This window comes from Plecotus auritus, assembly GCF_963455305.1.
Source record: "Plecotus auritus genome assembly, chromosome: 11".
NCBI classification, from domain to species: Eukaryota; Metazoa; Chordata; class Mammalia; order Chiroptera; family Vespertilionidae; genus Plecotus; species Plecotus auritus.
Genome location: NC_137777.1, coordinates 37714259 through 37829098, shown reverse-complemented (window position 1 = coordinate 37829098; position 114840 = coordinate 37714259). Strand labels below are relative to the sequence as shown.

At 40.2% G+C, this 114840-nt stretch overlaps 2 protein-coding genes across 2 annotated transcripts; both read left to right on the top strand.

The window, feature by feature from the left end:
- The first annotated feature begins 9001 nt into the window (after window positions 1–9001).
- Window positions 9002–35033, top strand: VCPIP1 (valosin containing protein interacting protein 1). The gene is made up of 3 exons (XM_080646735.1): window positions 9002–12008; window positions 18079–18165; window positions 29628–35033. The coding sequence occupies exons 1-3, from the start codon at window positions 9299–9301 to the stop codon at window positions 30494–30496; spliced, it is 3666 nt and encodes a 1221-aa protein (XP_080502861.1). The 5' UTR covers window positions 9002–9298; the 3' UTR covers window positions 30497–35033.
- A 15088-nt stretch (window positions 35034–50121) lies between these two features.
- Window positions 50122–84267, top strand: MYBL1 (MYB proto-oncogene like 1). Its single transcript, XM_080646408.1, has 16 exons — window positions 50122–50564; window positions 59552–59657; window positions 59974–60045; window positions 62165–62257; window positions 63476–63696; window positions 65755–65929; window positions 68256–68327; window positions 68899–69003; window positions 72785–73018; window positions 74072–74440; window positions 77044–77186; window positions 78045–78159; window positions 78940–79056; window positions 79144–79248; window positions 79677–79856; window positions 81644–84267. Exons 1-16 carry the CDS (start codon window positions 50545–50547, stop codon window positions 81770–81772), a joined length of 2256 nt encoding a protein of 751 aa, XP_080502534.1. The 5' UTR covers window positions 50122–50544; the 3' UTR covers window positions 81773–84267.
- Window positions 84268–114840: the final 30573 nt, after the last annotated feature.

Sequence of the window (114840 nt, the reverse complement as noted above, 5' to 3'; positions counted from 1 at the left end):
TGGTTCTAAGAGAAAAAAATGGGATTGCAGAAGGCATGCTTTAGATAGACATGAGGGGGAACTATGTCTCTAAAACTCAACTTTTTTCTTTTACTTTGTAAAGTCAACTTTATTTAGATATAATTTATGTACATCAAACACACCCATTTTATGAGTACAGGATGAGTTTTGGCAAAGGTGTATAGCCATGTCACCATCATTATAATCAAGAAAATTTGCATCATCCCAAAAAGTTCCCTTTTGCTGTCAGTCCCCATCCTTTTACCCTCTGCCAGAGCCATGACTCACTGGAATTTGGGACTCATTCATTTCAATGTGCACTTTGAGGACTTAGTTCTGTGCTGTCCAATATGGTAACCACTAGCCACATGTGGCTACTTAAATTTAAATAAAACGAGTTCAGTTTTTTAAGCCACACATGGCTAGTGGCTGTCACATAGGACAGGACATGCATAGGATTCTTCCATCACTACGGACAGTTCTATTGGGCAAAGCTGAGATGTTACCTTGTTGAAATTTGACTTCCACCACATGGAATTAGACCAAGCAGCACGAAAACGGTGTAAGCCATATAAGTCACATTACCTAGCTTTATGTTACTATCTGTGTTTACTACATTTATCACCAAGTAATTAATAAAGCCTATGGGTATGGAAGGGGGAGGAGTGTTTACTGGGATAGCATGATAATGGCAATAGTAATTATGAAATTGTTCACCACAGAAATTCTTCGCCCACTATTAAGTTTAATGAATATCCTATTTTTATTTAGGGAAATGGTCATTTCCCTTATAACTCATAAGGCACAATTTTGTTTTAAGTAAAATTAAAGCTCAAAATCATATTGACTATATCTGTGTTTTGTTTTGTTTTTTAAAGAGGTGAGGTGTTTTTTTTTAATAATATATTTTTCTTGATTTCAGAGAGGAAGGAAGAGGGAGAGAGAGATAGAAACATCAATGATCTCCACACTGGGGATTGAGACTGCAACCTGGGCATGTGCCCTGACCGGGAATTAAGCCATGACCTCCTGGTTCATACATAGGTTGATATTCAACCACTGAGCCATGCTGGCCAGGCTCTATTTGTGTGTGTGTGTGTGTGTGTGTGTGTGTGTGTGTGTGTGTGTGTCCCCCCCCCCCCGAAGGCAGGATTCTAAAGCAAATATGCTAAAATATTGACATTTGTTAAACCAAGTAGTGGGTGCATAAATATTTTATTTTTTTACCCTCACCCGAGGATATTTTTCTATTGATTTTTTAGAGAGAGTGGGAGAGAGCGGGAAAGACAGAGAGAAATATTGATCACGATTGGGTGCCTCCTGCACGCGCCCCAACCAGGGCCAGGCCTGGGAGAAGAAGCCTGCAACCGAGGTACATGCCCTTGACCCTTCAGTCCGCAAATCAATGCTCTATCCAGCTAGGGCTGAATATTTTAAATATTATTATGCTGCAAACTTTTCAATGTTTGAAATGTATTACAGGCATACCTCAGAGATATTATGGGTTTCCAAACCATCACAAAAAGCAAATGTCGCAATAAAGTAACTCACACAAATTGTTTGGTTTCCCAGTGCATATAATAAGTTATGTTTATACTATACTGTAGTCTATTAAGTGTGCAATAGTATTAGGTCTAAAAAAATACATATCTTAACTTAAAAATACTTTTTTGCTTAAAAATGCTAACCATCACCTGAGACTTCAGTGAGTTATAATCTTTTTACTGGTGGAAGGTCTTGTCTCGAAATTGATGGCTGCTGACTGATCAGGGTGGTGGATGTTGAAGGTTGTGGTGGCTGTGGCAATTTCTTAAAATAAGACAATGAAATTTTCTGCATTGATGGACTCTTCCTTCCTACAGAGATGATTTTTCTGTAGTATGTGAAGCTGTTTGATAGCACTTTACCCACAGGAGAACCTCTTTCAAAATTGGAGTCAATCTTCCCAAACAATGTTCAGGCTTTATCAACAAAGTTTATGTAATATTCTAAATCTTTTGTTGTCATTTCAACAATGTTCACAGCACCTTCACCAGAAGTAGACACAGAGACACTAGGTGAGTAAATGCTGTTAGAAAAGGGCACTGATAGATTTCCTCGACGCAAGGTTGCCAAGAATAAAGCAAAGAAAAAAGTAGGCTTTTATTTTAAATGTTGAACAAGAATATTTAAAGTTATCAAGATTGTTCATGATGTGATTAAACAACACAGGTTAAAAACAGTGTGCACTATAGTATAGCATGACGGTCAGTATAGCATAATGGTTAAGCATACAGGCTCTGGAGTCAGAGTGCCTGGATTTTAATATTAATTAGGTCACGGACTAGCAGTGAAACTGAGCAAGTTACTTAACTCCTCTCCTCGGTGCCTCTGTTTCCTCATCTGTAAAATAAGAATGATAATAACAGTACCTGGCTCATAAGGCTATTATAAGGATTAAGTAAATATATGTTGTAAAGACCCTGGTGCCTAGTAGATGCCCCATTAAGTGTTAATAGCTATAATGATGATGATGATGATGATGATAATGATGATACAACTTTTTTTTAAAGTATACTTTTTTTTAGAAAAAAAGAAATTGAAAGATCCATCAAAAATGTTAAAAACTATAACCTCTAATTGATAACAGACTAATTTGATTTTCTTCTTTACTTCTATTTTTTTAATATATTTTATTGATTTTTAACAGAGAGGAAGTGAGAAGGAGGATAGAGAGTTAGAAACATCGATGAGAGAGAAACATCGATCAGCTGGCTCCTGCACACTCCCTACTGGGTATGTGCCTGCAACCAAGGTACATGCCCTTGGGCGGAATCGAACCTGGGACCCTTGAGTCCACAGGCTGACGCTCCATCCGCTGAGCCAAACCAGTTAGGGCTCTTCTTTACTTCTTTTTAAAACATTCTATCAAGCAATTCCTTTTGTACTTAAAACAACAGAAATACAAAAGCAAAACCTTGGCTTAAGCCCTTTCCCAAAGTGCCTTACAGTCTGATCAACAGTGATTTTCAAAGTATAATACTTGACCAACAACAACAGTACTAGAGAACTTGCTAGAAATGGAAATTCTTAAGCTTCATTCCAAAGGCACTCATTCTGGGATGGAGCCCAGCAATCTGTTTTAGCTTTCTATTTAATTCTGATGCTTACTAAAGTTTGAGAACTACCGTGCTAAGTCATAACTTCTAGCTTTGTGTTTGACCCCTCTCACTTTTATATTATGATAAATACTGCCAGTCATTCTCCTTCAAATACTCTCTGCAATTCTTGTTCCTAAAGTCCTCCTTCCACCCTTGGATATAACTTCTCCGTGAAACTTTTGAGAACAGCTCCTCTCTGTCCCTAGTTACTGCCTGCTACAGAAAGCACAAAATGCTTTTTGAAGCCAGGCAGGTAATTTGTGTCAAGGGCACCTGGTGTACAACCTTGAAGAGTGAAGTGCTGGCCACTGTTCAAATAAGTTCATATAAAAAAAAAGTTGCTGGCCAAATAAAAACACAACTAAGCCAAATTTGGCCATTGGCCACTAGTTTGCACTCACTTTTTGGCTAATTCTCTCTCAAATCACTTAAGCAGTTGTGAGGTAGTGCAAAGAGGGAGGGCTGAACATGGAAGAAAATTTTGATTTGAAGCCCAGCTCTGCTACTTGCTAGTTGGCTGGTAATGATGATAATATTAACCTTTCCATTACATCTTCTCATAGGTAGGAGGACAATACTACCTATCTCACAGGATTGTTTTAAAGATTAAGGTAATATACTTAAATACACCTGCCTTATAATAAGCCCTCAATACATTTTCCATGGAATTTGTGATATTCATTTTTCTGTATAGCTTTGATTATATGCTTTATTCTACTTGTATTTATGAATTTAGATCCGGCTATTTCTATTAGAATGTAAGCTCCTTTGGGATAGGGCTGGCCTTTAGGTTCCTGTAATACCTACTTCAGTAATTAAGTCCCTCCCACATCCACCCCAAACTTCAACAAAAGCTTGTAACTTGACATCTGATTGTCTGGGGTAGGGATATGGAGTAAATAGTCAACTCTTAGTACAGATGTACATTCCATAGGAGAAAGAATGTGGCTGACTTAAAATAATCCCCAAATACTGCCAATCACTGTTCTTCAAATACTCTCTGCAATTCTTGTTCCTAAAGTCCTCCTTGGATATAACTTCTCCGTGATACTTCACTTCCTTTTGCAATTTAAATGGGAAAAAACAATGATACCTGTTCTGTTGTGAAGTGGATGCCTTTTGTTTTTATGTTAAGTAGATGTCTTTAGCTTTTACATTTACTAGGTTTGTTAAAAGCAATCCAGCAAGTTTAAAAGTGCCATACTAGAAATTATGGGGGATAAACGAATTTTAATTTTAACTGAATTTTGTAATTCAGATACAAGTGATGCTAGGGTGATGGTGGTAGAAGAGTTATATATCAGAGCAGCTGACATTAGGTGCCTAGCTCATTTTCCCCATCTGTAATACTGAGACAAGAAAAACAACTATTATGCATCCCACAAAGATCTTATGAACATTATTAGGCAATTAAGATCATGGAATTTTGGAGGAAGAGGAAGGAAACATGTGTATCTCATATAAGTAGATTAAAAGCTTTCAGCACTCTTATGGCCTTATAAGAAACAGTATTACCCACCCTGGTCAGTGTAGCTCAATTGGTTGAGCATCGTCTTGTGCACTGAAAGGTCCCTGGTTCGATTCCTGGTCAGAGCACAGAGCCCATGCACCGGCAGTTTGATCCCTGGTCAGAATACATGCTGGAGGCAGCCAATTGATTCACAAATTGAACTTGGCATGGTTAATATCATTACCTCTTTCTTCATTTATGTTAGCTTTCTTACTCTGAGAACTTTGACTGCATTTACAGATTCATTAATGAAGTAATTTTCAGGTTAAATGATCTAATTTAATTCTAGAATTGCCTGAAAACTTACTCTCCCCCTTCTCCCCCCACCAATTAAATATGCTTTACACCAGGGTATTTCTATCCCCCCCCCCCTCAAAAGTACAATTCTTAAAACTAGAAGAACTATAGTAACAAATGGGTTTAAATATCAAATGTAGTTTGAGAAGAATGCTTCCACCTAATCAAGGCCCCACACAGGGAAATTAGCACTAGATCAATCAAGTGGGTTGTGCTTGACAAACCAGAGAAAGGCTGCCCATTTTTTCAGTAGGATGGGACGTGGTTTTTTTGTTAATGTACGATTCAGAATGACATATTCAGGTGCAATTTTAAAAAATCTATTTCACTGTTCATATGTATCACCCATAAGGAAAATTTGGCTTGGTGAAGATAAGACATAAAAATGCATGACAGTGTTCGAATTGCACACTGCTGCCAGCTTTCACATGCTCCAAGGTATTAATAATTCAATTGTTTGAATTCTGAATGAGAAAAATGAAATTTTACTGCAGGTGTACCTTCTCAGTCATGGCAAAAATTATTTCCACTTAAAGGACATATCCAATTTCTCAACTTATAAACACTTGATTAAAAATCAGTTCCAAGATCATTTAAGCAATTACCACCAAACTATTGTCAAAACAGATATAAACCACTTTTCCTGCATAAACTAATTCTTTATGAAAAACTTTATTGAAAATTATCCCCTTCAAGGTAAATACCATTGTTATAGGATAGTAAGAAGCCTGGAAAATTCCAGGACAAGCAGAATAGGGAAACTAAGGAAGATAGTTAAACAGCAGTTTGCAGCCCCATAATAAATCCTATCTTCCCTAAACCAAGGAAACTTAAGAGTAAATGGTTTGGCCCTAGCCGGTTTGGCTCGGTGGATAGAGCATCAACGTGCAGACTGAAAGGTCTGGGGTTCGATTCCAGTCAAGGGCACATGCCGGGGTTGCGGGCTCGATCCCCAGTAAGGGGCGTGCAGGAGGCAGCCGATCAATGATTATCATCATTGATGTTTCTATCCTCTCTCTCTCTCCCTTCCTCTCTAAAATCAATAAAAAATAAAAAAAAAAAGAGTAAATGGTTTGCACTTCTCCCCAACCAGAGGGTAAATAGCTTAAATCACCTATTCAGGGAGACAGAAATCCAATTAGTGCCATTTCCCAACCACACCCAAGAACAGACAAATTAAGAGAATAAATCTCATCTTGGTACATTACCATAAAGCTGGTGAAAACTCTATTGATCCCCTAAGAATTCCCCTGAAAGCCCAGCCTTTGAAACTCCTGAAAACGAAGATCACAGTGTGATCTCCCTCCAGGGAGCATGCCCATGCCATTCCCTTTCCCCAGAGTCACATTATTTCCTAAACTTCAAGGGACTCCTGAGACTTGCAACCAGGGGAGCAATGGGCAGCGACAGCTCATCCCTGGCTAACTCCCTGAATCTGTCTCCAAGGCTCCCTTTTCTCTAATTCAGTGACCTAAAGCAGACCAGCCTACACTCTCCTGTTGCTTTTCTATGCCCTTACTTGTTTCACTGTCCTAAGTGTGTTTTTGCTGCAGTCAATAAATTCTTGCTTGCTTTTCTACATTTGGTCTCTTGATTGAAGTCTTTCCTTCAAGAAGGCAAGAACCGAGGTCTCACTCTCTCACCAGTAAGACCATTACCTATCTTGTTTAAAGGTAACATTATTTTTGCATGGATAAAGTAGAATTGGGCGAGAAAATGAAATTTTGAAGGCTTTCTCTTCCAAACGTATTATTTCTTTTGAAGAAAATTATACACAATTTAGGTGAAAGTCAATACTAAGACTCTTTAGGAGAGTCTATCTTACAGATGGTTCATTTCAAGCATCTAAATCTATTTACTCCAAAAACCTAACCTTACCTTGGCAGCTATGGAAGACTCAAATGATCTCATGGACTGCATTTACGTTATCTATTTTGTGCCAAATGTTTCAGAAATTTTGAGCAAGTTTACTTATCTAAGGTTTTGAAAACAAGAATTTCCAGAATGGTAAGTGAAAGGGACTGACTGTAAAATAATTTTAATAACACTATCTTTCAATTAACCTATGTGTTTTGCATGAAAAGGCAGTTTCCTAGCACACAAGTAATAAAATAAAGCTCTTTTACCTCCTTATGGATTCTAGTTCTTACAACCCCTGGAGTCACTAAGGTGACCCTGAGGCTTAACAAAAGGTCTGACCTTAACAGCTTTTTCTTTTGTAAAGGAAGTACTACAAAAAGCACTGAGTCTGAGATAACACTGGTGATCTGACCTTGGACAAGTCACTTAATTCTTTCTAGTCTGTTTCTGTAACTGCAAATGAAGTCAACCATACCTGGTAAAGGTATCGCAGGACTGGTGTGAGGATGAGATGATGTATTTGAGCATATTATATACACTCTGTGGATGAAAAGGGGTCACATACTAAACTTGACAAGCTCAGGGCAGGCCTCCATAGCTGGTCTTACAAACCCAAAGAGACCAGAGTAACCACACAGCATTGTCTGAATGTAGACATTCCTAACATAAGGCAGGTCATGGTAGGTAGTCCTGTCCTAGGCTTGTAGCTTATTCCTTGACAAAGGTCAGTCTTTACCTCTGAAATTGTCTCTGCCTTTGTGCATCTAGGATAACATACCTTTGAAGTGTAATTTTCTTTTCTAGACCCCTAAAAGGCACAACCGCCTGCACCAGAACACGAGACCACGTTGCTATCTTGTTGCTCACATACCATCTCTATGTGCTGTAAATGTTATCTTGTACCTCCCAAATGTAAGAGATGTCTCTCCATTTTACTGTTTATCTAATCTCAGAAATTTTCCCACAGTGCTTTCTCCGACCTCTCTAATCTACCAACAATGAGTTTTATATAACCCTCTTATATCTCCTCCTTTGGTTCTAATGCTTAAAATGAGCTACAAAACAGCCATTCCCTGGAACATTTTCTCAATCCATTGAGATTTTGCTTCCCAGCAATTGTCAGTTTGGCTCAAACTCTTATAAGACTTTTTCTTAGGTTGGTTGTTCTTTGTCAACAACTATAATAGGAACCAGAAGTTAGTTACTATTTTATTAATACTAGCCTTACCTTTCCTGCCTATGTCCCTGTTTGTAAAATGGGTTCAGATCTAGCTTTGTACCTATCCAGTCACTAACTGGACTGTGAACTTGAGCAGGTCATTTCCTTTCGGGACTTGCTTCCTAACAAGGTTATGACGAAGAGCAACTGATATCGTGTATGGCTATGACAGATATACATTAAGAACGTAATGATGGCTTCTATAACTCTCTGAGGGAAGGAGGTATTATTTATACTGTAAACTGCAGACGTACAGGGAAGGAGGAAACAAATGGCTCCTTTGCGACCCTCGGTAGAGAGACAGAAAAGGCAGAAAATGGGGCGCAGGCGCCTCAGTGGCTTAGAATAGCGGGAAGAATGAGAATAAAAAGTATGGAAGTAAAAAAAAAAAAAAAGACGTTAAACACTCTGAGAATCAATCCACGGTTTTTCCCCTTTTCTCTTATTACCGCTAGCCTAGAGAAGACCATTTAATTCAACTTCCCAGCCCGTCATATCGCTGGACATTTATTTACTGTACCTTCTCACTGAGAGCCTTTTATTTCCCTCCCCTTCTAGGAGTCGTGAACTTCAGACCCTCTGCTTCCGACACCCATACCCTTTAACTCGGCTTTAACAAGAAAGCTTCCCTGTATCCTTCCTCCGCCTGAAGAGGAAGTGAAGCTGAATGGACCGCAGTGCATCCTAGGAAAGATGGTCTCTCATACTCCTTTGCTTGGGCCCCAGAGTGGGGAAGACAGCAAAGCCGATCCAGATAAAACTACAACTCCCGGCAGGCAACGTGAGTGACTACTTCCTTTCTGCCGCCCCGCCTATTGCCTTCCTCTTCCTCCTCTCCGCGGACGCTGAACAGCCTGGCCTCTCGGTACTTGTAGTTCTTGTAGGACTTAGGTTTCTGGCATTCAATGGCCGAGAGAGAGGCTGGAGGACTTTAATTCCCAGAGGGCAGAGCGGAAGCTGCGCCTGCGCACTGTCAGTGAGGGCGTGTATGTCTGTGTGTCTGAGGAGAGAGAGCGAGAGTGAGTGAGTGAGTGTGAGTGCGGGATAGGGTGGTGGCCGTTACGTTCGGGGCAACGGCTCCGGCAGAGGAGAAGTAAGAAGAGAAACAACGTCTGCCGCTTCCGCCTTCGCCTAGGAGGAGGAGGAGCTGGTAGGAAAACGAAAGCGATTCGCCCTGGGCCCGGACTAGACCGAGTTGGGCCGGTGGGGGTCTGGGCTATGAGCCTTTGAGGGTCGCTTGGGACGCGGAACGAGACTCGAGAGCCGAGAGCTATGTCTCAGCCGCCGCCGCCGCCTCCGCTGCCGCCGCCACCTCCTCCCCCTGAGGCACCGCACACCCCGTCGTCCCTGTCGGCGGCGGCGGCTGCTCAGGGGATGCTCTCGAAGCGGAGGGACCGAAGAATCCTCTCCGGGAGCTGCCCAGATCCGAAGTGCCAGGCGCGTCTTTTCTTCCCGGCCTCCGGTTCTGTCAGCATCGAGTGTACCGAGTGCGGACAGCGGCACGAGCAACAACAGCTGCTGGGGGTGGAGGAGGTGACCGACCCGGACGTAGTGCTACACAACCTGCTGCGGAACGCGCTGCTGGGAGTTACAGGGGCACCCAAGAAGACCACGGAACTGGTAAAGGTGATGGGCCTTTCCAACTACCACTGCAAATTGTTGTCGCCCATTTTAGCTCGCTATGGAATGGATAAACAGACAGGCCGGGCTAAGCTTCTCCGGGACATGAACCAGGGCGAACTGTTCGATTGCGCTTTACTGGGTGACCGCGCCTTCCTCATCGAACCAGAGCATGTTAACACGGTGGGCTATGGCAAGGACCGCTCCGGAAGCCTCCTATATTTGCATGACACCCTTGAGGACATCAAGCGGGCCAATAAAAGTCAGGAATGCCTCATTCCAGTGCATGTGGATGGGGATGGACACTGCCTGGTGCATGCTGTGTCTCGGGCTCTAGTGGGCCGGGAGCTCTTCTGGCATGCCTTGAGAGAGAATCTGAAACAGCACTTTCAACAGCACCTGCCCAGATACCAAGCCCTGTTCCATGACTTCATTGATGCTGCTGAGTGGGAAGACATTATCAATGAGTGTGACCCTTTGTTTGTTCCTCCTGAGGGTGTTCCTTTGGGCCTGAGGAATATCCACATATTTGGTCTTGCCAATGTGTTACATCGCCCTATTATTCTATTAGATTCTCTCAGTGGCATGAGAAGCTCTGGTGATTATTCAGCCACCTTTCTGCCTGGGCTCATCCCTGTAGAGAAGTGCACTGGGAGAGATGGTCATTTGAACAAACCAATTTGTATTGCATGGAGTAGCTCTGGTAGAAACCATTATATTCCCTTGGTAGGCATAAAAGGGGCTGCTTTGCCCAAATTGCCTATGAATTTGCTTCCTAAAGCATGGGGTGTGCCTCAGGACCTTATTAAAAAGTACATTAAACTTGAGGAGGATGGTGGTTGTGTTATTGGAGGAGACAGAAGTCTGCAGGATAAATACTTACTTAGGCTTGTTGCTGCTATGGAAGAAGTCTTTATGGACAAACATGGTATCCACCCCAGTTTGGTTGCTGATGTTCATCAATATTTCTACAGGAGGACTGGGGTGATAGGAGTTCAGCCTGAAGAAGTCACAGCAGCTGCTAAAAAAGCAGTAATGGATAATCGCCTTCACAAATGTTTGCTCTGTGGTGCCCTTTCTGAACTTCATGTTCCTTCAGAGTGGTTGGTTCCAGGAGGGAAACTGTATAACCTGGCAAAAAGTACTCATGGACAGCTGAGGCCTGACAAAAATTATAGCTTTCCCTTGAACAGTGTGGTTTGCTCATATGATTCAGTGAAAGATGTTCTGATACCAGACTATGGACTGAGTAGCCTAACAGCTTGTAATTGGTGTCATGGCACATCCGTGCGAAGGGTCAGAGGAGATGGGTCTATTGTGTATTTGGATGGGGACAGAACTAATTCGAGATCCACTGGTGGCAAGTGTGGTTGTGGATTCAAACATTTTTGGGATGGTAAAGAGTATGACAATCTACCAGAAGCTTTTCCTATTACTTTGGAATGGGGTGGCAGAGTAGTCAGAGAAACAGTATATTGGTTCCAGTATGAAAGTGATTCTTCTTTGAATAGTAATGTTTATGATGTTGCAATGAAACTTGTTACCAAGCACTTTCCTGGTGAATTTGGGAGTGAAATCTTAGTTCAGAAAGTTGTCCACACTATCTTGCATCAGACTGCCAAAAAGAATCCTGATGATTATACACCTGTAAATATAGATGGTGCTCATGCCCAAAGAGCTGAAGATGTACAAGGACAAGAGTCAGAGTCTCAGCTCCCAACTAAAATTATTCTTACTGGACAGAAAACAAAAACTTTGCACAAGGAAGAGTTAAACATGAGTAAAACGGAAAGAACTATTCAACAGACTATTACGGAACAGGCTTCTGTAATGCAGAAACGGAAAACAGAGAAGTTAAAACAAGAACAAAAAGGGCAGCCCAGGACTGTTTCTCCCAGTGCCGTTCCGGATGGTCCATCCTCTGCACCTGCTACCCCTACCAAATCTCCCTATTCACCAACAACTTCTAAAGAGAAGAAAATCCGAATAACAACTAATGATGGACGACAGTCCATGGTTACACTTAAGTCTTCAACAACCTTTTTTGAACTTCAGGAAAGCATAGCCAGAGAATTCAACATTCCTCCATATTTACAGTGTATTCGATATGGTTTTCCTCCTAAAGAGTTAATGCCACCCCAGGCAGGAATGGAAAAGGATCCAGTTCCTTTACAGCATGGTGACAGAATTACAATAGAAATTCTAAAAAGTAAAGCAGAAGGTGGTCAGTCTTCTGCAACACACTCTGCTCACACTGTGAAACAAGAAGAGATTGCTGCTACTGGTAAACTGTCATCTAAGGAACTTCAGGAGCAAGCTGACAAAGAAATGTACTCCTTGTGTCTTTTAGCAACGTTAATGGGTAAGATGAATTTAACTCAGATGGTATTTCTTAATGGTGACTATAATACACTTATTTCTGTTTCTGTAAAAAGAAAATCTGTGGTCATCATAAAAACTATTTTAGAAGAAAATTATTTTTTTAAATCTTTTTGACAGTTAATGGCTAGATATTTGTGTGATTCTCTGTTGAGTAAATATTAGGAGAACATAACTAAAAAAGTGAAAATAGTCCCGTAACTATCACCAGATTATTTAAATATATATATTTTTTAATTTTAAAAAATTTTTGACTTAATTAGGGTGATATTGGTTAATAAAATTATATAGGTTTTAGGTGTACAATTCTATAATTCATCTCTATATTGTATTGTGTGTTCACCACCCCAATAACTTATTGTTCTTTTAAATAGGCTTGTAGTATCCACTTAAAGCCTTTTTCATTTCCCCCTCTCGGTTCTATTGAACTTGCCCACCTTTCTTTCCCCTTTTCATTTATTTTTAAATTTTGTTTTCCTGCATGTCATGTGATTTCAGCACTTCCTGTTTGATGAATTGCAGTTTCTGGTGGTGTTATTCACACCACACTCCCACCTGATAGTGTCTGTCCTCCATTTCCTGTTCTCCCTTCCCCAGTTCATCACATTTTTCTTATTTGTACATTAGGATTAGTGTTCAAGTAATTTCCTTACTCAGTGACTGCCATAATTGTAATGAACTGTTGTAACTCATAAGAAACATGAAGAACAGATGTAGATGATAATGAGGCTTAAAGTAGAAGTAAAATTTAGATCTCTTACATATTAGAAGGGCCTTATTTTTGCTGAGATTAGAGCTTTCACCTAGAAAAGTGATCTATGATTTGAATCTGTTTCCAAGAATGCTAAATATCAGTGAATTGGACCTTGACCTTCCAAAATGAAGATTATTTATTCTTGGCTTGTTAAATTGGGGGGGCCTAGTAGTTAATAGATCTCAAAACCCTGTACAAATTTATAACTTGATATTTTATTTTGGTAGACATAGTCATTGAATTGGGGGATATGTCAAGAAATGTAGGCATTTTATATATTTCTGTCTTAGAGTTTTTAGTTTCTTAGAGACTGCATGGAATAGAGGAAATATTGTGTGATTTTTGGAGTCAGAAAGATCTAGAATTTTAATCTCATCTCCACTACTTACTAACTTTGTGATTTCAAGTAAGCTGCTTAACTTCCCAGTACTTAAGTTGCCTCCTCTATACAAAATACACCTTGTAGTTAGTATACAGAGTAAATTTTTTACTCCCAGAACTCTGAAAATTAAATAACATCAGCACAAAATGGATAAAATTAGATATTTGCAGAAGGCACTTAAAAACAAAAAGCAATCTCCTAGATCAAAAACAGAAAAGAGGAAGCTTTCCTCAATAGAAGATGAATTTTTGAGGATGTGGTTCAGATCATAACTAACCTTGGATGCTCAGCACCTAGTATAGTGCCCAGCAGATAACCGGTACCCTGAAATGTTTTTGATTGAATTAAATACATGACATTAACATATCTCAACAAAGGCTGTGCCAGCAGAAATGGAATGGATGGTCAGCACTGAACATTGAAAAAGATTTGAAAAGCAGAGTTTGGCACTGTTTATACACTGCTGCACAAAAGGGAAAGATAAATAACCTGTGGTTCATGAAAATTCTGGTAACTAGGAAGGTAATCTCTATTTAGGGGCAGAAATAAGTGGTCAGTCCTCACCATGGCCTGGCTGAAAGATCTGATATCCCTTTACTGATTTCATATTCATCAAGTCTCAGTTCTGATCACTGATTTAGCTTCCTGATATAAATGTTGATGTACAGTTGAAAGTGCAAATGAGGATTATGTGGTGTGGATGAGATTGTGATCAGTAGTCTAAAAGTCTGGTCAACAATATATTTTGTAACAGAAATTAGTATGATATAATTCTGGTTTATAATTAGTCACTTTTTTATTTTGGTTTGAGGTTTCTGAACCTGAATATCTGAGTAATAGACTATGGACTGCCATGAGTTCACCAAGATAATGTCTTTTATGATTCCTTCCCTTTTCACTTCCAATATTTATGTTGCTTTCCTTACAAATCACAAATTTCTTTAAATCTTCTCCTTCCACTCTAAACACAAAAAATTTGAATATAAAAAGAGTGTTTTGCTGATTTTATAGTGGTAACACTTTAAAGACAGTGCCTGGCCTATAATAGTCCCTCCATAAATATTAGTTTTCTACCTCTACTTCTCTTATAACTGTATTTGAATTATATAGAAGATACTCTTAATAAAAAGTGGTGTGTTTGTAAGAATATCAACTTGGGGATAGTTATATACACACAATCTTATGTAAAGAGTACCAGGAAACTATTGCTGTTTGGATTGGAGTGGGCTGGAAAATGGAAAGTGACAGAGCTTATTTAGAAAATTGCAAGTTTCAAAGTGCGGAAATTATTTTGTGAATTACCAAATGTGAACTAAGCTGCTGTTTTGCTTTAGAAAATAGCTCATCAAGCTTTATGCTGTTCAAATACCTGGCTCCTTCTCATTTAGGTTTAGATTTAAATATCACCTTCTTAAGAGAGGCTTTCTCCTTCTGATCACCTTATATAAAGGTTTGAGAGACTTTTATTTACCACTCTAAATAGGTACCCTCTATTATTCTATCCTTTTCATTTCTTTCGTAGCACCTATTACAAGTTTTCATTATCTCATTTGTTGGCTTACTTATTCATTTGCCTCCCTCCTGTATTATAAATTCCATAAAAGAGATAGTAGCCTGTTTTATTCACTAATGAAAATCCTATCACCAAGTATAGGGCCTGACACTTATTAGGTGCTAAGAAAATGCTGAAAGAATTAATGCAGATTATTTCAGCAAAATGAATGTCTGCTGTGAGTTAGAAACTGCTAGAGGTACAAAATTAATGATACACAGTCCTTGCTTTCCATAAACTTACCTGCAGGATCCCAGATGAGGGCATCCCATACTTTCATAGCTTTAGTCTTCATCATATAGCTTTTATATCTTCATTAAATAGGCTGAATGCTTAAGTCAGGGACATGTGCTTTTCCTTACATTATTTTTAAGTAGACTATTTATTAAATAGTTTATATCTATTTCTGTATATCAATAAGACATTAAGTAAGTACATGAGTCTTTTGCTCAGTATAAACGATTCATGGAACTAGTCACTTTAATCTTATGATGGTAGTTTTAAAATGAAATAATATTTTACCTGTAATTATTTCACATCTGCTTTATCCAGACCACTTGGAGGTTATTGAACAATTTTTGCAGACTGTAATCTTTATTGTTTATGTAGTAGTGGAGTGACTCTTAACTCTGATTATTATTTCCTTGTGGATTTTCTTTTGTGGTAGAGATGATAGATGGTACAAGCATCCATCATAAAAACTAGGCTAATTAATTTTTCCTCAGTATTCTACTGAGTTTCTACTTAATTTTCTTTTTCAAAAGATAAAGACAGGTTTGTGAAAAACAATTTGTTCGAGTTGCTTTAATGGAGTTAAGGTACTTGTGATATTTACCCCATTCACTACAAAGTTGAGCGACATTTCAGGAGTTGAGAAACTCGTTTGATTTTTGTGTACTTTCTATCTTCCTGAAAAAACCTGTATGCATTTTTAATACACTTTTTTTTAATCCTCGCTCAAAGACATGCTTAGAGAAAAGGGGGGAGAGAGAGAGAGAGTGTAAAGTGTACAGTATTTTGTAATTTAATAGTGGCTATTAATGTTATAACTGCCTTAAGATTTTCCAGAATTACAGCTGGGGTTCAAACATTTGTGTTTTTAGATGACATTGGGTCTAAACATCATTATTACATCTTGATATTTTTTCTTTAAATATTGGATAAAGGACAGTTTCAAATCTAGATAGTAGTTAATATACACCGAGTGGCCAGATTATTATGATCTCTGAACGCATAATAATCTGGCCACTCAGTGTATATCCGATATAATAAAAGGCTAATAGCAAATTGTCCCCTCGAGCAGGAGTTCGACCAATAGGCAGGCCGGCCAACCGCCCATGTCCCTTCCCCCTGGCCAGGCTGGCCGGACCCCACCCATGCACGAATTCATGCTCCAGGCTATACATACATACACACACACACACACACACACACACACACACACACACACACTGAGTGGCCAGATTATTATGTGTTCAGATATCATAATCTGGCCACTCAGTGTATATTATTATTCTTTACATGCCATCTGATTACCCCTCTAATTGATTTATATATAGCATATATCTAGTAGAGCAGTTATAAAATTGACTTAAAAATAATGCTTCCCCGGCCAGTGTGGCTCAGTGGTTGAGCGTCAACCTATGAAACAGGAGGTCACAGTACGATTCTGGGCCAGGGCACATGCCCAGTTTGTGGCTCGATCCCCAGGGGGTGGCCTGCAGGAGACAGCCGATGGATGTTTCTCTTTCATGGAAGTTTCTGTCTCTCTATCCCTCTTCCCTCCTCTCTCTCTCTCTCTCTCACTCTTCCTTCCTCTCTCTCAAATCAATAAAAACATTAAAAAGAAAATAATGCATATAGATGTATCTTAAGATGAATGTGGATGTTATAATAAATGATTTTATATCATGCTCTGAAGATTAAGTTAGACATTGACTTTGTTCCTTTCTGTACTCAGTTTTTTAAAAAAATATTTTTCTTATTGATTTCAGAGAGAAGAAGGGAGAGGGAGAGAGAGAGATAGGAACATCAGTGATGAGAATCATTGATAGGCTGCCTTCTGCACATCCCCTACTGGGGATCAAGCCTACAATCCGGGCATATACCCTGACCGGGAATCGAACCATGACCTCTGGTTCATGGATTGATACTCAACCACTGAGCAACATCAGCTGGGCTATACTCAGTTACTTTGATACCTCTTATTTTCTTCTATATTTTTTCAATTATAAGATTTTTTTTAATTTAAGGAATTCAAGTATGTATAAAGTAAATTTTAAAAGTACTGATTATGAAAGTAGTACTGTACATTATCAGATTAGAAAACAGTGGAAGTATAAAGAAACAAAACAACCACATTCTACAAGCCAAAAGTAATTTTATGTTCCTTCCATTCTTTTTTTTAAAAAATTATGTTTTTATTGATTTCAGAGAGAGGAAGGGAGAGGAAGAAAGGGATAGAAACATCAATGATGGGAGAATCATTGATCTGCTGCTTCCTGCATGGCCCCTGGGGATCCAAGAGAGAGGAAGGGAGAGGGGGAAAGGGGAATAGAAACATCAATGATGGAAGAATCATTGATCTGCTGCTTCCTGCATGGCCCCTGGGAATCAAGCCAAAACATTAATTACTTATAGTTAGCCTACTTATTGACTTTTCTCCCTAGCCCCTTCCATTGTTTTTATTTGGCTTTAACATAAATATAGACGATACAATTTTATATTATTTTTTTTATAAATTAGTATCCTTTGAGCTGTATTGAGTTTTCATATCTATTTTGTTTAATATGCCTCGTATTTGAGTTGTGTAATTGTGAAGACATTTTTTAATTAGCTCCTACATTTAAAAATTGAGAGAATTGCCTGGTCATTGTGGCTCCGTTGGTTGGGTGTCCTCCTGTGCACCAGGAGGTCGCTGGTTCAATTCTTGGTCAGGGCATATGCCTGGTTTCGGGATCAGTCCCCAGTAGGGGGTGTGCAGGAGGCAGCTGATTGATGTTTCTCTTTCATCCTTGTTTCTAGCTCTCTCTCCCTCTCCCTTCCTCTCTCTGAATCAATAAAAACATATTTCAAAAAAATTCATATTTAAAAAGCCCATATTTCTGGCTTCTTATGAAAAGCCATTTTTGTCTTGAAACATTGGGCCTACACTTTTCCATGACAGTACTTGGCAGTGGCTGCCATCTTTAGGTGGGTAATGCATTTCCTAGTATGCTATAGCCTCATCATTCCATATTATCTCATCTCCCTATATGTTATACCAGGCTGCCTTGCAATCTCTGTTAGTGGCTAATCCATATAAAACAACCCTGGGTTGAATACTTTTGTTTGTTGCTAATACTGTATCTGTTTTTATCTTATAGGAGAAGATGTATGGTCTTATGCAAAGGGGCTTCCTCACATGTTCCAAAAGGGTGGCGTATTCTACAATATTATGAAGAAAACCATGGGTATAGTAAAATTCTGATTTTATTTTAGATAATATCTTTACTCAAGGTGTTAGAAGATTAAGAAAGTTCAGATAGTATTCTGAAACTATTTCTAATGTTAATATTAGATATGTATTCTTTAGCAACCTACCTAATTAAAATGGATTATCCTGATTTGCTCAGCTGTGTTTTCTGCTATAATATTACTAAAAATATCATATCACTTTCTTGCTCCTATTTTCTCATTTAAATAATGTATATGATTCTTAACTAAAGACAAATTATGAAATTAGAAGTAGTTGTTTTTTTACAAATATATTTTTATTGATTTAAGAGAGGAAGGGAGAGGGAGAGAGATGAGAGAGAATCATTGATCAGCTGCCTCCTGCACCCCCCATACTGGGATCAAGCCCGCAACCTAGGCATGTGCCCCGACCGGAATCAAACCGGGTTCATAGGGCAATGCTCAACCACTGAACCATGCCAGTTGGGCAGAAGCAGTTTGGTTTTAATGCTAGTGACTATCCCAGAACCAGATTAATATAGTTTGTTATTGTATTGTGTTTTGGCTGTGATTATTATACATACCCTAGTGCTTTCTGGATTTTAGGACACAGCTCATTTTACATTTTACTACTTTTCACATTGTGTGTGCATTGTTTATAAAGGCATGTGTGCGTATATAACTGTATATTCATAGTTTTAATGAGAGAGAGGATGCCAGTGTGTGTTTGGAACACACCTGTCTTTTTAAAATTTTGATGTGAATGCTTTTGGCCTCAGATTTTATCACTCTGGCTTATCTTACTTCTTCACCTCCTTGACCTCAGTAGACATTAAGTGCATAATATCTATTTTATAGTTTTTATCTCTCACTTTTTTTTTTCATTCTTAACCCCACCCCCATCTCAACTTGGCTGTTGTTGAAATGTTCAAACATACATAAAAGTAACAAGAATCCTATCTAATAAAAGAGTAAAATGCAAATTGACCATCACTCCAACACACAAAGATGGCTGCCCCCATGTGGACACAAGATGGCCACCACAAGATGGCCAGCAGGGGAGGGCAGTTGGGATGGACCAGGCCTGCAAGGGAAGGCAGTTGGGGGCGATTAAGCCTGCAGGGGAGGGCAATTTGGGGTGACCAGGCCAGCAGAGGAGGGAAGTTGGGGGCGACCAGGCCTGCAGGGGAGAGCAGTTGGGGGGGACCCAGGCTTCAAGGGAGGGCAGTTAGGGGTGACCAGGCCTGTAGGCGAGGGCAGTTAGGGGCAAACAGGCTGGCAGTGGAGCAGTTAGGCATCAATCAGGCTGGCAGGGGAGTGGTTAGGGGTTGATCAGGCTGGCAGGCAGAAGCGGTTAGGGGCAGTCAGGAAGGCAGGCAGGTGAGCAGTTGGGAGCCAGCAGTCCTGGATTGTGAGAGGGATGTCCGACTGCCCGTTTAGGATCGGGCCTAAACGGGCAGTCGGACATCCCTCGAGGGGTCCCGGACTGGAGAGGGTGCAGGCTGGGCAGAGGGACACCCCCCCCCCCCGTGCATGAATTTTGTGCACTGGGCCTCTAGTCTATTTAATAAAAGCCTAAGAGACCATTACAGTGGAATGACCAGTTGCTATGATGCACACTGACCACGAGGGGGCAGATGCTTAATGCAGGAGCTGCCCCCTGGTGGTCAGTGCGCTCCCACAGGGGGAGCACTGCTCAGCCAGAAGCCGGGCTCATGGCTGGTGAGCACAGTGGTGGTGATGGGAGCCTCTCCCACCTCTGCAGCAGCGCTAAGGAGCAGCAAGCCAAGCATTAAGGAGCAGCGAGCAGGTGGGTGGTAAGAAGCGAGGGGTCCCAGACTGCAAGAGGGTGCACGCCGGGCTGAGGAACCCCCCACCCCAAGTGCATGAGTTTCATGCACCGGGCCTCTAGTAATAGTATAATGAGCCTCTATTTACCCACCACCTAGCTTCAACAATTATCAGTACATTTCTACCCCCATCTCAACTGGACAGTTAAAAATAAATTTCACACATAATATAATATCATGTATAAGAACTTCATATAACTCTTATATTTTTATTTTTTTTAAAATAACTGCAGTACCATTATCACATTTAAAAAATATAACCAAAATCTGTGTTTAAATTTCCTTGAGTTTGGATTATGTAAAAAAATTTTTTTCTTGAGTTTTTTGAATTGGGGACCAAAGAATGGCTTGCTTTCTCTCTCCCTCCCTTTCTTTCTAAGATGAGAATATTAAAGCATAATTTATATATAGTAATATTCACCCTTTTTAAGTGTACAGATATATAAATTTTTATACACATACAGTCATATAACCACTACCACAATCAAGATAGAGAATATTTCCATCATCTCCAAAAGTTGCCTTATGTCTCTTTCTAATTAATCCCTTGTCCTTAACCCTCAGATCCTGGCAATTACTGATTTGATTTCTGTGTCTATATGTTTGCCTTTTTCATATCACCATATAAATGGAATTATATAGTATAACCTTTTGTTGTCTGGCTCCTTTGATTTAGCACAGGGGTTGGCAAATTGCCTGTGGGCCATATTAGGCCCACTGCCTATTGTATATAAAGTTTTATTGAAACATAGCCACACTCATGTTTACATATTGTCTGTGACTGTTTCACACGACAGTGACAGAGTTGAATAGTTGTGACAGAGGCATTATGGTCTGCAAAACCTAAAATACCATGTTGCCCCTTGACAGAAAAAAATTGCCAGTTTCTATTTTAGCCTAATACTTCTGCAATTCATCTGTCTGATTGCATATATTAGTAGTCATTCCTTTTGATTGTTGAGTATTATTCCATTGTATGTATTCATCACATTTTAAAGAATTCATAACCAATTGAAGGACAGTTGGTTTGTTGTTTTATTATCACACTTTTTGGCTACTATAAATATAGCCACTGAAAACATTTGTGTGGACATATGTTTTCACTCCTCTTTGGTAAATACCTAGGAGTTGGATTGATGAATCATGTGGTAAATATATGCTTAACTTTATAAGAAACTTCCAAACCATTTTCCAAAGTGGATGGACCATTTTGTTTAAAATTTAATAAATCTTTATTGTTCAGATTATTACAAATGTTTCTCCTTTTCCCCCCCATAGCTCCCCCTTCACCCGGTTCCCACCCCACCTCTGCCCTTACCTCCCCCACACTGTCCTCATCCATAGGTGTATGATTTTTGTCCAGTCTCTTCCTGCACACCCCATACCTCTTTTCCCCTGAGAATTATCAGTCTACTCCCTTTCTATGCCCTGATTCTATTATATTCACCAGTTTATTCTGTTCCTCAGATTTTTTATTCACTTGATTTTTAGATTCCCTTGTTGATAGATATGTATTTGTTGTTCATAATTTTTATCTTTACTTTTTTCTTCTTCCTCTTAAATACCTATCAGCATTTCATATAATACTGGTTTGGTGGTGATGAACTCCTTTAGCTTTTTCTTATCTGTGAAGCTCTTTATCTGCCCTTCAATTCTGAATGATAGCTTTGCTGGGTAGAGTAATCTTGGTTGTAGGTTCTTGCTGTTCATCACTTTGAATATTTCTTGCCACTCCCGTCTGGCCTGCATAGTTTCTGTTGAGAAATCAGCTGACAATCGTATGGGTGCTCCCTTGTAGGTAATAGTCTCTCTTTGTCTTTTGCTCTTGGCATTTTAATTATGATGTGTCTTGATGTGGTCCTCTTTGGATTCCTTTTGTTTGGGGTTCTGTGCGTTTCCTGGACTTGTAAGTCTATTTCTTTCACCAGGTGGGGGAAGTTTTCAGTCATTATTTCTTCAAATAGGTTTTCAGTATCTTGCTCTCTGTCTTCTCTGGCACCCCCATAATTCTGATGTTGGTACGCTTGAAGTTGTCCCAGAGGCTTCTTACACTATCTTCAACTTTTTGGATTCTTTTTTCTTTTTGCTTTTCCGGTTGAGTGTTTTTTGCTTCTTTATTTTCAGATCTTTGACTTGATTCTTGCGTTCCTCTAGTCTGCTGTTGGGTCTCTGTATAATATTTTTTATTTCAGTCAGTGTATGTTTAATTTCTAGTTGGTCCTTTTTCATATCTTCAAGGGTCTTGCTAAATTTATCGGCCTTTTCTAGGATATTCTTGAAAAACCTTATAACCGTGGTATTGAATTCTATATCCAGTCGTTTGTTTTCCTCCATTTATTTCGTTTGTGATCTCTTTGTTTACCCATTTTCGCTGCTTCCCTGAGTTGGTAGGGTAGATTTGTGTGCTAGGTTTCCTATATGGCCCAGTGGGTCGGCCTCCCCAGTTAACCTGAGGTGGACACTCTTGGTGCACCCCTTTGTGGACTGTGTGTACAGCCTTGTTGTAGTTAAGTCTTGATTGTTGTTGGTATCCCTGGGAGGAATTGACCTCCAGGCCAGTTGGCTGTGAGGATCAGCTGTGTGTACGCTGGGAGAAGTTTGGTGCTGGAGACAGCCTTATAGGATCAGACTTGCAAAATTGCAAAAGCCTCTGTGCTCAGCTTGGATGGGGCGGAGTCTCAGGGCGGAGCAGACAGTCTTGGCTTCCTGTCAGCCCTGCCCTTGCGCGCGCGCCTCCAGACCTCTGCCTTCTGCGGCTCCCCTGAGTTTCCGCCTGACAGTCCAGATTCCCCCTGTAAGAGCGTGGGTCCCCAGGAGCTCGCCCGGAACTGGGGTTCAGTGCAGTCGGGAGCTTCCGACTCCCTTCTGCTAGGGAAAGCCTGCGTCAACCTCCACATTCAGTCTTCTCTGCGAGCACTCACGCGCACGCGCACCTCCAGACCCCTGACCGCCGTGGCTCCCCCAAGTCTCCGAGACTCCGTGTGCCTTTCTCTCTACCTGACAGTCCATACTCCCCCTGTATGAGCCTGGGTCCTCGGGGTTTTGCCCGGAACTGTGGTTCAGTGCAGTTGGAACTGGTGTTCAGTGCAGTCGGGGGCTTCCTTCCCCCTTCCGCGAGAGAAAGTCAGCCAGGCACTCAGCCGCCCTTCCTCTCTGCGCGCATGTCTCCGTACCTCAGCCCTTTGCCGCTCCTCTGATTCTCCGTGAGCTTTTCTCTTTCCTTCTAGTTGTAGAATTTCTACTCAGCCAGCCTTCCTGTGGTTCTGGATGATGTCCGTTCTGTCTTTTAGTTGTAGTTTTGAAATTGTTGTGGGAGGCAGCAGTTTAGGTGCTTACCTATGCCGCCATCTTGGTTTCTCCTCCTCTGGATGGACCATTTTATATTACTACCAGCACTGTGAGTTCTAGTTACTCCTAGAGTTCTAGTTACTCTGTGTCTTTGTCAGTATTTGATAGTACCAGTTTTTGTTTTTAAACCATTGTAAAAGGTTTATAGTACTATTTCATAGTGGGTTTAATTTGCATTTTCCTACAAACTGATGATGCTGAGAGACTCTTTTCATGTGTTTATTTGCTATCTTTCTCCCCCCCCCCCCCCCCATTTTAAAATTGGTTTGGATTTTTAAAAATTGAGTTTGGAGAGTTCTTTACATATTCATTAGATAAGTGTTTTGCAAATAATTTCCCCCAATTTGTAACTTGTCTTTTTATTTTCTTAATAGTACCTTTCGAAGAGTACAGCTTTCTAAATTTGATAACCAATTTAACATTTAAAAAATATATTTTTTATTGATTTCAGAGAGGAAGGGAGAGAGAGTTAGAAACATCAATGATGAGAGAGAATCATTGATTGGCTGCCTCCTGCACACCCTCTACTGGGGATCGAGCCCACAACCCAGGCATGTGCCCTGACTGGGAATTGAACCCGGGACCTCTTGGTCCATGGGATGATGCTCAATCCACTGAGCCACCACATTTTTTTTCTTTTAGGATTTATACTTTTTGTGTCCTATCCAAGAAATTTTTGCCAATCCAAAATTTGCTTCTATGTTTTTCATCTAGGAGTTTTATACTTTTAGGTAACTTAGATTTATGATGCATTTCAAGTTGATTTTTTATATATTGGAAGGTATGAGTCAAAATTCTTCTTTTTTATTTTTTAAATCTTCACCTGAGGATATGTTTTTATTGAGTTTTAGAGAGAAAAACGTCAACTGGTTGCCTCCCCTACCCTACACACCCTGACCAGGAATCGAACCTGTAACATTTTGGCATATTGGAGGATGCTCCAACCAATTGAGCCACCTGGCCAGGGGCTTTTTTTTATTTTTAATGTATGGATGTCCACTTGTTCCAGCACCATTTGTTGAAAAAGCTACATTGAATTACTTTTATACCTTTATCAAAAATTGCATGGCTGGTGTGGCTCAGTGGTTGAGCATCAACCTATGAACCTATGAACCAGGAAATCACAGTTCCATTCCTGGTCAGGGCACATGCCCAGGTTGCAGGCTCGATCCCCAGTGGGCAGCCAATCAATGATTCTCATCATTGATGTTGCTTTCTCCCCTCCTCTCTGAAATCAATACATTTTAAAAAATTGCTCATGAATTATACCCTTGAGAAGGGTGAATTATATGCAAAATGTATGTCAGTAAGGTTATTTGTAAAAAATCATTTGACCATGTACAAATGGGTCTATTTCTAGAATCTTCTTAAAAATTCTTTTGGATATTATAGGTGCTTTGCTTATCCATATAAATTTTAGAATCAACTTGTCACTTTCTACAAAATGTCTGCTAGGATTTTTGTTGTGATTGTGTTGAATATGTCAGGACAGTTGATATTTTGATAACATCAATTCTGGTTCATGAAAATGTTACATTTCTCCATTTACTTAAGTCTTCTTTAATTCCTCTTACCAACATTTTGTAATTTTCAGCATATAATTTTGCACATCCTTTGTTCATTTATACCTAAATATTTCATGTTTTGGGATGCTATTGTAAAATATGCTTTTTAAATTTTTTTAAATTGATCTTAGAGAGGGACACATCGATTTTTGTTGTTCCACTCATTTATTCATTCATTGATTGATTCTTGTATGTTCCCTGACCGTGGATCAAACCTGAAACCTTGACTCATCAGATGATGCTCTAACGAACTGGCCAGGGCAAAATATGCATTTTAAAAACTTCAGATTTCCTATTGTTCATTGCTAGTGCACAGAAATAAGATTGGTTTTTATGCATTGACCTTGTATCCTGTGGCCTTGCCAAACTCACATATTAGTTCTAGTAGCTTTTTGTCAGATATTTTGGGATTGTTTATATCCTTTGCAAATAAAAGATAGTTTGATTTCTTCCTTTTCAATCTGTATGCCTTTTATTTCTTTTTCTTGCCTTATGGCACTGTGGCTATATGTTCAGTGTTAAATAGGAGTAGTGAGAGTGGACATCCTTGCCTTGTTGCTGATCTTAGGGGGAAAGCATTCTGTTCTGTAGGTTTTCAGAAATGTCCTTTATCAAGTTGAGGGTGCGTTCCCTTCTATTCCTAGTTTGCTGAAAGTTTATATTGTAAATGGATGCTGAATTTTATCAGGTCCTTTTTCCTGCATCTATTGAAATGATCTTATGTTTTTTATCTTTAATTTGTTGGTTGGGTTGAATTGCATTGACTCACTATTTTTGTTTGCTTACCTTTTATTAATTTTTATTTTTTTTACTTTTAAATTAGAATTGACATTGAATATTATGTTAGTTTCAAGTGTACAGGATAGTAGATTTATATAACTTATGAAGTGATCCCCCTGATAAGTCTAGTACCCCCTTGACACCATACATAGTTTTTGCATTATTATTGACTCTATTTTTTATGCTGTACTTTACATCTCTGTGACTATTCAAAAACCCAATTAAAAATGGACTGTAAAAAATATTGCACCAACTTTGCATGGTGGATTCATATTTCTCATATTTTGAGTATTTTTGCATGTGTTCATGTTCATGACGGATAATAGCATGTACCTTTCTTGTAATGACTGTATAATCAGGATAGTGTTGGCGTTCATAAAATAGAGTTAGAAAGTGTTTATTCCTCTTCTGTTTCCTGGTAGATTTTGTAATAGTTTTGATATTATTTCCTAAATGTTGGATAGAATTTACTAGTGAAACCATTGTGCTTAGAGTTTTCTTTGTTGGATAATTTTCAACTTTGAATTTAATTTCTTAATAGAGTTATCCCTAATAAGGTTATCCCTTTCTTCTTGAGTAAGCTTTGTTAGTTTTGTCTTTGAAGATATCTGTCCAAGTTATCAATTTCATTGGCTTAATATTGTTTATAATATTTCCTTACTGTCCTTTTAATGTCTGGTTAGGTCTGTAGCTCTTTCATTTCTGATATTGTACCTATCATGTTTGCTGACCAGTCCTGTTTATAATTTATTTGTTCTATTGATCTTTTTAAAGAAACAGCTTTTGGTTTTATAGGTTTCTATATTGTTTTTCTGATTTCAGTTTCATTGATTTCTGCTCTTTATCCTTCGTTGTGCTTACTTTGCATTTAATTTGCACTCTTCTTTCAAGCTTCTTTAAGTAGAAACTTAGATTATTGATTATAAAGTTTTGTTTTTTAAAACACAAAGCTATAATTTTAAAGCTATAAATTAAAAGCATTTAAAGCTATAAATTTCTGACACCCCTCCCCATTTTTGCATCCTTTTAACTTTCCGTCTTTCACTTTATTCTACCTTCTGAAATATATTGATACCAGTTAATGATTTTTAAAAAGTAAGTATTTAATTAGGATGGATTATGATAATGGGGAAAGGAATAGTTGGGTTTTTTTTAACAAATGGTAATAGGATAAGTGTTATGTGCACATGAAAAATATGAAGTTTGACCCCACCTCACACCAAATACAAAAGTAACTAAAACTCTACTGAAACCTGAATATAAGATCTAAAACTAGAAAAATCTTAGAAGACATAGGTATACAACTTTTTTACTTTGAATTAGGCAAAACCTTAGATATGACACCAAAAGTACAAGCACAAAAAGAAAAAAGTAGATAAATTACAAGCCAACTTTTATGTTGCAAAGGACACCACCAAGAAAGTGAAAAGAGCCCTGGCTGGTGTGGCTCAGTTGGTTGAGTGTTGTCCCATGCACCAAGAGGTTGACAGTGACGGTTCGATTCCCGATCTGGGCATATGCCCAGGTTTCAGGCTTAATCCCCAATAGGGGGCATGCAGGAGGCAACTGATCAATGTTTCTCTCGCTCATTGATGTTTCTATCTCTTTGTCCTTTTCCCTTCCTCTCTGTCAAGTTAATAAAAACATATTTTAAAAAAAAGAATCTGAAAAGACACCCCACAGAATAGGAGAACATTTTTGCAAATTATATATCTGATGATATATTTTTATCTAAAACATAAAGAACTCTCAAAAACCCAATTAAAAATGGACAAAGGAGCCTTGGCCATTGTGACTCTGTGGATAGAGCATCGGCCTGTGCACCTAAGGGTCTCGGGTTCAATTCCCGGTCAAGGGCACATACCTGGGTTTCAGGTTTGATCCCTGGCCCCAGTTGGGGTGGGTGCAAGAGGCAACCAGTTGATATGTCTCTCTCACATCAATGTTTCTCTCTCCCCTCTCTCACTTCTTTCCACTCTCTCTAAAAAGTCAATGGAAAAAAATATCCTCAGGTGAGGTTAACAACAGCAACAAAAAAATGGACAAAAGACCTGAATAGACATTTCTCCAAAGAATATACATAAAAAGCCAATAAGCATGTGAACTGATGCTCAACATCAGGGAAATGCAAATCAAAACCACAATGAGATAGTACATCACACTCACTAGGATGAGTACCTAGTGAGTACCATTAAAAAGTGACCATTAAAAAGTCAGATAATAAGAAGTGTGGACAAGGATGTAGATAAGTTGGAATCCTCATACACTGCTGGGAATGTAAAATGGTGCAGCTGCTTGGGAAAACAGTTTGGCAGTTCCTAGAAAGATTTAACAGACTATACAACCCAGCAACCCCACTCTTAGATGTATACTCAAGAGAAATGAAACATGTCCACACAAAACCTGTACAGAAATGTTCATAATAGCATTATTCATAACTAGTGACCCAGTGCAAGGAAATTAATTAGAAGGTGGCTGGTGGGGTGGGACTGGGCGAGATGGGCTGGACATGCTCTGGAGCCAACCTCCCGTGGTCCCTCCCCAGCCCGCTGCACCTGGGATGGTGCCGTGGCTCAAAGGGCATCTGCAGAGTGAGCAGGGTACCTCCGGCAGGTGGGGTCCCTTGGCCTGGCCTGCGGGAATTGGGCCGAAACTGGCTCTCCAACATCTCCCCGAGGGGTCCCGGAGTGTGAGAGGGTACTTTGCAAAGTTGTTGTACAGGATGTGGAACACAAATGCAAGTGTGCAGTAAACCAGATTCGGGGCTGACTGCCCCAGCAATAACATAAACCACGGTCAAAGGTGGAATTGCATGGCCCTACGAGGAGTTGGGCTCACTCCTCTCTGGTTTTGGGGTACGTCACCCGAGAACTGCCGCTGCCAAGTCACTGCACCTTGGCAGCTTCTAGGTACTTTGCATGCATTCCTCTTAAATAATACTCACAACTTGTAAAAAGCATGAAATAGGGGCAGGATAGGGATAATTTTATGGTTGGGGGTCACCACAACATGAGGAACTGTATTAAAGGGTCATGGCATTAAAAAGGTTGAGAACCACTGATCTTCACTAATAAAAGAGTAAGATGCAAATTGACTGTACCTTTGCAACACCCACCAGCCAATCAGGAGTTACTATGCAAATTAACCCAACAAAAAAAAGGTTAATTTGCATATGCAGATGCTGAGCGTTCGGGGGTGGGGCAGGATGCTTGTGTTGTCACCATGGTGACAATGCAGGCGTTCTGCACCGCCCCAGCTGCTATGGGCCTCTGGGTAGCATGGGAGGGTGGAAAGGCGGCTCAGGCCGGAGTGAAGGCGGTACCAGCAGTCAGGGGAAGGAAGGCCCATTCTTGCATGAATCTTCATGCATTGGGCCTCTATTATAAGTTATAATTATGCTTAAAAGGGACTACAGTACTTAAAATATTTGCATTGATTTTTTAAAATACATATTTTAAGTTTTTAAATAATGTAAAAAGTCTAGAAACTACACTGAGTGGCCAGATTATGGTCTCTGAATGCATAATAATCTGGCCACTCAGAGTGTGAGTGTGTGTGTGTGTGTGTGTGTGTGTGTGTATGTGTGTGTATTAGAGGCCCGGTGCATGAATTCGTGCATGGGTGGGGTCCGGCCAGCCTGGCCAGGGGGAGGGGACATGGACAAGTCTCTTTAAAAATAGGACATTCTCTTATATAAACACAATGCAAAAATGATATATTTTTTTAAACATCTTCCCAGGTACTACTTTAAGGTCTATGGTGATATTTCTTTTTCGTAGTATTAAATTATATTGATAGTAATTCATTTTCTAATTAATTTTGCTTTGAAAGCTGTAATCTGTAAATCATAGAAAATTTACTATTTCACCTAAAATTGTCCTTATTGTACTTTTTCAGTAACATTTTAATATGTTAAATATCTTTCCCCTTCTTTAGGTATGGCTGATGGCAAGCATTGTACTTTTCCACATCTACCTGGCAAAACCTTTGTCTATAATGCTTCTGAAGATAGACTGGAGTTGTGTGTGGATGCTGCAGGACATTTTCCCATCGGTCCTGATGTTGAAGACTTAGTTAAAGAGGCTGTAAGTCAGGTTCGAGCAGAGGCTACTACAAGAAGTAGGGAATCAAGTCCCTCACACGGGCTATTAAAACTAGGTAGTGGTGGAGTAGTGAAAAAGAAATCTGATCAACTTCATAATGTAACTGCCTTTCAGGGAAAAGGGCATTCTCTAGGAACTGCATCCAGTAACCTACAACTTGATCCAAGAGCTAGGGAAACTCCAGTTGTAAGGAAGCATAACACAGGGACAGACTTTAGTAATAGTTCCATTAAAACAGAGCCTTCTATATTCACAGCTACTGCTAGTAACAGTGAGCTTATTCGAATAGCTCCTGGAGTAGTTACAATGAGAGACGGCAGGCAGCTGGATCCTGAATTGGTTGAGGCCCAGCGAAAAAAATTGCAGGAAATGGTTTCTTCTATTCAGGCTTCAATGGACAAGCACTTGAGGGATCAAAGTACAGAGCAGTCAACATCTGATCTTCCTCAAAGGAAAGGAGAAGTTACGAGTTCTGTGAAGTCTGGAAGTCTTCAGACTGGCTTACCTGAATCTTTTTCTTTAACTGGTGGCACTGAAAATTTGAATACAGAAACAACTGAAAGCTGTGTGGCAGAGGCACTGGGAGCAGCATTTGCCACAAGGTCAAAAGCACAAAAGGGAAATTCCGTGGATGAGCCTGAAGAGATGGATAGTCAAGATGCCGAGATGACAAACACAACTGAGCCAATGGATCACTCTTGATTTAATTAGAGGCTAATAAAGGCAGAATGTTTATTGTGAATATGTAATATTTGTTGGCTGGGCCACATAATTTGATTAGTCATTAAATATCTTGTACGTATACAATTCAAAGATTATATCTTGTTATTCAGTGCATGATAGCAAGTGTGTGATTGGCAATAGCTTTTAATATACTGCTGCCCAGGCTGGCTCTGAATTCCTACAAATTAGTTACTAGATCTGCTGAGATGAGTTTTTTCCATATATGTGGTTCCTTGGAAGTTTTTGGTAATTTTAATTTCATGAAAGTCTTAAATGTTTCAGACATGAAAATTCTCTTGCTAAACATGTTTGATTTCTAAAAAGGCTAGGACTGGGAGGGAATGAGATTTGCTACTGTTGATGTAACCATCCCACATATTTACTAGACTGTCAAAGATTTATGTAAATTTGAAGTTTATCTGAACTAAATTGTATCTTAAAATTCATAAAAAGGATTTTTTAGATATTAGGATCTTGACATTTCTGTGAATGTAAGCATTCATAGAGATAGTATTCTAGGTGAAAATATCTTGAGAATAGAATGTAATGATAAAACATTTTGCTGATTTGAGCAAGGTTATGGGGAAAATATCTGTTATAGAATGATAAAGTCAGTGTGATTCAGTAATGTTGCTGTTTGAGTCAACACAGCCAATAGTGTGCTCTGTTGTGGATAATATGTTACCATTATTTTTTGAATCCTGGCCTAGTCAAGTACCACCAAATTTGGTTTTTTTCTTTAATCTTGCAGAAAAGCTGATTGCAAAGTGTAGTAGAAAATGTAAAAATTATTGTAGCAGTAGTTAATCTCTAATTTTCAGAGTTTGTCAGATTCACAATTTATAAATGAGAATTTTTCTTTATGAATGAGTTACATTTTTCTACGATTTTGATCAGTGATATGTAAGCTTATATATATGCTAAGTATCTTTAACACCTCCCCTCCCTTTGAACCAAAACTGTTTTGTTTTGTTTTTCGAATCCATAAAGTTTTCTTTATTTGTTGGCTTCACTTGGATTTGGATGTAAATTTTACTGCATCATACCCTGATCAATTGGGCATTTGTATTCATCAAATCGTCAGTGCCAGTTTCCTCAAGAAGCAGCTTTCATGCTTATTCCTTAAAGACAGAGAATGTTTATCCTGAGATTGGTATTCCACTATTTTATCCTATTTTGCAAACCTGTATACTGAAATGTACATTTCAATCCATCTTTTTCTTCTGTTCACTGAAATTAAGTTGAATTAGAATGGATGAAAGACAAAATGTCTGTTAATACAATTTCTTATCTAGAGCAAAGCCTGGCTCTCTGTTTACACATGTAACAGATGCAGAGTTGTGTATTCATTCTAAGAAAATGTACATCAGGAAGTATATTATCAGGTGTTTAAAAATCTCAACCTGTTGATTCATAACGAATATAGACAGTACTTTAACTTGTGTTTCCAAATAAGGGAGGTTTTGTTTTTCTTTCTATGAAAGTATCTCTGACTGAATCTACTTACTAAATGAGTCCATTTTGAATAAGGAAAGAATGGAGAATCTAGACATTTGCAGGTGATAATCTGATCAAGATATATATTTGGGTTTATCACATTTAAAAAAAACAGTTTTTCTCCATTTTTCTAAATTTGAAGTGTCTTTCTCTATATCTAAATAGCAGAAAAGTGTAGAATTTTTATATTGTGCACTAGATTTGCATAAAGAACTGCAGCTGCCAACTATTTCCCATTTAATATAGGTGACTTCTGTGTATTAAACTAAAAATTACAAATATCACTAACCACTATAATTTTGGCCTTTTCAGCCATTGAAACATGCCTCCCTTTTTTTAGTTTAAATACAAAACTTTAACAAGCAAAATGCACTGCTTCCAGGTAAATGATATAATCACCTTTTCTTTAACAAATATTTTCTTCACCTGTGGCTTAGTATGTTTAGTTAATAACTGACAAATATACTCTCATAGCATGAAGTAAACAATATCAAACACCCTATTAAATACTTTTATTTATTCAAATTACAATGTACCTGTGAACATTTTGAAGGGTTTAATCTCTGACAACACATTAATTTCTCTCGCCACAGCAATGCTATTTAGAAGCCAGTTAGGTATAAATATAATAGTTTGGGTTCTCCCCTGATAAAGAATAAAAGGCTTGATTCTGAGAATGATTAGATTTCTTAAAATTATTTTAAAGCTGCTGAAATTTGATTGGGGTAATTAATGGTTTTTGAGAGGTGAGCCCAGGTATCATCTTTACAAAGAAGTTTTAGAACAATTTAAATTCTTAAATATCATTGTTTGTCCTTCCATATGGTTATTATAATAAAATGCAGGACTAAAGAATGATTATTTTTAGTACTATTTGTGATAACCACAACTTTGATTCCAAGCTGGAGATCATAAATCAGTTAATATTTTTAGCCCTAGATGTAACATAAACTATAACTAAATTCTGTTTGCAGTGTTTCACTGAAAGTCAAAGTAAAATTTTTTCCTTCACTAATCCATTTTATAGTTAATCATACCAAATTTGAATTGATGACCCAAAGTCCAGGTGGAATTTAAGATAGAGTATGTCTAGAATGCTAGTAATGAGAAACTGGTTGAAACTGAAGAAAAGCAAGACAATTGCCAAATAAAAGCTAGAATATAATGAACTCCAAGGGAATGGTTACTCAGGAACTAGTCTAAGGGCAAGCATAAGATCCATTTCCCCCTCTTTCACTGTGTTTCAGGATAATGACCTGAGAAATTTAGCAAATTTGCTGTATAATTTCTGATAATTTTCTAGTTTGGTTTTACAGTTAAGCCTTCTGCTTGCAATCTGAAATGCATCTGTGATTTCCAGCCACAGGTCCTTATTGCCATTATTTTTGAGTATCTAACTTCATTGGAAATGAGCAGACTTTTTGCATATGGTCTCTTACCTCAGGGAAGATCACTTGCTAGCAACTCATACTACTAATGACAGGTTTTTGAGAATTGTACTGACATCACATTAGCTACCAAATGCAAAGTTTATAAAAGTATTTTATGTAGTTACCTAGTAATACTGGCTGTTAGTAAACATTTCTCTTAAAAACTTAGACCTCACTAATAACTAGTCTTTAGATATGAAATAAACTTGTAACTTCTGTCATTATGATTTGGTCAGTATAATCCTATATAATAAAAGGCTAATATGCAATTGTCCCCTTGGGAATTTGACTGCTTGCTATGACGTGCGCTGACCACCAGGGGGCAGCGCAGAACAAAGGAAGGCCCCCATCGGCCCTGATCGCTGGTCAGGCCTAGGGACTCTACCTGTGCACAAAATTCATGCACCGGGCCTCTAGTGACTATAAAATATCAGTCCGGATTTGTTTTAATTTTTCAATAGGAATTTTAATTGGCCCATACTTAAAATATGGCAGAGCAGATTTTGAGTTTCAAGGTTCTCAAAGTTTCATATTAAGATTTTCATAAAAGCCTTTGCAAAAATCAGGTGAAACTCCACTCATCTTAATATAAACTTAAAATGACCTTTTATAATATTGTAGTGAGGTACATACATGCTCTAAGTAAGTTGGGTAGACAGTACAAGGTTATATAATTTAACAAAATTATTACAATCTCAAGGCACTTCACAGTTAATTTAAAAAGTTAATATTTCAAGCCAGAACTATTCACTTGAAAACATACCATAGTAGAATGTTTACTTAAGAAATAAAATAACAAAGGGGAGCTATCTCACCAATTGTAAGATTTATAGTTAATTGTAAGTTCTGTCATTCTTAATAATTCTTTGAGATGCTAAGTGTTTCAATTCATACTTAATAATACTTAAATCGTGGGAATTTTAACCTTTGTTCCAAAATAGCAGAAATTGTAAAAATTGTGAATTATTGGAGAAAATGCCATTACTTGTATATCTGACATTTAATTTTTTAAATTATGGAGTCTACATGCTTTTGTAGTATAATATTAATACAATGATTATTCTCTTGTAAAAGAAAGAAAAACTAGTAAAAAAAAAGTTTTAGTTGATGTTATCTGCTTGTGAGTATCAAGTACTTAGTATTTAAAATTTTAAGGTGTTGCATACTTTTCTTTAGAATGCACAAGTCCCTTCCTGAGCCTTTATGCCTGTGGTGGAGCAATAAAAGACTGAAAAGGTTATCAATATTTTCAGGTCTATTTGACTTTAAGAGTTAGTGCCAAGAGCTGGAGAGTCTACTTTTTGGAGGGAAATGTTATTTAGTATATGTAAAAATCAGTAGTAATAGTAGGAATATTTGGAAATAATGGCAAGTGCTTTAACTGCTCAATAAAATAGTATAGATGTTACATCATCCCTAAGGCACTGGCTGTTACCCATTATTTTCTGATTTTGTGATTGCTTGTATATATTACATTTGAGTAATAAATAATTGGTAATAGTTTATTATAACTGTATAGTGTTCTACAGCACACCTCACTGTACAGTATTTGTAGTTTTCTTTTATATCAATAAAATAATACATACTGATTTTCCCTTCAACTTCACAGTAGCTTTTTAAAATTGTTATTCTTTAGTTTCCTGGAATGACACATTATTATTTTAAAACTTTTTATTTACTGATTTTAGAGAGAGAGACATCAATTTGTTGTTCCTCATATTTATGCATTTATTGGTTGATTCTTGTATATCCCCTGACTGGGGATCGAACCTGCAACCTTTGGTGTATTCGATGACACTCTAACCAACTGAGCTACCTGGCCAGGGCATACCTTAATATTATAATGCATGGAAATGTAGTTGTTTTATAAAGGAATTCTTAGTATAATAAAGTTTAAAAAATTATTTTAAGTGGGTTATCACATAGGGACAGATATGTGATATTTCTTATTTCTCCCCTAAGTCAGATTTCAATGCAAATGAAACAAATCCAATTAGAAAAGAGGAGCAAAATTTCTTCAGACATACTACATAATTGGGTCATGTAATGTTTACTGAGTATTTTTAATATTTGTATTGATTTCAGAGAGGAAGGGAGGAGAGAGAGAAACATCGATGAGAGATGCACATTGATCAGCTGCCTGCTGCACATCCCCTATTGGAGATCGAGCCTGCAACCTGGGCATGTGCCCTGACTGGGAATCGAACCTGGGACCTCTTGGTCCATGGGATGATGCTCAATCCACTGAGCTACACCAGCCAGGCTTACTGAGTATTTAAAGACAAAGACATGTTCTAATAAAGAAACTTGGCTTTGTGCTGGTTTTTTAAAAAACACTGGTTAGAGAGAATGAGGAAATGAAGGGAAATACAGAAAATAGCATTAAATTACATTTGTATAGTTTAACAACATGACAGATTTTAAGTTTTAGTGTATATGCTTTATACCCACTTTAGTTAGGGCATAGCCTCGGACATCAGACTGAGTCCTGACACACCGTTACACCTGGGGTTGTGAGGATTAAATGAGTTAATACAGATTATTAGAACAGTGCCTGACATAGTAAACATACAAATGTTTGAAATTTGTATATCAAAATAATTCTGTAGTTTACTTATTTAAGTGGGATAAATCCTCACGTGTAGGTCACACGTTATTTAAACTGTTTCATTACATTAAAACTTTATATGTGGTACACAGTTAATGAACTAAAAATTGAATGGTTGTATGTTCAGGTATTTACGCAAAGCTTTACAACCACATGCAACACTGGAAATCTGGAGAATTGACAGCTGTGCTCTAACTTGTTCTGGACCAAAGGCAAGTTATGAAGCCTTTCAAGTCCTCTATTTCTACTATAACCATGTTCTAGTCTTTACCTTCTTGTTCTGCTTGGTCATGTCATTGTGGTCTCACTTGCTGACAGCATAGTGCTGATTAAACAAGTGACATGGGTGTGAGCCTCAAGTAAACTAAATATAAATAGCTTTGCTTTATGCTTTGGCTATACTTTTCCAAACTTGGACTTGAGGTCTTTACATGCAGGCCACTGGTTACATACCATAGAATTTAGAACTCTCAAAAACTCCAGTGAATAAAATACGATAAACATCCTACTTATGACAGTTCAGTATGGATTTTATTTTTATTGATTGGCTTTTTCAAACTCTAGTAACGGCAATTCTGACTCTAATCATTAAAAATGTATATGGAAAGCTTGAAGTAGGTACTTAATTTAAAAAAAAATGTTTATTGATTTTTTTAGAGAGTGAAAGGGCAAGGGACAGAGACAGAAAAGTTGATTGGCTGCCTCCCACACACCCCCTTACTGGGATCGAGCACACACCTTGGGCATGTGTCCTGGCTGGGAATTGAACTGGGAACTCTTGGTTCATGGGTCAAGCTCAACTACTGAGCCACACTGACAGGGCTGAAGTAGATATTTGATTTTTAAAATTATATATGGTATACTGAGGAGGAAAACTTATGGGCTTTTCAAACTTGTACTCTTTATTTATTTTTAAGAAATAGTTCTTTTTTAAAATATATTTTATTGATTTTTTACAGGGAGGAAGGGAGAGGGATAGAGTTAGAAACATCGATGAGAGAGAAACATCGATCAGCTGCCTCCTGCACACCTCCTACTGGGGATGTGCCCGCAACCAAGGTACATGCCCTTGACCGGAATCGAACCTGGGACCCTTGAGTCTCAGGCAGATGCTCTATCCACTGAGCCAAACTGGTTAGGGCTGTACTCTTTCTTTTTAAAAAATATATTTCTTTATTGATTTCAGAGAGGAAGGAAGAGGGAGAGATAGAAACATCAATGATGAGAGAGAATCATTGATTGGCTGCCTCCTGCATGCCCCCTACTGGGGATCAAGCCCACAACTCAGGTATGTGCCCTTGGCCGGAATCGAACCTGGGACCCTTCAGTCCGCAGGCTGATGCTCTATCCACTGAGCCAAACTTGTACTCTTTCCTGGTTGGAACTAAAACTGTTTTTGGTCCATTTATCCTACTACCTAATTCTTTTTCTAAAAACAGAAATTGTGTAAGAATCTGGGAGGATTATTCCTGTTATAGAAAGAAATATGTATAGGATGAGGTCTGCCTATAAAATGACTTATTTTCATATTTGATTTATGGAATCAACATATTGAGTCATAATTTATTTAAAACCGTCTATTAAGCACTGATCAAATGCCATGCTTCTTTCTGTTTTAGGAACTGGAGAAGCAATTCTAAATGAGACAAATTCTATGTGGCTTTTAGAGCTTACAGTCCAATGATGGAGACAAGCAATAAACATTCATAATAACTATCCTATGTAATAAAAGCCTAATGTGCTAAGTGTCCAATCATCCAGTCGGCCATTCAACCTATCAAAGCTAATGATATGCTAAGGCTGCTCAACCGCTATGACATGCACTGACCACCAGCGGGCAGACAGTCGACCAGTCGCTATGACGGCACTGACCACCAGGGGGCAGACGCTTTGGTAGGTTAGCTTGCTGCTGGGGTCCAGCGGATTGGGACTGAGTGAGACAGGCCAGACATGCCCTGGAGCCCTCCCGTGGTCCCTCCCTGGCTGGCCACCCTCCCACGTCCCTCCCTGGCCCCGATCGTGCACCGGTGGGGTCCCTTGGCCTGGCCTGTGCCCTCTCACAATCCAGGACTCTTGGGGAATGTCGGAGAGCTGGTTTCGGCCTGATCCCGCAGGTGAGACCAAGGGACTCCACTGGTGCACTAATTTGTGCACCGGGCCTCTAGTAATTTAATAAACCTTTCCCTATATCTTGGCAATAGGCAAAACACAACATGCAATAATTAGTTTAACTCTCAAAACAATTCCTTATGGTGGGGTATCGTCACTGTCACAATCTTTCAGGAAACAGGCTCAGATAGGTTATGTAGTTTACCTACGATCCTGGCGTTAAAAGGTGGCAGACCTGGGATTTAAACCTAAAGAAGTTCATGACTCCATAGCCTGTGCTCAGTGCTATATTCATAATTTAACAAAGGAGTGAAATTTGGTGAACACATGTCTATAAATATCTGTTGTTAACTCTATCTTGTGTACAGGTACATCGTCTTGGTTTGAACTATAGTGCCTATCTTTAATTTCATTTCTTACAAGTTCCCTTCCTGAACCCCAATCCTCTGTCTTGAGTTCTGCCCTTCTTGGGTTTGTTTTCTTCCTCAAAATTTGGAGGTGCTTTAAGGAAAGGTTTTAGAACTTCTTAAATGATTAAATTGGGTAAATTTGAGAACCATTGGTTAGATAAAAGTCAAACCACCTCTCTTCAAGAACCTAGAATAATTACTGTCATTTACTAAGTGGGTCTGTTGCTTTCGTGGGAAGGTTTTCCATGTACAGTTCATAGGCTATGTGCATATCACCTAGAAAACTTATTTCTATGGCATCTATCATGTGTCAGATACTTTGCTAAGACCTAAAGAATTAATAGGAAGTTATAAATCAAATTGGCAAGATTCAGCACCTCCAAAAATATTTTATTTACTAGGCCAGTCCAAGCAAAATTGAGTGGGGTGCTTATGTTTGCCACACTGTAGATCCCAAATCCTGTAAGAGGGTGGTAAAGATGAAAAAGTTTGAGAAAGCTTGTGCAAATAGGGTTGCTAAGGAAAGAGAAACCAACTGTAACAGAGAATGAGATTCTAAATTCAGTGTATATAACCAACTTCAGAAACATGAGCTTATCTTTTGAAACTAAAAGGTATCTCTGCTACGGAATATGACCAGTGTAAATTAGGTGCATAGATATATAACAAAAATGTAAGCAAAATAGTAAAGCAAGAATCAAATTAGGAGCTAGCGTCTCAATTATTTTGATTTCTTTCAACATTATCAGGATTATAGGAAGATTAATTACAATTCTTCTAGCTTCTCATGGTCCTGTCCTAGTATCTGACACCTCTGTTTCCATTAAGCAGTAGTGCTGCCTAAGTTGCTGTAACCAATGTATACTTTAAGTTATGCTTACAATATTGCTTTTTAAGTTAAGATTATCATTTAGTAATCTTTTGGCAAATGATTTGCCTTTTTCTTTAGTAAACTTTATAATGTTACTAAATTTATTTTTGGTACAGTGAAGTGATTAGAAAAAGCAATATCTGAAAAAATAGTCTGTATAAGTTTTAATTAAAATAGCCCTGTTTTCCTTTTTAAAAATTATTCTCAAAGGAATGCATATACATGGTTAAAAAATTCAACTATAGAAAGACAATCAGTTCCCCATCTCAATTGCTAAATAAACCATTTCCCTTTTGGCAGTTACCTCTATAACTGAAATGAGATGCTTATAGGTCTAATGTCTTGATTTATTAACTTTAGATAGTATTTATCTATTATTATTTTTTAAATAATTTTTTAAACGTTAAGTGCCTCTTTAGTTTTAAAATACATTTTTTATTATTAGTATTGCAGATATCTCCCATTTCCCCCTGTTCCCCCTCCTCCAGCCCCTTGATTTATCTATTATGAAATACTAGAGGCCCGGTGCCTGAAATTCGTGCACAGGGGAGTGTGTCCCTCAGCCCAGCCTGCACCCTCTCCAATATGGGACCCCTCGAGGGATGTCCAACTGCCCATTTAGGCCTGATCCCGGTAGGCAGTCGGATATCCCTCTCACAATCCAGGACTGCTGGCTCCCAACTGCTCGCCTGCCTACCTTCCTGATTGCCCCTAACCGCTTCTGCCTGCCAGCCTGATCACCCCCTAACCACTCCCCTGCCAGCCTGATTGATGCCTAACTGCTCCCCTGCCAGCCTGTTTGCCCCCAACTGCCCTCCCCTGCAGGCCTGGTCACCCCTAACTGCCCTCCCCTGCAGGCCTGGTCACTCCTAACTGCCCTCCCCTGCAGGCCTGATCCCCCACAACTGCCCTTCCCTGCAGGCCTGGTCACCCCCAACTTCCCTCCTCTGCCAGCCTGGTCATCCCTAACTGCCCTCCCCTGCAGTCTTGATTGCCCCCAACTGCCCTCCCCTGCTGGACATCTTGTGGCGGCCATCTTTGGTCCACATGGGGGCAGTCATCTTGTGTGTTGGAGTGATGGTCAATTTGCATATTACTCTTTTATTAGATAGGATGAATTCCCTTGCCTTTTTAGGTTATCTTTATAACTTTATATACTTGTCTCTATTTATTGAGCCACCAATTTTACACATCTCTTAACTCTCCAGTATGTAAAATTAGGAAATTAGCATTTCCACATTTTCTAATATCCTTTATTTTCCCATTCTATTTTCTAACTTTTATTTTTTATTTTTAAAGGTTTCGTTGTGTTTTTTTTTTTGTTTTTTTTTAATTTTTAGAGAAAGTAAGAGAGAGAGAGGAGAAACATTGATTGGTTGCCTCTTGCACGCACCCTGACCGAGAATTGAAAGAAACTGCCACCTTGTGCTGTATGGGAGGAAGCTCCAACCAATTGAGCCATACCAGCCAGGGCTCTACTTCCTAACTTTTATTAGCTATACTATTACTTTTACATCATCAAGGTTTATGGTGTTCAAAATATGTTCTGTAGCTGTAATTGCTTTAAAAGTAATCTATAGTTTGCCTAAATTGATAAACAGCTGAGGTGACCCCAAATGTCAAAGGAGAGGGTTTTTTTTTTTTCTTTCTGAGACAACAACTAGAAGTTGGAGCTTTCCCAAGGCAGATATTTAAATTTGTTTTAAAGATTCCTCAGGTGGTCAAGTGGAGGATATATTAGATTGGACAAGATGAGGATGAGAGACTTGCTGTAACTAGGTCAGAGATAAGAGCCTGTGGGAATGGAGAGGAGAGGGTAATAGAGAGAGCAAAAAGGTCAACCTAGACTCTCAGATTTTGACTTGAAAGGCTGGATGGTGGTGCTACTGATTTGGGATAGGATCCAGGAGTAGTTAAAGATTGGAGGGTAGGAAGTGAGTTTGATTTTGGGACATGTTGTATATGGCATGTTTAGTGTTTCCAGATAAAGAAAGATGAAGCTCAGGAGATGGACTGGGATTAGAAGTAAAGATTTGTGAATCATCGGATATGACAACTCACAGAGTGGCTGAGATTGCCTAGGAAGAGTGTAGAGAAGAAAACTAAAAATGCAATATTGGGGAATGCCAACATGTAAGGAGCAGGCTTGCAAAGTGGTTTGAGGGGTGGAAATCATGGAGGTTAATGTTACAGAAAACAAAGAATGAAGGTTTTAAATAAAAGGGAGTGATGAAGTCAAATGCTATAGAAAGGTCAGGTAAAATGAAAATTGATTTCTTTCTTCAATGTCCAGCGGATTTAACAGGGTTTGGTGCCTTTTGCAGCCATGATTTCAATGGCATGGTGATAGCAAGAGGACAGAAGACTAGGTAGTGAAGTTAAGACAGCTTTGAAGAAGTTTGACTGAAAGAGAAGAGAGAAGATAGCAGATACAGGGTTATGGATGGGAGGGATAGATGGATGAAAGGATAAATATATTTATATCAATAGTTTCAACCCTACTGGAGCCAATATCCCTTTTTATAATAATACTAGGGGCCCAGTGCACGAATTCATGCACCTTGAAAGGAACTGTGGGATGCAAGGCTGCAGTGGGCACAGGGGTGGGTCTCGGCCCATCCTCTGCTTCTTCTCTTAAATTCTAAAGATTAGAATTTAAGAGAAGAAGCACACACATTCATATCTTGGTGGATGTCACATTTCCCACAAATGAATGATAATCTTGCTTTAAGGATTTTGTGGTATGCCCCTCCTACCACGCCTCCCCCCCCCCCCAGCCCCGTCCCCTGTCTGCCCGCAGCCCCACTCCTGCCACCGCCGCTGCCGCCACTCCCACATGCTGATGGAGCCGGCCCCACTCGCACCCACTGACTGTGCGGAGCAATTGGGGCCGGTGCTATCAGTGGGTGTGAGTGGGGCCATCGCCGGCGGGTGTGAGAGGCGGATGCCGGCCGGATCACACCTCAGGGCTTCTCCACCTCCCCTTGCTCTTGAGGGGCGATGGGGGCTGGCAGCCGCTGCAAGCAGTCACTGCTCACATCCACTGACGATTGGGGCTGGCGCTGGGCACTGGCAGCGGGTGGGAACACCCGGTGGACTGCGGCACGCGGAAGCAAAGAATTTTCAGTAACCACCACAGACTCGCCCTGATGACAGTGACCGGTGCCCTGCCTTGGTCTGGCACCCCGGCTCACCTGCTCCACCATCCTGCCACGGCTGATGCCCACCATGTTCCGTGAGCGCCCCCTGGTTGTCAGCACATGTCATAGCGACCAGTTGTTCGGTCGTTCCACAGTTCGGTCTATTTGCAAATTAGTCTTTTATTATATAGGATATTCTACTCCCTGTGTCCTATTAAAATGAAATTCATTGATAACTTATACATTATTTAAAAAATAAAGTTAGTATTCTACCTATATTATGTAGGAGAAACAGAAGAGATAATAAAATTACTCTCAGGTACAAGTAATCCAGCCAACAAATATATAGAATTACTATGGACTCAATAGCTACAAATACAGACAGATAGCAGTGGGCTGTAATTAGTGTCTTAAAACCTTGAGCTGTGTTACCTTGTGATGTGATTTTCTAAAATGCGAAAACAAATCTTAATCTTCCCCTGGTTAACATAGTCGTTGCATGTTTGGAAATAGTGTATTTCAAAACAGTACAACACTTCCCCCCACCCCCCAACACTTATGCACTTGTGATTATATGTAAAAAGGAATGGTTCCAGGCTTAAATATATACTCAGGGTTTTCACTTACCTTACTATCTGGTTGAACATTGAATGAAACTCCAGGGAATTCTGCCTTGTGCAGAACTGTCTCAAATATTGCCAGAGTCTTATGTTCCTAGAACCAACACACTGAATGCCAGTACATGGCCTTCAATGACCACTAGATCCCCTAAAATTTCCCAAATTCACTGTTCCCTTTGGGAATGCCTGGACATATGAGGCCAGAAGAGGAGAGGTTGAAAAAAAAGGCAAGATAGATGCCCTGGCTGGGTGGTTCAGTTAGTTGGATCATCATCCTGTACACCAAAAGGTTGAGGGTTCGATTCCCAGTTGGGACACAGGAGGCAGCTGATCACTCACATTTATGTTTCTCTCTCTCCCTCTCTAAAATCAATAAAAAATATCCCCAGGTGAAGATTAAAAAAAAAAAGGCAAGATCGATTCTTGTCCCTGCCAAAGTGGAAAGTGATAAAATTGGGAGGTAGAAAGATTAGAATTTAAGAGAAGAAGCACACACATTCATATCTTGGTGGATGTCACATTTCCCACAAATGAATGATAATCTTGCTTTAAGGATTTTGTGGTATGCTGGTAAATTATTTCTTTATTAATGGCCTGAGTATTCTCTCTCCTAACTTGGGAGTTCCTATCTTGCATTTTGAACCCGGTTAGTATGCTCATTTGCTGTAAAAAAAAAAGGGGGGGGGGTGTAGGGGGTTACAGTTTAAACACTATGAAAGATCACTTTTTGAAGAGAAAGCTCTACTTTTATTATTATAAGCCAAAAATGTTGTACATTTCTGAGATGCATTTGTTTCCTATTGCTGCTGTAACAAATTACCACAAATTGAGTGACTAAAACAATACAAATTTATTAACCTAATCTTCTGGAGGTCAAAAGTACAAAAGGATCTCCTTGGGCTAAAATGTTTTAAAACTAAAGATGTCATCAGGGCTGTGTTCCTTTCTGGAGGCTCTAGAGGAGAATTTACTTCCCTCGTCCACTCTTTTTTATTTGTTTTTTAAAATTTTGTATTGATTTCAGAGAGGAAGGGAGAGGGAGATAGAAACATCAATGATGAGACAGAATCATTGTTTGACTGCTTCCTGCACTTGCCCCTACTGGGGACCGAGCCTGCAACCTGGGCCCTTGCCTGGAATCGAACCTGGGACCCTTTAGTCCAGAGGCCGATGCTCTATCCACTGAGCCAAACCAGTTATGGCCCCTCTTCCACTCTTAAGGACCCCTGCGATTACATGGGTCCACCTGGATAATCCAAACTAAATCCTTAATCCAAGTCAAAATTCTTAATCACATCTGTGAAATCCCACTTGCCATTAAGGTTATATAGTCACAGGTTCTGGGGATTAGGATGTGGTCATCTTTGGGAAGCATTATTCTATCTGCCACAGAAGGGTAGAGGCAAGGAATATTTGGTTGATACAGGGACACTTTGAAACACTTTTTTTCCTCTTACAGTGTTCTTGAGGTTCAACCACTCTTATTTTTACCTTTTAAGCAAAACTAAGAATTCTATAGTTGATTACTTTAGACAGTATGATTCTTATTTACATAATTTTCATCAGTTTAAAATAGTACCCAAAGGTAGAGATTAGCAAAATATATTGGTGGCGTGACAGAGAAGTTAGAGCAGACATTTGTGTATCCAATATATAGTTCTAAACTTGATTTTTGTTTTCAGATTGAATACATAATATATGATCGCATCATTTCTGCCAAAGGATTATTTAACGGTAGAGGCCCAGTGCATGAATTTGTGCATGTTGAAAGGAACTGTGGGCTATGAGTCTGCAGTAGGCACAGGGATGGGTCTCAGCCCATCCTCTGTGCCCCTGCCCAGCCCCTCCCGCTGCGGCTCCTGGTCCCTTATCTGCTGGGAGCTCCACTCCAGCTGCCGCCGCTCCCATGCGCTGATGGCACGACCCACACTCGCACCCGCTGATGGCGTGGAGCAATTGGGGCCGGCGCCAGCAGTGGGTGCAAGTGGTGGCTGCTGTTCCTATTGTTCCTCAGGAGCGGAGTGAGGTGGAGAAGCCCTCAGGGGCGATTGGAGCCAGCAGCTGCCGCTCGCACCCGCTGACAGCACCAAGTGATCGGGGCCAGTGCTGGGCGTCGGCAGTGGGTGTGAGCGGTGGCTCCGGTACTGGCAGCGGGTGCGAGCAGGGCTGGCACCAGCAGCAGGTGCAAGTGCCGGGCAGGACCATGGTGTGCAGGAGCAAAGAATTTTCAATAACCACCAGAGGTTTGCCCTGATGACAGCAACTGGCACCCCGCCTTGGTCTGGTGCCCCCGCTCACCTGCTCCACTATCCTGCCTCGGCCAACGCCTGCCATGTTCCATGCATGCCCCCTGGTGGTCAGTGCACATCATAGCAACCAGTTTTTCGCTTGTTCTGCCTTTCGGTCTATTTGCATATTAGCATTTTATTATATAGGACTAGAGGCCCAGCGCATGAAATCATGCACGGGAAGGATCCCTAGGCCTAGCCTGTGATCAGGGCCATCTTCCGCCCACTTGCCAGTCCCCAGTCCCACCTCACCACCTCTACCCACCCAGGTTCCCCATTGGCCTGGTGATTGATCTGAGCCTGTAGGCCGGGGGGAGAGACCAAGAGGTCGGCGTTCCGCCCGCTCGCAAGTCCCCAGTCCCATTGGCCGGGGGCAGGGACCGAGAGGTGGTCAATGCATCTCATAGCAACTGGTCGATGGGTTGTTACACTGTTATGGTCACTGGCCTTTTATTATATAGGATTATTGATGTTGGGCAAATTTTATATACCATATGGTGCCATTTCCTTATAGGGTTTTCAGCAATTTTTAGAGTTTAGCCTTAACTCATTTTTTAAAAATTAAAAATAACATAAACATGAACTTATACTTTTATAATCAAAGTCAAATATAACAGCCCTGGCCGGTTTGGCTCAGTGGATAGAGCATCAGCCTGCGGACTGAAAGGTCCCAGGTTCGATTCCGGTCAAGGGCATGTAACTTGGTTGCGGGCACATCCCCAGTGGGAGGTGTGCAGGAGGCAGCTGGTCGATGTTTCTCTCTCATCGATGTTTCTGACTATCTATCACTCTTCCTTCCTCTCTGTAAAAAATCAATAAAATATATTTAAAAAAAAAAAAGTCAAATATAACAAACGTACATAGGGTAACCCTGGCTGGATAGTTCAGTTGGTTCGAGTGTCGTTTTGATTTGCCAAGGTTGAGTGTTCAATACCTGGTCAGAGCACATACAACCATCACCCAATGAATGCATAAATAAGTGGAACAACATATCAATCTTTCTTTCTCTCTCCCCTTTCCCTCTTCATCCCTCTCTAAAAATCAATAAATAATAATTTTTAAGAGGTACATAGATTAAAAAGTTAAAGCCTATCCTGCCCCTATCTCATGCTTTTTACAAGTTGTGAATATTATTTAAGAGGAATGCATGCAAAGCACCCAGAAGAGCCTAGTAATGTAATAGTCATTTGATGACATTGCCTTAGTATTATACTGTTCTTTCTTGCTGATGAGCCATTTAAACTAGTTCAAAGTGGGAATGCTTCCAAATTGGAATTCTAATGGAATACACTACTATAAGCATTCAAGCTTACATTGAATTACATTTTTAAGATAAAATATCTGTCAAAGGTTATGCCCATATTTATGGCTTTTGCTCAGTACTGCTTTCCAAAAGGATTATACCAGTTATTATTCAAACCTTGTTGGCAGAATTTAGAAACATTTTGCTCCCTTTAGTAGTCATAAAATATTTCAAATCCATTTTGCATCCTTGTGAGCATAAATATTTATGTACTTGTTTATTATTTGCCCTTTTCATTCATTCTAGTTATGTATTTATTGAGCATCTGGTGTCTCACTATTCTAGGGACTGGGGTCTAACAATTACTAGAAGAGACAAAAATCTATGTATGGGAATGCTTGATACAGCTCTATTAAAAGTATAGTCTCACCTGGCCTGTGTGGCTCAGTGGTTGAGCATTGACCTATGAATCAGGAGATCACAGTTCAATTCCCAGTCAGGGCACATGCCTGGGGCATGCAGGAGGCAGCCAATCATTGGTTCTCTCTTATCATTGATGTTCTATCTCTCTCTCCTCTCCCTTCCTCTCTGAAATCAATAAATATATATTAACAAAAAAAAGTATAGTCTGTTAGGAACCATATTAAACTAGAATAAGCTTTTCCAACTAACATAAGCAAACCCTGAGAGTATTTGGCCTTTGCAGGAAGTTATGAAGAAGTAGGTCCAGCCATGTGAAGGATGAGCAAGGTGCAACTTCCTGCTCATTTATTTACTAACTAGGCGCCTGGTGCAAGAAATTCGTGCACTTGGCGGGGGGGGGGGGGGGGGGGGGGGGGGTCCCTCAGCCTGGCCTGTGCCCTCTCACAGTGCAGAAGCCCGCAATGGATCGCCCCAAAGAGGTAGGCCCTGCCCACCCATCTGGGGCTCCTCAATGGATTGCCCCAAAGAGGTAGGCTGGAGCTGGGGGTCCCGCCTCCACAGCTGGCGCGGGGCTGCAGGAACCCCTGGGGGAAACTGCGAGGCCAGCAGCCGGGACCTGCCCCCGCGGTGCACGTGGGGCAGCGGGAATCCCGGTGGGAGCTGCGCTGAGCTGAGCTGCTGCTGGGCCCTACCTCTGCTGTGCACGCAGCCATCTTGTGATGGTGTGAGGGCATCACAGCGTGACAGCGTGAGGACCACCTAGGCTTTTATTAGTAAGATAATAAATTTAAAGATTTGGAGGTAGAAAGTAAATTAGTACATAATTTTAAAATCAGTTTTATAATTAAAAGCATGAATATGTTCACCCTGGAGCAGAAAAAAAAGTCACGAGTTAAAAAAAATAGTTTTCAAAGAGATTTCCAACACTTGTCTCCAAACCCCTTGGTATTCAGTCCCCTAAACTTCAGTGGAAAAACTTAAGAGGCATGAATATACTATTCAAAACAACTCTCTGGGGTTGAAGAGTAAAATATCCCTTTAAATGTTTTCAGTTTTTGGTGATTATAAATGAAGCCATTATAAACATTTGCGTTGTATTCGCTTAGCATCTTCAACTTCACTAACACTTGTATAGTGTTTTTTCCCCATTCTAAGAGCTCTGTAGTAGTATCTCATTGTGGTTTTTATTTGCATTTCTCTAATGACCAATGATGTGGAGCATCTTTTCATGTGGCTTATTTGTATATCTTTTCTGGTGAAGTGTCTGTTCTAATGTTTCCCCCCTTTAAAAATTATTTTTCTTATCATTAGTGAGCCTTGAGAGTTCTTTATATATTCTGAATAAAACCTCTTTATTAAATGTTTTGCTAAAAGACCCCAACTCCCAGGTTTGTATTTGAATATGTGTATTCAAACAACTGTGAACTATTTTAAATCCACACTTTTAACAAGTGATTTACATTAATTCACAATCTTTCTGAGGAATTGTGTTTTTCTCTACCTCTAAAATGAGGGTGATTTAGTTTACTGTCAAAATCTAAAATACCTGCCTTCAAGCTCTAAAAAGGTATTCTATATAAGACGGACTTAGCCTAAAATGTAGCAGAAATTCTGCTTCCTGTTAGGATATTAAATAAGCAGAGAAATAAATGACCCAGGAGTAAATAAGAAAACACTGTCTTCAAATGACATTTCTTTCTAAATTAGATTAAACAAAAACTGAACCAGCAACACAATAAGGAATGATTTAAAAGCTATTTACCTTCCTTCCCAGAAGCCATACATTGAGAAAAAGGAACTATAAAAAGGCAGATGTTTTAAATTTTGAAAGCAGTGCATGCAAACTCCTCTTAATCCACATTTTGCACCTGCATCTCTGATTTGCAAAAAGTGATGCGTAAAATTTCAAAATAGCAAAATGTACGTCTGTTGACAATTTTGACGTGTGGTTTAGTGCTCTCTGCAGTAGAGCATGTTACCTAGCAAATCTGGACCCTTTACCACTTCTAATGGTCACTGTAGTTAATCTGCTTTAATGCTACTCGAATTGAGCAGTTAGCAGTTACTAGTTTGAAACCTTTAAAGTCGCTGTAACTGCTAAGAGTTCTTTAGGTGCAGTTCCCCCTCCTCCCGCCTCTGCCGAGAAGGAAGGTCACCTCCTACAGCGGACCGCCGTGCTCGTTCATCTGGGCGAAATTCCCAGCCCGCTCTTTTCTCCCAGCACCATTCGCCTGGGTCAGGGCTCCTTCCCCTCGCACATCAGTTGTTTCCCACACTTCAAAAACCTGCCGCAGACCTGGGTTATTTCCCTGCTCTGTCCCAAGCACGCCTCAGCTAAAAACTTTGTTTCACCTGTCACACTCCTGCTCATTCTTGATACTCACTTTTCTGCCACAGACTGTTGGCTACTCCAGTAGTTAGGACGTCTGGGCAAACATAGCTCATATTTTTGCTTACACAGTAACGGCCGCCCAAAAGTGATGGTTAGATTCGTCTCAAGTCCAAAGACCGCGCCTCCTAACTAGTGGGGCGGGATACACCGAGGAGGGAGGAGCTGTGGCCCAGAGAAGGCAGCAGGGACGTCCCCCGCCGAGCCAGCCCAGTTCCCCAGGAACACCATCCGCGAACCCCGGGAAACGTGGGCTCTGGTCGCCGCTTCCAGACCCAACTCTCGGAGAGTGCGGGAACTCCTCTTCCCGGCAGGCCCCGCGCGGCCCTCGGCGTCCCGCCTCCTCGCGGTGCGGCGCCCGGCGCGCTCCCGGGTCTGTCACAGCAGCACCGCGAGCCCCGCCCGCCCGCGGCCCCCGCCCCCCCCGCTGGCTCCCGGCTCCTTCCCGACTCCCGCGAGTTCCAGGCCCGGCTTCCAGCGCCCCGCCCCCGCCCACCCTCGCGCGCGCTCTCCGCGCCCCGCCCCTGTCCTCGCGTGCGCCCGCCCCAGCCAATGAGGTGCGGGGCCGCGTGCGCAGATTCAAACGGCGGCTCTGGAGGGAGGCTGGGCGCGAGATTCGGCGGAGGGGACAAAACCCTGCAGGAGGCTGCGAGCCTTGCAGAGCTGCTCGCTGCGGGGAGCGGGCGGGGGTCGGCGCCCGAGGCGAGGAGGCTGAGAGGCGGCGGGAGGGGCCGGCAGAGGGCGGGAGCGCGCTTGCTGACATGTTGGGGGCATCCCTGACTGGGCTGGGCCGGGGGTAGGAGCGGCGCTGCAGACCGGGGGCGGGTGTCTGTCCGCCCCTCCGTCCTGCCCCGCCGGGGACGTGCGTTCCGCGCTAGGTGGTCTGGGAGAGGGAGCCGGGGAATCGGCGGGAGGGTCGGGGAAAAGAAGCATTCGCCTGAGGCTGGAGGAGGCTGTCCTGCGTCCCCGCCCAGCCCGCGCCTATGCGGTACTCGAAGGATGGCGAAGAGGTCGCGCAGGTGGGTGACATCCCTTTCGCCCAGGTCTGTCGTCACAGTCTCGCCCCAGATTCTCTCTCCTTTCCCGCTGCTTCCCCACCAGGCCCTCCCCGGCCGGGGCAGAGGTTTCCCTTCCCGCTGCTCCACAGCCGCCTGGGCCCGGCTGGCCCCAGCACAGCTGTGACGTGTGCAGAGTTGGGGACCAGTGTGTTTCAGAACCAGAAAGTGGGTAACAGATGCCCAGGTTCCTCCTTGGAGTTGGTTCTCCCCATAATCTCTCACAACCACTTATTGGTGTAGAGTTTCTTGCCAGGTAAGTTGCTTCGGGGAATACGCTACGCAGAGAAAAGTGGCAGTGTTCTGCCAGGATGCCTTGAAAATGGTGTTCAGAGGCACTTTTTCTCTGAATCACTGCCAATTAAAATAGGAACTCAGTGGTAAACCTGGGCGGAGACCCCTCTGCCATCCTTGTTACCTGAAAGGCTGGGAAAATCTGCTGAATAGTTGAGAGAGGACCTTTAGGATGTTTTTTTGTAATTACCATACTCATGTTCTCATTCTATGTATATATATTTAATACTTCCTATTAAATATATATACATAGAGATAGATGTCACACTAATACTACCAGCAGCTTGATCTTAAAATAAAACAATGTGTTTGATTCACTTAATATTTTGAGTGTCCATGTTTGGCTCTGACCGTATCTAAGTTTGCACAGAGGTAAGGCACATTTTTTAAAAAACTTGCTAGGATGAATTTATGTATCTGATTTATTTATATATAGTAGCTACTCCTAAGTTGTGTGTAGTAATCACTTAGAAGACAAAAAAAACTAGGTTGTCTTTTCATTGTGATATTAATAAACCTGAAAAGATATTTGGCACTATTTCCGAATGGCTTTATTTCTAAATCCACAACCTCAAAGTCTTAACTAGTGATGTATTTCTTAAGTTGAAATTTAGTATCAGGATTCATTCAGTGTAGATTTCTGTTATAAATTGGTAATGATACACATAATATTTGTTGCTATATTCATTTGTTAGGCACCTGCTGTATGTAAGATGTTTTTGCAAAATGCAGCATAAAATATAAGTCATTGTTATATATAGCGTATTAGTTTGTAGCAACTATGTGTAGGTCAAACTTTTGAGGTGGAACAAATGTATACACACACATATAAACCCACATTTCTAGAACAGGGTTTTCAAACTTGGCACTATTGATAATACATCAGATAATTCTTTGGGTGGTGGGGGGCTGACCTGGCTTTGTAGGATGTTTAGCAACATCCCTGGCCTAAAAACAGTAGGTACCAGTAACACCCACTTCCTCCAGCCCTGAAAAATCAAAGATCTCTAGACATTACCAAATGCCTATTGGGGGGCAAAATCACCCAGGGGAGAATCACTGCTCTGGAATGTCAAGGACCCAATTAACCTCTTAAATTTCAGAAAAGATAGATATTAAAAGTTCCTGTAATTATAATTACTGAGGTACTGGTTTAGGCCCTTTCTTTTGAATATAAAACAATTTTAAACTAAAATAAAAATAAATTAAGTGTCAAATGCTATAATGTGTGGCATTACTTATCAGTACTGATGTTGATTTTATTCAAAATAGTTTCTTGGCTAATGCTGTCACCAGCATTTAGTTATGGTTAGACATGGATGCTTGAATATCAGAACCCTGCCTTCTCCAATTGGTTTTCTGTTTGCTTCATACTTTGTGTATGCTTCATAATAAAGGACTAAGAAAGAAGAAATGTTTTAATGATTAATTTGCCTGTATAAGTTTTCTTTCATTGACAATACTGTGAACTTTGAGATCTAAACATTAATTGTACTGTTGGCTTTTATTCCTTGTTTGCTGTATAAATTAATTGAAATGTATATTATAGAATGATTTAAGGAGTCATAAGTCTGGAGTAATTAAATATAGTGGAGTGAAGTTGCACACCCTATGGGAGTATTCAGGTAGAGGATGTGAGAAATTATCGTCTCTGGATAGTGTATTTTCTTAGGGTCTTCACACTTCAATGTTTAGTATTCTAAATCATATTTCTTGCATATGGAAATGTGACTTATTTATTTTAGAAGGTAATAGACTATGAAATGTTTTGAAGGGGAATAATTAATCATTGGGCAATGTCTAATGTCTTTTGACTAAATATCTTAATATTAAATATGAACCTATTTTATAATTGAAAGAGAAAGGAAATAATTTAGTCACTTTACGGTCTCCACTAGACAACCATTTTAAGTATTTCAGTGAAAAGTATACTTTGCTGTATAAAAATTTTGCATAAGACTATATATAGACATAAATCCTGTAATACATTTTTTCTGTATGATCTTGAAAAAAAAGTAAAACGCTGTTACCTCAGGTGTGAAACAGCTGAAGGATGTTGGCTCTATTTGATCTTTAAAATAGCTATATCTATATATACATAAAAGAAAAGGCTCATTTATTGCTGTGACTTCAAATAGTTTTAGATCCTACTGGGGGTTTTAATGACAATTTGTAGGCAATACTGAAGTTGGTATATCTGTTATTAACATGTTTTTGATTTTGAACATATTTATGTATTAAGTAATTAATTTTAGTTTTTAAAGCCAGGTCTACCCTTAAGTATAAACTTTTAAAAATGTCATTTAGAAGCCAAAAGGCCTGTTTACACTTGAGATGACCTGTGATTACACGAAACTGAAAGGATAAAAGCCAGCTCTTGAATTGGAAGATGTTTCCAGTTGGGTACACGTGTGTGTAGGAAGTGATTTTTACTATGTTGTCTCCATCAAAATGGGTGTTATGGGTGAAAGAATACTGAAATATGAAAAACGATTTTAAAAATCAGTTTTGTCATTAGCAATGTTTTTTTTTGGGGGGGGGAAAGCAAATAAACTCTGTATCCCAGTTGTTTATTTGTTATTATAAGGGATTTGAATCTTATGGTCTGTAAGGTAACTTCTAATTTAATATATATCCTATTTTGAACCCTTTTGTAATAATCTTTTCTCATTTAAAAATATATACCCACTAATAGAATAAAATAGAAATACCCTCACATTGTTTTTGTTTATGAATAGTTAGGATAGCTCTCTTAAGTATTTACTTCACTATTGCTACTAATAATGGTCAAATAAAGTCAAATTTGTCTACTATAGTGATGCTAGTTAGCAGTCACGATTTTGGGGGAAAAATATTCATGTATGTAGTACATCATATTTACCACTGGGTGGCCTGATTTCACTACATTAAATTAACCTGGTAAATTTTCATACTTGGAATTCAATTGGACTTTTAAAAATACACTGTTATTCTGTCAAAACAGTTTAATAAAGATGTATTTTATTACAGAAAATTTTGTAAAACTACTGATATTTCTCCAATTTCAAACCAGTAGTTCGTTTTCAAATAAAAATAAATTTTTAAAAATTCTCAAATTTTTTCTTTGGCAGCCTCATTTTATTCTCTTTAGGTGGTATAATTGGTGGCCTAAAAAATTGAACTTCTCTGGGATTCATACTTGTCAAGTATGAATAATAGTTTGTGTATTATTTCATAAATGACTGTCACATCATATTAGCTTACACCCCAATGTGAAATTACTGTTGACCATCTTCCTTGCTTAATGAGTCATAGTATTTTTTTTGTATGTGTGTGCTTCATTTTGCTGTTTCATAATTACCCTAATCACTTTGTTCATTCATAATCAACAAAACCCTTTCCATTTGAATATAATACTCAGATAATGTATTAACAGTTACGGCATAAATTTTTTCTTTAACTCAAACACTAAAACTGTCAGAATGATTTTGGAAACCAAGGCCTGGATGAAAATTGTGAGACCAAATTCCTTTTCTATTTTTGCTTTGTGATGGCAGAAATAATTTCACCTATTTTTTTTTTTGCTGTCTTATAGATTAGTCATCCCAGGCTATAAATGGTTTATTTATCTACACAGTAGGAAGTTGAAAATATTTAGTACATCTTACCAGCATTGATTGCTATGATACAGAAATGTTAAAAGATGTTATAAAAATCAGAAAAGTAGAGCAGAGTAGTAAGCAATGGAACTTTTTTTCATTGTTAAATGGTGAAATTGGAATATTGGTGAGGTTTCTTGTGGGGTTCTATCCTTTCCCTTTATTTTTGGCAATCTGTTGGCATTGTCAGCCATCTTTCTGTTGTGATATTAATAAGTTTCTAGGATCTTTTTCTGTCATACTAATTATTTAAAAGTTACATAATCTTTTCAACAGTAATTTAAATAATACAGAAATAACTTAATGCTAAAACTAAGAAGTAGCTAGGGAAGTCCCACTGGTAGGGAGATGACTCTAAGAATTCTACTTTAATGCTCTCACACACTCACCCACTCAAAAACCCAGCTTCCTGAACACTGAATGAGCTATACAACTTGGCCTGAAAACTGATGACCATGCTGATGCAAAACAGAGAATGAAACCCCGTGTAGAAATAGAAATTTCTCACAGACCACGTATGTGATTAAAAATAAGGGAGAATTTGAAAGTTAAAAGTGAACAAGTTTTCAGGAAAATTACTTTTTGGACTCAAGTTAATATTTTGGACTCATACCCTTAACTTAAAATATTTTGATAAGAACCTTAAGGTGGATTTCATACATATTAGATAGGATGTAGATGTGACTGAAGATTTATATGGGCAACTCCCCAAGTTGAAAGTTGTTTTGAGTTATAAATAACCTAATTTTTAAAGCAGTTTCAAAATGCTGTTGTGGCAGCTGTTGGAATCTGAGGGAGGAAAGACGAGGGAAACCCGTGAAAGGCACAACCGAGGGCTGTTTGGGATGGCAGGACGTGGTAATGTTGCTGGGGACAGTTCTAGGAAAGGTTTGGCAACATTAGTAGACACCCCAAAGAAACCCTTCTGTACTGAAAAAATATATATATATTTTTAAATATATATTTTATTGATTTTTTACAGAGAGGAGAGGGAGAGAGCGTTAGAAATATCGATGAGAGAGAAACATCTATCAGCTGCCTCCTGCACGCCCCCTGCTGGTGATGTGCCCGCAACCAAGGTACATGCCCTTGACCGGGAATCGAATCCAGGACCCTTCAGTCCACAGGCTGACGCTCTATCCACTGAGCCACACCAGTGAGGGCGAATAAATATTTTTTTAATGTTTGTTTTAGCAGGTTCTGTTTTTTATGTTCTACGACTTGGAGGTAAATTTGGATTTTGGGAGTCCTTTTTAACAAATGGGAATGCCCTTCACCTCCTAGGCAGGGGTGGGCAAACTTTTTGACTCGAGGGCCACAATGGGTTCTTAAACTGGACCGGAGGGCCGGAACAAAAGCATGGATGGAGTGTTTGTGTGAACTAATATAAATTCAAAGTAAAGGAGCGGAGGGGAGAGCAAGAGAACCCTCCGCTCTTTCGGCTCCGCGGGCCAGATAGAAGAGCCAAACGGGCCGGATCTGGCCCGCGGGCCGTAGTTTGCCCACGGCTGTCCTAGGGGTATTTTCATTTGTTAAAAAAAAAGTTTTCTTCATATCCACTTGTGAGGTAATTTTAGAATCCAGAGACTTGGAAGAGGTGAAAGAGTAAGGAAGCTCATTCATTAATTTTACACATACATATTTGAATGGCAGGTACTGTATTTGGTGCTTTGAGATGAACATATTAGATGTGAGTACATACAATTTGGATAGAAAACTTCAGTATGGTGTTTTATCTGATCAGTAGCCATTTTAGAAATTTATGAAGTAATTGGATCCTGAGCCATCTCCAATTTAACAATTTGTAATCTTTGCTAATCAGGTGATATTTCTGATAGCTGAAGATGGCTGCAAATAGCAGGGAAATGAGAAGTTCCTACAGAGGATTTGTAGACAGTATGTATTAAATCCAGGCTGTTATTTTTTAGTTTTATAAAATTGAAACTATGTAATATTAGGAATTACTTACATGCTCTTACTAAGTTCTATTAATAAGGTTAAACAAATCATCAAGATTTTGCTATTTGAAATCAGAATGAATTTTTGTAAAGTTGAATCTAGTAAAACAAAATAACTTTGAATATTGTTAGACATTCAGTCTATGCACATAATAATAATATTGAGCCACCTCTCTGTGCCAGATGCTGTATAAGGTATTTCCATGTTTTTCATTCTTAAAACAGCACTATAATGTAGGTGGTATTGTCTTCATTTTACAAACAGGTAAACTAAAGCTCTCAGAGGCTAATATAGTATATATTCATGGATACAAAGTGAGTAGTTAAGTTAGAACTAGAACCTTGCTGTGATTTAAAAATGTACTTGAAGTTTGTCTTTGGTATGAACCGCTTTTTGGTATTTTCTTACCTATTTTTCCAATCCTATATAGTAAAAGGCTAATATGCAAATTGACCAAATGGCAGAATGACCGGTCGCTATGACGCGCACTTACCACCAGGGGGCAGACACTCAATGCAGGAGCTGCCCCCTGGTGGTCAGTGCACCTCAACAGGGGGAGCGCCGCTCAGTCAGAAGCCAGGCTCACAGCTGGTGAGTGTAGCAGCAGTGGCGGGAACCTCTTCAGCCTCCGCGGCAGCGCTAAGAATGTCTGACTGATGGCTTAGGCCCACTCCCTGAAGGCTCCTGGACTGTGAGAGGGTGTAGGCCAGGCTGAAGGACCACCCCCTGCAGTGTATGAATTTCGTGCACCAGGCCTCTAGTATGGTATATTTAGTAGTTAGGTAGTGAGTTTTGGAGTTCAGTCATGCTATATTTGGTGTAACTGTGGGCAAGAAGTTACTTTTCTAAATTTCCTATTCTGTAAAATGAGAATAACAAGAATAATAATCCCCTTTTAGAGTTGTGGGGTTTTAGGAGAGAAATTTTAGATTGCCACAATGTCTGATACTTAGGAAGTTTAAATAAATATTGGTTTATGTTATTTTCAGATGCTGATGACTTTAGTGCCCTGGCTACTCAAAATTCTCTAATTCAGTTTATCAATTCAGGTGCCCTCTTTTTCTGGGGCTTCTTGCTCTCATGGCTTTAATTGTTCTCTGTATGCTGGTGATGGCCAAAACTGTGTGTCTACCCTAGACTTCTTACTTGAGCAGAATATCCATGTGCCCAGTTGCCTTCAAGATCTGCTCTGCACAGTAGTAGAACTACTAGCAACATGTGGCTATTGAGCTCTTGAAATGTGGCTAGTCTGAATTGCAATGTGCTGTCACTATAAAATGCACACCTGATTTTGAAGGCTTTAATAAGAAAAAAAGTAATGCAAAACATTTTATGATTATATTGATTACATGTTGAAATGATAATTTTAAAAATATATTGGGTAAATAACAGTTATTAAAATTAATTTCACCTGTTTATATTTTTAAAAATGTGACTGCTAGGAAATTACATATGTGGTTTGCATTACATTTCTTTGTACAGTGCTGATATATATATTTGAATATATATACTTGCTGTTACCTATCTATATAAACCCCTAATATGCAAATTGACCGAATGGTGGAACAACCTGCAGAACAACTGTTTGGCAGGGGGCTGGGCCTGCGAGTGGGCAGTGCCAGGCTAGCCAAGGTGGGTGCCAGCGGGCAGAGGGAGGTGACCAGTGGCGGTGGCAGGTGGCGCCAGGCCATCCAAGGTGGGTGCCAGCGCGGGGCCCCCTCAACTGCCCCACCAGTCACCCCACAGATCGGCCCTCATTGCACGAATTTTGTGCACTGGGCCTCTAGTATATATATACTTCTATATTTCTCATATAGTTCTTAAGTGCCTTGAAATCAGCTAGTCCAGAACTTATTACTCTCCCCATTCCCTTCTTCCTCTCAAAGTTCAGCTTTCCTTTTCTATTCCTTATCTCAGTGAATAGTTCTATTTATGCTCCCAAAGCCAGAAGTTTTGGAGTCATCCTTGATTTCTCCTTTTCCCATGTCTCCCATATCTAGTAGTTGTAAAATCTTTGTTTCTACCTGTTAAATATCTGTTTCATGTACTTTTTTCCATGACCATTGTCATTACTTTAGTCAGTTTGTTCTTTAATGGTTTCTTGATTTTTGTCACATTTAGATCTCAATATATAAAAAATAGAATTCTACCCTATTATAGTACTATTATGGTTTCATTTAAAAAATGTAAAGTATTTGCTTCATCTGAATTTTTTATTTTAAAGTAGGACTTGATCTTTATTTTTTTTTAATAGCTACCCAGTGTCTTACCATTTATTAAAAAGTCCATCTTTACCCTACTAATTTAATATGTTGCTGTTATAATTTACCAAATTCCCAAAGGGGTTTTGTTTTTTTCTGAATGTTCTATTCTGTTGCAGTGATCTGTGTATCTGTTTATGTGCCATTGCCATTCTGTTTTATTTATTGTTTCCCTACAGTATATTGGGAGAATGGACATCTAGAATACCGTTTTCCTGTCCAAGAATGTGATCTGGATGTTTTTCCATTAGTTCAAGTCTTTTGTGTCTCACAATAGTGTTTTCTTATATACTATACTTTGCTCTTGTACATTCAAGTTATTTCTACATATTTTAACTTTTGTTGTATTACTAATGGATTATTTCTTCCATTGTGTTAGCTGGCTCTGTGTTGTATTTTACCATTACCATGGTCAGGCCCTCATAATAATTTACTATAAAAGATTACTAATTGATCTTCCTTTCTTCATTTCTCCACATTTCTGATAGTGATTTATCTTTCACTTCTTAAATTTCTTTAACTTTTTAGGATAAAGGTCAAATGAAGAATAAAGGTCAAATCCCTTGGGATGACATAAAGGTTACCACTTGGACCCTGGTGGCATATCCACCCTTATCTCTGGTTTTAAGAACTATAGCTCCTCTCCAGTGTTTGTCTCTCAAGTTTTTTTTTAATACTTTGAATAATCTTATTGGATATATGCCTTTTAGTCTGAGTAGCTTCTTTAGTCATACCTGTTCAATGACTGAATTTACAAATTTAAATAAAATTTTTCATTTCACAATTGTGTTTTTACAAGTGAGGATGAGGATGATGACCTTCAGTATGCTGATCATGATTATGAAGTACCCCAACAAAAAGGATTAAAGAAACTCTGGAACAGAGTAAAATGGACAAGAGATGAGGTAATTATCTGATAAAGTTTACTAATTTTATACCTGTATTTATTAATACTGTTATAGATATGAAAACTATTTTAAAATAAAACATGAGAAAAGTTATCCATCAACTAATTTGCACATTATTTTTCTTCAACCAGAGACATGAATAGTGGATTGATGTTGAGACAGAAACAGTAGAGTAAATGGGAAAACTTATAGTGGATTTAGTCCTAAAAGTGGCCACCAGATATGACATGAAACAATCAGAGAATTATCTGTATTAAGGGATAGAGGAATAGGGCGGGGGAAAGCTTTCTAAAGTTCATACCTATTTTAATAGGATGATAAGTTAAAGAAGTTGGTTGAACAACATGGAACTGATGATTGGACTCTAATTGCTAGTCATCTTCAGGTAAGTGAAACATTTTATTTCTATATATAATGGATGATTTGGGCAATTGAGTTAAATTTGCTGTTTTAAAAATGTGCCTATATTATTTTAGATTCAGGTTTTCTTCCTAAAAACATTTCTTATTCTGGTCCTCCTATAGTTGCCAATAGTTTTGAAAGTCTGATTTTCTAGTAATTAGTTTATCCACAGGGCCTAAAAAGATTACTAATCTAAAACAAAAATGACACTAAGTTTGGGTAGAGCTTTATAAATATTAGCTGATAAGTATTAAAACATTTTGAGAGAAGTTAAATATATTGAAATACTTGATAACTAATAAAAATCAGAGAAGTCTGTTGAAAAGTTTGTCATAAAATGCTTACATTTTAAAATATTGACCGATTTTTAAAAATTATACTTACTGTTTACCATACTGCTATTTACCTACTGTTTATTAGCATATAATTTTATAATTTACTAAGTATTTTTACGTATACTTTTATTTGTTCCTCACTACACTGTTGGTAGTGAGGCAAAATATTTTAATTTCTGTATTTACTACTTTGGGTTTCAGAAACCATGTTACCTATGTTCTTTTTATATTGTTATGACTCCTTTAATATATATATGATTTTCAGAGAGGAAGGGATAGGGAGAGAGAGATAGAAACATCAATGATGAGAGAGAATCATTGATTGGCTGCCTCCTGCACACCCCCGACCCCCACCCGGGGATGGAGCCCACAACCCAGGCATGTGCCCTGACTGGGAATCAAACCGTGACCTTCTGATTCATAAGTTGACACTCAACCACTGAGCCACACTGGCTGGGCAATCACTCCTTTTAATATAACCTGAAAATGGAAACCAAATAATGGAAAGAACATTAAGTTTTTTAGTTGGTCTAAATTTTGTTCAAATGTCAACTCTATTAGCTTAGAAAAATTTTTCTTTGATCTTCAGTTATAGAGATAATATAATATGTAAATAATAGTACTGGTTTTGTAGTATTTTTGTGAGAATTAGAAATAACATAGAATGTTTGGCATAGTTCCAGACATTTAGCTTCCATGTTCAATAAATGGAAGCTAAATCAGAAAAGTTATTTACATTAGTTTTATCAGTTTAACTTCAATGGTATAACAGCAAATGAAGTGAACAGAGAATGCTACAAGAACATACAGGAACAACCTGATTATTTTATTTTAAAGAAAGTGATAGCCTTTCTTTAAAAAAGAAAGTGGATCGGCATTGATGTATAGAAGCCAAAAATGAAGCGCAATTTGCATAAAAATAATTTGAAGTGCAGTAGGCGCAAAGACAGAGCTATTGGTAAACAAAGTATTGTTATCTATTGCTTTATATAGTTCTAAATTATCTATAATTGTATAGATTAACTAATGTCTTTGTAACCCAAATTACTAATGAAAAATTATTATCATCATCATCATAATACATAGGAGTTACTAAGTCATGAATTGACTAAAATAAGGTTTCATTTATTATTAATCATTTTTGGAGTTTGAGATATTTCTACATAAGGTTTTCTTATCCTGGTAAATTCATTTTTCTTTTAAGCTTCAACACTTAAATCATTTAACTGGTACATAATACACATTTCCCATGTAGATATGTTTAGCATTTTCTTGTCAACTTGTGTGTGGGGGTCATCATTTATAAACATCCTTCTTCAGGGTACCATGCAGTAGTCTAGCAATGCCTTTAGGGTTTTTTAATTGTGTAGAGTTATGTACTGCTGTAACTATATGAATCCAGGCTGCTGTGCTGTTTGAGTTCTTTTATCTGCTTTACCTCCTTTTATTTCTCAACCTTACATACATTCCTTATGGGCAGTATTTGTATTATAGCTTTGCTGCTTGCTGTTTTATAAGGCACAGTGTAGAGACAAATACTTTAATTTTAAGTATATATTGTTTTTGTTTGTAGTCTAAGCCCTGCCACTACTTTAATTAAAAAATAATTGGGACACAGGCATGTAAAAGAAATATTACATATTTAAGAATGCTGTTAAATACATTATTCTTGAAGACTTTGTTTTAAAGGTTGCGAGACATAAGTTTGGGCTGACTAGTTTTCTGGAAGAAAGTTGTCCAATAACAAAATCATCTAAATTTTTTCAGAATCGTTCAGATTTTCAGTGCCAGCATCGATGGCAGAAAGTTTTAAATCCAGAATTGATAAAGGGTCCCTGGACTAAAGAAGAAGATCAGAGGGTAATATGTTCATGTTCTTTTTTTTTTTTTTCCCTCCCGCTGTATAGATGGATTAGCTTTTTTTCTTCCTAGTACATTGTTTTGACACATAAAGTCTATATTTAAATCACTTTGGTTTTGTTCTCTGGGTGCTGCTTGCATAAGAATTGTAAGTTGTGTCTTTTTTTTGTTATTGTGTTAATCCTCACCTGAGGATATTTTTTCCATGGATTTTTAGAGAGAGTGGGCGCGGAGGGGTGGAGGAAGGGAGGAAAGAGGAGAGAAAAAGAGAGAGATAGCGATGTGAGAGAGACACATTGATTGGTTGCCTCCTGCATGTGCCCCGACTGGACCAGGGCTTGAACCTGCAACCAGGTATGTGCCCTTGACCAGAATGTAGTTTTTAATGAATTGAGTCAAAGTATAGTATTTTCTTTCAGAGAGTTTGCTTTGTGGAAGTAAAATATACTATCATCTTAGCACCTTGTTTAGAGCTTAGGTTAGTAACATTTAGGGTATAGTTTCTTTTGAAAATTGAGTTAACATTTTTAAAACAATTTTATCTTATTTGATAGCATTATATATAATTTAATATACATTCTCAGTTTTCTCTTCTGACCTATAAAAAGTCACTAAATAAGATAGATATCAAAGCATCATGTTTCCAAAGGGTTGAATGATTTAAAACCAAGATAATTCTCTGTATTATAAAAGAGAAGAATGGGAGAGTTTCTGTCCTCCACTTGGAATTACTCTTTAGCTCATGTCCTTTATGGCATAAAAATTGTTAATGTAGTTGGAGAATTATTCTTACTGCCACACACTAAAAAAGTTAGTACTTCATTAAGCTCAGAACTGGTTTGATTTACTTAATAAGTTTTAAAATGTGAGATCTAGTTCCTTTCAGTTTGAGAAAGGAAGAAATGAAAAGACAGTAACTGTAGATACATCCTACTTCCAAACTGATTTATTAGGCTATTACAGCTACTTTAAATTATTTGTATAAAAACAATTTAACTTACAAGTCACTTTAATTAGTACCTTGTATTTTAGATAACTTTGGAATCAGTCTTTTGAACTTGGCAAATACTGAAGCAGTATTTATTGGCAAAATTGTTTTTTTAAGTTGTAGTTGTGGCTTGGATTTAATGCATTTTTTAAAAAAAGTATTTGTGAGTTATGTTTTTAACATTCTGTCAAGGTAATGGTTTTTTAAACTTTGTTTTTCTATTTTTTTAGGTTATTGAATTAGTTCAGAAATATGGCCCAAAAAGATGGTCTTTGATTGCAAAACATTTAAAAGGAAGAATAGGCAAGCAGTGTAGAGAACGATGGCATAATCATCTGAATCCCGAGGTAAAGAAATCTTCCTGGACAGAAGAGGAGGACAGGATCATTTATGAAGCACATAAGCGGTTGGGAAATCGTTGGGCAGAAATTGCCAAACTACTTCCTGGAAGGTGCTTATATAAATGTATATACATTTTTCTGTACTTAAACTTGATCTTTATAATGTTACTATTAAATATATTTGCAAGTACCCCATGACTTTTATTTATAATTAAAATTTAGACTGTATAATACAAGCAACTGTTTGGGACTATTTGTAATATATATGTAGTAAGGATATAATTACTTTTAATGAAGTATTTTATAGTAATTTTTGGCAATAAAATGATAGACCTTTGGATTATGAACATTTACTGCACCCTCCCCCTCAAATTGTGTTTATATATTAATGCCAGTGAGGCAGACCTTTGTATAAACTTGGTTGGAATGGAGTCTAAATCGAAGAGGTTTCTTTTGTATTGGATTCTATGCATAAGCCCAGAAAATAACAAATAATACTAACTGAAATAAACTGCTATTAAAGTACATTAGAGAAAACTCAATTCTTAATTATGGTATGATTCAAATCATGGAAGTAGTGTATACAGGGGTAGGCAAAAGGAGGTTTACAGTTCATATGGAAAAAGACATTCAGGTTATGATTTTATTATTTTTAATTCACCTGAGAATATGTTTTTATTTGTTGTTTTTAGAGAGAGAGGAAGTAGGGGGAGAGAAACATCAGTGAGAGAGAGAGACATCCATCGGTTGCCTCCCATACTGGGGATTGAACCCACAACTTTTTGGTATATGGAATGATGCTCCAGCCAACCTAGCCACACAGCCAGGGCCAAGTTATGATTATTACAATAGCTTTATAATTCAAAAGAACGGCATAATGGCACAGTGCATTTAGGTACAATGTCATAAGTGCTCAAATTGCCCACATTCTTGAAGTCTACTTGGTATACTCTGTGTTTTGAGCACTCACAACTGTAAACCTACTTTTGCCCACCCCTCTATATCCATGTGGCTCAGACATAGAATTTCCCTCAGGGGCAGGGATGGGGTATGTACACTATACGGTGCACTGGTTCAAATGTTTCCTAATAGTACAATAGACCAACAACCTTGGGAAAATTCATACCTCACTTAGAAGATATGCATTCATTTTTTTATTGTAATCTCTATATAGTACTTTATTGTTTATAAAATGCTTATACATATATTCTTAATTAATCTTCATATATTTGTGAAATACACAGAGTAAACAATGCTGTTTCATAGATAAGGAAATTAAAGCACAATGTTAAGGTTCTTTTCAAGTTACTGAATCTGGCCTAGGAACTTTTGATGTTTTAAGCCTCATACATCTTTTTACTGTCCATAGAATGTAGCCTAGTACCGTGACATAAATTAGGTTCTCAGTAAATGTAGATTTTATGAAAGAGGAAATTTACACTACAAGTAGGTTGAAGATTTACATTTATATAAAGGAAACTTAGGTAAAAATGGAACCCATGAACTTTCTTCTATAAGTATTTTGTTCTAAGAGTGGAAAAGTATTCTGGGATTCTGTAACTTGTGGTTGCTTTTCACAATCATGTTTGTTCTGGCTTTAAGGTCTTTGTCCTTGCTATGCCCTTAATCTGGAATGCTCTTTTTTTCTATTCTTGTATGGCTGGTTCATTCTTGTCATTCAGATCTTAGCTTCACTGTCACCTCTCAGAGGCCCTCCTGGACCACCTAATCAAAATTACCATTGTTACTTATTTTTCCTTTTGTTAATCTTCACCCAAGGATATTTTTCCATTGATTTTTAGAGAGAGTGGAAGAGAGGGGGAGAGACAGAGAAAGAGAAACATGGATGAGACACATTGATTGTCATTTTTCTTTAATGATCTACATTGCATATTTAATTTTTGTTTTTCTGTTCTTTCCTACTTCCCTTGTGCCGCATTTCCAATGAGAATGTAAATTCCATGAAAGAGGGACTTTCTTTGCCTTATTTGCTGATATATCTCCAGTGCTTAGAATGTGCCTGACATATAGACATACAGTTTATCTTTTAATTAAAAAAGTAACTAATTTTACATAAATGTTGTAAAATGCACTTTGTACATTTTATACAGTATTAAAATTTGTGGAATCCTCTTTTTCTTTTAAAATTATACACTTTCATTTTATAGGACTGATAATTCTATTAAAAACCATTGGAATTCTACTATGCGAAGAAAAGTGGAACAGGAGGGCTACTTACAAGATGGAATAAAATTAGAACGATCTTCATCTAAACTTCAACACAAACCTTGTGCGACAATGGACCATTTGCAAACCCAGAATCAATTTTACATACCTGTTCAGGCACATATTTTTAATACTTTTATTATTTAAAAAAAAATTTTAGTTGCTATATGGGAAGGTATTTGTTTTCTTAATAGGACAAATACAACATATAAAGGAGAAAAGACATTTGAATTTCCAAGCTGAAAAAATATTCCATAACTTGTTAAACAATTAGTGAAGGCTTATCTCTACATTTCTGATTGATAAATACTTTGGGGACAAAGTCATTAAAATATTTCCTTTTATATGTAGTGTTTACATTATCTAGTTTAATAATTTAGTATATACATTTCCTAATATTATCATTCTTTGAATCTTTATGATTCAAAGCTAATGGTTGTGCTTTAACATCTATTGTAGTTTCTAAAAAATTTTAATTGTAGTATTCCTTATCTCTAAGATGTAAGTGCATATAAAATGATTTAAAAGAGAAAATAGTAAAGTATCATTCAAGCCATCATTTTGGAGGGTGTAGTAAATAATTTTTTCTTTGATGGCATTTAACTTTGCTTACCCCCCAACTAACCAACCAGTTGAGTAACTTGTCTTCATTTTAAAAGGTTCACTAGAGGAGAGATTACCCAAGTTCATAATGGGGCAAGCTCTATTTTCCTTAGAGTGCATTTTCCTACCTGTAAGAATTTTGTTTAGTAGGAGTTTTCATGAGGTTTGTTTTACATTTCCCTATCTAGCTATGTGTCATGCCATTTTTCATGTAGAGCAATTCTTGGATCTTTTTACAATGTAAAAGTGAAGTTGACTAATTGTCTTCCAAAAGACAAAATTTGTGTTAAAAATGTATGCTTAGTATGCCTCAGAATTGATTTTATTCCATTAAATCGATATTTTTAAAGACATAATTTTAAAAGAAAGTAATGACATCTTAATTTACAAATAGACACGTGAAGACAGTTATCTGCTAATACCCAGTACCTTAAGATTTTTACACTTTTCTTTAGAGTCCTAGATTTCAGCAGTATAAACTGAAATGTTCTATTTCTATCTTAGAAAGGTTATTTAAATTTATTTTTTTTAACTCACAGAAACTTATTCTTTTGACTCATTTTAAAAATTATTTGGGGTCAAGGGAATGCTTAACAATCTCAATAAAAATATATTGGAAAGATAAGGATATTTCTTGTACTTTAAGAATTGTTTCCCTTTTAATAATTATTGAAAGATGTATACGTAGTTCATTTAAACTACTAAAAATTAATTCTAATTTTTACTTTAAAAATGCACTGATTTGAAATACTGTCAGATTTTAATGAAAAATTAGAGAAAGATACCTTTCTAATCCATTGGAGTTAGCAAGTTGAGTGATAACTAATGCTAATCAAGTATTGTGAAAATTAAGTTTAATGTTAAAAGTTATGTATAATGATTCTGCATTAGATGGTGATTTAGATAGGCCATCATGGGAAATACACAGTATCATAGATTTATTAGATTTTAAGGTTTAAAAAATACCTTCGCATATTTCCTTCCACCACTGCACATGAAATTTGTATGCAACTTTAAAATTCTGATTACAGATGCTTTAGAAAAGAAGCAGAATAATTTTTAATCTATTATCAGACTATTCAAAAGTACATGAGTGATTTTGATTTTTTTTCTAAGACAAGCAATAAAAGAAGCCTCTGTTTTCATATCTTTCTACCTAGAGGTTGCCACGGGGTGGAAGTAGGAGTAGGAAATATGAAAGTGGAAAAATTTGCTTTAGTTTCCATCTCTGTGAGTGCTTCATAAGGATTAACCCCTTCCTCTGAAAGATAGAACACAATTACTTTGTCTTCTCCAGGAAATAGAGGAATCCTAATAACAGACTTAAAAAGTATTTGGTGAATATTGTAGTCAATAGAGTGATTGACTGATAAATCTAGGCCAAGTAATTCTCACATTTCATCTACAACCATGGTCGGCAAACTGCGGCTTGCGAGCCACATGCGGCTCTTTAGCCCCTTGAGTGTGGCTCTTCCACAAAATACCACGGCCTGGGCGAGTCTATTTTGAAGAAGTGGCGTTAGAAGTTTAAGTTTAAAAAATTTGGCTCTCAAAAGAAATTTCAATCGTTGTACTGTTGATATTTGGCTCTGTGGACTAATGAGTTTGCCGACCACTAATCTAGAAATAGATCTTTCCTAAGTGTTAATACTTTCCATCAGTAAACCCTTAAGAACAAAGTGGTAGTTACTAGATAAGAAACTATTGTTGGTATGAACATTCAAAGTTAAACAGAAATACTTTCTGAGTTTTTAATGTAGCTATTTTGTCAAGAGTTTTTGTGCTTTGTCTCAGATTTTAAAGTGTAATATACAATATTAATGATTTAATTACTTCTTAGATCCCGGGCTATCAGTATGTGTCACCTGAAGGCAATTGTATAGAACATGTTCAGACTTCTGCCTTTATTCAGGTAACTTTTTATTTATAATAAAACAAAGGAAATGCAAACATATTATTGAAAGTCTAATAGTGCTTGTTTCCTCCTCCATAAAACTAGGACAAAAACAATACTATCTGTCCTATTTGCTTTGAGTATTGTAACATTAAAGGAGAAAGTTTGTTAAAAGGGTTTGAGAAACATAAATTGTACAAATGTAAAGTGACTGTCAACACCAGTAAGATGATTCTTTTATTTTCCAACTTAATGCATTCAGGTTGCGAATGGACATATTTTTGCTAAACTGGTTAAAAATATGTACTACGAGTCAATAAATTTAAAACATACATTTCTAAATTGATATAGATGATGCAGTATACATGTTTTATGCATTTAAATTTTCCAAATCTTTTCTGTTAAATTGTAAATATTTACCATCAACCTCTTTAGATACCAGAGGAACTATGATACTGGGTATTTGGGATTTAGTAGTATTCAGCTTTAGAGAAAATAGATTTTGTGTTGTGTAGAAGAAAATAAAAATAAAACACTAATAATAAATTATGTAAGTAGTCTATTTTCTCTTTTATTTAACTTATTTTAGCAACCCTTTATTGATGAAGATCCTGATAAGGAAAAAAAAATAAAGGAACTTGAGTTGCTTCTTATGTCAGCTGAGAATGAAGTTAGAAGAAAGCGAGTTCCATCGGTAAGAAATTAGGTTAAGTATTTAGATTTTATTGTTAGAATCTTTTATATGCTTTTATAGTTCTCATCAGCATTGACCTTCATATGTCACAAAGTGGAACGCATATTCAGTATGACTTCAGATGTTAATATAGACTAAGAATAGTCTTTCTAATTTGTTCCTTTGAGATTGCTTGATTTTGATATGCATCTCTTGGAGCGTATTTTACAATGTTCACTATTAAGGTGCTTCTTGAGTCATAAATGTCAAGCAGACTTAAGGTATGATTTTTGATATATATATGTGAAAATAATGTGTAGTTTAGATTAGGCTTTGGTTTTATTTTAGACATTCCATGTAATTATGACTTTAGTAGAAAGACAAATAAAGCTTGAAAAATAATTATATAGATATGTAGAGATTTATGCACTCCAAAATTACTTTTATTCTCTTTTTGAATTTTTTTCCTATTTACTATATTTCCAATTGAATTCAGTAAATTGGAAAAAGTAATAACATTAAAATACAGAAAAAAGGAACATTTAGACTTTATACTCTCTAAAAAAATTTTTATATGGATGTTGGGTTTTGGTTACCAGGGTACCATGACTACCATTTTACTGAGGAGCCATTATAGATGTGTTGCATGAATTTTTGGTAATCCTTATATTAACTCTGTGAAGTAGGTAGTTTATTGTTAGGGGTTCAGAGTCAGGTGTGTATGTTTGTAGCCTTATGGTTTTTTCATTCTCCCTTTTTGAATCTTTTTCCCACCTACAAACTCAATTGAAATGCATATGGTTTCAAAGTTCTCTGCAGAAAGTGACTGTAAACTCTATGCTAATGAAATAAAATTACTTTAATTTCTTGTGTTTTTTAGGAAACTTTAAAACAAATGGAACTTGTTTAGCAACAGTGTTGAAAACTCGTTTTTTACCTTATTTAACTTGAAGCTTAACATTTTGTTATTGTGATTCTAGCACATTCTAGCAATTTTTATTTTTAATAGTAATAGGTAACATTGGTTGAGTGCTTCCTATGGACTGGAGCAATGTGCTCTCTAAATTAATTTTAAATAAATTTAAGAATTCAGCTCCTTAGTTGCACTAGCCACATTTTGGTTGCCTATATGGTTAATGGCTTTCATACTGAGCAGCTTCAGATGTAGAACGTTTTTATCACCTAAGAAAGTTTTATTGGACAGTGCAATACACTTTACATAGTGTTTCTTTTCCTCCTCCTACCCCCAGTATAATGAACATATAGCACTGTTTAAGTTTAAGGTGTACAACATAACGATTTGACTTATATATGTTGTGAAATGATTACCACTTAAGTTTAGTGTTAACATCTATCATCTAATGTAGGCACAAAAAATGTTTTTTCCTTATGATAAGAACTCTTAGGTTCTACTCTCTTAACAGCTTTCAAATTACATATTGTTTCTTTTTATTTTATTGATTTCCGAGAGGAAGGGAGAGAGATAGAAACATCAATGATGAGAGAGAATCATTGATTCACTGCCTCCTGCATGCCTCCCTCTCCCCCCCTCCCCCCCCCACTGGGGACCGAGCTTACAACCTGGGCACGTGCCCTTGACCCAAATTGAACCCGGGACCCTTTAATCTGCAGGCTGATGCTCTATCCACTGAGCCAAACCAGCTAGGGCTACATATTGTTTCTTTTTTTAAAAAATATATTTTATTGATTTTTTAGAGAGGAAGGGAGAGGGAGAGAGAGTTAGAAACATCAATGAGAGAGAAACATCAATCAGCTGCCTCCTGCACACCCCCTATTGGAGATGTTCCCGCAACCAAGGTACATGCCCTTGACTGGAATCGAACCTGGGACCCTTGAGTCCGCAGGCCGACATTCTATCCACTGAGCCAAACCGGTCAGGACTACATATTGTTTCTTAATCATGACTTTTCAAAGTCTCTTTTCTTTTTTTTTTAAAAAAAAAATTTTTTTTTAAAATATATTTTATTGATTTTTTACAGAGAGGAAGGGAGAGGGATAGAGAGCTAGAAACATCGATGAGAGAGAAACATCGATCAGCTGCCTCCTGCACACCTCCCACTGGGGATGTGCCCGCAACCAAGGTACATGCCCTTGACCGGAATCGAACCCGGGACCCTCGAGTCCGCAGGCCGATGCTCTATCCACTGAGCCAAACCGGTTTCGGCCAAAGTCTCTTTTCTTGTTGTTGTTGTTTTATGAGACACTAGGAAACTAGGCTCAGAAGATAAGTAAATTGTCTGGTGTACATCACTGAAGAGAGAAAGAAAAGGACACTGTCCCTGACCTCAAAGGATTTACTCTTCAGTGGGAACAGAGGCAGGAAACAGTATATTGTGTGAAAAATAGGTCACAAAGCTTTACGGGAGCACAAATGAGAGGTGTCTAATTGAGAATCAGGTAGCCAGGGTTCCTGGAAGAAATTATATTTGAGCTCAGTCTTAAAAGATAGGCAGTATATTAGCAAAGTAAGTGAACTAGGTCATTATTATAAACTAGAGGCCCGATGCACGAAGATTCGTGCAAGAATGGGCCTTCCTTCCCCTGGCTGCCAGCACCGCCTTCACACTGGCCGGAGCTGCCTTTCTGCCTTCGCTGCGCCCAGAGCTGCCTTTCTGCCTTCCCACGCTGCCCAGAGGCCTGGACCTGCTGGGGCGGTGCGGAACGCCTGTGTCGTTGCCATTGCGACGATGCAAGCATTCTGCCTGGGAGCCTGCGTATGCAAATTAACCCGCCATCTTTGTTGGGTTAATTTGCATACACACTCCTGATTGGCTGGTGGGCGTCGCGAAGGTATGGTCAGTTTGCATCCTTCTCTTTTATTAGTGTAGATGGAACAGTAGTGAAAGAGTAGTCAGGTGGAGTACTTTCCAATGTTTTATCTTAAATGAGGAATATAAGTTTTCCCTGGTCAGTAGGTTGGACAACATTCTAGGGAGCAGCAGTTTGAGCAAAGGCACTCTGGGGTAAAAGACTAACTCAGTGGTCAGCAAACCGCGGCTCGTGAGCCACATGCAGCTCTTTGGCCCCTTGAGTATGGCTCTTCCACAAAATACCATGGCCTGTGCGAGTCTATTTTGAAGAAGTGGCATTAGAAGAAGTTTAAGTTTAAAAAATTTGGCTCTCAAAAGAAATTTCAATGGTTGTACTATTGATATTTGTCTCTGTTGACAAATGAGTTTGCCGACCACTGGCCTAACTGATCAGGGAATCACAAGTACTATAGTTGGGTATTCCCTGGGAGGGGGAAGTGTTGGGAGATGACGTTTGAAAGGTAGAGGCCAGATTCTAGGAGTTTGGACATGCTTGTTTTTTTTTAATATATTTTATTGATATTTTACAGAGAGGAAGGGAGAGGGATAGAGAGCTAGAAACATCGATGAGAGAGAAACATTGATCAGCTGCCTCCTGCACACCTCCCACTGGGGATGTGCCCGCAACCAAGGTACATGCCCTTGACCGGAATTGAACCTGGGACCCCTTTAGTCCGCAGGCTGATGCTCTATCCACTGAGCCAAACCGGTTTCGGCATGAACATGCTTGTTTTATCTTACTATGATTTTGTAAATTTAAAAACACATTTAGAAAAAATAAATAAAATTAAGATATGAAGTTTAATGAAATTTTTTTAATCAATTTTGAGGAAAGACAGTATATTTGCTACTATATTTACAGCTGAAATGTTGTAAAGTATGTTATTCTAGAAAATAACTTATTTAAAATACAAATTTATGCTTAGGTTGAAAATGACAAGTAATATTCACATTTTTGTGTGTGCTTTTAGCAGCCTGGAAGCTTTTCTAGCTGGTCTGGTAGTTTCCTCATGGATGACAGCACATCCAATACTCTAAACAGCCTCGAGGAGCACACTGGTGAGATTTACAGTATGGATGAAAATCAGACTATGGCTGCTCAGCAGAATTCACCCACAAAGTTCCTGGCTGTGGAGGCAAATGCTGTGCTGTCCTCTCTACAGACCATCCCAGAATTTGCAGAGACTCTAGAACTTATTGAATCTGTAAGTCTGAAATTGTGAGATTATCAAAAGCTCAATTTCAGTTACGTAGTTTAATGTTTAGAAACTCAGTTGAATGGACACTGACCAGTTTTATGTTAAGCATTACTTTGTCTGACATGCTTAATTTCGCTCTGATATTTTGCAGTGACTTGTGGAAAAAATATGTAAATCTTTCTCAACTATGTACCTTGTATAGAATTTTTTAAAATTTAAAATTTAACAATTTATTCTTTGTTATACAAGTTGTACAAATATATTAGAGATAGTTGGGAACCAGAGAAAACTATAAGGAAGAAAATTAAAATTTTCCATAAGCCAAGAGTTAATAATTTAAGGTATTTCCTTTCAGGCTGTGTTTTATACATATAAAACATAGATATTCATATATTTTTAAAGTCAAAGATGCACTTATATATTATGCTTCTATATACTCCCCCACTTTATATCATGAGCCATGTCCCTGTTTTCTTAACTATTTTTTTTATTTGAATTTTAATGGTTTCATAGTATTCTATCATATGAATGTAACAAAATCTATTTACCCAATATACTATTATTGAACATTTAGGTGGTGTTCAGTTTTTCAATATTATGTAAAGCTTTGTGCAAAATTATGATTATGTCTTAGGTTAAATTGCATTTTTAGATCAAAGTGTATGACCATTTTGAAGATGTTCCCTACACAACCCCAAATGATTATGTAGAAATTGATAGTATTTTTCTGATGTGGAATAGAGTGTGAAATTTTATGATGAATTGTTCTCTGATAAGGTACAGTAACTTGTTCCTTTTATTTAAAATACTTAGACATTTTAAATTGCCCAGCTACTGAATTAGATGGAATATTATTTTGGGATATTCCAAATTAGAGTCATAGTAAAACCATAATCTGTTCCTCTCAAATGCTTTTGCTTAAAAAAAGATGAACAAGGAAAGGAAAGCCTATTTCTATTGAGAAAAATGAGTAGCTAATTAACTGTGGAAATTATCCCAAGTTCAAGATCAGATTTCACTAGGTTGCAACATTAACTCAAAGAATTTGATTTATTGCAGGATCCTGTAGCGTGGAGTGATGTCACCAGCTTTGATCTTACTGGTGCCACCGCTTCTCCTGTCAAGTCCACTCCAGTTAAACTGATGCGCATTCAGCACAACGAAGGCGCCATGGAATGTCAGTTTAATGTCAGCCTTGTACTTGAAGGGAAAAAAAACAGTTGCAGTGGTGCAGAAAGTGAGGCGGTTCCTTTAACATCCCCAAATGTGGCCAAGTTTAGTACTCCACCAACCATTCTCAGAAAGAAGAGAAGAATGCGAGTGGGTCAGTCCCCAGGCAGTGAACTTAGTGATGGCACGTTCAACGATGGCAGTAATACAGCATTAAAACACACACCGGTGAAAACACTACCATTTTCTCCTTCACAGGTAGTAATGTTTCTGTTTATCTTTTCAAATGTTGATGAGCTAGATTAAGTTACATCTTTAATATCCTTGCTAGTGGTTCATTGCTTTGATATCATATAAAAAATGGGTAATGTACTTAAATGTATGCATGAGCATGCTAAGCTCTGATAAATTAGAAGGTATCTCACAAAGTATAGTAGTGGCATTAAAGTGTCTAACAATTTTTAGAGCTAAAAGCGATGTTTTAGATGTAGTTCCACATCTTTAATAGGCCTCATCAGGAAATAGACCCAGAAAGGTAAAATGACTTGTCTATATTACCTAATGGCAGAGCTGAGACTGATATCAATACTTGATACTGATATCAAGTATTCTGAGTAGCTACTCAACAGATATCAGGTATATTTAGCCATAGACAACTGCTCACTGTAAGAATTTTGTGTCAGAAGATTTTCTAAGGATGTCAGTAACTACCTGCTTTTTCCTGTAGTTTTTATGTGCCCCTGCAGCAGATACTTATATCAGAGCAAACTGTATCTCTTTTTCTTAATAAATACTATGTTTTAGGCTATGTGCTAAAACACTTTTTAAAAAACATATATTTTAATTTCTTTTTTTTCAGTCCTCACCCGAGGATATTTTTTTCCATTGATTTTTAGGGCGAAGAGATTTTTAGAAGAGAGAGGGAAAGACAGAGAAAGAAACATTGATGTGAGAGAAACACATCGATTGGTTGCCTCCTGCACAAGCCCTGACCAGGTCCTGGGAGGAGCCTGCAACCAAGGTACATGCCCTTGACTGGAATTGAGCCCGGGACCCTTTGGTCTGCAGGCCGAAGCTCTATCCACTGAGCCAAATCGGCTAGGGCCTAAATACTTTTATTATAGCATTTCAGTTAATCCCCTTTCAAAAAACCTTAGGAGGTCGGTGGAATGAAATTCGGAAGTTAAGCAAGTTGTTTAGGTTAGTTAGTAAGAGATAGAGCTGGTGTTTGGTGTCCTGACAGAGATTAAACCGTTTTATGGGAGAAGAAGGAAATTTAATGCTCAAATAAACCTGGAGGGTGCTGAGATATTATTGGAGGTGTTTTGATGTTGGGAAGATGAGGGGAGTCTGGCAGGACACAATCAACATGTTTCCTGAAAATTGTGCCTTCTCCTCCTTCAGGGGGTGTCATTTACATAGATTGCAATGTGAATAGTGTGACCCCACCCCAGCCCAGCTCTCAAAATTACAAAGCTCCTAGAGGAAGGTAAAACAGGCTTGGGCACACTAGTAATTTTTTGGTGGAGTGTAAATTCTAAGGTGGAAAGTGGCTGAGAAGGTGAGACATGAATATAAAGACCTTATATTCAACGGCAAAGAGCTTGAATTTTATCCTATAATTAACTAGAGGCCCGGTGCATGAAAATTCATGTACTGGAGGTGGAGGGTCCCTCAGCTCAGCCTGCCCCCTCTCACAGTCTGGGAACCCTCAGGGGAAGGAGGCGACTCGGTGATCAGGGGAAGGTGATGCCCCCATCACACCTCTGCTGCTGCCACTGCTGGCAGTGCAAGCCTTGGGCGGCCCTGGGCAGCTGAGCAGCTGACATCTGAGGCTTGCCTGTGCCTCGGGCATTGGCTGGGCAGCTGACATCTGAGGCTTGCCTGCGCCTCGGGCCGGCCCTGGGGGGCTGAGGGCACTGGGGGACTTTGGAGGCAGGGGCGCGGAGCAGCCAGACCCACCTGGTGGCGGGCCGGGCTGTGCCGCGCGCCTGCCGCCTTTCGGGGCTGAGGGGACTGGGCACCACCATCTTGTGGCTGTGGGGGCCACCATCTTTGTGAGGGCGTGATGGTCAGTTAGCATATTCCCTCTTTATTAGACAGGATGGGCATCGCTGCAGGGTTTTAAGAGGGTTTGACTGCTAATCTTAGGGTTAAGTATTTTGCAAATATTAGGATCCGAAAGTGATAGAGCTAAAATTCATCCCGTATGGCAATTTCCACTTCTTTCTACCTCTATTTCTAATCTATTAGCTACAAAAATAAATTAGTACTTCACAGTTGTATGTAAGTTAAGACCCAGTGAGTAAAGTGTGTCATTTGGAAAATAGACTGTGTGATACCAGTTTTGGATGTTTGGAGGTTCTGAGCTGTGTTGTAAATAGTAAATTTGCCAGACAGCTGTATTTCTCATCAGCAAAGCATTATTCTAAATTCAAAGTATTCTCATAGAAAAGGACACTTAAGATCACTTATTAATAAACGAATAAAACTTTTTTCAGTTACACTGTTGTGCAAAACTGTTACATTTAACACAGCAGCTGTTTAAGGTTTCTGGATTCCTATTTGATAACATCTTGTTTTAAAGGTTTTGTACTGTTTCTTAACTTTTGAATATTTGTTAAACAACTATTTCTTGAATGCCTATTATGTGCTAAACACTGCTCTAATTTCTGGGAAGGCAGTGATGAACAAAACAAAAATTCCTGCCCTCCTGGAGCTTAATTTTCCTGGAGTGGAATGTAAATGTAGTATTATTGGCAATCCTTTTCTAAGAAAAATTGGGAAACAGTTTGAAAATTTTAACAGTTTAATAGAATTATGTTCTAGAAATTGTCTATAAACTCTCTTCTTTTTTTTAGTTTTTCAACACATGCTCTGGAAATGAACAAGTTAATATAGAGAATCCCTCATTTACATCAACCCCTATTTGTGGGCAGAAAGTTCTTATTACAACTCCTCTTCATAAGGAAACAACCCCCAAAGATCAAAAGGAAAATGTAGGGTAAGTAGATATTAAATAATTATGTTAGAGAAAATTAGAAGATTAGATTTTAAGAATAGATTAACTTTTTATCCATTTATGCACATATCATAATCCCTATCCATATGGGACTTAGAACTGAAAAAAAAAATTATCACCTTACATTTTATTTTTAGGAGACTGAAAACCAGCTAAATGCAGTGTAAAACTTTGAATTCAAGCAAAACAACATTTTTACTGTTTTGTTTTTTTCCTACATTAGTTCTCTTTTCTATTTTAAGATAATTGATTGGAGTAAGAATTTGTTTAAGCAGGCACACTCTACAAATGTCCTGTAATCTATAATAATAAAAGCATAATATGCTAATTAGACTCTTCAGCCAGATGTCCTTCTGGATGAAGCCGCGGCAGCTGAGGCAGAGGCAGAGGCAGTTAGGGGCAATCAGGCAGGTAGGCGAGTGGTTACGAGTGATCAGGCAGGCAGGCAGAGTGGTTAGGGGTGATCAGACAGGCAGGTGAGCAGTTAGGGGTGATCAGACAGGCAGGCAGGCAAGCAGAGTGATTAGGGGCAATCAGGTAGATAGGCAGAGGTGGTTAGGGGTCATCAGGCAGGCAGGCGAGTGGTTAGGGGTGATGAGGCAGGCAGGTGAGCGCTTAGGAGCCAGTGGTCTGGATTGCGAGAGGGTGCAGGCTGGGCTGAGGGACCCTCCTCCCCCCGCCCCCGTGCATGAATTTCGTGCACTGGGCCTCTAGTGTTTAAATAAAGCATGTGTATATGCAAGATAAATTTAGTGTGTGCTTTTTATCATGACTTTGCCTTCCTTAATTCCTTTGAAGACAAATTTTGATTGTAATACAAATATCTAAATGATTGGATAGGTTTAGAACACCTACAATTAGAAGATCTATATTGGGTACCACACCAAGAACTCCTACTCCTTTTAAAAATGCGCTAGCTGCTCAGGAGAAAAAATATGGACCGCTAAAAATTGTGGTATGTATACTCTTTTTAAGAATTTTCCTAATTTTAATAAAAACAAAGTTTTATTTTTATCCTTGGTTTTTAACATTTTAAAAAATGCTGTTCACTGAAGCTGATAAAAATTTTATCTCTTGATTTATAAGTTTGAATTTGTGTTAATCTTTCTTTTCTGACTTGTAAATAAGCCTTTGCGTGGCTATTGTGAATTTTTACTTCATGCTGTATCATCTAGAGAGAGCAAACCAAGTGTCAGCAGAGTTCTTTTCTTAACCTGAAACCAAGCTTTTCGTAATTTCAGTAGTTATCTGTAGAATAAAATTATTTTAATATTTTAATATACACAAGCACTTTCCTAGTAATATTTTTAAAATTGATTGATCAGGATATCTCTTTAAGGCTCAGTTTCCTCTTCTGTTCAATGGAGTTGGTAAAACGCATTCCAGAGGGTTATTGTGAAGATAAAAGAGATAATAGAAGTAAATCTGGTGGAGCTAAATTTTAAGTAAAATGTGCTTAATTAGTTGCTTCTAATAAAATAATTTTAATAATAGTGCAGGCAACAATAGTTCATATATATGTGAAAAAGTGCCACACTTCATTCAATGCTTGCAAGGTACAATATTGTTTTTGCCTTAAAACTGGTTAGTTGATTAATTTATTCAACTTATGTATCAAAAGGGACTGTGAGAAAATTAAGCCACTAATGAAAAGGTATAAAAGCTGGGTTTTTATATGGGAGAAAAAGGAATTGGTATAAAAGACTTTTTAAAAACCCTTTAAAAAACAATTTAGTCACAGCCACTTGCCTTTCTGGAAGAAGATATTCGGGAAGTTTTAAAAGAAGAAACTGGAACGGACATATTCCTCAAAGAGGAAGATGAACCTGTTTACAAAAGCTGCAAACAAGAGGTAATCTTTTGGTGTCATTGTTAATAAAAGCCTTATCATGGCCAAGTGACTTTGCCATATGTTTTTATTGTAAATTATTCATTCTAGCATACTGCTTCTGGGAAGAAAGTCAGAAAATCACTAGTTTTGGATAATTGGGAAAAAGAAGAACCAGGTCCTCAACTATTGACTGAAGACATTCCAGACACACAGGTTTGTAAAGCTTTTTTAAAAATAATGGTTGCTGTAAGTCCTGGTGCTTCTTGTTTCTTACTCATTGTGTTCTATTCATTGGAGCGTCCTTTAGTGTTATTCTGCTTAATTCAGAAAGAAGCATGTAATTGTAGAGAATATTTCTTTTTATTTCCTTTTTATATGTTTTTGTTTTGAGAGGAGTTGGGTCTCTTTTGTGTATAATATCAAAAAATGGTAATTCTTAAAACTTTAAATTTCAGTATTTATCTTTGGTTCATTTCTGAAATATTTAATTCTACTACATTACTAGAAATTTCGTCGGAGCCAAAAACTTCCTTAGAGGAAAATTAGCAAGGCTTCCACTGCCCTTACTCAGTAGTCCCTCTATTTGTCACTGTTTTTGAATTAGTTATTTTATTTTCCTCTTTCTTCTTTTTCTTTCTTAGTCAGAAAATATATTTACAACATCTTTATTAATGATACCATTATTGGAAATACATGACAATAGGTGCAACTTGACTCCTGAAAAACAAGATATAAATTCAACCAACAAAACATATACACTTAATAAAAAGAAACCAAACCCTAACACTTCCAAAGTTATCACATTGGAAAAGAATCTTCAGGTATGAATTTATAAATTTCTTTTAATGATTTTTGTTGTTGTTTATTCAGTTATCACTTTGGACTTACTGATCACAAATTATGCTTTTTCTTTTTAAATTAGACATTGACTATAACAGTAACTAAACATTCATTATTATTTTGTCACTCAAACTAGACTTGGGCTTTTAAGGGACTCCTTTATCAGGCCACATATAAACAATTGGAATTGTAGCGAGAGACTTGTCTGGTAATTTCCTAATCACTATTTCATTTTTTCCTTCATTTCATTTCCTTCCTCCCTCTCTCCTTCCCTCCCTTCTTCGCTCCCTCCCTTCCTCCCTATTTTCCTTCCACATTGATTAATAAAATTATATAGGTTTCAGGTGTACAATTCTATACTGCATCTTCTGTATTATATTGTATTGTGTGTTTACCACCCCAAGTCAAGTCTCCTTTCATCACCATTTATACCCCTTTTACCCTCTTCTACTTCTCTCCACCCCCTTTCCCTTTGGTGATCACCATAATGTTGTTGGTGTCTATGAGGTGTGTGTGTGTATGTTTTGTTTTTTTTTTAAACTTAATCCCTTCACCTTTTTCACCCAGCCCTGCAACCCCCCTCCTGCCTGATCTCTGTTTCTATAAGTCTGTTTCTATTTTGTTTGCTAGTTTATTTTGTTCATTATATTTCACATATGAGTGAAATCATATGGTACTTGTCCTTCTCTGACTGGCTTATTTCACTTAGCATAATACTCTTCAGGTCCATCCATGCAGTTGCAAAAGGTAAGATATCCTTCTTTACAGCTGTACTACTGTATTCCATTGTGTAAATGTACCACAGCTTTTTTATCCATTCATCTATTGATGGACGCTTGGGCTGCTTCCAAATCTTTGTCATTGTAAATAATGCTGCAATGAACATAGGAGTGTGTACTATTTCATTTTTAAACTAAAGATATCTAAATTCACTTCTGGCACCTCTTTTCCTATAACACATAAATATAGCCCCAGTTGCTACTTGAAAGGGTAAGTGGTTGGAATCAGTTGCAGCTTGATTTTGTTGGTATAATGGTTTCCAGTGAACTTTTTGGCTCAAAAGTTGTAAAACAAAGTCCTTTTTTTTCCTGTTGCTATGCAGCCATTATATGTAGTTGCAAATGAAGGCTGGAAATTTTTTACTATGTTATCTAAGAATTCAAACCAGAGAATTTGAGAGTTCATTGAGGAGGAAGTTTTCTTTATACCACAATGACTGCAGCACCAGCATCCCTGACATTTAAGCATTCCTTGAAAACATCTTTGGCAATCAAGTATAGCCACCTCATCTCTGTCTTGAGCCAGTGCTCTTCAAAGAGCCTTGCAGCATATTCTCTTAATTCATTTAAGAAAATTTTATTTCCTAGTGTTTAATACAAAGCTTTTCAGGAAAATTTATTACACAGCAGGTCATACCTATAAGGTAATAATCTTTATAATAAGGGCAGAAAACACATGAAACAAACACAAACTTGGCTTTGTGCTATGACTGTATTTCTTACTTTGCAAGACATAAAGCTTTTAAACTGCCTCCACAGGCGTGTAAACAATATAGATAGCCAAAGAAATGACCATAAATATTTCAGTATGTATTTTTAAAGCAAAACATTATTTAAAAAGAATCACAATGCCATTATCCAAACATTTTTATAACTACTTATCAAATATCCAATCAATTAAAATAATTAACTTTTAATCGTGTAATTGTGAAGTATTATGGATAATTGTTTTAGTAATTTTAACATTACTATTAATATTTCCTCTCTAGTCAAACTGTGAATGGGAAACAGTGGTTTATGGGAAGACAGAAGACCAACTCATCATGACTGAACAAGCAAGAAGATATTTGAGTACTTACACAGCTACCAGCAGCACTTCAAGAGCTCTCATACTGTAATTGTTATTAAAGCTGATGAAATGCCCCACTCCCTTAGTATAGCCTATACTAAATTAGGCTGCAATGAAATTTGTGTCAATTAATTGCTTTTAAGGTTTTAATACAGCCCTAAAACGGTTTGCATCTTTTTTCATACTAAACAGGCAGAAAGCTAAGCCGCTTAAGGGATAGGCAGTTTCGTAATTTATCTTTTAAGATATGAGATTTTTTTTTTAAGATATGAGATTTAAAAAAATTGTTTTTAAAGAGCAAGATGGGAAAATCATATTAGACTGTTTATGGATATTCTAAAAGCAAATTATCACATATTTTCTTCAGAAGATATATGTTGTCACTCTCTTAATGCTGCAGTTTTGTTACAGAGTATGTGTAATTTCTGAAATTAGTCTATGTACGGGAAGCACACATGGTTTTATGAAGTACTTTTGCCAACGTGCTGATTTACTTAGCCTACCACTTACAAAGAAACACAATGGAAAGGAAGTTGAAGGATAGAATGTTGCACTACTAAATTTTGGTATTTTTCAAAAACAATAAAATTAACTACAGTGTTAAATGTATTTATTTGAGCATAGTACTGAAAACAAAATGCATGGAAAAGGGGTTTTTTATTTTGTAAAGAGTCAGTATTTTCTCCGTAAGTCTCAGAAGATCTGAGAGTTTGTTGAATGTATTGTACAGTATATCGGAGCAGGAAAACTTTGTAAATTGGAAAGAAGTGTGTTTTTATAATTTATTTTCTTTTTTAAAGCTTAAATGTAGATATTTATACCTATACAGGGTGTCTAGAAGCCAGTGTTGTTTCCTGTTGTTACAGCTAACATAAGAACAATTTTGACTTTTAAGTATGAAACAGTAGTAAGTTATAGCTGCAAAGAATACAATATCTATACAGTTTGTCACATCTACCTAAGTATTGCACTATGCCCTTTAAATCATGTTGGTTACAAAGTAGTTCTAAAAATGTACTAAATAATAATTTAATATTTTCTTTTTAAATTATACGGGGAGGGTTCATATAAATTAATCTGGTAATTTGTATATGTGTTTGAAATTTTTGCATTTTGTTTAAAAAATAATATGGTACTTTGGTCCCTAAAAACAGTTTGCACTTAGAAGTTTGTTATATTTACTCTATGTTTCAGAAATAGAGAACATTATATTTTATTTATAAAAATATTTTGTCCTTTTAAAAAATGTTTTGTGTTTCTCTACAGGTTACAACAGTTGCTTCAGTTGCCTGTTTTAGGTGTTTGCACTTATTTTATTTCTTCTTGAAAGAATGTCTTTATTTGCTTTTGTGTAGAGATTTTATGTAATATTTTTGAGGCATATAATAGTGTGCTGTCAACTTAAAGACTGACAGGTAAATAGAATTGTACACTGTAGTTTTAATTTTTATTTATAATTGACACACTCTCTCCCTCTCCACCCCTGAAGTATGCTGCTATGAGAGAAGGAAAGAGAGACCACCACTTGCACTGTTGAAAAGAGAAAAAGCAAATGATGGCAGGTTCTCAAGTTAACTTAATGGAATCAACCATTACCAGGCAAATTCTTGCAAATACCAAAATACTATGCCTTAAGACAAAAACAGCTTAAGATTTTCTGATGTCTCTATGTTAATAGAAATGGAAATACTAAGTATTTTAATGCCTAGCTCTTGAACAGTAGACCTAATAGGGTTTTAAGCTATTTAAATCCACTAGCTCATTGTTGCATATCAGATGTAGTGAGAAGTGAAGAAAATGTCTAGTACTAAGATTATGCCTTGTTGATAACAAATAGATGGACCAATTGGAATCTTCTTAGCATCTTTGTTAAGTATGTTGATTGCTTCCTAATTAGTGAATTCTCACAGAAATTTCACTTGGTAAAACCAATGATTGTAGCAAAATCATACTGGATCATTTCAATTTTAGTTGCCTTGAACTAATAGCACATAATGGTTCATTTTTTTGTTTTCTTTTTTTTTAAGTATTATTTTTTAATTTATGTAACCCTTGGATGTACATAGTATCCAATCACCAAAGTATAATATCTTAGGAGAGCTATATTTTTTAAAGCATAATTTTTCTTGAGCATTAAATTTTTCCAAAGGTAGTATATTGCAAAGAAGCCTGGGATTATTGGATATAGTACTACTTGGGTTGGTATTGGTTGAATCCTTCAGTTAACTGCTTTGTTGCTTTTTGCAAGAACTTTTAAAATCTTAAGCATGTCAGGCATCTTAAGTCACCTTTATACTGTTGTGTTCATTTGAATTTCTTTCAGTATGTTATAAAAATGCCAGACATACATGTAGCAGCCATACTTGCATGGAAACTGGTACACATATATAATACTGTATTTCATTGTAAGGTTTTCATATTAATACAGCAATTACCCTGACTAAATTGAGTTTCTTGATGTATGGGAAAACTTTCCATTGCGAGAGAATCTCACTTACAGTGTTGACTATTAACATTAGAAATAAAGCATCTGTGTACAAGTTGATTTGGCATTGCTCATTTCCCTTTGGTTTTGTGTGTTATGCTATTCATTGAACCTTAAGGACTCACCCCAAGATTTAGATTCTGTCCTTAGATTCTGTCTTTTCTCCTTTAGGACTCCCTTTATGGGTGATTTTATCTGTTAATACAATTCTTGAGCCTCTTTCTGAGCCATACTTGAAACTGTCTTTAAATAGTTCCATATGACTCTCTGTCCTCTTAAATGCATCATATCCTCTTTTTCTCAACTTGGACCTGCCCTGCCTTTGTTCTGCCCCTTAGTAGTGTGGCCTTCCCTTCGATCATCCAATGAGAAGTCTCCTGTCCTTCCCTCACCCCTCACATTGAAATCTGTTGTAAATTCTCAGCCTGCATAAGACCACTGTTCTAGTTCCATTCCTTAATCGCTTAATTGGATTATTTCACTTAATCACTCTGATTTCCATTCTACAGACACGTAAAGAAACCATTCAGTGACATCTGGGTGTCACCTGGGCATCACCTGGGCAAGGCCAACTGGTCCCCTAGTCAGGTCTATGCATTATTACATTGCCTGGGTGAATTCATCCAGATTTTACCTTTAGCCTTCTAGGCTCAGAAATTTGATGGATTCACCCGCCAGAAATGAGTTTACCTCTCAGTAGACTGCTTATATTAAGTGTGAGACTGACACATGAAACCAGTGTGCGATGTAACTGCTGAGAGGACAAGGCAGATCTCTTCTTATCCTATCTAATAAAGAGGGAATATGCTAATTGCACCTCACGCCATTGCAAAGATGGTGGCGCCCACAGCCAATAAGGAGGGAATATGCTAATTGACTGCCCTGCCCTCAAAGATGGTAGCACCCACAGCCAATAAGGAGGGAATATGTTAATTGACTGCCTCGCCCTCAAAGATGGTGGCACCCACAGCCACAAGATGGTGGTGCCCAGTTTCCTCAGCTCCGCACACCTGTCTCCAGAGTCCCCCAGTCCCCTCAGTCCCCCAGCTGCCCAGGGCCGGCCTGAGGCGCAGGCAAGCCTCAGATGTCGGCTGCCCAGCCGCCCAGGGCTGGCCAAGGCTTGCGCTGCCAGCAGTGGCAGCAGCAGAGGTGTGATGGGGCATCGCCTTCCCCTGATCGCCAGGTCACCTCCCGCCCCTGAGGGCTCCCGGACTGTGAGAGGGGGCAGGCTGGGCTGAGGGACCCCCCCCTCTAGTGCATGAATTTTCATGCACCGAGCCTCTAGTATTAAGCATAAAGAAACACATAGAAAGCATATCTGTCACATTTCTCATATTCAGAAACCTTCCATAGTTGTCTGATGCCTAATAATTCTTCACTTCCTAATCTGGACTGGTGACTTGGGTCTTCCAAGAACATTTATGCACATGCTCCTGTCTCCATGCCTGTGTGTGCAATGTTCTCTCTGCATCACTGCATTTGTCTCCCTAGCCCAGCCTTGGGCAAACTACGGCCAGCGGGCTGGATCCGGCTGTTCTATCCGGTTCTCTTGCTCTCCCCTCCGCTCCTTTACTTTGAATTTATATTAGTTCACACAAACACTCCATACATGCTTTTGTTCCAGCCCTCCGGTCCAGTTTAAGAACCCATTGTGGCCCTCAAGTCAAAAAGTTTGCCCACCCCTGCCCTAGCCTATTAACATCTTACTCAACCTTCAGGGCACAGATCCATGAATCATTTCCTCATTATCTTAGTGCTTCCATAAAACTCCCACTAGACTGGTTTGAAAAGTAGGGGTTGCTATCTATAGCTCCTGTGTCTAGCAGGGTACTTAGAAAATCGCAGTAAGTATTAAATTGAAGAATTTTTAAAAATCAGTCATGACTTGAAGAATATTAACCATACTTACTTTATGCAACAGATTATAAATAGCTTTGGTTTATTAGTTATCTGCATGACACCAGTTTTGCTTTATAGTCAGTAAACTATTTTGTTAAAAATCTTTTAGCTCATTTTATAATCATGTTATTTCCTGCTCGATTTATCCAGTTATAGAGTGATGGGCTTGCCAGCCAATCAGAATTTTAACTGTAATATAACACAGATAGTAGTTTTTAAAGAGGCACTTCACTCTGCACAAAAAATTATTTTTAAGTAAGTACTGGAGGGCAAAATGAACCAAGTGAAATTGCATCCGAACATTACACTTTCCCCCCTTTATTGCTTTAAAAAAATGGGTATGGTCAAGAATATGTGAAATACATCACACTCCAAGATGAAATGCACCAGGAAAAAAAATTATTTATGGCTGACGTGTTGGGAAGAGAGTTTTTTGAAAACTTTGTAGTATCTTGGCATTAGTACATTAAAAGCTGTTGAATTTGCGCAAACTCAGTATTGAAAGCAGTGTAGTACACTGTCCTTATTTCTGAAGGTCTCAGACCTGGGGTGCTTATTCTAATTCCAAGTACAGAATGTGCTAGATTGGAGTGGATTTTCCTGGCCAGCACGGGGAAAGAGGGAGGGTAAATTGACTTTATTCTGATTTTACTACTGTCATTTTGCCAATCCAGAGCTCAAAAGATTGGACCAGATTCTGACATAATTTCCTAAGCCCCAACACAATTAGCGCTTATTTATTCTTTCAACTAGCAATCAATACTTAACTGAATGCTTACAGTACCTAGTGCTAGGTCCTGGGGAATACTGTGATAAATGGGACATGACCCTTCCCTTAAGGAAGCCGATGTTCTAGAAGGGGAGATGAATAAGTGTGTAATAGAAATTGTGTATCTCTCCTTTGGCTGCAAGTGAGATCAATAGCCAAGTTTACTATTTTATTTGTGGATACTCATTTGAGAATAAGGAAATGGTTGGTCACTCCTTGGATAGTGTGGATTCCCCATCCCCACTATACTATAGGGAATTGTTGGGTTAGCACAACCCAGGGGTCTTGCACCACCCAGAAGTTCACAGACTAACATAGGACAACATAGCAGCTGAAGCCATGTACCAGTCACGTACATTATTTCATTTAATCCTTTCAACAACACTTATGGATGAAAACAGACTTAGGTTAAGAGTCTTGTCTAAAATCACACAGTACAATGTTGAGCTGGGATTCAATCAATTGTCTGAGATTTGGGTTGTCTTAAATGTAAAATTAAGCATAAGGCACAAAAGAGTATATAGTGTATGTTTCCATTTCTATGAAAGTACAAAACAGGCTAAACTAATTTATGGTATTAGAAGTCAGGATAGTGGTTGTCCTGGGTGGGAGGGTTGCTGAGAGGAAGGAGCCTTGGGGTGGGGGGGGTGTTCATTCATTTATCTAATAAATATGCATCCGTGTGTGTGTATGTGGGAAGCATTCTCCCCAGGCATAGGGTTGGGCACACAACTCTTTATTAGAAATCACCACTTACTGAGCTATACTGATGTCCCCTCTCCCTCAAAAAAAAAAAGTAGAAGAAAAAAATCAGCTTAGCTTTGGAAAGAGCAATAGTAGGGATTAGAACAAATTTTCATACTTTTGGACTGGGATATAAAGAGGTGGATCAGATACCTTAAGAGAGGTAGAATAGTGAAATTTACCATAGAATCAATGTTGATAAATCAAAGCAGATATACTTTTTGCCACTTTTATAAGTTTATTTTAAACTGAGGTCAATGCTATCTCTTACAGAATGCACAATGACTAGGCATTTACTTTTAGTATTTAAGGAAATTTGCCTAGAAGTATTTAATTATCTCTAAGTATTTTGAACATATATCCTTTTTTTAATATAAAAGAGAATACTATAGTTTTAAGAAGAGAAATCTTGGCAAGTAATAGCTATGCTTCATCACCCACTCTTTAAAATTAGTTCATTGGTTTCTTATTTCTTCTCTGCAGCACTCAGAGCTTGTAAATGGCCCATTTTCTGGCCCCTAAACCCCAGATCTGCTTTTTTAAAAAAATTAAATATCTTTTTTATTGTTGATACTATGCTTTTGAGATGGTGCCAAGACTCCTTTTCAGGTTCCTCTCTCCTCCCCACCTGGTAGCTCTCCCTTTCCGTTCCTCTTCCATTACTACCTTAGGTGAGGTAACTGAGCTGAAGCTGGAGTAGTTGTAACTGCAGAAGCATTTCTTTCACAAAGGCAGGACTAAAGCTGAGGTTAGTTGGTTAAAATGAAATGAGACACTTGGCATCTCTCCCCTGTAGGGGCATTAGCACCTTTCCCCAGGTCTTGTATTACTTTACAGGTACCTAATTAGTCATTGATTGTGAGAGCCAGTAGAATATCAGGTAAAATGCAGCCACATGAAAATGGTCCTCAGAGGGGAATAAATGACTTAGGCCGGCAATAAATGAGTGGTCGGCAAACTCATTAGGCAACGGAGCCAAATATCAACAGTACAACGATTGAAATTTCTTTTGAGAGCCAAATTTTTTAAACTTAAACTTCTTCTAACGCCACTTCTTCAAAATAGACTCGCCCAGGCCGTGGTATTTTGTGAAAGAGCCACACTCAAGGGGCCAAAGAGCCGCATGTGGCTCGTGAGCCGCAGTTTGCCAACCACTGATTTAAGGCCAACTTTCAGGAGTCACCTTCAGACTTTTCATAACATTTTGGAGAAATCACTGCAGACAAAGGTATTTTTGTTGGTAGGAAGCAGTAACAGGAAATAGCTAATTGAAACTTTTGTGGGTTACTTACAAAATAAAAAGGATTGTAGTGGAGTCCCAGTAGTATGAAGGAAAGCATTTATGTGCTGCTGAACCTGGATTTCCCTGTAGTGATTTGTAAAAGCCAAATCCCTGATGAATATAGGCCACCAGAGGGGCCAGCCCTGAGCAGTGTGCGCCTCCAATGGGGCGTGAAACAAACACATCCCCAGGCCTTTGTCCCACAAGCAGACCAGCTTGGGCAGGAAATTCATCTGAGACTGCTGTGAATTAGAAACTACAAAGTTATGAATGGCCCGTCTGCTCACAGGCCAAAGCCGTTGAATCTCTTAGTCCCCTATCCTTTTTCTAATTGCATCAGCGCATCCCCCCAAAAAAAAGAAAAAAAAAAAAAGATTTTATTAGGCATTGTTTTCAGAAGAAATAATTAAGGGAAGGCCCAGATAAAGTGTAGCTTTACTTACTTCTTATTTTAGCTATGCATTGCTAGAGAAGGGTTTGTAAAAACGAACAAAATATACTTGTCTAAAAATCCATTAAAAATGGCGTAAGAGATTGTGCCCTCGGAGGTCCTGGATCTGTCTCTTGCTTCAACAGTGTTTGGACAGAACAGACCCCAGAACATCCCTTCTTCCAGCCTCTGGCCACTCTCCATCGTCTTACCTAATCACCACCTTCAGAACCACCTCCGAGACCAGCCAACACACTTGTTTTTTCTACCTTAACTCCTTATTACCAAACAACCACCACCCATGAGCTCCCAAATTTGTCAGCATTATTCCACCGAGCTCCCAAATTTGTCAGCATTATTCCACCGAGGTGGAGGTGGCCATCAACCGCCTGGACAGCCTGCATCTGCGGGCCTCCCACACCTACCTCTCCGCTTCTATTTCCACTGCAAAGAGGTGGTTCTCGAGGGCGTGGGCCGCTTCTTCCTTGAGTTGGCAGAGAAGAAGCTCGAGGGCTCCGAGCATCTCTTAAAGATGCAAAACCAGCGCAGTGGCCACGTTCTCTTCCAGGAAGCCTCCCCAAGATGAGTGGGCAAAACTCAGAACGCCAACGAAGTGGCCATGGACTTGGAGAGGACCCTGAATCAGACCCTTTTGGGTCTACATGTCCTGCGTTCTATCTGTGCAGACCCTCAGCTCTGTGACTTACTGCAGACCCATTTCCTGGATGAGGAGGTGAAACTCATCAAGAAGATGGGCTACACCTGACTCACCTCCACAGGCTGGCCCGCCCCCAGGCTGGGCTGGGGGAGTATCTCTTCAAAAGGCTCACCCTCAAGCACGACTAGGAGCCTTTGGAGTCCAGAGACCTTTGAGGGGCCCCTCTGCATGCCCTGGTGTCTGGCTTTTGCCTGAGCCTCTCCCCAAAACTATTAGCCATTCTTTTAACCAACCGAAGCCCTCTCCCATGCATTGGACCAAATGGAAACAATAAAGCTTTTTGAAGCAAAAAAAACAAACCAAAACAAAACAAACAAACAAACAAAAAACAGAAAGGAAAACATAGATTGTTTAAAAATTATGATAATCTAACCCAGTGGTCGGCAAACCGCGACTTGCGAGCCACATGCAGCTCTTTGGCCCCTTGAGTGTGGCTCTTCCACAAAATACCATGGCCTGGGCGAGTCTGTTTTGAAGAAGTGGCGTTAGGAGAAGTTTAAAAAATTTGGCTCTCAAAAGAAATTTCAATCATTGCACTGTTGATATTTGACTCCGTTGACTAATGAGTTTGCCGACCACTGATCTAACCAAAAGGGAATTGGTCTCTACAAGGAGCTGGAGCAATGCAGGGCATTGGTGTTAGGAAATAATAACCAGCCTGTGTGGTGCCTAATGGGTTCCAACTTTGGTTTCCTCATTATTTCATTTGGTGCTCATAGCAGCCTCCTCAGGTAGCCATTATGACTCCATTCTACAGATGAGCAAACTAATGACCAGAGAAGTTATACCACCTGCTCAACACCTACTGGCAGCGGTGTATTTAATATAAAGCAAATGAAGCTAAAACTTCAGGGCCCCCATTTGCAGGGCTCCTCTGAGTTCAAGAGTTAGGAGGTATGTGGAGGGGCGGGGTGGGGAGGGAAGGGGCAACCAGATTGCAATCAGGAAGCATTTCTGGTAAATTGCCTAAAGACATCTCAGAAGCAAAGGTCAAAATCTACAAATCTCCAGAAAAGTGTTATTTCCTTTTTTTTATTCCACAGAAATACTCATTCTGCTCTCAATTTTGTAAAGAAGGGCCACCCAAATTGTAAAAGCTTTGGGCCTCAAAAGACCTACAACTGCCTTTGCAGGTAGGTGATAAGTGGAAGAGCAGCGTTTTGAACATGGGTCTTCTGATTCCAAGACCTGTTCTACGTTCAGACTATGTTTAAACACAGAAAAGTCTAAATAGGACATCAGGTGAAAAAAATACAAGCCAGGGATGAGGAACTATAGTTGTAATAATATAAAACTTGTGACTGACAAAAGAATGACAAGAAACTCTTTCAAGTTGACAGTGGTGATGTTAGAATTTGTGGATTATGAGAGTTTTTTTCTAAAGTTTCTGCAATGTTAAGTTACTTTAGTAGTATAAGTCAAAACTGGAAATGCAGAAGAATTAGTTACATTTGAAATTTTTTACAAGGTGAACAAATTACAATATTAGTTGTTCAAGTTTTGAGTATTTGCAAAGCAAGGTCAAATTACCAACAATTGAACTTATGAATTCAAATAAATTCCAGCAAATAGTGAATTTTTTCTCAAAGCATTGATTGCGGATTTATGTTACCTTGGTGGAAGAACTGACATTGAGTTTTATTTCCGAACGCCATTATGTTGCATTTGTTTTGCAGCATATCCTCACTGTTGTGCTGGAGTGAGTTTTCTCATTTATAAAGTGGAGATAATATTGCTCATTCCTTCTCCACATCTGGTTTCTGGAGGTGGTGAAATTGGACAAGGGGTTAGAAGGCCAGCATCCTTATCCTTATAATCTAGGTTGGTTAATTTAAAGTCTTAATCTCCTCTTTCATAAGATGGGATCGGGCTTATCTCTGAATTATCTCTGCATTAGAATGAAATGAGATAATGAATGTGTATGTTCCTATCAACTCTAGAGTTGTCTACAAAGGTGAGGCATTCTTGTTGGCCAAAGGACCAACTGTTGTATTATTATACCAGGTAAGCAAGTCATTTTAGCAAAGGCGATGATGATGATGATGATGATGGCAGGAAACTATAACTGTCTCATCCACTGCGGTAGTTGCCATGTAGTACAGTGCCTGCAATATAGCAGGTGCTCAATAAATATTTGTGGAATAAATGTATACATGCAAAGAGGGTAGAATAATTGAATTTTGCTCACCTCCATGTTAAGCTCCAAAACTAGAGGGTACTTTTGATCAATGGTGATGAAAAAATTGCATTTTAGGCAGAAAAGGCAAGAATGAGTAAAGGTTGGAGAATGGAAAAATTAAGAACATTCAAAGGGAATGACAAGTGACACATTTTGGTTCAAGTGTGGAGTGAATAGTAAGACATAATAATACAGTGAAAATGCACATTAGGGCCAGATCCTGAAGAGTCTGGTAAGAGGCTGACATTTATCTTGAAGGAATTTGAAAGCTTATTTGTCTCTGAGCATGAGCACAGAATTATTTTTACAAACCAGAGCATACATGTGAGTAAGTATTATTCCCAGTGAGCAATGGGAAAATTTGTTTTGGCAACATGACAAGTCATGTCACCAAGATCTGGTTCACTTAGTGATGGTTAGCCTGAAGCGGTAATGCAGTTAGTAATTAAAGCTTATTCCCGTTCAATCAATCAACAAATATGCATTCAGTACCTTCTGTGTGCAAGGCCCTGTGTGGGCCATGTATAACAATCCCAGATGTGCACGACAAAAGCAAAGATTCATTTTGCTTAAAGCTTCCCTAGAGAGATGGACACATGCATGCTAAAAGCTTATAGGAAACACATGGCAGTTCCCGCCCCCCACACCCACCGTGTACCAAAGCAAGGGGTTTAGACAAAGTGCTGTAAGAATTCTGGGAGGATTGGATGCTGGGCCAGAAAAAAAATTTGCTACTAAGTCACATTATTGGGACCATTAGTGTATTGGTTTACTCGAATTGCTATAACAAAATTCCATAGAGAGGGCAGCTTCAACAACAGAAATCTATTTTCTCACAGTTTTGAAGACTGGAAAAAATCTGAGATCAAGGTGCCTAAAAATTCAGTTTTTGGTGAGGGCTCTGCTTCTGGTTTCTAGAAGGCTGCCTTCTGGCTGCATCTTCATCTGGCAAGAGAGAGAGAGAGAGAGAGAGAGAGAGAGAGAGAGAGAGAGCTCTCTGGTGTCTCTTCTTGTAAGAACACCACTCTTACTGAATTAGAATCCTACCCTTATGACCTCTTTTAACCTTAATTACTTCCTTGGAGACCCCCTCTCCAAATATAGTAATAAGGGGGCTTAGAGTTTTAACATATGGGGAAGACACATTCAGCTCATAATAATTAGCAACACGAATAAAATTCATAGATTAGATAATAACATTGTATTGATGTTAAATTTCATGACTTTGATCACCGTGCTCTGGTTGTATAAGTGACTATCTTTATTCTGGCAAATACTGAAGTATTTAGGGGTAAAGGAGCATGATGTCTGCAGGTCTATGAAAGCTAGAAGTTTGGGAACTGCTCCTGGGGCTCTTGGATAAGAAGTTCCTTCTCTGTAGGTTTTGCTGAAGGGTCTTAGAAAGATGTTTACTTTTTCCCAGGCACTTTGTATTGTTGATGATCTTGAATGTGTCCTGTGCCCAGTGAACGAGAACACCAACCTTGGTGAGAAGTTAGAATTTAGCCCTTGTTGCCATTATGTTTTCTTGGCACAGTGATATCAGAAACTCCACTCATATTAGTTGTCAGGATAGTTGATTTTACAATATTAAATGTAGAAAAACATGGAAGTGGTAGATTTCAGTGCAGCCATGATGTTGTCTTTTTAGGTTCTGTGATGAAAGAAAAGTTAATCAGCAATTTTCAACCCGAAATCCTCATATAGACTGATGATCTGTGGTAAAGAACAGAAGGGGCCCAGGGGGAAACAAGGCCCATTGCCTTCCCAGCAGCTGCATGGGTTTTCTTCTCCTATAATCCAGAGAAAATGGCTTTAAATGACAAGGCATTTAGTAATAACCACAAAGCTCTGTTTGAGTAGCTGGCTGAGGAGGTGGGATGCTTGGGTGAGAGTGATGAGAGGAACCCTAGAACTCTAGGCCATATAATTAAATCAATAGATGTCAGCTACTCACTTTTTCCTATTTTATAAGGAGAGAACTATCTTCTCATTTATGATGCTATTTCCCCCCTTTTCATGAAAACATAAGGTGGATTGTGTCCTGGAAAAAAATATTAAAGTACTCTCATGCTCAAGAAAGTGATCATCCTATCTAATAAAAGAGTAATATGCAAATTGACCGTACCTCAGCTACATCCACAAGCCAATCAGGAGCGAGTATGCAAATTAACCCAACCAAGATGGCTGGGGCCATGAAGAGAGCAGGAGGCTTGGGTTTCCCTGGTGATGGAGGAAGCCAAACTTTCCGCACACTCTGGCCAGCCTAGGCCTCCACTCAAGGTTACAAAGTTTCAATTATAGAAGATAAATAAATCCCAACAGAAATGGTGGCAGCCACGGAGCAAGCAGGAGGGTTGGCTCCGCTCAAGACTACAAAGTTTCAATTATAGAAGAGAAATAAATCCCAGATACCAGGGCCTCTGCTTGGGTCGCTGGGGGGCGTGGCCAGCCTGCAAACCACCACAGGACCCTGGCGCAGGCCGCCTGATGTCCCAAGGGAACCCCCACCCTGATCTGGGACACCCTTCAGGGCAAACCAGCTGACCCCCACCCATGTACCAGGCCTCTATCCTATCTAATAAAAGAGTAATATGCAAATTGACCACCACTCCAACACACAAGATGGCTGCCTCCATGTGGTCAAAGATAGCTGCCCCCATGTGGACACAAGATGGCCACCACAAGATGGCCAGCAGGGGAGAACAGTTGGGAGGGACCAGGCCTGCAAGGGAGGGCAGTTGGGAGCAATCAGGCCTGCAGAGGAGGGCAGTTAGGGGTGACCAGGCCGGCAAAGGAGGGAAGTTGGGGGCAACCGGGCCTGCAAGGAAGGGCAGTTGGGGGGGACCCAGGCCTGCAGGGGAAGAGCAGTTGGGGGGGACCAGGCCTGCAGGTGAGGGCAGTTAGGGGTAAACAGGCTGGCAGGGGAGCAGTTAGGCATCAATAAGGCTGGCAGGGTAGTGGTTAGGGGGTGATCAGGCTGGCAGGCAGGAGCAGTTAGGGGCAATCATGAAGGCAGGCAGGTGAGCAGTTGGGAGCTAGCAGTCCTGGATTGTGAGAGGATATGTCTGACTGCCCATTTTGGCCCGATCCTACTGGGATGGGGCCTAAATGGGCAGTCAGACATCCCTCGAGGGGTCCCAGATTGGAGAGGGTGCAGGCTGGGCTGAGGGACACACACACCCCCTGTGCACGAATTTTGTGCACCAGGCCTCTAGTTATTTTATAATTCCCATTTATTGTCTTAAGAGTTGAGATGAAGTCATTTCCTGAGGTAAATTATTACCAAAAAAATTAAGGGGGAGAGAGAGAGAGAGAAAATGTATGTGTTAGGGAGTGTATACTTGGGGATGGAAATGAATGCATTAAATAATCATTTAAAAAATAATAATTCTTTATTGTTAAAAATCCTCCTATCTAATAAAGAGGGAATATGCTAATTAACCATCACTCTGTCACAAAGAGGGCTGCACCCACAGCTGAGGCCAAGTTCCCATAAGGAGCCTTAACAAGCAATCAGCAGGAACCTGAGGCTACGCCCTCCCCCGCCCCTGTGGGGCTTGACAGGGGATCTCAAGGTGCACTTCCCGTCCTGGTGCTGGGCTAGGGGACCTCAGGCTGCTCCCCCCACCCCAGTGCCAGGGCAGGGGACCTCAGGCTGCACCCCCCGCCCTGGTGTCAGGCTGGGGGACCTCAGGCCGCACCCCCTAGCCCCAGTGCCAGGCCAGGGGAACTGAGGCTATGCCCCCCTCTTGGCGGGGCTTGATGGGGGACCTCAAAGTGCACTTCCTGTCCTAGTGCTGGGCTAGGGAACCTCAGGCTGCTCCCCCCGCCCCAGCGCCAGGCCAGGGACATCAGGCTGCACCCCCTACCCAGCAGGGCTTGACAGGGGACCTCAAGGTGCGCTTCCCATCCTGGTGCTGGGCTAGGGGACCTCAGGCCGCGCCCCCCACCCAGCGGGGCTTGACGAGGGACCTCAAGGTGCACCCCCAGTGCTGGGTCGGGGGGAACTCAGGCCATGCCCCCGCCCAGTGGGACTTGACAGGGGACCTGAGGCTGCGCCCTCCTCCCAATGCTGGGCCGGGGGACCTGAGGCTGTGCCCCCTGCCGGGTGGGGCTTGACGAGGGACCTCAGGCCATGTCCCCCACCCAGGGGGTTTGACAGGGGATCTCAGGCTGTGTCCCCCACCTGGCGGGGCTTGACAGAGGACCTCAAGGCATGCTCCCCACCTCGGTCTGGGCTGGGGGACCTCAGGCCATGCCCCCCGTCCTGGCGCCAGGCCAGGGGACCTGAGGCTATGCCTCCTGCCCAGCAGAGCTTGACAAGGGTGGGACTGGCTGGGTCTGGATCTATCTCAATGCGGGGCGGTGTGTGGGGGGGCGGCAGGGGGGGGTGGCCGGGTCTGGGTCTCACGTGATTTTGAGGTGCATGTGGGTGGGCAGGGACTTGACTCTGGGTCCCGTGGTGTGCCCCAGACTCTGACAGGAGGAAGGTTTTCATATACATTTTACTAATTTTCTTTCATCTCTGACACTTCTATTATAGAGAAAGGGCAAATAGCAATATTAAATTATTTCCTCTAATTAATCCCCTTTTAATGTGCACAAATTTCATGCACCGGGTCACTAGTATTAAATAATCATTTTAATAGAAAGCTCAAGATATGCATAATTTTCCATTATATAAATGAAAAGTAATCCAAATGTTGTATTGGTTGGTTGCACAATTCTGTGAATTTACTAAAAATGATTGAGTTGACACTTAAAACAAGCAAATTTTATGGTATGTAAATTATACCTCAAGAAAGCTGTTAACAATCCAGTTTCGTTTGTTGAGTATATAATAACAAAATAGGGACAAAACAAGAAAATCGGAGCAAAACATTTTATTTTTATTATTTTTTAATCCTCACCTGAGGATATGTGTTGTTATTGTTTTTGTTGTTAATCTGCTCCCGAGGATATTTTCCCATTGATTTTTAGAGATAATGGTAGGGAGGGAGAGAGACACAGAGAGAGAAACATCTATGTGAGAGAGACACATTGATTGGTTGCCCCCTGCATGCATCCCAACCAGGGCCCAGTATTGAGGCAGCAAGCGAGGTATGTAGGTGTCCTTGACCAGAATCAAACCTGGGACCCTTCAGCCTGTGCGCCAACGCTCTACCCACTGAGTGAACACAACGGTACCCCTGACCTCATGTACATGGATGCCACAATCCTACCCCGTGCCCCTGGACAACTGAGTCTGCCCTCTCTGAGGGGATCCTGCTCACCTTCTCTCCCCTCAGACTTCCATTCACTCTCAGCTTGCTCCTTTTTTTGGGAGAAGTAGTGACAAGCAGCCTAGAAATACCTTATCTCCCCAGCGCCTCCCACTACACTGAGCTGCCTGCATGGTGCCCAGCTGTAGGAACTCATGTTCTCCTTGCAGAGAGTGAACTGTCCAGCCTGCTCCTGGCCCACCCTTTCTGTGAATGGACCAAGCCTCTCACCCGCCAAGCTAGTTGCACCTGATCATTCTCAGCATCCTACAACAGTGTTGAGAATAAAGTTATTGAAGGAAACTTTAAAACAACAACAACAACAAAACAGTGTTGAAATATCTCCCACCCTAAAAACAACATTTCTCTTCGATGGACACCACCCCAGCATCTCCCATCTCTCTGCTGCTCATCACAGCTAAGCTCCACTTCCTCACCTTCCCTCTTATTCTGATATTGTTCCCTCTTGCCAGACCAATGTCCAGGTAGCTGTCCTACTCCTATGAGGTGACCCCTTAGGGACAGGTGACAGTGCCACTTCTGTCTGAACCATTTCTTTCCCTTGGTTTCTGGGATGCTTTTGGTTTTTCTCACTTATTGCTGGCTGCCCTTTTGTGGTTCACTTTCCTGTCTCCTCTTGCTCCTGTGTCTGACTTCTAAGCAGTGGAGTCCCCAGGCTTCTGCCCTGGACTCCCTTCCCGCCTCTTTATCTTCCCTCAGTTGGCCTCATCCAGTCGGTGGTTTTAAATAACATCCATAAGTAAGGGAGAGAGCATTCATTTTTTAAAATTTATTTTTTATTATCAAGTCATGCACATTTAGTTATAGAAAATATGTAAGTATAAAATACACATAATAAGAAAGAGGAAGATGAAATCAGCATAAACTTAATACCCAGAAATAACATCTTGGCATATATACCTTTTCTTCATACACGCACACATACAAACATGTAATTATACATTTATATTTATATGATAACGAAATAGAATCACATGGCACATATTTTGTAACTTGCTTTTTAAACTTTTTGTGGATTTCCTTTGGTGCCAACATACACAGGTCTCCAGCAGCTTCTTTAATCACTACACAGTATTTGGTAGTGTGGATATTTCCGTAATTTGACCTGTTCTGAATTGTTGGAGCTGTCTCCAAATTTCGCTATTCCACGGAAAGATGGTGCTGTGGATTCCAGCAGCTCTGTCACTGGATTTCTGAATTGCAGCCCAGGACTTGTTCTGAGGAGCTGGGAGCTGCTGAGTCATAGGCTCCATGTTTTTGGTTTTTTTAAAATATATTTCTTTATTGATTTCAGAGAGGAAGGGAGAATGAGAGAGAGATAGAAACATCAGCGATGAGAGAGAATCACTGATCGGCTGCTTCCTGCACGCCCCCCACTGGAGATCAAGCCCGCAACCCAGGCATGTGCCCTTGGCTGGAATCGAACCTGGGACTCTTCAGTCCACAGGCTAATGCTCTATCCACTGAGCCAAGCCTGCTAGGGTGTATAGGCCCCACGTTTTAATTCATATTGTCAACCTTGATGGGTCCTAGAGCTCAAACATCCGCTTTCTCTGGCTGAGGGCCAGTCCACCGACATCACCTGCCAGTCCTGGGCTGACAAAATGTCCTCGGGGCCAACCCCAGAATGCTGGGACCCTGGCCCTGTGGCCTGGGCTCAGCCTTTGTCCTCCCCCCGAGTGACCTTGGATGGCGCTGGTCCTGGTGCCTGTCAGCATGTGCCCTGTCCAGCCTGGCGGGAGGCGGTCACAACCTGGGCCTCTGAAAGCACAAAACAGCCTGGAGAAAGGCCAGGCGGGGCGGGCCTCAGCTTTTGTGTGTGCCAGACACCAGATGGTACACAATTAGGGACATGAGAGGGTCAGATGGCAGGCTCTCCATGGGCCTGCTGCTGCGACTGGTAGTACAGACATTTTGGCGGGAAGAGAAAATTATGGGGGGAAAAAAAAGAGAATTTTTTCTCAGTGACAGGCCCTTTGGATAAATGTCTTTTTGACTTTGTGTGTGCTTAGGGGCGGGGTTGCTGCTCAGAACTGGGCTCCTTCCTTCTGAGATAAAAGCCTTTTGCTCTGTCAGCTGTGGGCCAACAACGACAGGGAGTTTCCATATGGCCTTTCAGGGAGCAGAGAGCAGGGTGATGTTTGCACTCCACTGAGCATGCTGGCCATTGTTAGAACTCTTTGAATACAAAGGATGCCAGAGAGGAATGGATTTGTCCTGGGTCCAGGGGTGTGTGCAGGTGCAAAAAGAAAGGATGCTGGGGAGGAGGGAGGGACACAGGACCCTCCCCAGAGAGAATCCCCCAGTTTACATCTTTGCCCAGTGTTCTTTCTGGGCAGAGCAAGACCTGGCAGGTAGGAGATGTGGGTGGCTTCCTGACCAGGTTTTGTATCGTGTGTGTGTGTGTGTATGTGTGTTGGTAGGACACACATAGTCTATCTGTCACATGCCCCAGGGCCTCTGCCAACTGGGGTGGCCCTTTCTCCAGGTCTGAAGCAGAAGGGATTATAGTAAAAATGACTTACCCAAGCCTGAGGCTTGGGCACCATTTAGATGAAATGCAATTAGTGGTAAATGCCCTGATCAGATTTGAATGGAGCGCTTAGTTCTGGAACACTGTGTCTTGGACCAGTAGAGATGAAGGGGGACCATATAAAATCCCTTCTATCTCCCCAACATTGCCCTGCTGACTTGCCCTCTTCAGGTCTAGGTGTTCTCTCCAGAAGGCCCCCCTTCTATCTACAGCGGTGACCCTGGGTCTAACACGGTAGCACAGCTCATCACTTCACAGAGAGCAGTGTATGCAGATGGTGACACTCCACCCAAATGTACTACGGGAACATGGGGAGCTAAGAGGTGTAGTGAGAATGAGAGAGAGGACAGACAGACTAGGTGAGAGTCCAGCAGAGGGTCCCTGTTGGGGGTGGGGAGGGGGAGAGAAGGCACTCCAGGGCAACTCCAAGAGCTACTTCTGACATGCTTGCCCATGGCTGCCTGTTTTTATCCCGCCTTCCTACTTACCCCATGTTATCCTGGGTAATATTCACAGATGTCCATCTGTGTTGGGTGGTGTGTCATTGGTCTTCTCCAAAAGAGTGAAATCTGTATGAGACCAGACAGAACAGAGCCACAGAGAGAGTCCTTTGGAATTTCAGGAATTGTCCCCAAGGCTCTCCCGGAGCCCTGTGTGGCCAGCACGAGGGTCAGGATCCCACATCTACTTCTCCTTCACGGTGTGACCATGGACCAGCCCTTCATTACTGACTCTGTTTCCTTATTGCTAAGTCAGGGTCAGGGTACAGAACAAGCTCTGTAAAGACTATGGTGATGATGACAATGATACTCTTTTCAATACTTATGGTGACATCTTCCCTGAGAACCAGCCTCCTTTTTTCCCCACTGCAACAGGCAGGCTGCCTCTTTCCAGAATATTGGTGTCCTTAGATTACCTTTTTCATTTTTTTAATTTTCCTCTTTCTTTTAAAAAAATATTTTTATTGATTTCAGAGAGGGAGAGAGAGAGAGAAACATCAACGATGAGAGAGAATCATTGATCGGCTGATTCCTGCACACCCCACACTGGGGATCAAGCCTGCAACCCAACGCTCAGTCTGTAGGCCAATGCTCTATCCACTGAGCCAAACCAGCTAGGGCTTTTTCATGTATTTTTAATTTTCTGACTCTGAGGGGTTCAGTACTGTGGCCATTAACTACATGTGGCTATTCAGCACTTGAACTGTGGCTGATTTGAATTGAGATGTGCTTGAGTGTAAAATATGTACCAGATTTTGAAGATTTAAGACAAAAGAGAATGTAAAATACCTCACTAATAATTTATATTGGCTATATGTTGAAATGAATTATTTTGGATACATGGGTCTAAATAAAAATATTAAAATTAATTTCTTGGTTTCTTTTTGATTTTTAAAATGTGGCTTCTAGAAAAATTAAAATAACATTTGTGGAATGCATTATACTCAACTGGACACTACTGCCAGAACTACTAGGAGGTTGAGTACATTTTTACTGTCCAGCTCTCATCCTCCTTCATCAACTTGGCTGGCTGGGGGACAGAACACTCTGGGGGACAGAAGACTCTTGGGGAGCCCAGTCTTTCTGGCTTCTGTGTTTTCTGACATGAGGTTGCTTTGACGCTGTGAATCTTGCCTCACTTCTAGAAATCAGTGGCCAAAGCAAGCCTCTGCCCCCAGGTTGACCAACCTGTTCTGGAAATAGGAGCTCTGGCTTATGTTTTCACAAAGCTGGTTAGAGGAAGTCCAGGTAAAGGGAAATTTGCCAAGGACTTGCAGAGTTCAATGCCAGATTTGATTGGCCATCTCCTTTCTCCTTTTTAAGTTTAAATCAAAGCACAAGACAGTGAAGGCAAGAGGGGATATTTTGATGTGGTGAGACCTGTGGCCACTGACTTGAAGAGGGTGTCTGTCTTTTCCCCTTTGAGCAGCAGCGATCCCTGAGCACTTTCTCCACAGGGACTTGACTCCCACACAGTCCTTCTCCATAAGCACTGCAGAGAGAGAATGACTCGACTCCTTCTCACCTCCAATGGGAAGCAACTGAGCGTGTGGCATGTCTCAGTTCCCATCGAGAAAGTGATTTCACACCAACCTCTTTGTATTTTGGTCTAGGCCAAGAAGAATAAGTTGCATGTTCTTAACTTCAAATTCTCTTCTAAACAATTTAAAATGCCATTGTATTTTTGTTTTTAAGAGTGAAAACAGGCTCTCGGCACACTGGCTGCAGGTATGTCAGCTGCTTCTGCCATCAGAGGTACTGGGACCCTGGCCCCTGCTCTGAGGGCCCTCTCCCTCTGGCCTGCAGCCCCCAGTGAGGCTGGGACTGACTGGGCACATACAACTTTGTGGACATGGTGACAGAGAAGCCCCTACTTCCAAGGGTGGGAGGATGCTAGGGATCCTCCTCCAGCTTAAAAAAAAATACTGAGCATATATATATTGAGCATATCTATACTAATAAAAGGCCAGGTGTCATGTCCAGAATGACCACTCGACCAGTTGCCATGAGGTGCACTGACCACCTCTCGGTCCTTCCCTCGTGGCCCACGGGAGCAGTGGTGGGCAGGTAGGTGGGGTGGCGAGCGGCAAGCAGCAGCAGGCTACCATGCACAATTTCACGTGTGGGCCACTAGTATATATACACCGAGTGGCCAGATTATTATGACCACCTGACGTTTGTAGGCAAATTAGCCATACACTGCATCGTATGGGATATGGAAGCCAAAGTCCTGTTCGAACACCTTTGCTGTCTGCAGTTACCAAGATAAAACGTCTCCAATTTGCACAGGAACACAAGGATTGGACAGTCGAGCATTGGAAAAATGTCATGTGGTCTGATGAATCACATTTCCAGATGCATCATGCAGATGGCAGAGTGAGAATTTTGCGGAAACAGCATGAAAGCATGCACCCCACATGCATGAGTACAACCCTTCAAGCTGGTGGGGGCAGTGTTATGGTTTGGGGCATGTTTTCCTGGCATGATTTTGGCCCTTTAATTCGTGTGGAACAACGTCTAAATAGCACAACATACCTAAGAATCGTTGCTGATCAAGTTCATCCTATCATGTTGATGGCTTATCCCAATGGAGATGGCTTCTTCCAACAAGACAATGCGCCATGCCACGGTGCTCATATTGTGCAGGCGTGGTTTCAAGAACATGAGGGAGACTTTATCTTGCTTAGGTGGCCCCAACAATCACCAGATCTCAATCCAATTGAGGATTTGTGGGACGAAGTTAAAAGAGCCATCAGCAGCTGGTTCCACAACCATCAAATCTCACAGAACTGGACAGTGCTATTCATCAAGCATGGTGTCAGATTCCTCGCATCACCTTTCAACATCTTGTGGAGTCAATGCCAAGAAGAATCGCCGCAGTATTGAAGGCAAAAGGTGGCCCAACGAAGTACTGATGGGGTGGTCATAATAATCTGGCCACTCAGTGTGTGTGTGTGTGTGTGTGTGTGTATAGAGAGAGAATATATCTATCTATCTACATATATATTCTATATAATAAAAGCTCAGCGGCCAAATGGCAGAATGACCAGAACGACTGGTTGTCCAGTTGCTGTGACACACACTGACTACCAGGGGACAGATGCTCAATGCAGGAGCTGCTCCCTCGTGATCAGTGTGCTCCCACAGTGGGAGTGCCCCTTGGCTGACCCAGATGAGCAGCTGCTCCTGCAGTGGGCCGATCTCTGCAGGCCACACCCTCCACCAGTGCACAAATCCCATGCACTGGACCACTAGTGTACATATATATTGGAGAGGAAGGGAGAGGGAGAGAGAAATAGAAGCATCAATGATGAGAGAGAATCATTAATCAGCTGCCTCCTGCATGACCCCCTACTGGGGATTGAGCCCGCAACCCAGGCATGTGCCCTGATGGGGAATCAAACCGTGACCTCCTGGTTCATAGGTCGATGCTCAACCACTGAACCACGCCAGCCAGGCCTTCTCTAGCTTTTATGTTTATACTAGAGGCCCAGTGCACGAATTTGTGCACAGGTAAGGTCCGGCTGGCCTGCCCTGATCGGGGCCAATCAGGCCACATTGGCCAGGGGGAGGGGACATGGGAGGTTGGCCAGCCAGACCTCCACCTGGTTGAACTCCTGGTTGAACTCTTGTTCGAACTCCCAGTTGAGGGGGCAATTTGCATGTTAGCCTTTTATTATATAGGATATTTTTCAAAGGCTCTATTCTAGCTTGGCAAGCTGCAGTTGGACAAGTCATCCAGCCTTTCCATTGAATGAGGGAATTGGCAAATGGCTTTACAGTTCCATCCAGTTCCCAAATCTGTGATGTTAATATGACAAATAAGAAACAGCTGGCTCAGGGGAATCAGGTTCTCAGAAAAGGGACTGGATGTTTCTTCTTATGCTTGATCTTAGCCAAAAGGTGAGAAGTGATGGATGTTTCTTCTCCACCAGAAACAAGTTCAGGTGAAAGGAGATTATTGTGAAATGGGCTTTTCTAGCTGATCATCCTCTCCTTTCTGATGATGGTAGTCATCACCACCCCAGACTTTTTGATAAATCTGTGGCTTTAATATTTTCCATCATAACACACCCATGCTCTGTGGCCATCTTCCTGGGAACAGGGCTTGTGCTGCTTCCCAGCCCCTGTTCGCTTTGAGATGCTTCGTATCTATTGACTGTATGATGGTAGGAGGGTGGAGGAGTAGGGAGATGGAAAAACATGAAAGAAAAGAAAAATACCTACGTCTTCAACTGGGAATTGTTGGAAGCAATAGAAGGGTCTCATAAAACGCTTACCTTTTCCCACTCCCTCCCTCACCTGCAAAGAATGCCTGGTGCATAACAACTCCAAAGGATAGATGTAATCATGTCATTGCTCTACCCAGAACTCTTTGGTGACTTCCTGCTGCCCACATTTGAGCATTTGGGACTATCTTTGGCCTAACTCCAAGCCTTCCTTTCTAGATTGCTGTCACATTCCTCAGATTCTTTTCTTCTTCTTCTTTCTTCCTCTTCTTCCTCTCATCCTCCTCCTCCTCCCCTTCCTCCCCTTCCTCCTCCTCCTCCTCCTCCTCCTCCTCCTCCTCCTCCTCCTCCTCCTCCTCCTCCTCCTCCTCCATTTAATGTGTCCCGACATGAAACAGCTATGGCCACCAACACAGGCATCAAGCTAAGATAAACTAAGGACCGTACATCTGCTTTGCTCTGACTGATATAAGAGCAACACCACCAATCAGGTGTCTCCTTGCGAATTGCCAGGGGGGTATTCAGATTCTTTCAGGTCCTCAGAGATAGCATTCATCTCTGTACCTCCATACTTTTGTTTGGCTAGATGGTCTTTCTAAAATGCTCTAATCCCATATCTACCTTTTTTTAAAAAAATATATTTTATTGAATTTTTTACAGAGAGGAAGGGAGAGGGAGAGAGATAGAGAGTTAGAAACATCGATGAGAGAGAAACATCGATTCAGCTGCCTCCTGCACAATCCCTACTGGGGATGTGCCCACAACCAAGGTACATGCCCTTGACCGGAATCGAACCTGGGACCATTCAGTCTGTAGGCCGATGCTCTATCCACTGAGCCAAACCGGTTAGGGCCCATATCTACCTCTTGAAAGCCTAATAATCATTTAAGGCCTAGCTAGTTCTGCTGCCTCCTCAATGAAGCCTTCCTGGATTTCCTGAGCCAGGAATGATCTCTCCCTTATCTTAACATTCATAGTCTTTGGTTTGTATCTCTCTTTTGGTACTACTTGCTGTCTATCTACCCTTACAAGTATTTCTATGCATCTCTGACCACACCTTTATGTACCTGAGAGCATTTAGCTCATGTTATGCACTTAGCAGGTAGTCAATAAATGCTTCCCAATGCACATATAAAATGAAACCAGCACAAAAATGCATGCATTGGTGCCAACGTGGCAGCGCCACAGGGCAGCTGTAAGGCAAGGTGAAATGGAGATCTAAGAGCAAATGGCCTCAGACCACCTCAAAGCACAAAGTCTTCATTTTCTAGAACTGAATCTGCTGGTAGCTTGCCAGCTCTGTCTCCCTCCCAGAGAGGACCCATTTTCCCCCTTCTCTTTTCTCTTTTGAGCCACACACACCTGCATCCCTCTCATATTGAATAAAGGAAGAAAGAATTGGAAATATAAGATGCATTAGGAGAAGAAGTACTAATTTTGACAGATTATGTTGTGGTTAGGCTAATCTCACAATACAGGGAGTTGAGTTTTGATCACTTTCTGTTTATTGTTTCCTTAAAAACAAAAAAACCACCCCACTACCTTATTTAAAACAAGCTTTAAGGCTGCATGGGCTCTAAATCAGTGCTTCACAAACTTGAATATCACAGACACCATCAGAGGATCTTATTAAAATGTGGATCCTGATTTCCATGGGTCTGAGTGGAGTCTATAATTTTGCATTTCTAACAAGCTCCCAGGTGATACCTATGCTCTGGTTCTGTGGACACCTTGGGAAGCAAGGACCAATACATAATTTTCAAATTGTGTGCAGTTTTTCAAATCACCTTGAATTCCATTTAGCCGATTTCATTTTCTTATGGCTATGTTACACATTAGAAGCCATCTCCTTGAAGACAGAGCCATCTATCTCTTCCTTATTTATATCTCTATATTTTCCCTTATAAACCTCATACTGCTAGCATATAGTAGGTCTTCATAAATGTTTTTTAAGTGAATACATGAGTAAATTAATGGGCCAAGCATATTGCAGGGCATGGTTATGCTACCTCAGAGAAAGCAGAGACCAGGAAAAGATATCAAGGTGTTGTATGAAACTTGGTTCCCTCAGGAGCTGACCTCATTGTCTAAGGAGAGGGACCATTTTGAATTGACTGGAACAAATGCCCTTTTGGGTGCCTTAGGTTCCCAGTCACACTTTGGGATGTGCCAGTAGGAAGGACACGTCACTTAGTACGTGGCAGTTACCATACACAGAGTTTTAGTATGAGTCCCTGGGAATGTCTCACTAGAATCCATGCCATTATTCGAATGCTCATTATGGAACCCATGATATATACAGGCTCTTAGCCTTTCTCCCTTCCTTCTCCCTCCTCATTTCTTCTCATCACTTTTCAACATTTTGGCACTCTCCATCGTATCATGGACAGAGCTGCTGGTGAGAGCTTTCTGTAACGGAGATCTCTTCAGAGCACGCGTCTTCCTGTGAGCTTCATATACCTGCCCACTGCCAACCAGAAGCTAAAACAGCTGCCTAGTATGGCATTCTAGGCCCTTAGCCACTGCCCTGTTTTATCTTTCATCCTTTCCCACCAGACCAATGGGCTCCCTGAGGCCTCCATATTTTCCCCCTTTATTTTTTTGCTTTTGCTGTTTGTTTTCCCTAAAATGCCTTCTCTCCACCTAGCAACCCCATACTCCTGGCCCTGCCCAATTCCACCTTCCCCTGGGGTCCTCCTAACGCCCCAGAAGAACTAGTCAGTCTTCCTCAGGGGGCCCTACCTCTTTGCTCCTCCTCTGTTTCTGCATGTATCTCATTGCGTTATTGATGAACTCGACCTCTGTCCTGCCTGTCGGTTCTCCTTTGTGTCTTCAGTACCCAGTGGGCACTGAACTCGTGGTTGTTGAAGAAATGAAGTCAACAGGGAAATACTTTAGCTTACCACTATTCATTACAATCCCTCTTCCTTTCTCCTGGCAATCCAGAAGGAATTCACACTGATCCAGCTCCTAGTATGTGCCAATTTCATTACTTCCCGATCCTATTTATTCTTCACAACTTCTCTATCTGATAGGTATTGTTATCCTCAGTTTATACACGAAGACACTGAGGGTCAGGGAAGTTAAATTATGTGCCCCAGAGCTTCCTGAAGATTTTGTCTGCAGACTTGAGTTTCAGAATTTAGCCTTTTGTTAAAAATTGGAGCTCTGGAAGCCTAAGTCCCATTAAGTTTACACTGAAAGCATGTGCCTCCTTAATAAGGCTATTGGTTAGGTAGGGAATCTGTCAGTGGCATTTGAGTCACTCATTCCTAAAACAAGACTTCAGATGTGAAATGGATTTCCCCCTTTTCCAGTCCCTGGTACACATATGACTCAAGTGGAGGGCACAGTAAGTAGGGAGCTGACTGATTTGGTAGGTATGACATTGAGGGTGAGGCAATATTTCTTAACCACAAGTAGCCAAATTATTTCCCCTTTCATAAGAGGTTATTGCTGGTCAAACTCAAGCAGCCATCATTTGAAAACATTTTCAAGAGTGTTTTTTTTTTTCTATTCAATTTAAAGACAATCGATTTCATTCTTGCTTGTCTAGTTCTTCAGATATATTGCATCTGTGGGGTAATCAACTAATCTAGGACTAATGCAGACAGAAACACACTTAGTATCTGTGTGATCTTGGACAAATTATTGTACCTCTCTGAGCCTCCACTTCCTCATTTAGCAAGTGAGGTTGCCTGAGAACACATATTTGTGAAAACAGGTGCTGAGCCTGTAATAACTGCTCACAAATGTTTGCCGAACCTGAGGAGGCCCCAGCTTGCCTAGTCTTCCCCACACTTCTATCTCAATCCTGCTCAGGCATTGATTGAAGTGCTTAAGGAATCCTAGAAACAGGTTGCATATAAATTATAAGCAAATATTCAATGATGTACCTGAATATTTAAGTAAGGGTGCCCTTTGGGATTCTCTTTCCTCTTCAGAAAAATGTGGGCCACAGTGAAATGAAATGAAGCTGAAATAAATTTCAGGGGAAGAGATTAAACAAAGAACTTTATGCATATAGGCATAGCCCATGGACAAATAGGGGAAGGCCTGGGGAGGGGGTGGGAGTAGGGTGGAGGGGGTCAACAGGGGAAAAACAGGGACATCTGTAATACTGTCAACAATAAACATTAAAAAAGAAAAAAAATGAACGAAACTCACCCATTCACTAAGGATTTAGAGTCAGTTGGACCACTGGCCTCTGAATCCCTGCTTGTTTGTTTGTTTGTTTGTTTTTTACGCCCTGCCCTAACCTATGGTACTGTCTTCCTCTGGGGCTTCTATCTCTTTGCTCCTCCTCTGTTTCTGCCTGATAGAAACAGGGAGGTTCAGATCTGCCTGGACCCATCCTGGATGGGGATCAAGAAAGGAGATGTTGCCCTAGCTGGTTTGGTTGGTGGATGGAGAATTGGCCTGCGGACTGAAGGGTCCCAGGTTTGATTCCGGTCAAGGACACCTGCCTGGGTTGCAGGCTCAATCCCCAGTGTGGGGCACGAAGCAGCCAATCAGTGATTCTCTCTCATCATTGATGTTTCTAACTCTCTATCAATAAAGATATATTTTAAAAAAAAAAAGAAAGAAGTTGCTTTTCTTAATCTAGTAAAATTTACTAACAAAAGGTCTATGCTGGAGAGCTGTCCTCCCTGCTTTGGTCACAGCTGTTCCTTCAGGAGACCCCAGACCCATGTTTTGGCATTTGTCATATCCCGTGTTGGTTTCTGCACCCTGTGAATGCCTCAACTGTGACACAGGTCATGCGGTTTATATTGGCGTCTGAGTCTAAGGTTGCTCTTTTTCCAGAGCAAGGCTTGTCTTTTCCTTTCTGCATTCCCAGTGTCCAGCACAATTTCCTGTCTGAAATCATTCTGCTTTCTGATCCTAAGCTTCCTTAAGCTCCCCGTTTTCTCCTTTTCTCTCTGACTGCCTTCTCAAATTCTCACATCTAATTCCAGCTCATTTCTGCCATCTCATGCTCCCTAACCTCCTCTTTCTCTTGCTTGCCACACAATTCCCACATAGGCACTGTTAACTGCTGTGTTTCCTTAGGATACGTTTTGCTTTTTGTTGTCTTATAGAGATTGCATTTCAAAACACAATATTAAATTGTCAAAGAGGACATGTTTCTTAATCGCTGTCACAAATCCAGGTTGTTGTTTTTGGGGGGGTGGTGGGGGACTGGCTCTCATCCTGAGGTCCCCAGCACTATAGGAATTACTTAGGTGGGAATTAGGCCTGTGTTTTTATTAACTGCATTTCCAGGCAGAGTGAAGAGCCTGGAATGTCCCAAGGTTGGAAAATGTTCTCACATCAAGAATACTCCACAGTGCCCTCGGCAGTCCCGGCTCTGTCTCCTGCTTCAACAGTGTTTGGATGGAACAGACCCAGGGCACCCCTTCTTCCAGCCTCCAACCACCCTCCAGAGTCTTATCCAGTCACCACCTCAGGACCACCTCTGAGACCAGCCAACAAACGGTTTTGCTTTTCTACCTTACCTCCTTATTGCCCAACAACCATGAGCTCCCAAATTCGTCAGAATCATTCCACTGAGGTGAGGCCAACCTGCATCTGCGGGCCGCCCACACCTACCTCTCTCTGGGCTTCTATTTCCATCCCGATGATGTGGCTCTCAAGGGCGTGGGCCACTTCTTCTGAGAGTTGGCAGAGCATCTCTTCAAGTTGCATCTCTTCAGGGCGTGCTGAAGCCCTCCCCAAGATGAGTGGGCAAAACTCAGGGTGCCTTGGAAGTGGCCCTGGCCTTGGTGATGAACCCGAACCAGGCCCTTTGGGAGCTGCAGGCCCTGGGTTCTACCCAAGCACACCCTCCTCTCTCTGACTTCCTGGAGAACCACTTCCGGGGTGAGCAGCTGAAACTCATCAAGAAGATGGGCTACACCTGACTCACCTCCGCAGGCTGGCCGGCCCCCAGGCTGGGCTGGGCGAGTATCTCTTCGAAAGGCTCACCCTTAAGCACAACTAGGAGCCTTTGGAGCCCAGAGGCCTTTGAGGGGCCCCTCTGCATGCCCTGGTGTCTGGCTTTTGCCTGAGCCTCTCCCCGAAACTACTAGCCATTCTTTTAACCACCCTGAAGCCCTCTCCCATGCATTGGACCAAATGGAAACAATAAAGCTTTTTTAAAAAAATAAAATAAAAAAGGAAGCCTACACCTGAGCAACAATGATGCTATTTACTTTGGCTGCCATTGCCCCTTGCTCAACTCTGCCTTCTGCATTCATAACTAATGCCTCCGTTTCTTTAGGGCACCCCCACAGAAAGATGCCGGGGGCCATAAAAGAAGAATTTGGTCTTACTCCCTGGTCAGCCCTACTTCCTGATTGAGCAAGGAAAGCCCGCGCGCCCAAGGGCCAGAAGAACCCCCCATATCAGAATAACCGATCAGCTAGGACAGATACCCAGTCCCCAACCAATCATCCCATGGCAACTCCTTATCCTATCCCTCCCCTCTTGAGTGCTTATATACCGCAACACTCGAATAAAAAACGAGGCTTGATCAGAACCCTGTCTTGCCTCCGTTCTTCGCGTTCCTTGTTTGTCTCATTCTCTTAGGTGGTTCCTGCGTGCCCTCGTTGCTGCCCCGCGGGCCGGGGCAGAAAGATACTGTATAACTGAGACATGTATTAAATTCTAAATGGAGATGGCATGGAGATAATCTGTGAACCAAACACTGAGTTAATATTTCAGTAAGCAGTTACATTGTTCTTTTCCTTAAGAAGAAGAAGGAGAAGCAGCAGCAGCAGCAGCCTACCTGCTTTTTTTCTGTGCCCTGCCCCCTCCCAGCACACATGACTTAGGAATTTTATGTAAGGGAGCCCAGGGCACTGACCTGCACGCCTCCACACTGTTTGTGCTGTTGCCTTGGACACTGGGACACAATCACTGTCTTTCCAAATCAGCTCACCTGCTGAGTAATGGGCTGGCTGAGGGCCCAGCTGGCTCCTCCTAGCTCCCTGGAGCATCAGACCACATTTCCTCCCTCTAAAAATTCGCTTTGATTTTGGTCAGGAACAAGGAGTTTCTACCCTTCTCTTGGTCCTAAGAATGAAAGACTATCCGACAAAGCAGTTAGGTCATTAGAAATGGAAAAAGCATCCAGGCCCTTTGCCCTGAGCCCAGAGGAGCAGGTAGGTGCAGTCGTGCTGGTGTAGAAGTTGTGTAGGGACGACACTCTAGGAGCCTAGACATTCCCAGGCTGGGGACGCCACCAGCAGGTTGGCACTTTCTCACACCACCCTCCTCCCCACACCATGAACTAGTGTCAGAAAAGCTCCGGCCTTGTGGAGAGGGAACCCAGAGCACAAGAACCATTTCTGCTTTATAGTGATTTTCCTATTGCAATCAATAAAGTGATGAGACCTTGATGCATTTTTGCTCTATGAGTGGTGGGTGGGGGCAGGGGTGTGAGGTGATGGAGAACCCAAAGTCCGTGACACTGCTCTCTGTGTAACCCTTTCTGCTGGCACTTGTATGAGCAGCCTGGGTGGGGGGTGGGGGCTCAGAGCACCTGCTATTCCCAGGTATGTCCTGGGGATCTCCAACCTAAGAATTTTCTTTCAAGGTTCATGTTGTTTGTGCGTGTGCATGTGTGTGTGTTTCTTTTAAATTAAACTACTTTTTGAAACAATCCCAAACTTACAGAGAAATTGAAAGCATAGTGCAAAGAACATCTTTTTCTCGCCTGAACCATTTAAAAGTCAGTTGCCTATATATTTGTTTTCCCCCCAGTAACCTATATTTTACTGACCTTTTTTGACTTTAATAACTAAAGTAATAAAAGTTTAATAGCTATTTCTTATTTTATAGTGATAATTTAAACATTTTTAATTATTGTTTTCTTGGCTACTTTATTTTTTCCTACTTTTATTGAGATGTAATTGACATTTCTGCATGAGCTAAAGCCCTTTAAGCACAGTGTCCGGCACATGGTAAATACCCAATACATGTTTGCTCCGCCTAATACAGCTGCATTTACTTTAACATAAAGAAGTCCACCAAGCCCTGGCTGGATGTGGGGTTAGCCTGTGGCTTCAGGTAGCCCCTGGCACACAGTTCTGGGCACCTCGGGGTGTTTATCCAGTTTCAAAGGCCGGGAGTGGCTTTCTGCTTCTTTTCAGGCTGGAGGAGCAGGGAATAAACAGCCCGAACACCAGGCCTCCCTTCTCCTCCGAGTTTCTACTCCTTCCCCGATCTGCACCTCTCACCACATCCTGGGGAAGAAAAAAGCAGCAGATGAGGGGAAATGAAGCAGGACCAGGCTGAGCCATTTCCCAAGAGTGCCCAGCTCCCCGCGCTGCTGAGCGTCCAGAATCCAGCCAGGACCCTAGAGAGCAGAGCTGACAAATGACCTTGGCTTTGTTCTGGTTTCTTTTTGTTGTGACAAGAAGGCAGGACCCCGAGGCTGAAAATCTTCCCATCCCAAACCCTGGCCCCTGGGATGGTGGTTTCTCTAGAGCGCAGACTAAAAGCTTCATCCCAGCTCCCAGCCTGCTCCTAAACCTGCCACCTGCTCCTTCTACAGGGCATGTCGCTCTGGGGTTTTTCACGACACACTGAGTCTCCTGGGTTGTTTGGGAAAGTGGGGTTTGTGTGAGAGACTGGAAGCCTGCTTTCCTGATGAGGTCACTGTTCCTTGAATTATTACCTCGCTTCCCGTGGCCTGAGTAAGCAGCAGGAATGCCTTGGAGTGGTATTTGTTTGTGAAACATCAAATCCCTGCCTAGTTACGCCCAAGCCGGCCCACTTGCCACCAGTCCTGTGGGTGCAGGTGTCTGTTATCTGCTTCAGAACTAGAGGCCAGCTTCCTTCCCAGGCCCCAGGTATGTGGCAGGGCCGGTGGTCCCCTGGGCCAGCCTACATCTGAGGGCTAATTTTGCTGGTAGGGAGTGCAGGCAGGAGTCCAGGGCCACATTTGGCAGCAAGCAGGCAGCTCCTGGAGAGAGCGAGCCGTTTGAATCCACAGTGAAGTCCAAGGATGATCACCGCCCTCCACTTCCTGCCTGTGAGCCGGGGCCGTTGGCTGTGTTGACCTGGACGTCAGTGCGGCTGCCTCAGGCTTCAGGCTCTGGCCCCATGGCCACACCACGGGGAGCAGGTAGCCTGGGGCCCTGCCAGCCTGGCGCCACTGTCTGCCAGCCACTGGTGGGCCTGGCTGGGGAGGCTGATCCAAGGCTTTGAAATGATTCTATTTTCAGCCTCTGACTCCCTCTTCAGCCCCCACTCCTGCTGAGCTTCCTGAGCCACTTCTCCCCACTCCCAACCCAGCTTCTTTCTGAATGGAGGGGATTATCATAACACCATATGTTAGAAAAGCAATTCACAATTTATAAAGTTCTTTTATGTACCAGCTCTCTTCTGATCTTTCATCAGCCTGGGAGGTCCAAGGGCAGGTCCTTTAACCCATGATTCACAGAGGAGGGACAATGGAGGCTCAAAGAAACACACACACACACACACACACACACACACACACACACACACACACACACACACACACACTGCAAGTCTGCAAGTCAGTGTGGGGCTGAGGCTTAGAACCTGGCTTCCTGCCTTGAGTCTGGTGCTCATCCCACCACCCTTCATGTCCAGGTGTCTTGTGTATGGCACCAGCAAGTGGGATCCTGCAGGGCCACCTGTGGTGGCTGTTTCCTGTCTTCTTCAAGGAGGACATTTACTTCTGGGGAGTATTGCCAGGCTGGGCAGAATCCTGAGTTCTGCAGAGTCTGATGTGAGCAAAAGCTGTCTGATTTGAAGCGAGGCCTCTCCCTGAAGAGGGCCTGGGCCCAGATGCTCAAAGAGCAGAAAACTCAATTTGCTTTGCTGTGGATGGAGTCCGAAACGTTGCTCAGCACTTGGCCACAGTTCCAGCTACCCCTCCCTATTTGGGGCTGGGCAGGATCCAGATCCCCTGCCCTTCCTGGAAAAGCACAGGCCCCCCTTAATCCAACTGGCAAAGGCCTGGCTGGTTGCCTCCTGGGGAAGGGGTTTAGCCTCATGGCACCCTGTGCTCTGAGGGGCCAGCCCAGGGCTGGGGACTTCCGAGGTCT

Excerpts from the sequence above, each read along its gene's own strand:
- VCPIP1 (XM_080646735.1), top strand. The coding sequence starts at position 9,299 with ATGTCTCAGCCGCCGCCGCCGCCTCCGCTGCCGCCGCCACCTCCTCCC. Across the intron at positions 12,009-18,078 it reads TCTTTTAGCAACGTTAATGG|GAGAAGATGTATGGTCTTAT; the intron begins GTAAGATGAATT and ends TTTATCTTATAG. Across the intron at positions 18,166-29,627 it reads TATTATGAAGAAAACCATGG|GTATGGCTGATGGCAAGCAT; the intron begins GTATAGTAAAAT and ends CCCCTTCTTTAG.
- MYBL1 (XM_080646408.1), top strand. The coding sequence starts at position 50,545 with ATGGCGAAGAGGTCGCGCAG. Across the intron at positions 74,441-77,043 it reads TACCATTTTCTCCTTCACAG|TTTTTCAACACATGCTCTGG; the intron begins GTAGTAATGTTT and ends TCTTTTTTTTAG. Across the intron at positions 79,857-81,643 it reads CATTGGAAAAGAATCTTCAG|TCAAACTGTGAATGGGAAAC; the intron begins GTATGAATTTAT and ends TTTCCTCTCTAG.